The sequence below is a fragment of the Thermobia domestica genome, chromosome 1, assembly GCF_964235325.1.
Source record: "Thermobia domestica chromosome 1, izTheDome1.hap1.1, whole genome shotgun sequence".
NCBI lineage: Eukaryota > Metazoa > Arthropoda > Insecta > Zygentoma > Lepismatidae > Thermobia > Thermobia domestica.
In genome coordinates, this window is record NC_137454.1 from 53,877,119 (window position 1) to 54,021,297 (window position 144,179).

Here is a 144,179-nt window from a genome sequence, read left to right on the forward strand (position 1 = left end):
TAATCAGAACTGCGTATTTAGCTCCTACGACTAGGGTCGAGACTCATTAAAAATATTCCTCTGAACAGTGGTGAATTCCAATTTGTAATTCCAATAATAGCAATAGGACATCTACTACTACTTGGCTTTTAAGACAAACAGCCTGTGGGTTTTGAGAGGAGCTATGTACTGAAAAAAGTACATTTTTGAATCAACGTAATATATAAATTATTACATAACAATCGATGTAACTATGTGTGCCTGATCGTCACGGCAAAATTCCAATGCCAAATGAAATTGCATTTTGAATATAGTTTGGCCTGAATCCAATCTGCGGTGTTATTATATCACTTACATTATAAAAATATCTTAAACTGGTAGTGGGCATCCGAATTGTTCAGAGAAAAGGTTGAGTATTGCACAAGTCCTTAAACTTACGAAGCTGAAATTCAGCATATTAACTCTGTATTGGAAAGGAACCGAACGTATCATAACATTTTTTTAAATTCTTCTTATTGAGGAGCGAAACTGTCGGTATATGAAAAATTGGTAGTGGGTTGGTTTGTAAAAATAATAGAAAACATTCGATATTAGTTGAGAAAATAATTCAGAAACAAATTGTAAAACAAAGATAAATTGTTTCAAATCATATATCCATATATGCATACAATCCGGTTTCTAATATAAATATTACTTAAGCTTATGCTTATTGTATTGAGCCCTTAGCGCACAGGACAATCAATCACATGGCACTTAAAATTTATAATGTACACTTAATGACACGAAAGTTTGGAGTGTACGTCGGTTTATTTACCTTGATTTGGGACTTTTAAATTTCATGCGTTTTTTACTTCAAAAATGTCGATAATTCAACAAGGAAGTAGTTACAATCTGAAAATTTAATTGAAATAAATCGTAATTTGGCCCAGACGAACACTTTACCATATTATGTTGTAAAGATCAGATACACCGTTATAGTAACAGGGAAGAGTTTGAGGGATTCACCGTAGCAATTCATAGTCCGATTAGTTAGAATTTCACCATCTGGTTTTATTACAAGTGTAAATTATTTAGTTTATAGAAAAGAGGCCGTGGATTATGCGTCAGAGTGAATGCGATGTGTTTTAGTGGGTGCTGAGTCGGAGCGAGTCGTTGGGCCTTGGGCCAGAGTGGGTCATGGTGGTGGTGGGTCTTAATGGGTCATGATGGCTGGGGTGTCATGGTGGGTCGCGGGTCGTGGATCACGATGGGTCTTGAGACAAATTTTCATTCACCGATGCATCACTGGGTCAGATAGTTCAATGCTTGCGATCCCGTGTTCGATTTAGAAACGTTTGAAATTGTATGTGCTCGATGGATCTGATTTCGTGTAACTGTCGTTCAAGGTTACTTTAAATATCAGTAAAACGAGTATTACTAAGTATAATAGAGACAACTTTCGGATATAATTTCATTGAATCAGAAAAAAAAGTGGTCTACGGCACCAGATTCTAGTTGAGAGTTCAAATTACTCTAAAACCAGCTTCTCCATTATATCCTTGCATATTTATGTGTCTATTTCTATTTTCTACTTTAAATTTGAAGTCTCTCGAATAGAGTATTTTATCATGATCGATGTCAGTGTTTTTCTTCGTTATCTTAAACGTCTGCTATTTGCACACATCCTTTCTTTTTTTGCACAAATCTTTTTGACATTTTGGCATTTTCCGCAACTGAAGAACATCCATGTGTTACCAATACATCACCTTCATTCTGATCCTCACTAGGATTTAGATCTATAAAAATATCATCCACTTCATCTCTTACCACTAATTCAGTTTTATCTTGAACCTGCTGTGAGACAGTCTGTCAGGATCACAGCAGTCTTCATCACCGGAATTAACATCGGTTTAAATTTTGCATCATTAGACGGAGTTGAAAGACCTGAACTCCTAGTATAAGAAGATTCAAACCAGCATTTTACAAGACATCCACATCCAGGAGGTTTTTGCATGCAATAAGATTTTGAAGTACGATTGATAAATGTCGAGGTTCGAAATTAAGGTTATCCCTTTCAAAACCTGCAAAATGTTTTCTGTTGATCGAAACGGGATGCTTAAATATTTGGTATATCTATTACATGCCTGTAGATTCAACACAATTCTGAATTCTGAACTGTTTGGCTTTTTGATTGCAATGAGAGGCGAAGAGTGATTACTCGTCTGTTTCTCAGTTATGATTTATTCATTTAACAGTTTTTGTATCTGCCTATCAATTAACTTCTAATACCTAATGGAATATGTGGAGAGCGTTGATGGAATGACGCAATTGTATCTATGCGAATTTTATGCTCGTATCACCAAATAACTTATCGTCTGGACTGTGTGAAAAAACATCCCTATATTTGTACAATAAGTTGCTTAAAGCTATTCGCTGCTGTTCCGGTAAATCAGGATTTATATTAAGAAGGTTAATGTTAAAAGTTTTAGCGGTCTGTTTTAATCTTCCCTGTATCTATTTTTGCGTTCTAAATTGATGTCTTTTCTTGTCGTCTTCTTCTATTTTAAATTAGATGCTTCCGCGTCCTCCTCTGTATACGCCACAGGCGCGCCTTTATTTATGGTTATTATTCGTACTGTAGGATTTGAGATTAATAACGTAAGGTCGTTACTTGGTATTTTCATAGTCATTGCCTCCAATCCATATCGTTCTAACAATGATTCCAGTGGAGTAATGATGTAAAAGGCTGCGTCATGCTTTTCCTTCGGAATAGAAACACGGAAGTAGAAATGTGAGTTCGCTGGGGTCGTAATTACATTAGCTGTGATTACGTTTGAATGTCTGTGTAAGTGCAAAGAATGAGTAATTTCTTGTGAAATTCCTTCCGTTTCTTTTTTTTCCTTAGGAAAAGTAGGCTTCCTAGGTTTTTTTTACATAACGATATGGAACTATTTTCCAGGTCTATTTTAGGAAAAAGTCTAGTGAGAATGTCTTTCCCAAAATTCGGACTGAAGTCCACATCTATAATGCGAAAATAAAGTGCAAAATTTGTGGTGCCAATTTTAAATTTAATTATAGTTATTTTAGTCAAACTCAGAACTTTGAAAACGAAAAAAATGTCCTGCGTATCACAAAAAGTTTAAGCTGTTGCCTGCTCAGTTTGAATGTATTGGTTTTTTGATTCTGCTGGTTTATGTGTGGCCTCCGCCGACTTTTCTGAAATGGCACGCGAAGATTGACTTTGGCTTGCGAGCCCATCTATGCGTTTCCCTGGTTGGAATTCTTGGATTATTCCAACACGTAGATGTACCGTGGTTCTCCTCCTTATAACAAAAAGCATACAGATATTTTATCGCCTTTTACAATTTTTCAAATTTTTTCCGCCACCTTTATTGTCATTTTTCGCGTCCGCCTTTCCTTTGCTATTATGTTTGGAATTAGTTTTCATGGCGTTCTGTGTTACCATTAGAGATAGGTCGGCCATATGGTTGGTTCGTTTAGTGAAATCCGCATGAGGAGTTGGTGAGGGCGGATTCTGACTATGGTGGGGGTGCGTATTTGAAATTTTATGTTGAGTGGAAGTTGATTTTGAAGCGCAAATATTCTGCGATGGCGCTGCAGAAGGTAACGATTGTGAATAAGAGGAGCAGGTTTTGTGTGATGCACAGTAGAAGTTGGTTGTTGTACATAGATTGGTAAATATGAATTGTGATTCGTTTGGTTATGATAATTGTACAAAGGGAGTGTTGAGGGGCGGTTAGGTTGGCCGATTAAAGAATGAACTTTCTGCGACAATTCCACATAATTTCTCTTCTGCATGAGGTCCTGAGCCTTTTCCAATTCAAGAAGCCGATCCTGCAGAAGTTGAACTGTTTGAAAGGAATCCAGCGCTATCTAGTAAATTTCTTTGTAACCCCAACGAATGAAAATTGATATTTTGTTCCTCCAAAGCTTCTGACATTAGCTGTTTAATTAATTTCCTTAAGAAATATGAATCAACCGACTAATTTTCGTATTGCTGTATTTGAAAAATTTCTAATTCTGCCTTATATGCTGGTAAATTTGGACGAGACAAAGAGATTAATTTAGTTTTAAGTTGATCGCAATTTAGGGTGTCAAATTGATTATGAATTTGTAATTGTAAAACAAAATCAAGAGCTACATCCTGTAAATACATCGGCATAATTTATTTCTTCTTTTCGGGGATCCATCCAAATGATCAAGTAACATGAAAAATCGTTCCGGGTCGTCTTTACTGTGGCCAGAATATCTAGTTAGATTAGGAATACTAACAGGTATACGGGAGCCTGATTCCCATATGATTATCACCTTCTCTATACGTATTTTTTCCAAAACTAGTTGTTGGCATAAATACCTGCCAGGTTATAACGACTCAATTTACCGCTAAAAGTAATGAGAGTGCATATTATATAATACGGATTTTATTTTTAAATGATCCTGCTTTAGTAACACTAACACTAATAAACTGTACTTTTAAAGGTATCTAAGTCCGTTTTTCGTTAATAAAAGAGCGTCCCGTAGGAAAGTACTTTTAATGTCTGTAAATAGACGCCGAGGCATCTACCATGTAAAATTCTTTCAGTTATAGGGGTAGATCAATCAATGTACTGAGAATTTTGGACTTTCCCTTCACCTTTTATTATAAAAAGCCTTTCTTAAATACAAAAATTTATAATAAGTAGTTCCCCTAATATATTGGGTAAAACTAAGATAGGAACCCGGTGACCAAGCGTCGTGGGAGCATTTGCAGGTGAGGTTTCTCTCGGTAACCAAGCGTCGTGAGAGGCATTAAGATAAGGTCGTGCGATCGCGTGATGGTGCGTGCTGTTCTCTTTTATCGTGGAGCGTCGGCTGCCATTGGTGATCTGCCTCTTGCCGACTGCTGGTGGATGTTGGCGACTCCTCTTCGGGGCCGTCGTCTGCGATGGTTTTGTTTATTATTAGCACGTGTTAGTACATACGGTTATCGCATGCTATGGGGACATGCGAAACCTTACAACTAGGACTAAGATTATAGATCTAGGACTAGAACTACCTTAGGACTAAGATTATTTAAGTCCTCCGTCTGATATTTTCACATCAGTGTCTTTTGTCTCCGTATATTTTTTCTGGTACTCTGCTTTGTACTGTGAGTACAAGTATGGAACGACTTCCTTTTGTCATTTCGTAAATCAGCGTTTTGCCTAACTCCTGCAAAAAAACACTCTTTATGATTTCTTTTTTAACGCTTGGGGCAATTTCAAGCTGCTGTTCTAGCTGCTCTACCTGGTGAAATTAATCTTGGTGCGGACGTTAGTTGGGTTGCCTAACTCAGAAATGTTGTACCTCAAAAATATATGTGTCATGCTGTAGACGTTACCCTCTACTTGTTAGTAAATGTAGGCGCAAAAATGCCTTTCAAAATATCTAAAATTTGAATTGTGTTATTATTATCTTTTGAGTACATGGCTTACAGTAACATTGCCATTACCGCTGCACTAAATGATCCTCCATCTGAATATAGTTTATCTCATCACAGGTAGGTGGGCAAGAGCAGTTGTCGTAGACCTTCATGCGGTTCAAAGTAAATAAATCTGAAATGACATTCAATATTTACTCATCACTATTGCAAATCAATGATTACGGAAATTCCGTGCCTCTTGTCAAAGACAAAATTATAATAACGAAATTGTCAATACACTAAGAAGTTTAATATGTATGATAAATGTTAGAAAACTATTTGATATAAAAACATAAATCATTGTTCTTGTACATGTTTCTAAATCAATTTATGATTGGTTTATGATTATTTTACAATTATGCCTATCAAGAGTTAATTAAAGCATTGCGATTTTCGGGAAAACGCTGTATTCGCTATTTGCTTTATAAGTGATACGTATTCCTAAGTTATAATACAGAGTTTTGTTAATTGTAGGTTTACTATATAATCACAAAGTCACATGCATTCACAACTAATGCGGGCGGAAATGATCGATGACATTTATTCCCGTATAGAACTGAGGAACGACCTAACACAGCTTTGGTTGATGTTCACGAGAGAATGCGAATAATAGCTTAGGTTCGACACTTAATGTTATCTTCTGCTCACCTGTTCCAACTTGCCTCATCCCAATGTCCGTCTGCTTTGACAGTACTCCTCTTATTTTTAAAAACCTCCTCTTACACAGAATTAATCTCTTAAAAAACTGAAAACCCATTTGTATCGTATATCCTTTTAGCTGATGAAAGAAGAGGGAGTAGGCTGGAATCTCTCAGTTCTGTGCTGATGATCAGTGACAAGCGTGCAATGAGGCTCCGAGGCCGGGCCTATCTTGTTTTCCACATTATATTTTCTTTAAGTTTGGTTTCTTCTGAAATAAAGTCAATACTTCAACATTTCGTTTCTTTCGGTAGAAAGTAGTAGGTTGGAAACCCTCGTAGGTCATTCCGTCTGAGCCTTAGCGCTAGATAAACTTATGGGCTATGCTGCTCAGGGAGAGAAGCTATTATCGCTTTTCATTACATTCTTGGGAAGGTGCTAAGGCTCTCCTATGGGAGTTTAATTTCAGCGTTCAAGGTATCTTTCAATACTACTTCTGTAGTATCTTATAAAATGATTTCTTTAGCACAAAGTATGATGTTTCTGTGTAGAGTTATCTATTTCTATTAGTGATAACTTGTTTAATATAGGTATATACTCTCAGGAGTTATTCACAGTATTTTTTAACCCTTCATTTCATAATAGCATGTACAATATAAGTGTGATACATTACACATGCATGTATAAATTTAGCAAACCTTTTCGTACAGGGTAAAATAATATTTGTGTGTAATTTTAGTTGAGTTTTCCATTTTATAAAATCAGTGGAGTATTTACGATTTTGTTTCTGGAGGGGCTTTTCTAACGTTTTTTTTCTGGAAATGTGAAAAATCTACAATATATATAAAACAATAAAAAGTACCGATAAAATTTCGATGAATGCTTAAAACCGCAAACCTACCCCTTAAATATGCGACTGCGTAGAATATAATATTAAATAACTAGTGTTGATTCAAAGAAGTTCCTTCACAGCAATAACATTTCTAGTGAAATTATTATCATGTAATTCATTTATTAAATGCAGTATTGTATTTAACTTTAAAGTGAGAGATGAAGTAACAAACGCTTCTTCAAGAATATTTGTAGTATAATTAAACATATGTAGTGGAACTAAATGGGAATATTCCATCAATACATATTGCGTTTTCCTCATGTAAATATTTGTTTAATAATAATATTTGTTTAATAATAATAATAATAATTAATATTACATTATTATAATTATAATATACTGCTTTCAGTCGTACAACTCTTGCCATTTAAAAAAAAGTATTAACCAAGAGGAAAACGCTACTAGTATACAAAGATGAAATTATTTTAAATGGAAGAACTGAAATTGTAGGGAGGAATCACTGTGGCTCAGTGGTAGATCGTTCATCTGTGGTGCATGGGGTCCTTGGTTCGAAAGAAGCTCGAGCCAAGTAAGCTTTGTTGTGACCAAAAAGCACCGTGTGCGCGGGTTTTCTCGCGGTTTTCCCGTTTCACCTAATTCCTTCACTCCACAATTTCATTCGTTTCTTAGCCTCGTCTTCTCCTTTAAATCAGCAAACATAACTTTGCGACATAAAAATGAAAGATTTAATTTTATTTTCTTTCTTTTTGTAGTTTTAGAAGAGATGTACTTCCACGAATTTGCAATCCTGATTGTAACGCTATGTTTAAGAATTGTGCGGGAAGCAGGTGTGCGTATGGCGTGTGTGTTTGTATTTTCGAAAATAATTCAGGAATATTCGTGCTTGCAATGTCGTCAGAATGGCTGAGTGGAGAGAAAGTTTAGATTTAGAGGATGCACTTTCTGCAAAATCCATTTTCTCAGTGTTCGTTTGACAGTAAGTGAGTTATTAAAGAGCGTAGACAAACATGAAAATTAAACATTGCGGAGAAAGATGGTACACAGGTAATAAAATTTTAGAAAAACACATGTTTGGAGCTGATATATAGGAAGACATAAATTCACCAATATATCCTCGCATGAGAACCAGGGGAACGTAACTCCATTTTGGTAGGTTTCCAGACGAGAGGACAAAAATATTATTTTCTTAGAAAGATATATTTTTGAATAAGATGGTAATCGAGGTACATTACAACAGATAAATGACAAGGAAATTAGATGGCGTTCCGTTTCATTTACCGTACACCAAGTGGGACCTTCCAACTTATGTCCAAAAATGAAGAAAACGAATACAGCATTTTTGAAAATATGTTCGCTGGTTCTGATGCGACGATATAATACGACGCTGTCAAAGACCACCTCAGTGAACTTATAAAGTAAGATTTTGATTATATAAATTTTAATTCTTTCTTATTAAATTAAACAAAAAAGATTACAATTTAATGCACATAAATTTAACTCTAAATAGTATTAGAAATAGAGGTATGAATGTTCTTTAAAATAAATACATTTGGTAGTTTTTTAAACACAATAAGGAATATAAAATTTCGAAATTTAAACATTGTATGATACATTTGTGTTATCTGTGTTAATAGTTTATCGGGCCTACCCTACTTGTGGGATTACACTTCGCCAATGGTGGTGTAGTGAAAGGGGAACTTGCAAAATAAGTAAAACTAAACTGAATTATTTTATTATATTATTAGAGCAGAAATATTAGGAGACTAACTGCATTTACAGCTTTCCTTTATTTTGAAATTTTGGTTCCCAGAGCTTCAAAAATTCATGTTGTACTTTCACACATAAATTTCTCAAGCTCTTAATTGTACACAGTGAAAAGTTGCCGACATATATATTATAAATGTAATGAGTCTCCATGTTATTATCCGGTATGCTACATCTACTCATAGAAATATACGACTTTCTGCACAAAAATAATCTTAATGCATTCTTTAAAAAATCAGACTTCCACTACATCCTTTAAATAGTTTCTACCATTTACTGTATTGATTAGCAATTGTTTACCATACAGCAATGCTATAACTATTCCTAATGTTATAATAATCGTATTGTATAGCATCTTTAATGTTTTGGTATATTTTCACATATGAAATGTTTCCTTTGTCACCGCGGTGGTTTGGAGTTACAAAAGTTATAGAAAATAGAGGCCGAGAGATCATTAGGATGCCGAGAAACATCATGAACAAGAGCAATGCAGATAATTTCTTTCTTCTGACCTGGATGCCAATCCTCAGAATTAGGCATCATAATAATACAAATACACTTTGATACTTGGCCTTTTATATTTTGAATTTATCTAGGCATCGGACTCGTATTTCTAGTCGTCATGGCTACCTGCCGCTAGGGAGTTTTCGAGCCTCAAGAACAGGAATGTTTACAGATTACTCACTACCTATCCCGCGAATTCATAACGTTTTAGATAATCATTACTTTGAAACTTCAACTTTTTTTAATACAACCTCACACGAAATAATATGTTCTGAGCATACGAACAAATTTATAATTTTTCTCTCGTCGTCTTTCTGTGTGAGTAACATTTGGTATATGGTATAACATAATTATGGTTAGATCCCTTACGTCCCAGTTCACTAGGGAGCCATTTTCTTAATAATTCTGGGTTCAATCCTTACTTGTTACTACGAGGAGATGACATTTGGTATTGATAATCCATTTGTTTCCTACGGGAAATTATTTTATAAGAAAACACGATTTTGTCTATTTATTTATTTATTTATTTATTTCGTAAGGGCAACACAACTGGCTTAATGCCCAGTTATAGTGTACTATACAAAATTATTTAACACACACAATTATATGTGTATTATTATACATACACAAATATACGTCGTCTAATTATACATAAATTATTGCCTGACAATTCTTTTGAACTTGATTTCTGACATACTAAACACGTCTACTATAACAAATATAATAATTTCGTTATATGAAGCACACATTCTCCACACAGGAGACTTATGTAATATGTTAGTCTATACTTTCCTACTATAGACTGTCCCAGTGTTTGCTGTTTTAATCTTACCTGTTGTGACACGTAATAACACTTATGAAACTAATTCTGGACAATCCATTTTACCGTTTAATAATTTATGTTAGAACAACCAATAAAAAATATATATCCTTTTTACTAATATTTAAAAGCTAAAATTCATTACTAAGTCTTTCTGCTTTGGGTAGAAACCGGTTTTATTGTATGGAAGCATTTTTAAGAATTTATAGTGATTATTTTCTTCTGCATTAGAGTATTTAATGACATTTTGTGTCCAAACAGTACAGCCGTATTCTAAGTTTGATCTCACATACAGGCACGTAGCCAGGATTTCGTGAAGCAGAGGGGGTTCGTCATATGAAATGCTGTGGTCATCACACTAGGGGCTCGATCATTCTAAACTATTTTACTGGCATGTAGGACTATATTGGTTCGTTTATCCAGGATTTCGTAACAGGTGCGAGGTGCGTGACATGAAATTCTGAAGGCCCAGGAGCTCGATCAATCTAAACTACTTTACTACCAACATCTATTGTTTTGTTATTACAATAAAATGAGGATATGTTGGTAAGTATTTTAATAACAAACTATGAAGAAATCTTGAGTAAAATAAAAATGTATTGAAAAAGATTTTACAATATTTACGTAATTTCTCTGTTCATTCAAATATAACAATTTTCCTTTCATTATGACCTCTACTATTACAAAAAGTACATATTCACTATTATAAAAAGTACATACTAAATAATGTCTTGTAGATTATTTTACAATATCTGTGTTTCTTTCTCTGTTGAATCAGATGCTAACAGAACTTTCTTTCCACATAAATTTTTGTTATTATTCCTTCAACTACTGTCTGTTCAAAATGACAATGACAGGTTAAAGGAATAGTAGAAAATTGTTTTTGAAATAACATGTTTGACACTGCAAGGATGCGATGACGAAAAATTATAATAAAAATGTCCACGCTGATACGAAACAGCACTTTGGTTTCGGAAGCTTGAAATCTCCCTGACTAGTAGCAGAAATTCTGAGAATTCAGTAACTTTTCTAGAAATTTCAAATTCCCTGACTCTTCCAGGATATCTCACTCACCTCACCACTAGGTATTGCAAATAATACAAATCTCCTCATAAGAAAGAGTAACCAAAAGCTTTCTGCAGTTTTTAATTTTTAACGGTGATCCTTCTTTTTCTCATTTCCTTTTGTTTCGTCCTTGATTAATTTTTTTCATTTCTGATCTCGAAGGGCGGAGGGTCCGGACCCACCGGACCCCCCTTGGCTACGTGCCTGTCACATATGAAAAATACAACCTTATAAATTTTGATTCTTTGTAGAAATCCTGCCCTATCCTATAAATTAAACTTGGGTTTCTATATGTACTACTTTTTAACGCGTCAATGTGTTGAGCAAAGATTAATTTGCTATCAAATATAACTCCCATTTCTTTGATTGTATTTCAGGCAGACAAGAAATTGTCACTTATTGATAAATAAAGTTAAGTGCATTTAATTTCCTCGTGAAAGACAATTTTTACTTGGATACATTCAGACCTAACTTATTCTTATCAGACCATATTTGAACTCTCTCTACATCCTGTCTAAGTTTCGCACAGTCATCAATTGAACTTACTTTAGAGCATAATATGAGAACGTCGGAAAAATAAACAACTTGAAAAGTTTTAATACACAGAGGGATATCATTAATAACGAAAAGAAACAACAGGGGATATAGATTAGATCTTTAAGGAGCTCCCGATAGAGTAATTAACTATTCAGTAACAAATAATTTGTATGAAACATATTGTTTTCGGTTATGGGAGTATGATACCAGATACTTCATTGCTTGTTTCTAAAACATTAGAGATACCACTCTTAGTATCAGGACACCATGATCAACGAGGTCAAATGCTTCGCTAAAATTAGTATAAACGACACCTAGTTGGCCGCTAATATCTAATTCTTTTGCTATCAGTTTTGTCAAAATTGATAAGTTTGTCGAAGTAGACGTATTACGTAAGAAACCATGCTAATAAGTTGAGAGAACAGGTTTTACATTATTTAAAATTCGCGCATATAATAAATATACTTTCAATAATTTTAGCAAAGAGCGACAGAATAGCAATTGGCCTGAAATTTTCCATTTTTCTCTCGTTTCCAGATTGTGGTAATGGACAAACTAAACTTCCTTTCCATTTATCTGGGAAAGTGTTCTGACAGAAATATTAAATACGTATAATGCGACGTGAGTATTTAAATAAACCACTTCAACCTCTCACAACATAAGGAGGAATGTTATCAGGACCACAATATGCTTTTGGCTACAACGCTCATATAGCGTTTTATAATTCTTTGAGTTTAATTTCATCTAATTGAAAATTGTCTAATATATTACACTCGATCTGATTAGCAAACAAAGAGTCAACGTTGTATGTGACGGGTACACTGTTGTAAATTGAATGAAAATAATGTGCAAATGCCTCTGATATTTGATACGACCTATACACTGATATGGTATCCAGTGACCGTTGGATACCATGACCGTTGTATGTAAAACAGTTTGATGGCAAATGCTTTGTTTTGCGTGTAATAAAGCTCGAGATCGTGCTTGAGTCGTTTCCGATAGAGTATTCTGAGTTTAAAATAAGAGTTTTGGATGCTAATTTTATGTCAGATTTTATTTGTTTACGCAGTCATTAAAAATTGTTCGTGATGATAAACTATATTTGTTGATCCCTTTTTCCACTTGTTAAGGTGGCAGGTCTTAGGTTTTATTTTGTTTATCATATTAAGAGTAAACCAACATGGATAAATTCGCTGATATGTCGTTTGGACGGAACACATACAGAAAATATGTTAATTATCGTTTGATAGAAGACTGTTAATGCAATTTACATTATCCAACCGCGAAATGAAATTCCAGTTTACTTCAGACAGTTCTACATCTTTTGGAAATCTGCTTTTCTAAATTAAAACCTTATTCCTTAATTTCGTTCTTATGTTTCTAGGGGTGGGAAAGAGATAAATAAGGCTGGGTGATGTCTATCTTCATTAGTAAAAAAGAGCACTCTTTTATTACAGAAATATCATTAAGATTTGAGAGTGCTAGCTCTAAGATTCGACCATTACTATTTTCAATGTCATTATGGGACATAAAGGTATAAAGTGACATGAAGTTATTTAAGTCTTTACATTTGTTTATTGAAAGTAGAAGGTTAAAGTTAGAACATGTTAATTGATTTAATTCCACCATTTCATTACGCAAGATTCGTTACACCAATTAAGTCAATGAAAAATAATATTCTCACTAACCAGAAATTTTGTCTTACAGAATAATTAACACATTACATGAAAGAAAAGGGGGAAACAAAATACTACCGTTAAATGTCGGGTTCAACTCGTTCTCATTTCCAGAAAAGCCTATGAGACAAGAAGAACTATTTAATATTATAATTCTGAACTAAAAGTAAGATGCACTAATGCTGTGCAACAAACAATAATAATTACCGCGTTGCAATTCGATGACTGGAAACGAACATTTATAATTACTGCTTCACGTTCACCAAGATGAAGTACAATTTGAACAGCACTTCATTAGCACTCAATACTATTCACACAGAACAAAACAAGCGTAAAATATTGTAGTATTTAAAAACAATTCTGAATCACATATATATTATTCATTCACTTTTATAGAAAAGAAATACATAACACTACATTTTAACAATTTACAAAATTGGCCTTGAGCTCTTGAAATATGATCCGATCTCGACGGTAGGAGATATTCGAATAACGATACCTGGTACACATGAGAGTGTACATTCAAGATCGTTCGCGAAGAGAATTCATTATATCAATGGAATACAATTGTTCTGGCATTATGAAGAAAAATATAAAATATAAATTCACTGTTTAGAAGATTAATTTTGTAGTTAGCATCAAAGTAAATAACGTTGTTTTCCTTGCCTTAGACAGCATGGTTTTACTTCTTGTTTGTCTGGCTTGCTTTCGGCAAGAGACGCCTTGTTTCTTGCATTATTTCTGGTGACAGCTAGAGAAGATGGAATAATGCAATTAGACGACTGAATGTAGTTCCATTTAAATCGCACTGAAATAACTTGTTAATGGTGTTAAACTTGGCACAAATATATACTGTTTTAAATATGTATTTCGGCACCACAAATTCACTCTTTTAGAAATGCTAAGTTCCCACAAATATTTTCCTTTAGCGATAATATGGAAATTATACACCAACATTTCGCTACATAGCGAGGTGATAATCCACGTAATCACACGATGTATGGCTGACGGGTAATGACCAAACAGGAGGAGAATTTGCTTCCAAACAAGAGTAGACAAAATCCCAGGAAGAAAAAGACTCCATTTTGGTTGGCATTTAGCAAAATAAAATAAAGTTTTTCACAGAATTTAAAAATGATTAATACTTTTTTCATATATAACTCATAATGTTGGTACAATTGCAAATTATTTGATCGTAAAAGTATTGCGTTTTGTAAGTTTTCTGAAGTTCACAAAATAATAATAATAAAATAAAATAAAAATAACTGCAAGCACTTGAACAGTTAAGCCCCTGTTAAGTTACTTTACTGTAGACTGATTTCCCTTATATTCCTTCACTCAGTGGAACGGAATATTATGTTTACTACTCGTCATTACAATCGCAAACATTCGTTATCAGTGGACAAGGTAGATCAGTGATGGAGCCTCAACACGGGTGCGAGGTGATCGCGGTTCATTCCCAGGCCATATGAACTTGAGGTGGACAACATCGTCTCCGTGGATTTTCTCGTGACTGACGTTTTCTTCCTCATGACCATTCCGCCAGTTCTTTTATAAAAAGCCATCTCTTATCCTACAGGGCATATTCAGGAAGTAAAAAATTAAAGTTTTATTATATTCATTCAGTAATCAGATAACTTAACTAGTTCGTTATCATTACTGTGTTATAATGTCTGTTTATTTGTTGATTTAAATGTTAACTGAGGTGATCGAAACACTTCAGCCTATCTGTAAATCTTCACGTGGACTAATATAAATAATTTACGAATATGTCCCATTGGCTAAGGAAAACAACGGTAAACGAGAAGATACTGTTGTGAAATAATATTGTTAATATGTAAAATAGTTTGATAATATCATTGGGCAATTCTCAGAAAAAAATCATAGACACGATTTCCATCTTGCTCAAGCGTTCAACTCAGTAAAGAAGTTAGATTATTTTTATTTGGGAAAATATTTCGTCATTTGTAAATTTTCTTCCCTGAACGCATAAATATCTGAAGAACTTGCATACCAGAAATGAGCACTCTACTATGAAATCATTGTGCTTTCATATCGTTGATATTTTCTTCAGAATAAAAAGAAATCGCTATGTAAGGTCGGGTAGTTACTCAAACATGACGAAATTAAATAGTGTATTAAATCAGGTTGCTAACAGCGTCCATTCTATTTAAACCTACTAAATAAAATTATTATCACCACCGCATTCGTGAATTTATACGAGTAGTATACAGTGGCGCATATCAAGGGAGTATAGGGGCCATGTTCCATCAATCTTTGGACTCTTCTCCCAACAATATGATTTGAAATGTGGTTTTTAGGGGAAAATGTCTGATTTGTGTCCGACTACTTCAAAGGAAAGTGAGATGAAATTGATGTCCCTTGCTGTGTAATATACAACAAATTCAGCTCAGAAATCAGGTTCATTTACCGTAATATGAGCGTCATCTACTTTCCTCAAATCTGTTGTTGTCTCTTATCCCCATCTCCCAATGTTCAAGACAAATCTGCTCTCCTGATCATCCATAGCATTGTTTTTCAACTTCATAAATATTTTAACGTCGCTTAAAACAAGAAAAATGGGAACGGTCGTTCCCTTCCCGCCGAATGTTGAACGCAGACTTGCGCCGCTGGTAGTATACTTTAAAGCTTTTAAAAGAACAGGATACCTTCGATGAGTATCTATGTTCATATACATTGATAGTATTGTATTGCTAAGGAAGATAACACTAGTTACATATAAAATAACTTTATCAATTTAATTCATTGACTTTATTACTGAACAATACTTAAGAAATTCGTTACATGCTTTGTTGTATTACCTTGCAAACTAATACACTAGAACAACCTAATGAACAAACAATCTACTTTTCAAAGAATCTTAAATTTTGTTACTTTCATTTTTTGTTTGGAAATGTTATTTTTTGAAGGTACATTAGACTATTTTTGATTGTCTTGCTGTAATGTGAAAAAATAATTTTCCGTATATTTTTGATGATGCGGGTTGCCTATGTAGGTGGCAAAAAAATTCAACATTTTCAAAATCAGGTTTACAGATACCATCTTGTGTCGTTATGAAAAAGAAAGTAGAACTTTGGGTAATGTTACTGTTGTTAAAACTGTAACTGTAACTGAAGACCTCATTATAAACAATATAAACAAGTTTCGACAGTATCGAAAACTACATATAAACATAAAGATTGAATTTAACAAAAAGTCAGTCCATGTAAGAAATGGTTACAGAATCGAAACTATCTCGTAACACATATATTTGTAAACATAATAGTGGGAGTTGTTCATCCTAGTGAATTGTTGAGTTCGAAAACCGATCATCTCCATCAAAGCTAATTTGAAAGGAGTGGTAAACAAAAATAAATTAGTCAATATGCATCTGAAGTATAGGGCTGTTTTCATTTTCGGACCGTAGCAATGACATTTTTCTACTTTCCAAAATGAAACAAGCCCTATATGTCAGATACGTATTGACTGATTTAGTTCTGTTTCTCACTCATCTTAAATTTGCTTTGATGGATATGACGGATTTTTGAACTCAACGATTCAAATACAATAAAAATAAAAAAAAAAGGTTCGATTGTGAAAAAGTATCTGGTGCCCAAACATGAGGCTGGCGATAATTATTTGAAATTGTAGCATTTCGATCGTTGTATTGTTAACATTTGGTGTATACTGGGTCTGAGCGATGAAATTATCGGGTCAGACGATGGCATAAATGAGTAGCAAGTCTATCTTTGTATCTTTCCAAGTGATTTCCGGCACAATTTCTTGCGATACATGCGGAAGTCTGTTTCGAGACTTCTGAGCTTCCTCACTTAGCGTCTCTATTGGGAGAGGAGCTACGGGTATAGTAAATCCTCCAGCATTTTACCATCTCTGCTTCGATTTTGTCCATTTTGGAACAGGAACATCAAATATATCTCCGTAACAGTGTTTCCACTTCAACCTACTCTTGGACAAGAAAGTTACACTCAACTCGTGGTAGAGAGCGCTACCGGTAGAGAGTGCCACTGTGTGCGGCCAGTAAACCAACGATTGACAGATACGAGGAGCCGACCCGAGGTGTGTGTAACTTTGTTGTGCAAGAATAGGTTGAAGTGGAAACACTCTTTGGGTGATATATTTGGTGTTCCTGTTCGAAAATGAAGACAATCGAAGCAGTCGAAGAACGACAGAAGCGGAAATGACGCAAGAGAAATGAAAGTTATTAACTTTGACAAAGGATTGTTTGACGGTTCCCTTACCTTGAGGGCCCTAAAACTGTGCGTAAGGTGGGAAAACTGTGCGAAAAACGAATTTCATTTCAGTTATATTTCTTTCTGACAACCTGCCATTACTTTCAGGCCCCGAAAAAAATTATATGTTGTACCTAAGGCTATAACAATCTTTCAACGAAAATATCAGTTAGGTAATCTCCTCATATTTTTTTCTATAATTATTTGAAGTTCTTAACACTCAAAAAAAGATAATACACATTGATGGTTTTGAAAAATGCAATCTGCATCTATATAGTATATACAATCTGTGAAACGTTCAAACTTTTTCAACCATCTCTATTAAAATTTTAAAATATTCAATTTTGAACATCTATGATACGATAATTCGGTAAGAGGAGCGGGTAGAGGGTTATTTGTTTAGGTAGTTTTAGATCAACGGTAACCTTTTGGGTCAATAGCGAACCAATTTGAATCAAGGGCCGATTTCACTATCTCACTAGGAAAGACTCTTTGCAACAAAGTGTCGATCTGTCAGTTGTGCGCTTATAACAATGACATTCGTGTTTGTACTTCAGTTATCACCTCAAGTGAAACTGTCACCGCCGCACAGTGGTCAAAATAGCAAAAAACCTGGACAAAACCTAAAAAATGTACTCTATCGCTGGAACGAACGTCTATAGTCTTTTAGTAGGAGCATATCCACTCTATATAGAGCAGATCTGTTCTTCATCCTTACATCACTCCTTCATGATAAAACACTTATCGAAAGTGGATAATTGGTTCTTGTAAAAAAAATGCTTTACGTGTGTGGTAGTATGATATAACTGTTACTCTTAAGTATGTTGATAGTTACGAAATGTTAAATATCGGTATTGCTGATCAGAACATTTGAGGCCAATAGGAGGCCTCTGAGCACTTCGAATGCGCACTGGGGGCATTTTTACAACACTATATTCAAAATCAATGCTTTACCCTATATATGTAGGCTTTTAAAATTCGTAGCAATCGAATATTTGGTTTTCATTTTAATATTTTCTGTGGTTTCCAATTTAGAATTTTTGTTAAAATTGGCTGCACCTATCTGCTACCTGGCAAACGAAGCGAGCTTCAGTGAGTCTGGACGCTCGCTCAATACTCAAAGAGACTGACTGTTAGTCCCATTGTGTCCTGTCGTCTTGCCACTTGCGATAATTCGGTAACGTTTGGGGGTAGGAGGTCAATTTTTGGGAGGTAGTTTTAGGTCAAGCGTAACATTATGGGTCAACATCAAGCCAATTTGGATCAAGGGCCGATTTCACTATCTTACTAGGAAACACACTTTTAAGTAGTTAGAACCAACCATTGAGCGATAGGAAGTGCTTTCAGTAAACAGCTAGTTCCAAAGTACTTTATAAGAAAGTCAGTGGAAATGTCCATTATAATGTATTAAACAGGTCTACATAAAATACACCATACAGGCTGTATAATCTCACCTCTGTTAGCGTAAAGGCATCGTAAACCGTCAAGTTCACAAATGTTGTAAGAGCCTGCAATATAAGCAAGGAGTTATCATCATGTCAATATCAAATGTAAACACAATATATATGTTATAGTGTATAGATACACATGGATATATATAGCTTCCTATTTTGTCGACGACAGAAAACGTCCACGACAGACACAGACTAGAATACATACAGACAAGCAACTTCCTATATGCGCTATTGAAATCAGTTTGAATCGTCTACACAACGACACAAGGAACCAATCAACTCTCTCTGAGGGCGGGATCAGTGTTGTTTTGTGTTGATGGCGCTGCCATGGGTCTTGGAACGTAACATCATGGGTTGTCATACTAAACGGCGGATTGTTTTCGTCTGCTTCACATCTCACTGTCAGATGTGTCGCAAAAAGATAAGCTAATGTTCACTTTTTCTACTGTCTCAGCTATTTTATATTAATAGAATTTTCTTCCTTTTAAAAGAGTTCCCTTTGAAGGCAGTGTTTACAACAGAGAACACCACTGATAGATTTACATGCTAATTGGAGGAAATAACTGATTTCATCTAGCATCATATATATATTTAATGTAGCATACAATGGATTATTCCCTCCAGATATCAGTTATTGCAAAGAAATTAAACCGTTTATCTATAAAATAATCTAAATACTACTATCCAGTATTACGATTGTATAACAAAATGAAAAAAAACATAAGAAGAAGAAACATAATCTACTTAGTGGTTACTTTCGACATTTCTATGTAGGTGACTTCAAATCGACTAGTTAGTTCCGTTGTCGTGTGCTAAAGGCGCTACTGTCACCAATTTTCCACATGTAAGATGTGACCTTTCCAACGATTAAACATGTAGATCCCCACGTACCACTTTACCTACTTCCCTTGTAGTGACCTCAGTGAACAGCACATTTCAAAAGCAATGACTCACATTCTGCTATTAGACAGACAGATACAGTACAAAGAAAGAAAAAGAAAGAGAGAGGGGAGAGCACTATATTGTAAGACCTAACTTTACCAGGTAATTACTTGCATAAGCAAAGTCTTGAAATAAATATTTGCTGATCCATATAGGCTTAGCTCAAAAATAGAAAGTCGGATTTTTATTTTAACACATGCTTGAAGCTGTTGTAAATATTGACTTGAATCCAGTGCAAAATAATTAGACCATACTCACTTGAGAGCACTTGAATACTTTTCCTTAATTATATACAAGCTGTTTTCTAAGTAAATACTCTTTTGAAATAGTAATAAAAACTAAGTATACTTTTGTAACTTCTTTTTCCATGAAAGCAGTACCTTAAACTACTTTTCAACGTAGTTTCCATGAACATTAAGGCACTTATCGTATCATACACCCTTATACAAGTCTGCCGCCTGATTTGATAACCAGTGCAATACGGCTGTTCTGACCTCATCTTTGCCATCGTGACGCTGATCACAAAATTGGTTCTTCAAATGCAGGAACATGTGTTAGTCACTGGACTCTACAGCGGGACGGTATGGAGTATAATCAACTTTCTTTCAGCCAAATGATGCAATGAGATTTTGATTTTGAGTTACCATATGTCGGCTGGCATTGTAATGAAACAAAGTATCCTCTTATTCAGAACGTTACGTCTTTTTTTGATGACTGCACCGCACAGTGATTATGGGGTCTTGCAAATCGTAGAATTTATTGAGCTACCACGAGGCAAAAAATCCATAACCAACACCGCCTTCCTGACACTAAACACAGTACATATGCTTTTTCGAGCTGAAATTGTTTGCTTGAACTTCATATTCTTGGAAGATCTTGAATGCGACCATTCTATGGATTGTTGCTTCGGTTGCGGTGTTAAGTACGGCACCTATATTTCGAAGGCAGGTGACAACTTGGCTTAAAAAAACACAGTTTCCTCACTCTTGCGCACAAGGAAAGTCATCGTGCTAGCCAAACGTTTGATATCGTGCGTGTCAGTCAATATTTTCAGCACACAACTTTTGGTAATTTAAGTGTTGAGTCACAATTTCTTAGAAAACACTTCTGGAAACTTGTGGACACTTATCAGATAATGACGAAGTCAAAACGTATCTGTTCTCTTTCACTTTACTGTCAGCTTTCTGGACCAAGTCTTCAGCGATGACAAAAGGTCGCCAACCTCGTTACTTAATAGGAACATTCGTGCGGCTTTTTAAAAGCTCCACCCCATTTTCGTTTTCCATACACTTCGCTAACTTCCAGTTCGTTTCTCGATACACTCCGATAGCTTGGCAATGAATTTCTGCCGCTTTCACGCCTTTATCACTAAGGAGAGGAAGCACATCACGTGTTTTACATTCGGCAGGATTCTCAATCAAGGGATGCATTATAACTACTAATACACAAACACCGTAAACACATTGTAATGCCGTTTCCGGCTTATCAACAGATGTAGACATATAGCATTTATGAGTTGATGCAAACGACAGCGGTGCAGCAGCTGATTTTCAAAACGTACTTACTTTATACCTGAACCACTAAGTTTGAGCATCTCAAAAAAAAACAACAATATCGGCGTAGTTCTATTTATGATTGTGATAACATTGCAAACAGCACTGACTCATAGCCCTTCTTTCTGGCACTGACTGGTTTTCCTGTGTTTCCATCATTGTTGGATTTCCATCGAAAGCCATGGCTGGTTTGACTTGTACAGTTGGGAATGGTTAGTGTGTTGTTCACGAGCCATCATGCATAAGGCGCATAATGTCACAAGTAATGATTGCATTTAGATGTTACTTCGGCAAAGATTCACCTCGTAACACAAGACACCTTGATTCGAAGAAACATGGTTTCCTTCAGTATGTATCAAAGACATACCAAGACGAGAACGTGCAAAAACTCGAAGGGGACATTACATGATGAATTGCGGTGTAGGCAACTAAATTGGTTCGCAAACAGGAGATGAATTTGATATACAATAATCAACAATCCATATTATTATTGAAGAATGTCCACAGGCTTAACAAACTCTAAATTTTCAAGATAGTAACAGAAACCCTGTTGGAATTGATGTCATATTTCAGTACCAAACTTTCCTTCTAGACACACTCTCCTTCCATACTTATGACCTGAGGTACTCTAGTCATCCACGAACAAGACGGATGGGAAATACATGTCGCAAAGTTACTTTGGTATAACTTTACTGAGGTTTCATTCTCTACATATTTTCTAAATGTAAGATCAGCAAGATGGTTTTTCTAAGGTTTGAATTTTTAAACCTTTAATACTGAACTTGAAATTAATATAGATGTAAAGATATTATTGACTATGATTACCTGAATTTGGATAAACGTGCGGAGTGCAATTGCATATCCTTTGAGCTGTCCGCATTCTACATTCCATCACGCACAAGTTAAAAGTATAAATGCGAAACATATCTAGTGTTATTTCATTAGAAAACATACACCTTCTTTGCCAATTAAATAAGCTTTTTATTGCACTTGTGCTGAGTATAGAGAATACCTCAAATCGCATGTTAACCGCGGAGAGCACATCGAAACTATAGTATCTTCCTGGAATATCAAATGGTGAGTAAACTGTTACCTAGAATAAAATCAAAACTTATAATTACTTTCGCAATATTAAAAAAAAACTTACAAGCAAGGCAATATGAATAACATCTACCAAACATTGCATTAATTTCTGATGGATTCTTCCCATTTACAATCCAACAGGTTATTAATGTTGTTACTCCATCATCGCCAAATGAGAAATACGTAATAGCCTGCGTTTTGCATTTCTTATTTATGAACTTGTGAATGCTTGTGTTATATATCTGGTAACAACTAAACTTTAGGACGTTTGAAACTTACAACGTGCAATCGGTCGTGTATTCAGCTATAAGCCGTCCTTTTTGGGGTTGTAAAAGATGTCAGGCTGCTTGAATTCTAGTGACATAGAAAAGTGCGCTAACATCAGTGATGGTAGCATATATTTTAATCACGATCGACCCTAGACATAGGAGCTAAATACACGCTTCTGATTAGTTGGAGTATCAGTTTCTCCAACATATATAGCACAAATCAAACGCTACTTGCGGTCGGTCCTCGTAGACAAGCTTGCTAGCTAGCACAATATAATGAAAATCGCTTTTGGGATGGGTTCAAAACCGGCCGAAGGAAGTTTGTATTTATTTTTGAAATTTTCATAACACTTCTATCATTAAAATAAGATTAAAAAGTATCATTTGCTCTTGTACGTAGTATATAATGCATAAATTGTGATTTTCCACCGTTTAACTAGCGATTTCTGATAGCCCTCATAAACAATGACGTTATAAACCAACAGGAGAGTAACAAGTGGGGCCCTCAAGAAGCAACAGGTTGTAGGTGGTAGTGGGGAGTTAGAGAAAAGATTCATTCGTGACGTGATGTTACGTGGTAATTAGTCCACTGCACACACATCTTTACTGACAAAAGGGTGATTTCTTTACATTACGAAACATAGCTGAGCGAACGAATGGGGTTAGACGCCCCGAAGGGCTCGTTTTATTCCGCTTTTACCCCCTAGATAATACCACGTGACATTACGTCAAACTAGGGGGGTGCAACGTCGATGTAACTCTAACCTCACCCGCTTCCGTCTCACCAACTTGAAAACAGTTGTCTGGGGTAGCACTTAATATATATATATATATATATATATATATATATATATATATATATATATATATATATATATATATATATATATATATAAGGAGCGACAATCACGTGCGTTAATGAATGACTCAAAAATATGATGGACATTTAAGTAGTGAACTATTGAACACTCTTGATGTTGATCATGGTAGTAAGTGTGAAGTAGATAAGGACAGTACAGGTGATGGATTAATTGAAAACAATACGGATGTACATGATGGTGTCAGTGAAACTAGTAAAGATTACAAAGACACAAAATAAAATGGAGAAAATTTGAAGTTGAGAAAACAGAAAAGACAAGATGTAGAACAATTGCTAAAAAGATGACATTGTCAAGATGACAAAGGTGTAACTAAAATCACTGTTGACGAAAAATATATACATGTCAACCCAAAAGAAGTAGTGAGATCAAATTATATTTAAAGAAACCTAACGTAAAGTGTTCACGGTTGTCTTCGTCGCGAATGATCTGAAACGAAGAAATACTTTATTGTGCGACTATCATGCAATTTGTTCTTACAATACACAATAAGGAAACTAAAGATAACAATTAGGGCGTGCAGTTGACATTCACTCAGCAGGTTATGGCGTGAGCTGATGATGTGAACTTGATAGAATATTGATAAGGACGATATAAAGATATGCAGTTACTTTATTAAACTCCTATATGAATATGATTATTTTATATGAATATTTTAGAAGTAAATGATGAGGAAACGAAACATGTTGCTGACACGTTAGAATATTTTCTTCAAACTGGCTATTTTCAAATACCTCGGATCAGGATTAACAGACGATAATCATATTCAGGCATAAATTAAATGTCAACTAAAAACAAGGAATTCGTGTTGTTATTAAATTCAAACTTTTTGTCTTTACAACTTCTGACGAGCAATTTGGAGCTTAAAATATGGCCAAAAGTTTTCCTTTGATCTGTACGGTTGTGCAACATGGACGCTTCAGGGAATAACATATACATAGAAAATATGTGAAAATAATATCATGAAGAAGCAAATTGGCAGAAACGTAACAACAGAGTACTGAATATTACATACCGTTCGCCAAATAATCTTGAATGGGCGGGTCATAAACACAGAACAGAAGAAAACAGGAATGCTTTCATATTTTTAAAGTTAACAAAATGCTGTTCTGAAAGCAGCTTCGAACTTCAGAGTTTTATATGCCATAAAGTTAGATAAATGTCAACTGATTACATAACAATGCAAACTCAAAGAACAAATGCTTGGGCATATTTCGGACAAGCTTCAGTATGAAACGAGAAAGTAAAGGAACATTAAAATCATAAATTATGATTTGTTTCGACACGTTGATTATATTAAAGGAAACAGCAGAAAATGTTGATGTAATATATTCTTTTTCTATAATATAAAAAAATACATTTTAGAGTATATGGTATATTGTCTCGAAATATCTATTTGGAAATGCAAATATGCAATTGCTCATGTTTCAAAAGAAAGGAAAGAGTGATTAAAGTTTAAATTCTCTCGTTTTATGAACTGAGCATACTTTCTATACAGATATACATTAAAGTAAACCAATGAAACGAAAAATAAAGGAAATTAATGATCTTAATAGTTAATATTTGCAGATTTTCAGAGCTACAAAATAATTTGTTTCATTATTCACGGAGCTAATCTTCTAATCAGTGTTTCTTCTAGTCATACTTTCGGGAGGTAGCAAAAATCTTCCTCTCTCTCGGAGCTAAAAAAAATTAAATGTTACCAAAATACTTTCTAAGTGTACCAATTCACATTCTAACTTTCTCCCTGGTCGAAATTTTCAGAATGTAAACCTGCTTATAAAATTTGAGTTTACATTTAGTAACGTCTAATCTGCCATTTATTTTTGTAGAATAAGCTGTTTAATTCAATAGGTGTATATTTTCAAGTAGTGTTTTTATTAAATTTTTAAACACAGTATTTGGTCATATGCAAAAGCGTAGCCCGTATTGTATTTTTTATGGAGAATATTGCCATTGTTGTTATTTAAGTGCTAAACGTCCATAGAAGTGTATATCAAATGTAAAATTCAGGGATGAAATGAAAACAAAAATACTTTTAGAAAAATAATCTAGAGCTTTAGTAAAGATAATAAATGAAATACAAACAAATGGAACAAAGAAAGTTATTACAGTAAAATCACATTATAAACAATAAAACCATGGAAAGGGAAACTAAATAAAACTGTTTCAACGAACAGAACTGTTTTCAAACGCCAGAATAAAAACAAAAGATAGGTGATCCATGGTTATTCAGAATAATCTAAAATTTTAGTCCTTTAGATTCACTGAAGCCTGAGAACACTGTTTATTCTACACAACTACTGTATGTTGAAACTCAGTGATATATAATATTCATACTAAATGTGTGAAATCAGAGTGTGTAATACGCAAGCTCGTCAGTGGCGCCCATCCCGACTACTAGTATAAGATTATAGTTCCATATACAATTAACAGAACGTATCATACTCTAGTTATTATGGTTTCAATATTCCTACCAATGAGAGCGGATAAACAAAATAACATCGAGCGCAAATTTTGCAAAATTTCTGAGTCGCATGAGTGAGAAACATACCATTTTATATCTCATTAGAATTATTTTGATTTATTTTAGTTGAATAACTGTTTTCAGAACGTAAATATATGAGAAAAATTTATTCAGACCGTGGTATGGAGCGTGCCACTTTACGGATCAGAGACGTGGACATCGAAAAAAGATGAATTTAAAAAAGAAATTGAAGCATTTGAAACGTAGTGTTGGAGCAGAATACTGCTCATATTATAGTCCGAAAGGAAAATACTTGAATACATAATAAATTAAGATAATGAAGGACGATATATCATGAAGATAATAGAAAAAAGAAAAAAGGGCAAGCTTGCCCATCTTATTCCGTCCTCCGATTGGATCGCCGTTCTGATAGAGAGAAAGCTAGAAGGAAAACCAGGAAAAGGAAGACCATGGATAGAATATTTAGATGCAGTTGCGAAAAAGAGACCTTATCAATGTATAAGGAAGCTCTCCCAAGAGAGAGAAACGTTTTCAAATTTCGATATTATCCACCAACCTATGATTGAGACGAACAAGAAGGTGCATGAGACGGAGCTTTAGTTAGAATATCTTCGTTAAAAGACATTACTTTGAAAATAGGCAGCGAGTAACGTAGTACTTACTCACATTACTTATATTCATTTCAGTTTTACTTTTCTTCTTTCCTTTTTGCTTACTCTCTCTTAACCTCTTTTTCTATTATCAAAAATTGGATTTTAAAAATATTTGTTTCTTTGGTGACGATTCCTCAAGATCCCTAAGCGGCAAAGATGCAAGTTCAAACAAGAAACGCAAAAAGAAAATGAAATAAATGCTACGAAATAAATAATTACATAATAATATGTATGCTGATGTTATTCCACTATCATGTTGTTCGAAATCAAGTCTCAACGTTCAGTACTCAGTAGAAATACCTAAGAATTAACATTCTCTTTAAAATGTATTATTATTTCAATACGTGAACAGATGAGTGCATATTAAATTTATGTCAATCTTTTCGACCATAATCCAGCAAAACATATTGAAAGTATATTTGGCTTTATATTTTTCTTACGTATAAACTTAGAATGTATAAAATATTTCAATGTAATAATTGCATGCATTTACTATTTATCAAAACACACTTACTTTACACTCATCTTTAGTTTTTACTTGCTTGCTAGAGATTTTCAACTAGTCTTTCACCAGTCATGGATATATGTTTTGCACCCAATCTATATCTGGGATGAATCATTTAGCTTAGATAATTCACCATTGTATATGACGCCCGGGAGTTACTGTTCTTACCAAACTTGTTAGATAGCAAGTTTGTACCTGAACTGAATTATAAAAGTAACCAACAAAGTTCTGTTTCTTTTTCATCACTTTCGAACATTGATATGTCACCAAGACGTAAATGGAAGATCAAAGATAGTCTCCATCAGCATCGGAGATCGTCTGGAAATGTTCAGGAAGGCCAAAAATTCCATCGCGGTGGTGGAACTAGATGGGCCGTGCAGTGAAATCTACTAGAGATTTGAAATTGCGTCCTCTAAGGTGATTGTCCAAAGAATGGGCAGGTGATAATTGGACGGTGCAGTGTCCTGGAAGCATGGCGGTTGTAATAATGTTTCCCATTCAAGGCGTAGAATAGTGTCCTGGGTTATTCTAGCCACGTAGGGCTTAGCTTTATCCTGTAAGAGGAGGACCCTTTTGCGATTCAGAAGTGTTGGTTCCAGAGTTTTGAGTTTTTCCTGAAGTCGTCTAAACCGCTGGCAGTACACAGTGGCAATGATGCTCTGACAAACTGGTAGCGGTTCCTGATGCACGATGCCGCAAGCAGTCACCAAATCACACAGGAGGACTTTCTCCTGGGGCAGTGCCGGTTTCGGCTGCTTGGAAACCGGTTCATTGTATGTTAACCAATGATGACTGCACAATGGAGCTTTGAACATGACCCTCCTCTCAACACATACAATACACTGTCCAGAAATTGTTCCTTCCTCAGACAAGTCAGAAAAAAAACACGTGTTTTCTCCCGTTGCCTGCTGGCCCGGAGTCAAATCATGTGTGACCCATCGACCAAACTTATAGTGCTTCCTAAGTTGATTTAGATACTGCCGAATGGTTTCTCCACTCACACTGAATTCTAGTAACAGTTCCTCACATGTCTGGCCACTTTTCGCCTCAATTGCTGCCTGATTTTTTTTTCTACATGTATTCCGGCACGTGGTGCGTCTTCGAGTGTGTCGTCACAATTTTTAAACTTGTTAAACCACCTTTGCACTCCCCACGTAGTCAAAACACCCTCACCAAAGACCTATCATATATTCCGCCCCATTTCAGCGCCGTTTGACCCCTGCTTGAACTTGTACAGCATACATAGTCCTATGACGTTTTGTGTATTTTCCATTTTTACTCTGTCCTTATGCAAGTTCATGGTGTACTCAACTGCCACAAACAGGTGGAATGTTGGATACTCCAACGGCAACAACTGGCCTTCTGTTTATCTTCATTCACATTGGACTGATGGTGTGAGGGCCAATTGAACACATACCTCTACAAAAAACAGACAGGACTTTCATGGTTACCTTTATAGAACAGTTGTTAAATGTATATAGCGTTATGAGCTAATTGGGGAAGTAATTAGAAAGAAATAGCAACTTCCGGCCTAAAAAGAAGTTAGACTTAGCATATAAGTCTTCATTAAGGCAGTGAAATAAAATAACTTAAACCTTGATATGTTGGCGTCTGACTGTGGTGTCGCACATTTGAATTAATTTTAATTAAAAAATAGTAAACACTTTGAAAATTACTAACAATTGTACTGTAATATTATAACTTATGTATATTAATTCTCTCCATTTACTATACTTGTATCTGAAACCGTTCCATTAGTTACGCCATCTTATATGTTTGTATTACTATTCAGTAAGATGTTTTGTTTATTTATGTTCAATTGTGATACAATAACAGGAACGGGAGTTACCTTTTTGGGCACATTCAACATACGTCGTTCGTACGTGACATCATCCATTATACTTCCAGATGCCAATATATGATTTTCCGTGTAAGACCTTAAGTCGAGCTTCGCATAATTAGAGAGGAAGTTATTTCTTGAATTAATACTGTAATAATATTATATCAATATTATATTATTTCAATAAATTTATATTATTGCATAAAATTTACAAGTTTTAATTTAGGTACATCAAGAAAATAACTTAATATGTACTCAAATGCTTCTATGTAAACACAGCTCAAAATACTTTAGAAATGACTGAAATTAGAGTAGTATTTTTGCAATTTACTCATATTTCAGTTTCGATACTTCAGTTTGAATAGTAGCTCAGGTGTATGAGTTGTTCACCAATAGAAATAGATAATTTTATACTTCAAACCTCAGCTTTCACACTACAATAACTAGGATGTGACTAATTTTGTTTATATATAATTTCACGTTCTTTAGTGGTGGTACTGTACGCAGCAAAAAAAAAAAAAACTGCAACATGAGAATACAAGTTTATTATGAAACGACGAAACTTTTTGCTCCAAAATCAGTGTGTAGTTGACGACGCCGAAGTTTTTCTTGGTATGATTCGTGCCAATTAGACGTTATGTTGATTCCCAACGCTGTTTGGCGTAGTTTCACAATAAACTTACATGCTCATATTGCAGGTTTTTCCTTGTGGACTGTATACACAACTACCAAAGTCAATTCCCATCTGGTTAATACATTTCCCTCATTAGTAGGCAACCCAAAACCAGGTCTGTTGGAGTAGTTGGGGATTAGAAAGGCGTTAAATCAAAGAAGAAACCTCAATTTTGTTACAAAAATCTCAGTGTTGCAAATTGCAAATAAAGAATAAAGTACATTATTGAGACTTAAGATTGTGAGGGCAGTGGATGACTAAAAAAGTTACAGAATTATTTTAATTAACCACATCATAAAAGATAAAGGGTAAGAAATAGATATCAAAAGGGCAGCAATTTCCCTCCTTCTTCAAAAACAATCTCGCTAAAAAAAGAGAAAAGTTTAAGAAGTAAAGGTTTAATGTAAAAGCCTAACATCACAAAAACAAACATCCACAAGAAACGGACACAAACACAGACAAAGGGAAACTATTGGCGTAACAAACTTCTGGGCCTCCCATACAAGATAAAGAGAGGTACTCTGGCTGTATCTCAATTCTTATACTACTACTTCAATTACTACTACTACTACTACTACTACTACTACTACTACTACTAATAATAATAATAATAATAATAATAATAATAATAATAATTAATATTATTATTATTATTATTATTATTATTATTATTATTATTATTATTATTATTATTATTATTATTATTATTATTATTATTATTATTATTATTTTATTAAAAACTCGTTTCCCTTTCTAATCACTAACTGCGCCTAAGAGCATGACTGAATATAGCGTTCATGTGTGCAGTTTTTGCCAATTATGGTCCCAAAGGCCAAAAGGATGGATATTTACGAGAGGGAGAAACAAATAATATTATTATTATTAATAATAATAATAATAATAATAATAATAATAATAATAATAATAATAATAATAATAATAATAATAATAATAATTTCTTATGACAAATTCTAGGTCAAAGTTCGAACCACTTGCTTTTGACAGGTGATTTTTGTTTCTTTTTTTTTCGGAAACAAAAGTTTTGGCGGCTAAGAAATTACAGTATATATTATTGCAAATTTGAAAGTGGACTTATTGACATAACCATTTCTGGTAATAACGAAAGTGTCATTCAAAGACATTGTAAACATTAAGTTTTATTTCTTCATTCGTCGTAAGTCTTACAGGCAAACTATACTTCGCCCCAACCCCCGAAGATTAATATCGAAAATTTAGAATATGAATATATCAATATTGATATACTTGCAATATCTAATGTTGATATGTGTTAATATCGATATATATATCGATATATTACTCAGACATAGATCCGAGAAATGATCCTTGAAATATACAGGAATCAAGAACCAAAATCTAAATATATTCTTCCATTTCCTTACACAAAGTTGAGGCTAAAGGGGGTGAACACGTACAAAAATGTTAAGCAAAAAAATAAATAAATAAATAAATAAATAAAATAAAATAATAGTAGTTATACTTCCACCATAAGAGAAAAGTATTACTGTAATTTATATTTAACCTCGGTTTCTGATTGTCATCAGAAATCAGCGACAATACACATACTTTACATAGTTTAACAATATACTCCATAACTTTTGACATTTAAGAAAATCAGAAGATTAAATGTTTGTGATATTAACGTGGAATTTTCTACAAAATAATTATAATTCGTTTTCCTTATTTCTGTCAGTAACTTTCACACAGACTTAGAACTACAAGACTAATAGAACTAGTAATGAGAGTTTTCATTCATTTTTCTCTCAAACTAAAGGACTTATGCGTATTCTGAGATTGTTTTTTTTTTTTTTTTAATATAAGTCCCCTATCGCTGGCTAATTCTGGCTACCAGCGTTTCGAGGTAATCGATAGCGGAAACAGTAAAGTTTGTCGAATCTCACAAACTTGACAGTTTGTTAAAAGATATTTCACATTTCATATTTGGCAATATTCATGATGAATTACTCAACATATAAATTACACTTCACATAAAAAATGTGACAGCTAACATTTTGCAGCTGGGTCCTCCATTATACACCTTCTTATCATGTAATCGTGTTTGGTAATGGGACCCCTCTCTCCCATATTAAACTCAGCAAAAAATTAGAACAATTTTAATTTCAAAATATACGTGTATTAGTGTCAATAAAGTGAACGAATGAAAATGAGACGAAACAAGTTTCATAAGTTGATGTAGGGAGAATCTTAAACATATTTCAATTAGAAATGGATACCTGTTAGAGGTAGAGACGTGAGGCAAAGAGAAAAAAGGAGACAGAGGAAGAAAAATAAACCTGAGAAAAGAAAAAAATATTGGATTTATCTTAGTAAGAAAATAACCTAACATTATGAAGTTCCATTTGCAGACATCCAACAGTAAAATAGAAGTAACGCTTATTTCTTTTATATTTCTTCCCAAACTATTCAAGTATATAGAGCATGCTTGAAGAATTAATTAGGATGCTTAGAAATTTGTACACCAAATCCTAGTCAAATTAAATACTCACTGAATCAAATGAAACTGTAGAGTTCCGAGACACATCTATGTTCATGGCACAAGTTAAACACACACCCTGTCTTTCCGCGTGGTTCAGTTGCAAATTCGGTAGGGTTCATTAAACATACTGATCCGAAATATATTCTAATAAACCTTGTAGGTAGGATAGACCATACTTTCCATTACAGAGTACTAATGCAAACTGAACAAAAAGAAACAAGAAAATTAAAGATAGAAAAAATGATAGAATGCTATTCTACTGCTAAATTTCCATCAGAGATAGCCTATATTTAAAGTTTAAACTATATCATAATTAAAAGTTACAACTCTTTAAAATGAAAACTGGATGTTTGCTTCTTATTGACGTAGCATTTCACATTTCATACGGGTAAAAAAAAATGGAATATAGGATGGAAACGAATTTTGTGCAAAATTATTTAAACAAAATTTCTCTTGAAATAACCAAAAAGGGGCTAACTTCTAGTCTTTTCTGAACATTTGTCTCTTCCGAACATTCACTATCGATTTCACCTATTGGTTTTATAACGTTGTAATTCGCAATGATAGAATGAACGCGTTGGAGCTGAAACGGGTCATCGCAGTAAGGTGATTGATTGACACGCTGTAACCCATAGGAAGAAAACAGAATTTACTTATTTCCTTGACATAAAATGTGTGTGTTTGTGTGTGTGTGTGTGTGTATGTGTGTGTAAGAGTAAGACAGGGGGAGTGAAGAGAAAGATGTAAGACATAATAAGGTCAAGAAAGATGGAGTGAGAGAGAGAGGGAAAGGTATGAATATGAATATGAATATAAAAACTACTCTGTATGTTGAAGAACTCACACAGTATTTGCTCGGCTTCTCGCCAATGGTGCCTTGTAACTTTTACAACCAACATTCATAAAGTACGTTTTATGGAAAAAGGTACTACCTAATTGAGATTCGAACAGAGATATTCCGTTTGGAAGTCTAGGACGACATCAATACTCCACAGATCACTCTACCCGAAACATGTTTAACAAATGGTATAGTGCTTCTTTCTAAGAACAACAACATGAAAAGTGGATACTATAGACCAATTAAGTGTTTTAAATTGTCCTAGTAGTCCCCATACTTATTATTTACGCTTTCTCAAAAAAGTCGTCTCCATCACGATACAGGTGTTTTTGGTTACTCATTCTTACGAATTGGTCGTTTACATCAAAGTGAAAGCCATTATTTATTTATTCGACGGCCTGTAGACAAATTAGTTTCTACTAATAAATAAAATAACATGAAATCCAGGAACAGTTGCAGAAATAATAACTTACTAGCAGTAAGTTGGCCGTATAAGTTCAGAATTCCACTTATAATAATAATAATAATAATAATAATAATAATAATAATAATAATAATAATAATAATAATAATAAATATTCATCTTCACAGTATAGTTGTCGTTTCAACGAATAATAATATCAATATGCGGAGTTAATCTAACCAGCATTCTTTGAAGATTAAGCAGTTGTCCCATTTAATCTTCCGTTTCCACAAAATCCACGCAGGTGGTGCTTATTCACCATAAAATCCATATGACATGAGATGGGATCGATCTTTTGTGTACATGAAAGTTGGACCAGTACTACACATGTAATTGTCGAATAACTCAAGCTTGTGTGCAGCGTTACAAAAATATTTTTTTACGTCTTGTGCGCGTGGACATAGGTTCAAGTCTTTTTGTAAACTATAGAACGCAGTAGTTCTTGACAAACTTTAGCCAAAATTGTAAGTCCCATCGTTAGTAGGTAAGCTGTTCGTTTTAGACTTTCGTAGTAATTATTATTGATAATGTTTAGTACCGGTAAGAGTTTTTGTCTTTAAGTATTATTTTTATTATATTCTTTATTTTAAAGATATATCCAAATAAAGGCCACCATAATTACTCTTATTATGATTGGAAACGACATTTCCAATTGATAAAGAACAAAACTTATACCTTCCAACGTATCTGCAAAAAGGTGAAAAAACGAAAGTTGAAATATGGTGTTCGAACACATATTCATGGACACGAATAGTATTACAACCACCTAGCTAAGATCGCTTGGCTATGATGATTACTCTTAGTAGTACTCAATGATATTCAAAGTCCGTACTTCCCCTATGAAAGCAAATTTATGTGAATATTTTTCTTACCTTATTTCAGAGAAGTTGAACATTTAGGCCGGACCTTCGGGTTATATTTTATCAATAAGTTTGGATAAGTGGCCCGTTTTCACCTCTTGAACATGCACAGGTTCAAAAAGAGAGACTGTGTGAGTAAGGGCCAGAGAAGTAATAGTAAGGATGAATAGAGAGAGAGAGAGAGATGAATAACAAAAACAAACACATGAAACGTTATCAAAGAAACGTTATCAAAGACAGAAAGAGATAAAGACGAATGAAAATATGCACACTATATTTTCTTACGAGAAAGAATGTACACAGTGTTTACTCAGATTCTTCACAGTAATTGCATGGCCTGAAAACAATCTCCACATTTTTCAAGTTTTCCGACATAAGGAAAGAAAAAATCCTTATAAATTTGCTGTAAGCAGTACAGAACTAGAATAAATTGAACCCTACTAAGCGTAATCATCAAAGCTGACGAACTTCCCGATGAGAGGGTCTTTGAAATTTTAGCTGTCCTCGATGTTTGTATATTCGTGCCCTGTCCTTATAGCTTACTGGAAAAACGAGTAACACTGAAGTAAAACATAATGATAACTAGTTAATCAATTTACTTATAAAAGTTCGGTAGAAAAAAGGGCTCCGGGTATGTGGTTACAACACTTTTCTTGTCCATAACTATGCGGTCGAACCATAAAACTTCCTTTTTTTTTACTTTTTGCAGCTACGCCGGAACGTTAAATTTCTGTTCTATATCAGTTGTAAATTTCTTTTCCATTAAAAATAGAATTAATTATCGTGAAAATTATTTGGATATATTTTCAAAATAAAGAATAGAAGATAAACAACACCCAAGGGCAAAATTACCGATATTATACAGTATCAATAATAATTACTACGAAAGACCATAACAAACACCTGAACTTCTAACAATGGAACTTGGAATTTTGGTTAAAGTGTGTTAAGGTCCAATGTGTTTTGTAGTTCCTAACGGACGTGAACACATGTCTACGGGCACAAGACGTAAGTAAATATTTTTGTAACCCTAAACTCAAACTTGAGTTATGCGACAATAACGTGAGTAGAACTGGATCCGACATAAAATGTATACATAAAATCGATTAATCTTATGTCATACTGACTTTATGATGAATAAATACCACGTGTGTGGATTTTATGGGAACGGAAGAGTAAATGGGACAACTGCCTAATCTTCAAAGAATGTTTGTTAGATTTGCTCCGCATATTGATATTATTATTCTTTGAAATGACAACTATACTGTGAAGATGAACATGCATTATTATTATTATTATTATTATTATTATTATTATTATTATTATTATAAGCATACGCTTGAACTTACTGCATAGTATGTTATTATTTCTGTATTTTTTTCTGAATTGTATGTTATTTCATTTATTATTGAGTATTAATTTGACTCAAGGTCGTCGAATAAATTATTTTCAGCGTGTACTTTGGTGTAATTAGACTTACAGTAATAAGCCGGTTCATTACAAAGAGCAGAACTGAACTTACATGTAACACTTACCAAGTAGAACACCCCGATTTTTATAAAAGTTTTGTACGTAGATAGCACTCACGGAACAACCGAATACGCCTATCATTATTTTCTGCGGATGTTCTTTTTTAGTGAGCAAAAGCCCCCACCCAAAATTTTGAAATTTGAGATTCCAAAGGCAAGAAGAAGTAGATCGAAGTGGATGAAATAGTGCATCGACGTTGTAGGCGTAAAATGACGGAATACACGTTTCGTATTTTTCTGAAAAAAAAAATGGTTTTGTTTGGCACGGACCCCTCCAAACCTTTGACCACGAAATATCAAAAGCGATAGTAACAGTATGTCAGAATTACCTAAAGGACATGAACAATTGCAAAGAAACTTTGTGTAGAGACAGTACGCAAAAAATAAACGAGTTTTTATTTTTCACAGAATAACAACGTTAGGACCAAAGCTCCCTCGGAAAACAGCGAGTGGCACCGTAGAAGCGCAAGGAAGGATTGGAAGCAAACGAAATAGTGCGTAGACAATGTACATATAAAATAAGGCAATTCGTGTTTTCCAAGTGTCATCATATGATTTGCTTCAAATTTCGCCTATCAGCAGTAAACATAAAATAAATCGACATGTTTCTGTTTTTGCATAAACATTGTAAGGGAGTAACCCTCCTTGAAATATTATTATAAAATACGCTATAGGTAGGAAACGGCTAGTGCTAAGATAGTAAAAATATGCCAATGCATAGTTCGTTGAAAATAGAAAATACGTGTTGGTTCATATTCCCTGCTGTTTGTAGACGTTAATAATACTTCATTTTATGTCTACAATTTCTGTGCACAATTTCATTCAGTTCGGTCCACTTCTTGCCTTTCGGTCGTCAACCTTTAATTCTTGGGTGGGTTTTTGACCCCCTAAAAGCATAAAATAAAAACACATATTCGTTATTTTTTCGAATTGTCCCTACACAAAGTTTCGTTGCAAAGCTCCTCCGTGGCTAAGCGGTTAGCGTACGCGCCTTTGGCGTGGGAGACCCGGGTTTGATTCCCGGTGGTTTGGATTTCACGTTAATCAGTAGGTCCACGTCTCATATAGCCTTGCTGCTGAACGGGACGTAAACCTCAAAATCAAGCAAAGTTTAGTTGCAATTCTTCATGTATCTTAGGCATTTGTGACGTATAATTATTCGCTCATTTGATGTTTCGTAATCAAAAGTTTGAAAGGGTCTGTGCCTATAGCACTATTTTTCAGGAAAATACGAAAGACGTATTCATTTATTAGTCTACAATATCTGCTTAAAATTTCTTTTACTTCGCTCCACTTCTTCTTGCTTTTCGGGGTTCAACTTTCAAAATTTTGGGTCCGGCCTTTCCCCAAAAGAACAGTTTATCTGCAGAAAAATAAAATACATGTGTTTGCTTATTTCTAGAGTGTTGTTCCTACACAATGTTTCTTTATAATTTTTCATGTCGTTTAGGCACTTCTGACATATACTTATTCGCATTTTTCATATATCGAAATCAAAGGTTTGAAAATGCCGTGCCCCACCCAACTGTTTTTTTATCAAGGAAAATATGAAACACTTATTCCTACATTTACGTCTACAAGGCTGACGAACAATTTCATTCACTTCGGTCGAATTCTTGTTGCCTATTAGGCATCGACTTTCAAATGTTTTGGTAGGACCATTTGGCTCCTAAAACCGTTTTTCTACGGAAAATAGAAACTACGTAATCGTTTATTTCATGTGTAGTATATACCTTCCAATTTTATAAAAATCGGAGTATTACACTTGGGAAGTGTTACATGTTAGTAAGATTTGGGTTATAGGTTTAGGTGGCAGGATAGAATACAGATAATATTATGGACTTACGAATAGTATTGGTCCAAAAACAAATCCTGGTCAAGCTAAAGGTTATTTTTCATAAGATGATCGTGAAGAAATGAAGAGTGACTTTTCATACTAAACGGGTAATCTGTAAAAATGATGAAGTAAACACCTGTATCACGATAGAGGTGATTTAAAATGTTTGTAGGGGAAGTTCAAACAATAACTATCGGGGCTACTAGGACAATTCGAAACACTTATCTGGCCTGTAGTATCCACTTTTCATGTTATTGTTCTTAGAAAGAACCACTATATAGTTTGTTAAACATGTTTTGGATAGAGTGATCGGTGGAGTATTGGTATCAGCCTAGTCTTCCAAACGGAAAATCTCTGTTCGAATCCTAATCAGGCAATATCTTTTTTCCATCAAACATTCGCTACCAGCATTTTTTGGAGAAGTTAATGGGCAGCATTGGCGATAACCCGAGTAAATAGTGTATGCATCCTTCAACATACAGAGTAATAGTAAGTAGTTTTCATATTCATCCCTTTCTCTCTCTCTATGCACTTTTCTTGGCCTTTGCTTATTATGTCTCGCATCTTTCCCTTCTTTGCATCTCTCTCTCTCTCTCTCTCTCTTTCACACACACACACAAATACTTCATGTCAAAGAAATAAGTAAATTCTTTTTTCTTCATATGGGGTACCTTCTTTCAATCAATCACCTTATTACTGCGATGACCCGTTCCAGATCCAGCGTGTTCATTCTATCATTGGAAATTACAAAGTTATGAAATTGAGTTGGATGTTCGGAAGAGACAAATGTTCAAAAAAGACTAGACAAATGTTCAAAAAAGACTAGACAAATGTTCAAAAACGGCCAGCTTCTGGTCTTTCAAGAGATATTTTATTTAGATTAATGTGACACAAAGTTTGTTTCTATCCTATAATTCAATTTGTTTTACCCAAGTATGAAATTCGTAATGCGAAATGCGTAAAGATCCAACATCCAAATTTAGTTTTAAACATTTGTAACTTTTTATTATGATGCACTTTGGACTTTTAATATAGGCTTTTTCTGATAGAAATTTATCAGTAGAATAGCACCCATTCAATTTTTCCTTTCTGTCGTTTTTCTATCTTTTCTTTTTCCTTTATTTGTTCAGTTTGTATTAGTAGCCTGGAATGGGAGGTATGGCCTACCCAATATACTCTATTTTTAAATGCATTTCGGATCAGTACGTTTAATGAACACTACCGAATTTGCAACCGAACCACGCAGAAAAACAGTGTATGTGCTAAACTTTTGTTATGATACCTCGAAGTGCCTTTGAACTCAACAGTTTCACTGGAGAATGAGTATTTAATTGACCACCATTTTTTATTCATTTTGAAGAACCCTAATGATTTTTTCAAGCATGCTCTATATATTTGAATAGTTCTGAAAAATATAGAAAAATAACGTTATTACAGTTGGAGTTCTGGAAACGGAACTTTATAATGTTAGGTTCTTTTCTTACTACGATTAAATCCAAAATTTTTATATGTGCTCCAATTTATTTTTCTTCATCTACTTCCTTTTCTCTCTCTGTCTCAGTTCTGTACTTCTGACAGGTATCAATTACTTTCATTTTTCCTTGAGATATGTTTACGATTCTCAATACAAAAACTTATGAATCTTCTTTCGTCTTATTTTTATTCTTTCACTTCATTGATACTAATACACGTATAAATTAAAATTGTGCTTGTTTTTGCTGATTTTAATTGGGAGATATGAATGGAGAGAGAGGGGTCCCTTTACCAGACACGCTTGTGAAGTAAGAAGGTGTATATTGGATAGCCTAGTAGCAAAGTGTTATCTGTCGGATTTTTTATGCGGAGCTAAAAGTTTAGTCATTCACCATGAATAGAGTCAATCAGAAGTGTTTCTGTAGCGAAGCAATAACAACATGAAATGTATAATATCTTTTAACCAGCTGTCAAGATGAGAGTCGAGAACTTTACTCTTTCCGACATCGATTACCTCGAAACTGTGGTTGCCAGGATTAGCCCGGAATACGACGGGACTGAAATCTAAAAAAAAAAAAAAAAAAATACAATGTCAACAATATATTGAAGTATTTCAGTCTGAGAGCAAAAAAAAGCAATGAAATCCTTCATTTCTAGATCTATTAGTCTTGTAGTTTTGAGTCTGTGTCAAAGTTACAGGTAGAAAAAGGACAATGAATTATTATTCTTATGTAGAACATTCCAGTTTAATATCACAGAAAGTTCATATTTCGGTTGGCTTGGTTGTTAATATTACATAGTATATTGCTATACTTTGTAAAGTATGTGTACTGTTGCTGATTTTTGACATAATCAGAAACGGAGGTAAAACATTTAATTGAACCGCTGATTGGAAAAATTGGAATAAGTACATTTTTTTACGATTTTAATCTGCGATAGCAGATGTGTTCCTTTAAGATAGTTACATAACTGAGTAGGAAACATGAATATTTGGGCAACTCTATATGACCAATAGAATGCAAAATTTCTTGCTGATTAGAAAAAGTGAATAATTACGTTTCTTATTTCCTTCTTCCAGTCACTACAAGACACAACCACAACTATAAAACTGTGTATAAGTAGACAGCAGCTAGAGCTCTGTGCTGTTATTACGATACTTTCCTTTTTCTTCGCGCTGCACAATATACAGAGAACTTTTTGCCCAAATAAGTGACAGATTTACATGTTTTCAGTGATACAAGTGATGGTTAAAACTACAATCATATAATGACAAGAATGCTTTTCAGCCTGACCGTGAAAAACGTTTCACTGCTATACAGCAATATTTGTATGTGAGATGTCACAATTTTTACCATGTTACTTAAATTTCGGTGTAATCAAACGTAACTCAAACGAGAACGCATTTATTCACCAGCACAATACAACCACATGATTGCGAATGCAAGAAAAATTGGTACTCCAATTCAGGTTTACGAGATTCTCAATGAAGAAATCTTAGATTTTAGACATTGTTGGCATCCGTTTTACAAGAAAACTCCTGGTTGCATCGTGGAGAAAACAGTGGGCTTCTAAATAAGTAAATGTTTATAAAGCAGAATCTCCAGGTTATGAGAAAGCTAATGAGTTTATCAATGGACTAAGAACTGATATTTTTCGGTTACTGAAAAGTTATGTCACAAACGTTCCACTGTCATCATCAAAGGCATTCGATATGCAAATCCCGATAAATCACAAAGAGATCAACGATGTTTCACAAATCACCAAATACGTACCTGACTCACACAAATAGTTTTATAGGATAATTTGTTCATGAAAGACCACTGACCAAGAAACTATAGAAGACAAAGATGTAGACGTCTAGGACCGTATGTGAATCCATTCTACTGTGACAACGTATTTTACTACGTATTTTGTTCAGCTGTCTAGTGCATTACTTTTCTTGCTATACGAACAACATGTGCTGTACAGAAAAACGAGCGGTTACAATAAAAGTGTTCGAAGCCTAACACGTTAGACAGTGGATACATATATACAAGATTAACATACAAAGTTGCATTCAACATGAACATTTGCACAGCTTTCTATCATAAAATGAACATTACATACCCTACACGCAATTACAATTACGTCCGTGATTGGAAAAATGGATTTTTATATTTTTAAGCTTTTCTAACCAATTTCAGTGCTGCAATACAAGGTCGTTATTCTTGTCTTAGTGTTTGTTAGTTGTTTTGGTACAAGTTATGAATTATACACTTTTTCACACAATTACAAACAGCGCCCCGGTATCTTTCTTTTTTGTGTTTTTGAAAACTTATGTCTGATGCACTTATTAACTTGTTTTCCAATCAGTGATTCAATTACAGTAACATTTTTCTTTTAAGGTAGAAGCAGAACTAATTTTATTTTAACATTTTTTGTTCGGGAATATCCCCTTCCTCCTACACATTGTGTACGGAATAGGAAGAACAAATTTAGATTTTGATTTTTTATTCAAGTATATTCCATATATTAAATATTCGATATCCGATATTCCTAGACAGCCTTGTTAGTTAAAAATCACAAAACGGATTAATTCGGAAAAAACTTAAATGAATTCTTTGTTGTGAAATTCAAACATGGTTTTCTGTCGTCGCAAGTTCCCTAAAAAGTCTTCCAAAACTGATGCCTTATTCTATAACAATCTACAATACGTAAAAGTATAAGAACGTAATATAATATATCCTTATATATTGCTGCCAATTGTTGGTATGTATTCGTCTGACATGTAACTACAATATATTACGACAGAGCAAGCCAAGCTACTGCTCTCTATTTCCAATGATGAAAAAATATCCATTCTCGGTGAACTTAGTAACAAGATGACTATTTTCCTTCTATCAAGTTAAAACTCCCTTCTGTTACTTGCAGCTTCCTGAAATTCTTTTCTACTTTAAGTTGCTTAAATTTTTGCACCTATCTTCTGACCGATGGTTACTTACTGCTACGATTTTATAACCATTCAAAACAAATGCACTTATTTTATACAGAATTAATGGGACTCTGTGTGAAGAAAAATTCTGTCTGAAGAACTAGTTATCGAGATGCCGAGATAGTTACCGAAAGGTGTGTATAATGAAAGCACTGCCGTAATACGTTATTTAAAAAAAATATTTTATTCACTCCTTTTAATTTATAAATATACACCAATGATTTTAAGGTAACTAAATTATATTTAAAAGGCGCGGAAAATGCGAGCTTAATTATTGGCAAGAGTTATGCTGTAGATACACCAGGTTAAGCATTAAGTCCATATTTCATATAGCTTCGCTGCTGAAAGAACGCTTAACTCAATCCAATCCAATTATTTAGACATGAAAGCCTAACACTAAGAACCTGTAAAATCTAAATTTGATATTATTACAACCATATTTCGATCTATAAGACATTTTTGCTATAATACCACGTCGGGTAATGAGGCTATAGCCCTTTTGCTATACAAACCTAATAGAAAGGTATTAAAGGAAAGATGAAAATGGGGAAAATAAATTGAAATACAGAAAAAATAGTTTACTGCACAGTTAAAGGTAATGATGAATGAAAATATGTCATCTATAAAGATAACCAATAAAGTTCTGTCGCTTTCTGTGGAGCTATTTGTTCCATTGGCCAGTTGAATGTGAATGGAGATAAGGTGAAAGTCATCTCTTGGTGTGAGTATATCCAACATACTAACTGGTTGTGCTAGTTCTTTCACCATGAAATTGCGGAAGAAAAGAGTGAACGTGGGACCTCCACAGCGTCACAACGACTTTTTTGATGTATAAGTTCAAACCAGGGTCAACCACCGCTGCATTGGGGCTGAAGATGTGTCAGGCCTTTGTTGAGGATGTCGTGACAACGTGGATAATGCAGCGGTGGTTTAATAACATTAAGAACGATGACAAAAAGCTCGAAGATATCTTTTGCAGGAAGACCAACACCTGCAAAAAACGAAGATCTTCAGGCAGCAATTCAGGCGAACAGTGGCAAGACATGTGAAGAACAGGGCTACAATTCAGTTTGAGTGGAGAAACAACTCGGCAGCACTTCCATCAATTTAGGAAGCATTTCGATTTGGGTCGATGATTCCTACAGGATTTCCTCCGGGCCAGAAGGCGACGCGCGCAGACACCTCATTTTTTGTTGTCTTGTCTGAAGAAGGAGCCATTTCTGGAGAGGGCGTTGACATGCGATGAGAATTGGGTCCTTTACGAAGCTATATGGTGCCGTCATCGTTGGTTAGCATCTTATGAACCGATTCTAAAACAGCAGGAAACAGCACTGCACAAGAAGGAGGTGCTCCTGTGTTTTTAGTGGATTGTTCGCGGCATCGTCCATGGGGAACTGCTACCAGCTGCTCACAGCATCAATGCAACCGTATACTGTCAAAAGGTGTACTGTTTTCAAGAAAAACTCAAAACTCTAGAGCCAGCATTTCTGAATCGTAAAGTGGTTGGAGGGCAATGCTAAGCCCACTTGGCTAGGATGACTCGGGACACCATTCTCCGAAACACTACTGCATCCACCATACCTAGATTGCACCGTACGATTATCATCTGTTCTCACCTGTTATTCCTTGAATAATCACCGTAGAGGACGCCTTTTCAAATACCAATTAGAGGTGGAAAATTCTCTTGATAACTTCTTCGCTTCACGGCCCACCAAGTTCTACAGCGATCGAATCCATGGTCTTAAAGAACGTTGGAAGAGTTCGTCGATGCTGATGGAGACTATTTTTGATCTTCTAGGTAAGTTGTAGGTGCCATATCGATGGTAGAAAGTAGTGGATAAAAACGCGACAGAACTTCTTGGTTACCTTTATAGTTATGACGTAAATTCGCAAGAAACAGTGTATGTTAACAGTAGATGAAAGTAAAAATTTTAGCCCACAACTATACCTGGTATTTCTAAGAATATGTTCTGAGTTATATGCGTAACATGAAGCTTCATCAGAAGGAATGAGGGCAAGACGTTCCACAGATTCAATCTTAAAAGTCTCAATATATGCAGAATAATTAATTTTTGATTCATCTACCTAGAAAAGTAGAATAGTATGTTCGTATAATAAATAAGAATTTGATCACGATAATGAATATTTTCTTAATTCCTAGGTATATATAATAATAAGTTAACGTAAGGATATTTATTGTAGGAGATCTCAAATTGATTTAGGTAGAGTTCTTATGTGGTTTGGATCTCACAGTAAATTTGGATCGAATTCACATACGGCCATGGTGCTGGAGACCTATGTTAACCACAAACCAATCAGCTAACAAGTTACGTAACAAATAATAAGGTGTGTGTATATATGTACAAGGTAGACAAATAATAAGACATATGGGGCCCCCGTGGTTCTATGCAAGAACGCTCAGGTCTGGTACAAAATTTCTCAAAAGTAAATCCCCACGTTGAGCGGGTTTGCATATCCAGACTCTTAACTATGAAAACATTTACGATCACTCCAACCCCAATCATTTCACAGATTCAACCTGTTGTACATAAGTTACTAGGACGTAAAATTGAATATAATTTATACGAAAAAGACTTTTATGCATTGCAAGACCTGTAACTTCCAAATATTCACCACAAACGTATAGTCGTATCAACATAAACAAAAAGAAATGTGCAGCAGGAAACTACTTTACCCAAAAGTCAAAAGAGACTCACTGAAGACATACGAACTGGTCGAGCGGTTTTGGTCACTAGTCTCTCAATTAGAAGTTTATGTGTTCAAACCCCGAAGACAGTATTCGTTGTTTTTTTAAAGTGTGTTCCTATTTTCATCAGAAGACTGAGAACATTTCTTTAAATAAATCTTTGGCAACTACTTTTCTCTCAAATTCCATTAGAAGGGAACATTATATGAATTGCAAATCTAAACTCCACAGCTAAGAACAAAATATTATCTTTAATATTTCATTATTATATCCTTTGTTTTGTAATGAAAAACTAATTATAAGCATTGACGATTTCAGAAGATTCTCCCCCGGTAATGGTCAATATATGAATGAGAGAAAACTGATAAAACATTATTAGTCCACTTTGAGCATGTTCGAAGATAACTTATGGCCACGAAGGGGGAAATTTATGTCGACAGAGTCTCAAATTCTCCCACAGGTCATGCTCTGAAATCATCAATTTGAAAGGTTTCCTTAACAAATAGAATATTACATTTATTTCTCGTTCTACGTTTTGAAATGGAAAAATCATAATTTTAAAGTGAATTATAATACGATAAGCATAAAGATTTATAGAACTAATGAAGTGAATATTATTTTATAAGTTATCGATTTCTAATCGGATTAAAACTCGAATATTCGTTTGCATCGCACTTTAAAGTAAATCCTCTCTATATATAATTCTTACTGGAAAGTATGTTTAACTCCAATTACTTAATCAATAATATTAATAATATATTTTTATTGTAATACTTTTACTATTCAGTGTTGTGTACACTACATTTCCCAAAGCAAATCCTCACAAATGTATAGTGAACTAGTGAATATTATCAAATAAATTATCATTTTGTTTACGTAAATACTGCATTGCCTCATTTGAAACTTCGTACTTTATATAATAATAATAATAATAATAATAATAATAATAATAATAATAATAATAATACAATCAGTCATACCTTTATCAGAATTTCAGGCTTAGTCAATAAAGGAATTGAACGTGGTCTCTATTCGAAGTTCTATTTAATCGAATCCGATAGAAATACAAAGAGAAACTTCGAGAACAGATAAAAGAAAAATGTTACCTTGGTGGGACTGGAACTAACCTTTAAGAGTTCCTTTCACTTTACAGACAAATGCTTTATTAGCACTTTGTTTCTTTTCTTTAAGTTAACTTATTCACCGAACCTATCTGAGTAACTTGTCTCCATTTTCTGCTCGGTTGTATACGTTTTACAATCATTTCCGTTAATCTTCAACGACAGGAACACGAATACAAAAACATGTAAGAGAATTAAAATTCCAAACTCCCCCACCGGGAATCGAACCCATTACCCCACACAACTTAGGCACACGTGTTAGGCACTAGACCAGCGGTGAAAGCAAGTGAAATGCTTTTTGTAGTATCTGAAGTTTACACCTATTTCATCCTGCTGTAATAATGTTTACTGTATTCGTTGCTTTGAGGAATGATATATGTTATTCATATAGGTTCTATTACGTATTCGTCCGTAAATATTATATAAATTATCAGAATTATTCATGATCTTCCATGGACATTCACTGGCGCAGGCGAGGATACTGGAAGTTAAATACATCCTTACTTCACCACGACGGTTATCGGGAGGAACTGGCACAACAATATTCCTATTGGGAAAGGATGCAACAATATTTTCCAGATCTCGCCTCTTGGTGGACGACATTTCTTAAACCTAAGATCGCTCGGTTCTTCCAAGGCAAAGGACACGAAACACGAGACGATCGGCAGTTGATGTTTGAATTCCTCTATGAGGCATTGCGTCAGGCATGGTGTGCGGCCCCCTCAATACAGAATAAACGCACAGTGCAACAGCTCAAACTACGACTCCAAAATCTCCAGGCTCCCACACTCATGCCTTCTTTTATTAATGAGACCACATATTATAGGCTTGCCCAAAAAACTGTCACTATTTACGACGTTGCACGTCCATTGCACCGGCGGAAACAGGCTACAATAGTAGCTTTCCGTCTCCCGAATGGTAATATGACTAGTGATTCGATTCAGATCCTAAATGTTTTCCGTGAGCATTACTATAAATTAGTACAACCCCGACCTTCTGACACCAATGTTACAACTCAGTTTTTGTCGATTATTCCCAAACTGATTACGGAAAAGAGGGTCGTGACCTCATGCGCCCCATAATTTCTCAGGAAATATGGATGGCCCTTCAGGCAACAAAAGGAAAGGGCGCGCCAGGATATGAAGGTCTGGCGTACACGTTCTATAAACAATACTGGACCTTTCTTTCCGATACCGTACTCAAGTTATTTAATACATATTTAAAGGGAGGCCCCATCCGCGGGAACGTCGGAATCACAATATTTATCCCGAAATCCGCCACTTCCCAGACTGTACAGGAGTACAGACCCATCACTTTACTCCCTACCGATTTGAAACTGTTCACAAAAATTCTGACGGCACGTTTAAAACCCATATTGCAAAAGTATATTAGTCCATATCAGGCAGCCACCCACCCCAAATATAACATCTATTATGTGTTACGTTCGTTACGGGATTTTATAGCGTACGTGCAAAACTCGGCGCATTAAAGCGGGGGTCCTTGGCATAGATTTTTCTTCCGCATATGACTGCGTTGATCACGGGTTTCTTCTTCAAACTTTAGACACTTGAGGATTTCCTCCTGCATTTCAACAAGTCATAAGACAACTATACCAATCGGCCCAATGTCGAGTACAGATCAATGGTCATCTTTCTGACACATTTGCTCTGCAGCGCGGATTACGGCAAGGTGATAGCATCTCGACGAGCCTCTTTGTGATAGTTCTAGAAACCTATCTCCGGGCTCTGGCTCAGATTACCTCTACCGGTATACCGGAATACCATCAATTACACGTCTTCAGATTTGCGGATGACGTAACATTAATAGGAAGTACGCCCGAAGATATGCTCAACGCCATCCGCATAACTAACGAGTTCACCCAGTGCTCCGGCTTGGCATACAATAAACACAACACCAAACTCCTGTCATTTCACGGATTCTCCTTACCCTCCTTACCTGATTCACGCTCTCACATTCCCACGGTTGATGCTTTAACAGTACTCGGCATAACTTTTCATAGAGATGCACGGAAACAAATGGATGCTGTCTGGCGTCCTATCGTTAATCAGATTAAGCAGATGCTATACTTAGAACGGTTCGGCGGTCTGCATATAATACATAAGATTCAATATCTCAACCAATATGTTGCTGCTAAACTTTGGCACTACGCGCGCACCTTTCCCCTCCCTTCTGTTTACGTTCGCCAAATTGAATCTGTATTTATGTGGTTTCTTTGGCGGGGCTACTTCTTCCGCCTCCGCCACAACACTATTTATCTTCCTCGCAGCGAAGGGGGCCTTGGACTCGTAAACATTCGTCTTAAAAGTCAAGTTTTATACATGCTAGATGCGTATCAAGACGTTGAGCCCCACATGGACTATACACGGGTGTGGATCGAATGTTTCTGGCCCGAATACTCCCAACCAAGGAATCCGCCTTTCTGCAGATTTGGCAACTTATGTCCTACCTATGTCACCAATCTTGTTCAAGCATGGACATATTCTGGTGAGCTTGCTTCCCCTACTACATATACTAACCTAACCTTATACCAGCAATTGTGGAGAGCGTCACTTGTAGATGTGAGCGTCCGGGTACAGGATATGTTCCCCAATAAACAATGGCGACATATTTGGCAAAATCTAAGAGCCAATGTCCTCCCTTTGCACACACAAGCAGTATGGACGACCATAGTTCATCAACTGCCTGCCACCCAAGAAAGACTTCTGCGCATTGGACGTACCACAACTCTCACCTGCAAATATTGTGGCCACTCCGACACATTACCCCATCGCTACATATCATGTTCAGGTGCCGATATTATTTGGAACCTCCTCCTTCGTATGTTGAGCTTGATCTGCTGTACGCCTGTTCCTTTATTTACCGTAGATCTCCTATTCTTTCCTGCATTTCAGTATTACCCAAAAACCAAACATAATACGGTCCTCTGGTTAATTGGTACCACATTGTTATATGTTCATCATTCCATGCCGTGGAATGATTAATGCTTATTTTTCGACTTTTTACAACGGGAACGCCGCAAATATTTTTCAGTCGATCTAGAAAGACAGTCTTTCAGTGGCTTTATGCAAGCAGCCCTGTCCCACCTGTCGGGAAAGACCGGGAGGCCATGAATTGTGCTTGTGGACTTTTTCCTTGTGATGCATAACCATTATCATCGCCCAGCGGAGTAGGTTCGCTCAGAACCACATCTTGGACTCTTTTCCCAGTGGTCGGTCCTAGATTACACCTATATTGTCTACATGTAATTTTGCTATGTAATATTAGTGACAGAGTACAATAAATATTAAGTGGTTAGCACGTGTGCCTAAGTTGTATGGGGTCCCGGGTTCGATTCCCGGTGGGGGAGTTTGGAATTTCAATTCTCTGAGATGTTTTTGTATTCGTGTTCCTGTCGTTCAAGATTAACGAGAATGATTGTAAAACGTATATAACCGAGTAGAAAATAGAGACAAGTTACTCAGATACGTTCCGTGAATAAGTTAACTTAAAAAAAAGGAAAAACTGTCTAAGGCATTTGTTTGTAAAATGTAAAGAACGCCTAAAAGTTACTTCCAGTCCCACCAAAGTAACATTTTTACTTTTACTTGTTCTCGAAGTTTCTCTCTGTATTTCTATCGGATTCGATTAAATAGAACTTCGAATAGAGACCACGTTCAATTCATTTATTGACTAAGCCTGAAATTCTGATAAAGGTATGACTATGATTTTATTATTATTATTATTATTATTATTATTATTATTATTATTATTATTATTATTATTATTATTATTATTATTATGATGATGTAAAGTACGAAGTTTCAATTAAGGCAATGCAGTATTTACGTAAACAAAATGATAATTTATTTGATAATATTCACTAGTCCACTATACATTTGCGAGCTTTTGCTTTGGGAAATGAAGTGTTTACAACATTGAATAGTAAAAGTATTAGAATAAAAATATATTATTAAAAATATTGATTAAGTAATTGGAGTTAAACATACTTTCCAGTAAGAATTATATAGAGAGAGGATTTACTTTAAAGTGCGATGCAGGCGAATATTCGAGTTTTAATCCGATTAGAAATCGATAACTTACAAAAGAATATTTACTTCATTAGTTCTATAAATCTTTATGCTTATCGTATTATAATTCACTTTAAAATTATGATTTTTCCATTTCAAAACGTAGAACGAGAAATAAATGTAATATTCTATTTGTTAAGGAAACCTTTCAAATTGATGATTTCAGAGCATGACCTGTGGGAGAATTTGAGACTATGTCGACATAAATTTCCCCCTTCGTGGCCATAAGTTATCTTCGATCATGCTCAAAGTTGACTAATAATGTTTTATCAGTTTTCCCTCATTCATATATTGACCATTACCGGGGGAGAATCTTCTGAATTCGTCAATTCTTATAATTAGTTTTTCATTACAAATCAAAGGATAATAATGAAATATTGAACATAATATTTTGTTCTCAACTGTGGAGTTTAGATTTGCAATTCATATAATGTTCCCTTCTAATGGAATTTGAGAGAAAAGTAGTTGCCAAAGATTTATTTAAAGAAATGTTCTGAGTCCTCTGATGAAAATAGGAACACACTTAAAAAAAACAACGAATACTCCCTTCAGTGTTTGAACACATAAACTTCTGATTGATAGACTAGTGACCAAAACCGCTCGACCAGTTCGTATGTCTTCAGTGAGTCTCTTTTGACTTTTGGGTAAAGTAGTTTCCTGCTCTACACTTCTTTTTGTTTATGTCGATACGACTATAAGTTTGTGGTGAATATTTGGAAGTTACAGGTCTTGCAATGCATAAAAGTCTTTTTCGTATAAATTATATTCAATTTTACGTCCTAGTAACTTATGTACAACAGGTTGAATCTGTGAAATGATTGGGGTTGGAGTGATCGTAAATGTTTTCATAGTTAGGAGCCTGGATATGCAAACCCGCTCAAAGTGGGGTAATTTACTTTTGAGAAATTTGGTACATGGTGTCCCTGGTTCAATACCAGCTCGCGCCAAGTGAGCTTTTTGGTGGACAAACACCATGTTGATTTATTTCCGTGAGGTCTCCCATTTCTCTCACTTTCATCATTCCACCAATTTCATCATTTCTCATCATCACTGTCTTCTTTAGCACGCCGGCATAAGTGTGGGACGTAAAACATGATGATTTCATTTCATTTCATTACAAACACTATGCATGGCCAATTAAACCTAAAACCAAACCCGAAAGCAAAATAAGGGGGAAAACTCATAGAAAGCTAATTTCTTTTTAACAAGAATTCATTTAATCCTATGGTGCAGATGATGAACAACAGTGGGAAAAAAACGGCTCGTGATGACCATTACGATGAATCGACAAACTGTTTCAAATTTCGTTTGAGAAAATTTAGGAAAGAATGAATTACAGCAATTTACATGGAGAACTTTATATTCTTTTATTAACTTCTTTCTCTGCTTTAAGGGGGAGGGCAATGTTTCATCCGCCAGAGATAGGCAACAAACAAGTCATTAGTCGCAGTTTTTGCCATTTTTCGTGTATGTATATAAATACCTACAAAACTGTTTTTGAGGTAGCGCTTCTAAGCTTTATTGACTTTAATGCGAAATGGTATCTTTTTACTCATTTACCATCGCTGTGTAGCATCGTAGACTCTAAGATCATGTATAATAAAGTGTGGTTAGTTGTAAGTTTTTCTTGATTTGTCCTATATCGTTAATACATATAATTTCTTCACACTTTATTTTAATATTAAGAATAAAAAAAAGTTTAATGACTTGTATTCAGATCATTCTTAGAGCTCTTCGCTGATTTCTGAATCACTTCTTAATAGGTCTGAAATCACTCAAAACTCACCACAAGAATGTGGCTGCAACTCCAGTTCCCCTCAACCACTCCTCTCTCATTCTTTCTAATTGTTCTGTTCAATTTTATTTGTTCCTTTTCACATGGCATTGTCACGCTTCGTTTCAAATAATGACATATGCTGACAAAAGGCCTGTTTTACCCCAATGTGGCTGTTTCTTCTTGACTAAAATTGTTGAAATTTGTTCTTGTTCCGGCCCATTGGATTTCATTTGATCAGAAAGAAACCACAGGTAATTTTTTACAGACAACGAACAGTTTCGAATAGGATATTTGGCTGGTAGATGCCCCCACCGAGTTGTTTAACTAAATGGTGGAAAAGAAGTTGTTCATATGAAGTATACACTCAGTTTCAGACCTTTGTGTTAACATATCATTATTTGATTCAACTTACTAGTATTCACATTAGTTTTATTGCATCCCAGTGAAACTTGCTGCTAAGTATCTGTTCCACGCTGTTCAGGAAAAAGGGAGAATCGCGTCTGCTGTTTTGTCTCCAGATTCTCATTTGTTGTTTTGTATTCAGATTCTCAAAGCGAAACACGCCCGCTATACTTTGAACCAAGTTCTTTCATGACGTACAATGCTCCTCATATAAGGCTGTCTCTCTTCTTTATAATTTGTTTTCAAATTTCTCCGAGTTATCATTCGAGAGTTATCTTTCGGAAAAAAGCCACAAAGTCCATATTGTAGAACGTAGGGTAAACCACACCATAATGTTTTCTGCTATTTGTACAGATGCTAAACTCATACTGACACTTGCACTTCTACATTTAACTTTCCTGTCAGCTAGCTTTCTAGCCCCCAGTCAGTCATGCAGCCAGACTACTTTTCCTCCTCTTTGATTTTTATCATTCGCATTGTTAACAATGGCATGTCTGCCGCGTACAGTGTTACGTTTGCTGTTCGATTTGCATTTATGGAAATTATCAAAGGGAGTGAAATTTAACAAATGGTCTGTCACTTACATGGCTTTCAAAAATATTCAACAAACATAAATCGATTCCTGCTAGTGCATATGTCTTTCATTAGGATACTTACCCGCTAACAGCAATAATATTATAAAGAAAACCACACAAACAATTTTTATTCCAAATACTCGATTAATAACGTGTTTCATCTTAGAATTATTTTTTCCGGCGCATAAAAAGGCAAAGAAATCATTCCGTGACGTGCATGTTCTTCCTACCTTCGGCTTCTGAAAACTTTGATCTTCTTAGACAGAGTAAGAAGTGGACCAAACATCCTGTAATTTTGCATGTGAACTACTCTAACCGAGTGCCAACTTTTCAGCAACTTGTTTAAATAAAATTTAAAAAATAAAATCATCTAACCCTAATAATCATTCACCAAATTTAAACCCGGGTTCTCTTGATTGTGACGCAATATAGTACACTGAATTATAAATGTTTATAATTAAGTGTATACAATTGAAAATGTGTCACATTCTCGGTTAGAAGAAAGGTGGAAAAATTTGGTAAACATTCTTAGTTATTGAATGAATTTTCAAATTTTTGAAATGAGTAAAAGGCATATCCAATATTTTTGAGAATTATTTGCATTCAAACGCGATTTTATTTCATTTAAACCCTGAAAATATTCAGGAGCGCTAAGATCATGATATTAAGACTTCGTTTCTGAAGCAAATTATTTAATTAGTCACTTGTAAACGTCTGATAATATTACCTCATATACCGTGATTTAACTTCTATCTTTTGTGAAAAAGAAATGAAAGTTAAACATTTTAAAGAACTAAATTGAAGTTCTCCTATGTTTGATGCATAATCCATATTGTAATGCCTATCTTAACACTGATGTATATAAGTGGTATTAATTCAGAACACTTAAGTTTATTTTCTGCTAGCACATAACTCTCCCCTTACCTGTCGGATTAATGCTGTAAAATTTTTATCCACATCTGTCAGAGATTCATAAATATGCAGATCGTGGTAAGAAAACAGAAAGTATGTTTCCCATTCGACAACATTTTTGATGGTAGTATTACGCCCCATTTTCACCATACTTCGAAAGAAAGATAAATAATGTCTTACACTTTCTATTAAGAATAATTCAAAATATAAAATTTCTTTTCTAATAATATTTCAAAGATACCAAGTTATCTAGAGTTCAATTTTAGCACCAAAATGAGAATGAAACTAAAACATCCAAATAAAAAGGAAAAGAAAACATTAAAAAAACTTCTAGAACAAGTAACAATATTGAAGTATGCACACGACTCGCAGTTAATGCAAGGCATCTTTTTAACATGGTACTAATTCACATAAAATAAGAATAAAAGCTATTGGAATGTTATATTTAGTGCATATAGTACAACGCTCTAACATCTAGGTCATGTATTTTATGAAAGAAAAATTCTTGGTCATATTTCATTTACTTTCTAGTTCATTTTTCCCTCCAAAGTTCAAAATCTTACTTATTGATGTTTCAGAAATTCTCCAACGTTAATTAATTTCCAATGTCATATTAGTAATATATAATAATAACCATTAGAAACAAACCATTTACTTTTCATATATTAACATAAAAAAGTGCACTTTTTAACTTGAGGGATTTATTTTCTATGGCCCTACTTGAAAAATAATATTTCCATTTACATTGTTAGATACGTTAGTTGAAAGAGAGAAAAGGTCAAATTTCTGTATTTTTAATATATGTTTCCTAGCAAGAACTACAGATATTGCAAATATTGTCTCAAGTTAAGATTAATCTATGACAAAGGATTGAGTCTCGCAAAGTAATACGCATACAACCTATTTTCTTAACTTGTATCTATAAGTGGGCTGTAGAAAGTCACATCCATAAAAGAGCTAATACTTCTTGTAACAAAATGGGCAACTGTTGGAAACTGTAAAAATGCAAATTTCATCTAATTATATATTTTCTTATAAGAGAAAATGACATAGAAATGAAATACATTGACAAGTCAGAACTTAAACAATATGGGACATGAGATCAATATGTAATTACAATTTCCCAATAGAACCAATTGCAATTATTTTCCAAGGTGTAACCCATTTTTAAGTTTTAGGGCTAATTTGAAAATGTCTTCTTAAGCGAAAAGTTAAGAATCAGTTTTAAAAAAACCTCTTATAGGTAATAATTGTAAATTAAGAAAGTAATAATTGTTTTAAGAAAACAATACATATATATCATAAAACTAAGTTTGAATATACGATTTATATTTAGTTAGCGGTGCCCCAAACGAATGTTCTCTCTCTCTCCTCCTGTCTTTCTAGTTTTGGGTTGAAATCGTCATTTCTCGTAAATGATTTCAACCCAAAATTAGGTGTAATTCCTAAACTAAAAAGGAAATGTCTTGGTAGTAAAAGAAAACTGAATTTTCTTTTTCGAAAGTTATGTATGCCATATTCTTAAAATGAGTATAATCTTCTCACTAACTAACGCCAATAACACTCAACATATATCTTGTTGGTAACATTGAAAGAGAAGAAAATATAAGCCGTACTTGTAGTGAAACTCCATTAATTTAAATACTAAATATAAACTATTTCATACATTAACATTGTGTGTTTTCCTTTTAAGAGAGGAAAATTGTTTTGGTTGTTTGTTTGATTTGGAGTATGTGTCTCCATATGATACATGGAGTTACAGGTTAAAGTGGGATTTGAACCACATGAGCTCTGCCCTAGAATCGAAAAGGCCATATAGAAATGAAATAGTTATGAGAAAATTCTGAAAAAAAGTTTTGTTTGTATATTATGTAAATACGGAAATTTTATTCTTGTGACCGATTTCACAATCAAATCAACTCTTAATATAGACGAATAAATTTTACAAAAAATATCTTGAAAGATAAGTAAATAACTCTCACAGAAAAATGTAAAAATTTTCGTCGTGAATGTCATCCATTACACCTTATCATTAGGAGTGTGTGTAAAATTTGGTGGAGTGAGCCGGTGGAAAGATTTTACTTCAATATTATTTCAAAGACGGACAGATGCAGACAATCGGATTTCAGAAGTGCACATACTTCAGCAATTTTCTCCTCAATCCAAGTTATGGTGGGTGATTTTCAAGGAGATCATCCGACATCCATCATCACACGTTCTTCCAGCTTAGAAACATTCAAAGCATTCTGTGACAAGCTAATACAACGCAAAATGCTACTTCTACTGCTTCGTATTTCGCCGAGGGTGTTTCTCCAAGTTTAAAATAAAAAATTAACACATATATGCTGTTTCTTTCTATCATCACTTTCACAATCCGACACGAATTTTAGAGGACATCGGATGAAAATCTAGTTTTCTTAAAAGTCCCTCAACTCGAAAGAGTGATAACACTGTGACGTTATCGTCACGAGTAAAAAGTTAGCGTATATATCCTCGCTGGAGGTGATCCAGATAACCTGAGTTCATTAGTCCGCATCCCATCTTAACCTGTAGGATCATGCCTCTTATAGTCTCGGTGCTGAAAGGAACACTAAACTCCAAGTGTTGCTGAAAAACCTGGGTCATAAGTAAAACCTCTCATATACGAACACTAAAGGCAAATATATAAATACACACATTTTCTCGGTCTCCTTTTTTTGATCGTGATTTATAACATGACACACTGCAAATGCTGGAAAAGGCACCCTTTCATCTCCGTATGTTCTCTTGACAGAAACGTAAGTTGGGTCATTCAGAAATGCCTTCAAAGATGACAAAATAAGGCTGAGACTTGTTAGTAAAGATAGTACAAACGATAGTCCCCAGAATATTCTGAAAAGTAAAGTTATTATTAGCTTGATAGCATTACAACCTTTGTCATATGAAAAACCAAATTAATTAATTAATTAATTAATTTAGTTAGTTCTTGAACAAATTCCGAGATACAGCATAATTGTGCCGTTTTACACAGGGAAATGTCAACAAGCGGGAAGAAAAAGAAAAAAAGAAAAAGAATTAAAAAATAAACAGCAACCGTAACATCAATAGTATTAACAAAGAGTGTACAAGTAATATTATTTAGCCAGCACGCGTTTTATTGCTCTTTCAAACACCCGGTAGCTCGAAAGAATGTCCACCTCACTTGTTATACTTGTTTGCAATACGAATATAATTATTCTACGAAATAAGCTTCATACCATTTTATAATTCTTTATTTATTTATTTATTTATTTATTTACAAATTGAAAAATCAAATTATTAATACTAATGTTACTTTAAATACAAATTCCTGCTTTTTCTCATCTAATCAATTCAAAATCTCCTTTTCATCGAATTACTTCAGATTGCATTAACATGAACTAACTAAAGATGAATACAATTTGCTAATATTTTAAAAACAAGAAAAGTATTATTATAGTGCAGATAACTAAATTTAAATTATGTACATTACAGAACTATCATCTTCTTTAAAACATTTTTTCATACCCTTGACGTCATTTTATATCAATACCAAATATATATCTACCATATATATATATATATATATATATATATATATATATATATATATATATATATATATATATTTAGTAACATTGCTCTATTACTAATGACTACATGGTTTGCTCTGGCAATATCGAAATGTTAAACTGACACAACAGCAAAAAAAAAGACCAGTAGTTAAAACTAAAAGTACATACCTCTCTATTAGAGTATTTCGAAATTCATAGTTTTTGCTTAATATGACAGAAATACGATACCCATCTAATTTTGTGCATCAAAATAAGATACAAAATTTAAAATGTTAAACTTCAATCGACATAAAATTTACCTGAATGTAAATTATAATCTATGTGCGGTTGTAGAACTACTGCATTTGCGTAAATATAAATTTCGGGGAAAACCTAAAACTATTTCATCATCATTATTCAAAGACAGTAGTTCTATATCTGTGCGTAGTCGCTAGCAAAGAATGTGTGAACAAAACGTTTCACAAACGCAGTTACATTTGTTTTTTCGAAAGGAACCAATAATTGGATATTCGAACAAAAAATTAAATAGTGTTAGAAAGTTATGAATAGAAGAGACATACATTTGTTGAAAAAAAAGATTTAATACTACCGTGGATAATCAACGGGCATTATCATCAATAGATAGTACTCTATATAGATTGTTAAGGGAAAACGTTATCTGCTAACGTAGCAGAAATAATGGGTATAATTCTAAATGCTGAAGATTTCATAGGCAAAGTGATACGTGAAGACTATAAGCATATGCTGTGTCAATGAGAATATAAGTAATATAAAAAATAGAAAGGCGTTATCTACTTGTTCGTTGTTTTGCTCTAAAGGTAAAATTGAGACCATGTTATAGTGATCAGATACATATAGAGTAGTGTTTATATATTCTTGAGAAGTACTTGGGCACATACAGATGGGAACGGATTCATGGAAAATAACTTACATTCGAGTAGAAATTATATTACAGGTCTGACGTCTTAGATGTAAGTTATATAACAAGCTTTAAAATTCAGGAAATCATTTCCTATCAATAAAACCTTACACAACACCCATGTTAATATTATCAGCCAGTGCAAAGGAGAATGAGCTACACAATGTATCCATTTGAAAACATCTTCTAAATTGTCGCGATAATGAACCTAAGTAAAAGAGGATAAATATATATTTTGGTTTTCGTGTATTTCAACAGACTAACAAGCATGCCAAGGGCACAAACTTAACACTGGATTAATTTTTGAGACTTTTTCTTAGCACTTCAATTTTCTACTGTCTAGTGTATTCTAGTGTTGTCTCTTCGCCCCTGCACATATTCCATCCCTACTTTGATAATACTTTAATAATACTTGCCGTTTTTTTGTTGAAAATGGTTGCACATTGGCTCAGTGGTAGAGCGCTTACCTGTGGTTCGTGGGGTCCCTGGTTCGACCCTCGGACAAGTATGTTTGTTGACAACAACATCGTATGCGCGAATTTTCTCGTGATATTCCCGACTCCTCCCTCCTTCTCACTCCATCATGATAATCTTGCTTTAATCACCATCTTTCTTAGCCTAAAAGAACATAACATTCGAGACATTCATCGCGAGACATTCATTTATTTGTCCAAAAAGTCCGTATGTGCACCTCCATATCCCTGCACAACTTAATAAAAGCGTCATGTCCTACTCATCCGCTTTATCAGCTGCGGGGTCACAGAAATAACTGAAAAGTTGAAATTATGTAGTAAGTGCAATCTCAGAAGAAAAGATTCTGAGACCGTTAACTATCTCAATTGAATGAGCAAATACGAGAGTAGTCACTAAAGTACTCTAAGAAGTGATTGCTATTATTAATAATTCCTAAACCTTCCCTGAACTTTAAATATGCTGAACATTCTATAAGAATGTTCCGAAAACTTTTTGACACAATACAGTCTTCACAATGAGAATGATTAACAAAACGCACTAACCAGCAATATCTAAGATGAGAGTGCCTGTTAAGCAAACGAATCAAGATCACTTTTTTATTGTGGGCTTCTATCCGCTAAAGTCAGTCTGTTACCTAAAATAAGCTTTAAAGAGTGGGGCTTATTTTGTTAGCCTAGTTCCCAGTGAGAGGGCATGGTTTGACAGAAATAGTTATAGAGATGCGAGCACTGCAGACATTGCTTCAGTGTAACATTTACCAATGCATAGTTATGCTTCTTCCCCAAATGACAGTACATCCCATAAGGCCCCATTAGTCTACAAACTGCCACTTTACCGCTTGTCAGCAACAGAGTAGGCAAAAAAAGGAAAATGTTGTATCTGGTTTCAAGGATTTAAATTAAAGTTCTGGATGGAGACAGCTTCTGATATATGTAGAGGTAAGGAAGTTCGATAAGGCTAAAGTGTAATCGAACTCCGGTTTTGAAAATTTATTATCCGGTACTTGAAACCCTTTGAGTATTTGAGATTGTCAAAATTTCGCGTAATATCTGGACTTTGAGTATCATTGAGACAAATTTTGGAAATTTTCGGTGCAAAGTTTACTCTAGATCGCCCTGTCTATTTGTATGTGATGGGCAACGATTATTTTCGAACATACTATACGAATTTGATGAAACTTACTTTAAAATGTTCATCCTTGCTTTGATCATGCTCCTGTTGTTTTTTGCTGCCTTAAGACAAGGGGAACTCCCTTGAATTCGAGTAGTTGTTCTTACTTTAAGCGTATTCGTGATGCTATGACTATTATTAATATTACGGTTTTTTCAATATTATTACTACTACTTTTATTACTATTACGACTATAATCTTTTACTATCATTTTTGGATCTGACGTTTAATACGTTTCCGTAGTCTATTTCACCTTTTTCCTTTCTTCATAGTAGACTCATGGTATTATGAAGGTTATGTGAAGTAGATAGATTTTACACCAAATTATTAACATGATTTAGAATAATTTAAAGTTATACAACCCAATTGAATTTTAACTACAATAAAAAATGGCGAATACTGTGATGGTAATAGAAAAAACGATTTCATTACATTACTAAAGATCTTTTACCATCAAATACTTGCTGCATGAAAAACAAACTAAACCTGCTCTTCCGCCAGTGACTTTTCTCAAAAGCAAGCACCTTAATTGGGATCGAAACCGGAACCATACGAATATTAACCACTTCACTTAGTAGCGCTAAGTCAAACTAAAAGTTTGTTTCATTACGAATAAAAGAATGTATCGCTTACAGCATGATGTGTCCGTGAATAATACAGACATGAGAGAGTCCTATCCCATATATTCCTACAAAGATGGGATAATGAATAAACTGAGACCGGAGGAAAATGGGATAGAAGAGAGCGAAAATACTTCAACATTAGGTGAAACACCCACACACACTACGTCCCTGGGATGTCCCATTTTGATCCCAATCATCCCGTTTGGATCCCGGTATTATTGGGACAATGAGAAGACATCCCATGGACGTCCTGCATGGGATGTCGTAAAGAATTGCCATGTAGGATGTCGACGGGACGTCCCGGATGGGACAAGAGGTCCGAGGGAAATCTCACGCCGGATATTCCTAGGACCACACATACGACTCTTACAGCAACAAAATTTTCACAGCATTATGTGGCAATAGCGTTACAAAACTGGTCCCACATACATGCAACATTAAGAATTATGATATTATCACTAAGAATTGCGATTTGCGAAGCTCATTTTATTATTTTCGTATCGGTAGCATTAGTTTGTAGCAGGCAACGTACTCAGCAAATCAGCGATAACAATTCAAAAGCGAGCCCTTACAACACTTTACAAGTATTATGCATAAATATTAAGTAGATAGTTCTAATTTATAGATATGAAGAATTATTACAAATAATATCTATATATATATTTTAAAACGATGTTAGCCCTCTCTACGAGTTGTAAATATCATATACGGATATTATATGTAGCAAATATAAGTTCATTCACTAGGTGGAGCGCATGGCAACTAGTTTGTGCATACGTCTCCGTTCAGGTGCCAATTGCCTTAGGATAGAACATGATGTATTGTGGTTATTAGTTTGTGTGTGTCCGTAAGATAATATGATTTGATAGGAAAGATATTTGCATATCTTCGTTTGATTAGATGGGTGTGTTAATGCCGCCTCCCCAAATTTGGTGAAACAAAATTTATACCGTGTGAGCTGAGTGTTCTTAAGGTTAACGAACTATGAAGAACTGCTTGGATAAAGATAAGAATTTACCTCACAATTATTATCAAACTATGCCCTTTATGTGGCAGATGTGAAAATTTTTGAAGGAAGCACTGGAGTATGTTGAAAATAACACCGTGTATCATGTTTGCAGCAGTGTTGGGTAAGTTACTTGTAAAAATGTAACGCGTTACAAGTTACTTTACTTTCTCTTAAAATGTAACGCGCTAGTAACGCCTTACTTGCCCCCAAAAAGTAACTGTTACTTTTAGGTCCGAAACTTTAAAAATGTGAAAAAAATTGACTTCAATTTTCCGTACTACTATTACTACCGCTGTTATTATTATTATTATTATTATTACATGTTCTGAATCGCTTTATGTAAATGCAAGGACAAATTTTTACTTGATATATGAACATTTTCATATAATGTAACATTGATAAAATGCCATACTGCGTTACTCGTAGGGATGGACACAAGCGAGTTCGAGCGAGTTTTCTCGGACACTCGATTCGACTAGAAACAGACATCTTTGAGCTCGACCCGGGAACTCGACTCGAAAAATTTCCTCCAACTCGACTCGAATTGTTCATTTCCTAAAACTCGAGTACATTCTTCAACTATATTACACAGACAGTATAATTATTATCAATTGCACTACTACTAATACAACTTATATTATTATTATTATTATTATTATTATTATTATTATTATTATTATTATTATTATTATTATTATTATTAATTATAACAACACTGTATATAAAAAGAAATATATGCGGTTTGTATTTTAATACTAAAAAAATAGTTGATTGGCAACCTCGGTAGTCGTGAAATCTAGGAGTCAAGAACATTGTTCACGAGCTTCTGAATTTGGGTTGAGGGTCTAGGTTGAGTATTCGGGCTCGTGCCAAACACTGTTAAAAGTTATAGGGCACTGGCCAAATATCTTCAAAACTGCTCGGCTCTGGATTAGAATTGTCAACGACTCGAGCTGCTCGGCTCACAGCTCATTCACTATCGACCCGAACCGAGAAATGAGCCGAGCCAACAGCTCACCCAACCGACTCGGCTAGAGCCATCGGCTCAGTTGAGCTGAACCTAGCAAATGGCTCATCCCTACCAAGCCAGCTCGAGCCGATGGTTCACCCGAAGTGAGCCGGCTCGAGCCATCTTCTCAGTTAAGCTGAGCCAAGCTGAGCTTGTTATAAAAAATTTCTCGTGGTCTCGTTATCGAGACGAGACGAGATGCGAGCAGTGTCCTCTCTCGTGAGCAGCATTAAAAATATTCCATGGCTTCCGTTTTCCAGTGTAATCAGGCCATGATTTCAAGACGACTTAGAACGAACGAGTCATTTATCAAACTCGAATGGACTCGAAACTCGACGCGAAAAACTGAATCGGCTCGGAACTCGACTCAAGGATATTACCCTTGACTTGACTCGAAACTCGACTTGAATTCGAGTCGAGTCGAGTTTTAGCTTCACTCGTGTTCATCCCTATGCGTTAGGAAAAATGGTTGCTTATTATTATTCTGCTAAACTAATTATATAATAATACCAATGTTGTTATGTAAAATGAAAAAAAGAATATAGAGAAACATTACACTACTCTATAATCAACGGGACTCTAGGATAAGCAAACTGATCTGAAAGAACTCAAATATTACATACATCAGCAAACTAGTTTCTAGTAATAAAGTAGACCTGCTCATCAAAACACAGTTTATTCATATTAACCCCTTACTGTAAATCGTTAATTATGACACCCTAGTTGTTGATAAATATTTTCCGCCTGGGCACTTCAAACACTTTACTTTTAAATTCTGTCCACCATCATTCTCAGCTCTTAAGAAAAAAGTATTCTTTCAAATGTTTGAAGGGTAAACTATTTTCGTTCTCCATCTTTATAAAAACAACACCAATCAAAGTAAAATAGACTACCGGTATCATTGCACTCTAGTTCACTCACTGAATGTACTGATTTGAAGCTGTCAAAATCTACGACAAAATCTTCCAGGTGCTTGCAATCAATACACGTGATTTCCCTAAGACTGTCCTCATCTTCAAAAAACAGCAAGTGGCACTACGAACTTATCTGTTTCTCTGTGTGTCTGTGAGTGTCGGTCACTGACATACATAGTTCATGCTCGATTGTTTCATTCTGAGAAATTCACCTATAGGAAAGAAACATTTGTTTCCGAAAAAAATATATACATATATTGTAGTTACTCATCCGAAATGTAACGCAAAAAAAGTAACGCAAACTAGGTAGGGCTACGTTACTTAAAAATTTGTAACGTGTTACCGTTACAGTTCCTTTGGAAAAAATGTAACGCGTTACTAGGAAACGTTATTTAAAAACTAACGCGTTACTTGCGTTATGTTACTTCCCAACCTTGGTTTGCAGTAAGCGAATATATTCTTTGTGTTGTTTTTTGTACTAGACCTGAATAAGTTTTTTTTTCTTTTAAATAGGCATTACTCGAGTAGACAGTTCTACCCAATTTTGATATTCTTACATATTCAGGTCAGGTTAGAGCGTTGTATTTGTTTTAGCAGAGTATGCTAAATGAAGATCTGCATTGCTACTTGCAGATTGATTTCAAGAGGGCTAAGTGTAAATATAGTGTAGGCGTATGGCATAAAATATAGTTTATAAAACACGAACTAACTTGTACCAGATAGGTACTGAAAAGCACGACTCAGGGCAGGAGCTCTGTAGGGAGGTCCGAGGGGTCAGTGAGGTAGTCATCTGTCCGGAGCAAGCGCGTTAAGACGCGGGATACACACGTAAACGTACAAAGTGGAAGAGCACACTTTCACATATTTATACTTTCACTATAACTCAAAAGTCATTCCAATATGCTCGGCGCTGACAGTGATTATTGTTATTTACACTCTAATTTCTTCACGAAAATGTTTCACATCATTTGCTACCTGGGTTAATTGCTGCAGATGGCGGTAGCAAATTACAAAATGCTCAAAGAAATGAACAGAGTCGGACTAAATGTGATAACGAGAATAACAAACATTAGAAAGTTCATCACTGTAGGGAGATTAATACGAAAGAAAACGTAAGTTAAATTATGGACTGTATATGTTCAAGGGTTGATGCGCTATGACGTGAGGTGGTAGTCGAGCATAATCTGACAGTGTTTGAAACCCACTGTGTTAACTAACTTAGGATATATATAGGCTGCTGTATTATCATACGGGGGTCAAGGTGGAAAAAAAAACAGTCATCTTTGGGGTATCTAACTCCTTTTGCTCGGTTAGCTGTTACGTGACTTAAGTAAATAACTTTTTTTATCAATAAAGTCGCGTGTGAAAAGTGCACTAAATACCACGTGACCTTATGTCACGCTCGGGTTGTGCAGCTTCAATGTAAATTTAACCTCATCCTTTTGGAAGACATGATATTTAATTAGCCGCATTGTTTTAGTCATTGCCAAGAGTTTACTTAGGCCATTTCATTCAATTGTTTCGTTCAAGAAAGTTGTTCCTTAGGAATCGAATCGATTAAAAATTATCGTGGTTCCTACTCTTGCCGTAGAATCATTATAGTCGGAACCACCATAATTTCTAATCGATTCGATTCGTAAGAAACTGGTTCTTGAACGATTGAATTGAATGAAATGGTCTAAGTAAACTCTTGCCTAGTCATTAATGAGTAGTGTGTAGTTTGCAACATTTAACAGTTTCACGGTATTAATTTTGCACAGTAATACTGCAGGCATACGGATGTAGGAAAGAACAAAAGAAGCATGAAAACAAGAAATATTTGTGATTAATATTTAATAGTGAAGGCTGGAAATGGAATGGATAATTGTAGTTAAGGTATATGAAAGTAAGAACAGGTAAGTTGTAATACAACGTTCAAAACAGATTCATATGGGTTATATCCGGGGCTGTCATCAGCGGCAATTTAGCCTTACCTATAAATGTTCTATTTGGTATAACCTTCTGCTCAAGTGATCATTTAAAATATTCATAAGCCGTGGAAGGGTGTCATAATTATAAAACTTATTCACCAGTGATGATTTGTACATCACATACTTGAAGGTGAATATATTAGATTTAAGAACTTCGTAGTTTACAACAGTCTTCCTGAGGTAGTTTTTTTCACCGTGAGGAAGACTACTATATAGTCGAATGTAATTGGGTCTACTTCACATGCAGTACCGCTATTGCCATTAACCGCGATCACTGATTAATAAACTTCTTTCGTGTTTAACTATATGATAGTGCAACTTTCATTTTCACTTGTTTTCGTAAGGTAAAATAAAGGTTGGGTATTATTTAGTTTCTTCCCCAAATCTCTTCGCTGTATCTCTGGCTCAGTTTGTAGTGAGTATAGTTCGTTATTTGTAACTGTAATATAGTCATTGACTTTTTTATAGTATTTGGTAACGTGTGTAATGTGGGTAGTTAACGCCCTCTGGTGTTTGAGTCTTGAAGTCGTTTGATATATGTTTCAGGTATTGTAGTTTGAACAGTGTAGACGTATGCATAAAACAGGAATCAATATGTGCTAGGTGTCCTCCAAAGAGCACGAATGTTTTCTAATCGAGTTAGGGCAGGAGTGCAGAAGAGGAAACTGCAGCGAGGAGTGCTCCCGTAGCAGGCGCATTAGCGTTGATGGGCATATACTTAAATTACCAGATGGTGCTAGTTTAGTTTTGGCGCAGCACATTTTGAGAGATTTACACATAAAAATCAGTACTCCGCGTGAAAATAGATGTTTGAACCACCCGACCGATCTAGATTAAATTTTCAACACGGATGAGGTTTGAACCTGGGATGGCTTTTATCTATTCATTATGATCGTAGAACGTAGTGGTTGGGGAAGCAGGAGGAGATATAAAAATCAATCTATATAAGAATGAAAGCGAGTATGTGATTTCATCACTCTTGAATCACTCGACCGATCTCGATCAAATTTGGACATACATGAGGTTCGGACGTGGGATGGTTTTTGTCATATTACTTTGACGGTGCAACTTAGAGGGAGGGGAGACATTTAAAAATCATCGAAAATGTCCGATATTAGTGTCGAATCCTTAGTTTTTGAGAAAGTATATTTCACGGGTACCAAATACGTGATGAGCTGTGCATTGTAATCGCTGCCAGTTTTCAATAAAGATGAATCGGTGTTAGCCTTAGTTCTTTTGAGTCTCGATCAGTGATACTTGTTCACTTTCATAGAGCTCCTTCGTGGCTAAGCGGTTTGCTTACGCGACTTTAGCGTGGGAGATCAGGGTTCGTTTCTCGGCGGGATTTCATGTGGTTCGGATTACATGTTATTTCGTCCAGTCTCATATAGCCTCGCTGCTGAAAGGGACGTTAAACTCAAACTCAACTCAATTCGTTCACTTTCGTTTCTCACTCTTTACTCACTCAACGCACGTTACAAATTGTTCTGTTTGTGCTTTATGGAAGCATCAGTGTTGTAAATATGAATGGTTAACATTTTGTAACAGAAGAAGAAAACGAAAAAATGGAATGGAAAAAATAATTGAAGGGCTTCGTGTAAAACAGCCCTTGTCAACACGTAAGGAAATCGTGTAATTTGTATTTTGTGACCGAAATGTAACAGTTTGTACAGATAAATATGATTACGATATGTTCTAGAACACAAAGTGACAGCTTCCCAGAAAGTATCATAGTGTGTACTGAGGAACGTTTTCTTTATTGTCTCGACAAACGTTTGTCTTTAACAAGGTCTGTTTCCTTTCTTAAAAAAAGAAAAAACCTTGAGTAATTTAAATGCCTGCTTATGGTTTTACCGTTTCCCCTTTGTTTCCGTGATGGAAATATATTTATATAGCTCTTATAAGTCCTACAAATAATATCACATTATAATTGTACTTAGTAACGTATTCTATATTGTCGAAAAGGATGTGTATGCCCTAAAAGTTGTTTTACGCCCAGCACTAGCCTTACAACGTTGCTAGACTTAAGAAAAGTAAAATCGGTAATCAAAGTAAGAATGGATTGTTTTAGTGTCCAGAGAACCGAAAATAAAATTTCATCCTTAAGTTATCTATTTTTTATACATACATAATAATTTATTGCTTGTATCCAGACATCTCTAGTGTGTGGAGTCTATGGTTCGTTTCAGATCACGTCAAGTAAACTTCTTGGTGCATATACACCATGTACGTAGTTTTTTTCTCGAGGTTCTCCTATTTCTCCCCGCTTTCTTCATTCCAACATTTCTTACATTACCATCTTCACCATTTTCCTTAGCCTCGGAGCATAAATGTGGGAAGTTAAACTAAAAACATAAACTGAATCCTGACATGTCTGTTCTGCTTTAAAATTGTATACAAGAAAATAAAAGTAAAAGAGGATTATTACGATAATTAGTTTTAAGACCTTAAATCGAACCTTTGGCGTACACAAGAAGTTTGAGGTTTAAACTCTCTTGAGCAAGATTTTATGGAATAATAAACTTTTACTATGTTAACTTTTATTTATACAAAAATCACGTTTGTCATAAAAGAATAAAATTGACTGGATAAGTACCACTTGCTGAAATTCTGCATACGCCACTGGCTCGAACTATACAGGAGACAACTTATAGAGTTTAACTTACTTTGGTATGAAACTATCGCATGTGGATACACTGACGCATCTACGGGGAGGACTGGGGTCCCAGCCGGCCTCGACCCTCCTTTTAATAGCTCTACATAAAATAATGCACCAAGTTATACTGAATTGATGTAAAACTGTTACGTATTTTAGGCCTACATTATTCGTCCAGGAAGCAATCTGCCCCCACCAAAGGACGCTTCTGGATCCGGTAGTGTGTGAATTCATCATAATGTACAAACCGACTGTTTACAAGTTATTGTATATATTCACTGTCGTGGTAATGGATTTATTTCCGTTTCTCATCTTCATTAAACTCAGTGATAATTTCAAATTTTCCTCTCAATAACTTACTCAGAAAAATATTTTGCAAAATAATTAAGACAATAATATAAAAATATTTTTTAAGTAAAGAAAATGAACATAAGGATTTTTGGAACTTAAGGTTATACTTTTCTATTAATTTCTCAATAAAAACACACAAGCCATTCATAAATAAAAGAATATTCGGGATTGCTGTCCAGAAATTATGGTAATCCTACACCGGGCAGATTTTGAATACACGGAGGGTGAAAGTAGCAAAAATACTGGTGAACACGATCAGAGATATGTTTGAGAGGTAATATCCCTCCTGAGCAACCCCTTGAAGTATCCACTGATTTCATTAACATTTATTTTACTGAAAGGCAAAAGGTGGGAGTTTGCGACCAAAGCATCACTATATTTGATTGCGGCAATGTGTAAACTGGAGCCCATTGAGAGAGAGAAACACGACAGCAGATATCACATTTGGCTTAAAAAATAAAATTTTGCTTCACAATTTTAGCAACACCGCACATGATCAATATGGTTGAGCTGTTAGACCGTATACTATATTGTAAGAAGAGCACATTACCGTATTTGTACATTTAATACCGTATGTCTGGCAACATTGATACAACAGGTGGTCAGCGAATAAGAAACAAGAGTTGGAATTCGGGATGAAATTGAACTTCCTGTGCATGTGTATGTATGTTTCTGTCGAATCGGAAAAGCAGTCCCTTTCTGGACGCTATCCTTTCTCCTCACAAATAAACTTTGGAATAACTTATCGGGTAAGTTTGCGGCAAGAAGGAATCACTGACTTCAAGAAACTTTCATAATATTCGTACTTTCGAGAATAGCTGTAACTTCGATAATACTCGAACTTTTGATAATACCTGGAACTTCGAAAATACTCGAACTTTCGATAATATCCGAAACTTCGATAATACTCGAATTATCGATAATACAAGAAACTACGATAATACTCGAATTTTCGATAATGCTCGAAACTTCGATAATACACGAAGTTTTGATAATAGCCGAAACTGCGATAATACTCGAAATTTCGATAATTCCCGAAACTTCGATAATTTCAAATACTCAAACAGTTTTGAGTAACTGATGACAACTCGATAAATTTTCATTCACGAAGTTCGATAGGTCCTCAGCCTTATCAAACACCCCTACTTGACGTTGTGTGGTTAGCCACTAGCGCCAACGGCATTTTATGGAATTAGTCATGGTTTTAAAGCACGAAGTTGGATGGGCATAATATCACCTAAATTTGAAGTCTAAGAATAAGTGGAAGGAGATTTGTGGTTGTAAAGTCTAATATATTGATGGCAGTATGCAAAAGTTCAAGTTTATTAGGTGTTATGTTTTACATAAATCCTACTTCGTCTAATTCATTGTGAGTAAGTTATTGTCATATTTTGGATATGAGTCTAGGCGTTAGCCCATGTCACGTGTGCATTATATGTGGCCTCATTTTAACTGCTGGGTTTTATTACCCACTTGAAATAGAGTTAATTTCTTTTGGACATGTGATCTGGTTCATAGTCGTTTAGTCTGCCATTGGATTCAAAATGGCAGATCATGACCTTCTTTAAACGTTTATAACTCGGCTATTTATAGATCGATTTTGATTATCTTGTTTTTCCTTGGAAAGAGAAAGTTATACTCTACAATTTTGTATTCGTGCACGTTTCGTGAAATATACTTTGCTTTCCCGAAAAATTGGGAAAAAATAATTGAAGATCAAATTTTATTATATTTTTGTAATTGTCTCGAAAATGGCGAAATTCAACATTTTAATAAGACACACGAAAGAAGCAGAATTTAATGACCTTTAAAACAGTATACAGCATGCTGGATTTAGTTTATTACTATGTTATACTCGTATATTAAAGGAAAACTAATAGTAAGTATGATTTTAATTGTTACAAAAATATCTTCTCCGCTGCTTTCACCTTTTAGTAAAATATCTGTACTCCAGGTGCTAGCTCATCTCACGTGTTTACTTTTATGTCAACTAAGTCTTGTTGTGGGGTTTGTTAAATACGTATAAGCCTACGAGTATACGAACAGTCACATGATCCAGTGATCCAGATCATAGTTGTTTGGTTGTCATATTTAAAAATGGACGCCATATTACGTGATATTTTGTCGAAGTATATCTCCGTACCCAATGGTTCGAATTTACAGCTTAGCTGCTCATGTTACTCCTTTGCAAGGTAAATCTCCTACTTCTAAATTATAGTGATTTTGAAAGAATGGAACAATAACGTACTTTCAGATACGTTTAAATATGTTGATTCAAAGAGCAAAAAATATTTTTACAAATAGAAGAAATATGTACTTCTAAACAAATACGTCGTAGTGGATAATGCTTATACAAATTAATAACATAGTGCTAAAAATTAAAATGAATATTGCGGATCTTACAGAGTCGAGACAAAGATTTAAACAACATTGTTTATAAGGGTTTCTGTATTGGTCAAAACTAGTATTTTTAAATTTACAAAAGTCACAGCACAATATTTCCAGTTTTCTATAGGAACATACAGTTCCCCTGAATCACATGTGGCAATTGCATTGCTTGGCAAAAATCTTCAGGCTCCGATAGGTCATCTGTCACTTGCGGAATTAAAATACGACCTTCCTTTATGTAACCATAGTCCAACTGATTGAATTACTCAGAAGGTTGTGAAGCACGAATCTCTTTATAGCATTGTAAGTAGCTTCTTTTTATGTGAAGACTGATAGATCTTGAAGTATGGGCCAAATCATGAAAGTTTCGATTTTTTTATGGAACTGATGGAAACTTAATTTATCCATTGTAATTAAGATTGATCCAAGTGCACGGAATACCTAAAACTTCTTACGCTTTTTTCATGTTCTCATTTAGTGGTCCTTTGCCAAAATCTAACAAGAGGTCTGCACATGATTTTGCTGTTTTCAAAGTTGCTGTTTCTAGTATCGCAGCCGGCTAAAGAACGAATAGCTGGAACAGCTGTAAAACAGAAAGCGTTACTCTGCTTTCAAAATGAGTAAAGCAGGAAGTACTGCTATGATTTTCCTACTCCAAAGGAAATCTAAAGTTCTTGTAGTTATAAACATTTCCACCTCTGTAGGTAATCATAGAGGGCATTAAAATTGCAAACAATAGAAAAAATAACTACGTTGCTTAGTTTTAAAGTCAGTATCATGTGAGAAATATGGGCAAGATCCTCTCATCTGCTTCTTCATGATGAGATTCCAAAGCAAGTTTATTCTTATCCATCCGATTCTTTATAGAAACGCATCTTGGCTGACAATATGTTATTACATCAGGAAGAAATATAGGAACATATTAAGTAACACAATCTTCTTATCCCGGGATATCCAATCAAGAAAGTATGACTGCAACAATTCTTTGTTTCTAGATGAGGCCCAGTAAATCTCAGTATCTACAGGAAGCGGTGTGCTGTCATTTGGGGTCCATATTCTACAGGTTGTTTCCGTGATAGCTTCGATCTTTCAAGCGCTTTTACAATTGTCATCTTAGAAACGTCGAAAACAATGTTGATATACTCACTTGTGTGGAAATCTTGGCAGATACCTTTCCAAATGCGTTTTACAAAAACTTCATATCTCTCCAAGTTTAAAGATTTTTTTTTTGGAACTTTGCTTGCATCCGTAATAAGATCTATAACTGTTGCTGATTGAGAGATTTCGGAATTTGGAGGTGTTTGTAGCTTTTTTCTAGTTCATGAACCGATATAATATTTCTGGTTTTGTCTGAAATCCTTTTCTCGTCGGAAATAAAGATGTAGAAATTACTTTTAAAATTAAAAAAAAACTTTCAAAATTTGCCCCATACTTCAAGATCTGTCAGTCTTGATATAAAAAGAAGCTTGCTGCAATGTTATAAGTGGATTCGTGCTTTGGAACCTCTAAGAAACTAAATCCGTTAGACTGTCGTTACATAAGGAAAGACGGTATTTTAAATCCGCAGGTGACAGGTGACCCATCAGAGCCTGAAGATTTTCCTAGTCAATGCCACTGCCACATGTGCTTCAGAAAAACTTTAAGTCCCAGTAGAAAACTGGAGATATTGTGCTGTGACTTTCGTAGATGTAAAAGTACTATTTTAGACCAATGCACGAAACCCCATAAATAGTATGCCTTAAGTCTTTATCTCGACTGTGAAAGATTTACAGTATTCATTTTAATTTTTGGCACTATGTCATTACTTTGTATCAGTATTAACCACCACGACATATTTGTTTAGAAGTACATACTTCTATTTGTAAAAAATATTTTTAGATCTTTGAATCAACTTTATTAAAAACTTGTATCTGAAAACACGTTATTATTTCATTTTTCAAATTACACAATAATTTAGAACTATGAGATTTACTTTAAAAAGGAATAAAATGAACAACCAAGTTGTAAATTCGGACCACTGGGTACGGAGATATGCTTAGACAAAAGCGCCTACTAATTTGGAGTTCATTTTTAAATTTGGCAACCAAACAACTATAATCTGGAACACGTGACTGTTCCTATACTCGTATAGGTATTTATCAAACCTCACAACAACACTTAGTTGACATAAAACTTCACACGTGAGATAGACTAGCGCCTGCAGTACAGATATATTGCTAGAAGGTAAAAGCGGCTTACAAGATATTTTTTTAACAGCAATTAAAATCATACATATCATTAGTTTTCGTTTACTGTATAGCCTAGTTTTAAACTAAATCAAGCACGTCGTATACCGTTTTAAAGCTTATTAAATTCTGCATTTTTGTATCTGATTAAAATGAACTATTAGCCTTTTACGAGAAATTTACGAAAATAGAATAAAATATTATCTTCAATTCTACTCTTTCCAATTTTTCGGGAAACCAAAGTTAACGCTCTGCAACCAATAATCGAGGAAGGGCAATGTGCAACATACAATATAACCGGCAATATAACCACACATAATGTACATTTCACAAATAGAAACACTGTAAAATAAATTTAAATGTTCTTTTTCTGTACAATTTTAATTGCCAATGCCTCAGAAACAGCTGAAGAGTAAATTCTTGGCGTAATTATTTATTCAAAACCCTTTTACGAAGGTAACCAAGAAAGTTATGTTGCTATTTTGAAGGTCTGTATTCATTTGGTCCTCGTATAGTGAGTTGAATGCGAATGGAGATGAGACGAAGGTCCTTTGTTGTTGTGAGTATATCCAACATATTACCTGGTCGTGACAGTTCAGTTCTACAGTGAACTTGCGTAAGTACAGGGTGAACATGGGACCTCCACAGAGCGTCATAAGGGCTGTACGAGTTCAAACTGGTGTAGCACTTTTCATGACTTGGGTCTTTGGGTATTTTTGTAGACTTTCAGTCAAGTAGCTACTGCGTCACTATTTATCCTCACATTATGGATCTTACCCCATTTTCTTCAGAACGGAGCAGAATTTCAAATGGTACCACTTACATGCCCATACCATATTACAGGAGGGGATCTAATTGATGGGAAAGGGGAAATTTCGGGAAAATGTTTTGTCACACTTTGGGCCCCTCTGGAACGGCCCTGTTTCAACGCAGAGACCTGAAAAATCTGGAAAATAATATTTGATAGGCTAAATGTGTATACCAAATTTCAAGTTTCTATTGTGAACAGTAAGGAATAATTATCAATAATCACCACAATGCCCCAGATTATCGCAAAAGACCCTAATCTCAGATAAAAATTCCCTGAGACGTCCATATTCAACCTAGAATCATGGTTCACCGAATATTTTCTTCAGAATAGAACTGGCTTTCAAACAGTACCATTTAAGTGTCACCATCTTGTATATGAGTCAGGAAAATCGCAAACAAGTTATTTTTTGGTTACAATATCCTTTTTTTAACTTGTTGCCCCTCTGCCCCCCCCCCTGGTTCAGTGCAGAGATCTGATAAATACTACTCGGTGCACTGAATGTTTGTGCAAAATTTCAATCTTCTAGGTGTGAACGCCCACCAAAGAATATACCCAGAATACGCCATATTCCCGAACAAAAAAGGATCTTGCACAAAGATGCACTGAGACATCCCTAAATAGCCTAAGATCACGGTTCCCACGTCATTCTCTTCAGGATAGAACTGCCTTTCAGACGGAACCATACACGTGTCTCCATCATGTATCTCAGGCTTACAAATAGTGGAAATGATTTTTTGTTTTAAAAATATCCGCTTTTTTTTTTTTTTTTTTTTTTTTTTACATTTTTGCTCCTCTGTACCACTTGTGCTAAGACAAAGATTTGGGAAAAACTCTGATATACTATTCGGTAGACTAAATGATTGTGCAAAATTTCAATCTTCTGTGTGCAAAAGTAAGCCTGCCAAAATAATGAAAATAGGCCTTAAAAAAGAAATTATAGTTTTGAAAATTATGACGTCTTAATCTGCTATGTCTCCTCGCAGGAAGGCATGAAACCATACGTAACGTGTACTACAATGCATCTAGATTGAAAAACAAAACAAAAAAACGGACGATAAAGCTCAAATAGAAAAGTCACAACCCAAAGTAGCATAAAATAGCAAACCGTATGTTCCAAATTGTACCAAAAGATTTTAAAAGAGGTAAAAGTCCGCTGCAGCGGGACGGAAGATATACCAGGCCTTTGGTGGTGGGGTCGTGACTATGCGGATAGTGAAGCGATGGCTTAAAATGTTTAAGTACGGTACAAAGCTCCACCTGCCGTCATCATTTTTTAGTATCCCATAAACCGGTTCAAGACAGCTAAAACCAGCAGTGCACCAGGAGGCCCTCGTGTGTGTTTGGTGGACTGCTCGCGGCATCGTGCATCGGGAGCTGCTACCAGGTGGTCAAAGCGTCAGTGCAACTGTGTGCTGTCAGTACTTCAGGCGTGTTCAATAAAAAAACTCAGAACTCAGGAGCCAGCATTTCTGGATCCCAAAAGGATCTTCCTGTTACAAAAGAACCCTAAGCCCCATGTGGCTAGGATTACTCTGGACACCATTCTTAGCCTTGAATGGGAAACACTATTACATCTGCGATACTTACCTGTACCGTTCGATTATCCCCTATTCAATTCCTTGGAGAATCATCTTAGACGACGACAATTTAAATCCCTAGTAGAAGTGCAAAATGCACTTGATACCTTCTTCATTTCACTGCCCATGCAGTTCTATCACGATGGAATCAATGGCCTTCCAGATTGTTGAAGGAAGATCTTCGTTGCTGATGGGGACTATTTTCGATCATTCAGGTACGTCTTAGGTGACGTATCGATGTTCGAATTTTCTGGGTATAAAAGTGACAACTTTCTTCGTTACCTTTATAAAACACAACTTTTGAGACGTACTTTATAAATTAAAATGTTTCGTATTTTAAATTGGAACACATTATTTAAAAGCTTAAATAAATCCATATTGAAAAAGTTTGTAAACTTTCCACTTACTTGTCTATTCTGCTGGAACTTCTGTTAATAATATAATTAACACCATGAAAGGAGGTTATATACATGTAATCCTTCAACAAATCCATATCTGAAATTCATATGAGTATATTTAACATAGTGAAATGACAATTGCTTAGTTTCAGAAAGGTGAAGTTTTGGTCTTAAGTCGATATGAGATCAATCACAAGGTTACTTTTATAAATTACTGATGATTGAATATCTATGACAACTTAAACCAAGGATAATTGTCTTCTATTTTGAAAATTTATGAAATTTATTTAGGTAAGTAGCTCAGCCTGCTGTATTATATGGTTATAAAGCAAGTGTCATTTTATATCAAGGCTGTTTCAAAAAGAATGACGTCATTTTAGAAGTGCAAAACAGAGTCAAAATCTTCAAATTTTAGCTATACTCTACGTGTTCACCCCCAACAGTACGAAACACATCTAGACAATAGCTAAATTCGTCATAAACTTTAGGCAATGCAGCCTATCTGTTTTCAAAGCAGTTACGGCGGCGGCTTATATTTTGTTCTGTTCAAATTGGCGATACCAACGACGAATGTTTCTGGGTGCAGGCGTATCAAGGCCAAAAAGCTCACGAAAGGCACGCTGGACCGAAATCACTGACTCAGCGTTTGCAAACTACGGCACACAAATCTCCATCTGTTGAGCAGACATCATCTTATTTATAACAGACTGCAAACTAAGAAGACATATTGACTGTCATCTAACGGTGATTTTCTGAAACTGTAGGACACGCCCATTCAAACACTCATTTAATTGCGGACACATCCCATGTTCAGTAATTCCGTGTTACCGTCCAAAATCAGGTTATTCTTTTCGAAACACGGTGTATATTTGTGTTTAATTAATCATTTTTCTTCCTTTTTTTCATTCTCCATTTTTCTTCTATAGCATTCTTTCTTTAGTGTGTCTATTATTTTCTTGCATTCCCATTAAAGAAGCATTTCCCATTATATTTAACTAAGACATGTATTACCTCGATACTCTTAGGTCCACATCACTTCTATCTAAAATCGTACTACTGTATAGTTACACAGACATTACTAAATTAAATTCTTACTTCTTATATTACAGTGGTGGATACTGCTTTTATACTGTCAACGAAAATGCATAATACTTTTACGATCTTGGCTTTTTGAGGTAAACTTAAGACTTTCAGTCAAGCAGGTTCTGCTTCATTTCTATACATAGTAGGATCATGGTTAATATCGTGGTGTTTTCTTTTCAATAGAGCAACGGTTCGAACGGTACCATTCGCTTTTTCGTATCATATACCTAAAATGGGAAAATCAATCAACACCAGCAGTTTTTTTCTCGATAATAAGGTAAGGGTAGGAAATATTTGTGAAAATTACTTCAAAACAAATGTGATTCTTTGTGCTTTGAGTAAGAAAGCAATTTGATAATGACTAACCATTTACGATATTTTAGAAAAAATAAAGCAAAATTGTGAAATTATCAGCAAAAATCTTTATTATTATCAAACCTTAGCAAATTATTAGCCGAAGGATATTCAAGCGGAAATTGGAGAAATAGCTCCACACAGGGCAGAGGTATTACGAATTGTCACAAAGATATATCTCAATTTTACAGAAGAGAGAGCTACGTATGTCTGCGACGAGCATGCACTTCACACTTCATGCACAATTCCAATATGCAAAATCAATATCCTCAGTAGAAATTACTGAAAAAGACAGAAAAAGGCTGTTTAAAATTCCAGATGTGAGCCTGCGTTTGGGGCAATTCTAATAGCAATATTAGACCGCATTATGTCATACGTTGCCTCCGTTCTCTAGCGGGTTTCGTGGTGGTGTTAAAATTCTAGAACCTAAGAGTAGCAATCGAGCGTTACTGTAGAAGGATCCTTCTTTTTCAATATAGGAATTTTAAGATATAAAATTCTATTTTGAAGTGCTTGAAAATAGAAAGCTGTTACATTTCTAAGTTTATTCACATTTCTTCGCAATGTGCTTCATTTTTAAACGAAGACACTAAACTGAGGAACGTTCACACTGCTATATTGAGAACTGATGCATGTGTTCCAAATAATAACTGCATCTAGCTTAAGATATGGAGGTATGAAAACCTTGTTCGAACTGCCAGCGGATTTCCAGTTTGGTTTTCATACCTGCATACCTTAAGCTAGATACACTTTTCTTTAATCCCCGCTTACATGTGTTATTATTTGAAACACAATACTTCAGTCTTCTGCTGAGTATTTACCATTTTGTCAGTTCTTCTAGAAACAATAATATGATTTGGGACATCGGGTTCGATTACCAGTGGAAACTCATGTGGTTCCGACAATGTGTTCAACTGTAGGTCCACTGCTCATACCAATGTGCTCATCATAATCGCTGCTAAAGGGACACGAAACGAAATCTAACCAATAGCAATAGTGTAATTCATCCTGCCTTATATTCCATTACGAAAACATTCTGCTCCGGAGAGTAAAATAGCAATACTAGCAAGAAATATAAGGCGGTCAGTAGTGCAATTTGGATTTCAAATAAGCAGAAACTCTAGGATGTTAGTTGTTTACCACGAGTAACTGATATCATGTTCTTGAGGAGTTTTTGTGTTAATGTTCTGCCAGAAATTTATGAAGAGGCTAAAAGGGAAATTTTAGGGATATATTAAGTAGAGTGAGATGATATAGGAAAATTGAAACCTAACAAATTACCTGCATGCGAAATACGAAATAAAATTTTAAATGTAGTTACATACTGCTATTTGAAACGGAGTTGTTATTTAAAGTCAGTGGGACTTAAAATGTTTGAGAACATTGTATAAATAGAATTAGAGTGTAACTGTAATGTGCAATAGTTTTATTGTTTTATTATAGGTGTGGTATTGAGTTGACATTTATACAACTTGTTATATTAAATTAGAGGCATGCCTCGATAGTAAAAGCATTACTTAGATGCGGGTTAAATAATTGATTTTACCTTAAAATTCCATGTTCCGCTTCTGTTATAAAATATTTGTGACTCTCATTGACCTGAGGCTGATATTGTATACTTCTTATCTCACAGGTATGTTAGCTTTACGTAACCTATATAGCTTCTGTGGTTAAGAAAATATTGCTAAATGTAATCTAGTTACGTAAACAGATTTGTTTTCTATGTTAAAGTGCACATCCTTTAATTAAGAAAAGTCATCGAGTTAATGGTAGCAAAACAAAACACTTGACACTCATTATAAATTCGACTGCAGTGAGACATTTCCCATGCAATGCCAAGTTCATAACTATGTCTAACATTGTCGCATGAACTCAGATTATAAGATAAAGTTCCTTGTATTGATATGTTAAAATATTTATAATAGGTGGAAGTAAATAATGTCCATGTAATTATTAGGATTGTTTGTAACCTTATCATACCAAGTGATTATAAAAATGTGTGTAGAAATCTCAGAGCCCATTTTTGTAAATATTTATTGATAGCTATGTGTACATTTATAACCACAAATAATTTCCACGGTACAGTTTTATAAAACGAAAGCGACCTCATGTATTATTGTTAATGTCAATGTACTTGCCTCTTGTGTTTTGTAACATAACACAATATCAGTACTCGGAAATTTTGTTCTGCTTAATCATTTTTCTGTGGTGTTGTATGACACTTTCATATTCGTAAAATTACAAAAGCTGCTGATATAACGTAAACAATTTTTCAACTTGAATTCACTCAAGATAGTTATGGTCTTAAAAGATTCTATACAGAGTATTAATACTAATTAAGTCAATTTATTTTTCTATTCGTAATTCGACAGGTTCTCAAAAACATTAGACATTATATATTACTATGCGAATATAAGTAATTTACTTTCTTAATGTCCCCACAATTGGAAATATGATGGTGTTAAATAAAGACATATATTATGTATATGTGCTTTAGGAACTATTATATATATATATACCAACCGCCCTACCTTTTATTAGTTAATATTAACGAATTAAAGAGCTCAATTCCAACAGAGCATAAGATAAAAATGTAAGGTTTTCAGAAGACGAATATTTTGTGTGTGTTTCTATCATTCTATTTCTGTAAAAGTAAAGTAATCTAGATAAAACAAACTTGTAATTACATACTTTTCGTAAAATAACTGTGAAATAGTTATCTATACCAAGAGTTTTATATGTGTTTTTGGGCATGAGTCTGAAACTAACTTCAGAGAATACCGCTAACTAAGGACATTTTGGAAAAGAACGTTGCTTTCTTTTGCCTACAATTAATTTGATTTATGGAGTTTTGGCATGAAATCCTGTTCAATATACGGAGATCCTGAAATATAACTTAATAGAATCAATATTTCAAAATTGACAAAAATTGACTTAGACCCTTTTGGAATCAACCCCTTCAATCATTTTCTGCTTTTAGAATCATTATTACCATCATCATCTGGTTTTTAGCGCTTTTGTTAACATTTTGAGTGCTGGGTTCTGACGTGCAGCATTTCCTAAGAATGCTGAGCTTTTTTGCAACCTTTTAAAAAAAAGTCACATCTGAAAATCTAGAAAAGTTAAAATAATACAACATGCACCGTTTGAAAGTTGAGAGTTCGCTCTTTATTCTTGTGTATAATATTCTGTATTCCAACCACAAAGACATTAGGAATCACAAACTAACATTTGCACAGAGTGCAAGGAAAATAAATGCAAATATGAGAATTATCCCATGGTTAATTACTTGAAATATCTGATATTTCAATTGCTACATAGTCCAGACCATTCTCTCAGTCGTCCAATAACTCTCCTTCAAACATATCACCAGTTTGAAACATATTGATCCATACGACAGACTGATTCATATCATTTTACGGCCGAACAAAAAGCACTGGTTTTTGAACCCTTGCGGTAACAAGGTATTAAATAGGACCTTCACTCCTTATAATGACTAAATTCCGAACTACGGAGTTCAAGGAATAAGAGATGAGTTAAAGAATTTGGACCAGCTCCGGAATCTGACCGTTTTACATTTTGATTTTGCTTTAGAAAATCAATATTAACTGACTTTAACACTTTGAGTGCTAATTCCGTATTATAAAGGAGCAAAGCCATTAAAACACCTTTTGATTCACACCACGTATAAATAAATAATCTGAAGTCTACAAAACATCAGCCACTCCGTAAAAATACGGAGTTAGCACTCAGAGTGTTAAAGTCAATTAATAATGATTTTCTAAACCAAAATCAAAATATAAAACGGTCAGATTCAGGAACTGGTCCAAATTCTTTAACTCTCTCTTATTATTGGCATTTGTAATGTAAAATTTATTGATGGCAGCACCCTGCTACCTTACTCTACTTATCTAGGTTTCGACGCTTGCCTTTCATGCCAATTACAAATGTAGAACAGCATGTTGATGATGATTACCGGGAACTTGTTTCTTAGAAAAGAAGCATATACAAATAACTATACAGGGTGGACAATTTTTTTTGATTATCCGCTATAACGGAGAAACCAAGAGAGGGAGAAAATCAAAATTTGCACGAAGCCACTATAAGGAAGTCACTATCACCCAAACAGGTGTTCCAATTAACTCTTACTTAAAAAACTCGCATTCAAAAAACAATACTAATCTTCGACGTAAAGCATAGTATAACAAGATCGGTGCTTATCGTTTCTCCGTTCAATTTTAGGTAAAATTCGTCGCAACAACTCTTCGAGATCCCTTACAATAACCTTAATTACAGCTTGCCTGTCACGCGCAACCAAACACGTTCTAGGTCACCAACTTGGAAATGATTCTTACAAACAGTTCTTCTTTTTAACTTTTTTCTTTCTTCTAATAAGAAGGAAAATTTGAACGAATTATCAGAAAAAAATACTCAAGTTATTCAATGAGAACTTTTACCAAACTATATTAGTAATTATTGATTTTGTCCATAACTACATGTAGTATATTATTTTCATTCTTCAAATCGATTTCATAACAAGGTATTATTAATTAGTAATGCTGTACTATGTCCTCAAAATCGTAGAACCAATATTTTTTATTCTAGCTGGGAACACGTGAATACATATCATCATTTTTCCCTGCTATGATTATCGAGAAAGCAATGTTTCACCTGGTAAATTGAAGAATTTAGCATATACTGATATATAAGAGTTTTCATTTTTAGAACAGTTTAAGGTGGAAACCTTAGGCACCATTAATTTACCGATTGTCATCAAGAGCTGCCAATGCTGTAGTCTGAGTTTCTTCCTTATAATTAATCCATAAATAGTCCAGGCATCGGGGCTTAGAAATTAAGTTCTAAGGGCAAAATCATGTAACAATTTCGCACATTTTTTGAATATATAACCATCAGTGATCACAAAAGTGCAGGATGCCAGAAAGAACACCTCAATGGAGGGGAGGGGGAGAACCGAAATTTTAGCCGTTTCTATTATTGACTATATCTCCATAACCATTGGAGATGGAGCATCCAAATTTTTTTATTGCAAGTGAAAGTGGGGTTCTCATTTGAGATTTCACCATTCATTTGCGCTTACGGAGGGAGATCGGAAAGATAATTTTCTAAGAATAAGATTTCCTCTTTAGCATTGCATCACTTATACTTGAATAATATTTTTCTCCGTTGGATTAATCTCGAGGCGTAGAATGATAAATACTCTATGTGATTTTCTATACGAGTATTATCCTGTTCCTTTATCTCTAACCGTTCTCCTATTAGTGGTACTGAACGTTTTATCTGATACAAGCACCATGTCTTGGCGGCCATTTTGAATACGGTGATCGTTATGAAAAATTCTTTGCCACAAAACTTTTTAGTTTTTAAAAATCTATCGAACGAGATAGCACTCACCTACCTTTTTCTTTCATTAACAATTTTTAAGTTGAGCCCTGGGCCCCATGAAAGGGTTCTCCGCACCATAACCATTCAATTTGCCCTATGGTGCTTTCTATATGAGTTTATGTTCAGTTAATTTATGTTTAACGGTTTTCGAGATATTTCCGTGCAAAGATTAAAATGGGCCACCCCGTATATATATATATAGGTATGCTTGTAATAATTAAATGTTAATAATAACAATCACTAAGACAAAGAAACATAAGACATTGTAAAATACGACAAGAGGGAAGATCAACTATGTCGTCCTAACTTCTGATTTAATCAAAAGGTACAGTATAATATATACGCATATCATTTGTGATATTGCGTAGAAAAATTGCTGGTAATTATTGCAGTGACAAGTAAGAAAAATTAATAGGAAACATCTCTGAATTATGAAGGACACACCCCTCTTTAACTTACGTCGCAAGATATAACGGTCAAATTAACGCTGAAATATTGCAATGAGTTTTATTAATAAAATACTATGAATACAATCAAACAAATTGAGAAGCATTATGAAATTCGATAAGAACTCAATTCAATAACAAGTGGAATAAAATTAGAAGACATAACAAAATTTTTAATAAGTATACATCGAATAGTGTCTAGGAAGTCTTTAGAAAATAATGTATAATAAATGATACATGAATACAATTCAAAGCGATTTCTGGAAGTAAATATTAGCATGTACATACAATGAGAAAAGTAAAGAATGCAGCATACTGCAAGAAGAAATGCATAATATATCTCGTTCAAAATACAGTGTACAATAGTTATAAGTGCATCTTTTAACTACATTTTTAATTATGCCAAAAATGCTTAACTAACACGAACTGTTTAAACACTAATGACAGCGAAGAAAACCGATAATTCATGCAAAAAAATCATTGGATGATGATAGACAAAGAAGTTTAATATAACTTGAAACACTAATTATTTACTAATAAACGTAGCATTGTTCCAACATTTGAGAAGATTAATTAGTACTAGTCTTACTACGAGGCATAATGGGCATTCAGAACACGTTTCAACAAGTCTAGTTACCACAATTACGGGAAAACGAAACATAAAGATGTGTTCGGTTTGCTTTATTACTATTATTACTATTTCATTGCATTATGTGAATCATTTATATCTGGTAATGAATGTTCTAACAGGAGATTACAATGAGGTCTCAAAGGTCGAGTGTGTCCAAAATGAATTTGAACGAAACGAACAAGAATGAATTTGATTCCTGAACGCATCATATACCATTGTTTTACACAAGAAGACTTTACGATGAAGAATATAACTTGTTACCACTCAGTCTCTAAAACAACAACTGTACTACTTAAGAGAGCATTGTTCGCCATATTCCAAAATCAAGAAACCAAAAAGCACTTTATGACTTGTAACACCTTTTACTCATCATTCAGTATTTTCCGTATGGTTCATATCCAACGTGAACTGAACGTAATAGGCCTTGCAGTACAATATATTAAGACAGTCAACTTATTTTCCTCTGAGTAAGATACCGATTGCACTTTAGCCTAATATCAGAAAGGAACAAGAGTAATATTAAAAACAGTGTGGATAAAAGGATCGCATGAAATAACTGTGACGACTGAAGGAATGGAGTTTACGAAAAAAAATACGTCTAGTTATATTTTGCACACAATCACTATTGTTTGGTATGAAGAAAAATGCTATTTGAATAAACTAAACTGAAATTAAAGAAAGAACTAAACATATTTTGTTGTTTTCAAACCTCCACAGGAGTCACTCTAATCGTTTTCTGATTTACCTTAAGAAGGGTTGTACTGAATACATTCATCCTTGTGTCGATCACTGATTGCATCTAAGGAGTAGCAATTACAAGTTCTTTCGATGAATCAATAGGTTGGTATGCAGTCTTAGTAAGGATTTATTCACTCCTCTCAGGTACGTAGAGATGCACTGGATCCATATTCATCTAATTTCTCCACATATGAGTAACGTCAATACAATCTAGATCTTTTTGTTCCAAAACCGATCAACAGGAACGATATAATCGTTTATATTTGTTTCTAGGTGCATACATACGGAACGAAATTTTTCAGTTGTGCTTAGGTAACAATACCATATTTCTTTTGTATATACATTCTACATTTGCATTTCTGCGAAGTGTTATTGATTTCATCAGAAATTGTTTTAGAATTACCTAAACATACAAATGATCTTGAACGTTAGTGTCATTTACTATGGATCCAAAGGGTCGAATTTTCCCTTAGTGTAAAGGATACTATGTAATCAGTAACCAGTTCTAGTAAAAGGGTGGAATCCAGGTAAGAATTACAAAATCCAGTAAAGAATTACAAAATAAAAGAAACAACCAGTGGAAGTATTAGAAGAAAAAATTATAACGTGCCTATTAGCCTGAATTCCAACATCCATCCTCACTTTTGCTTTATTGGTAAAGAACCAATAAAGATAACCTAAATATCAATTTCCGATGGACGCACAAATACGTTTTCAGTAGACTATTAACAGAAACTATACAAGCGAAGAAACAACAGAGTAGCTGCCATATCCATGCGAGACAATGAATATCTACTGTAAACATTGCATGTTTCGTATACTCAAACATAAAGAGTTCTGTCTTCCAATGTTCCAGTAGTGTTAATTTCTCTAGCGTTCAATTTAAATTAAGTAAGATATCGCCGTTAAAATTATCGTTCTTTCTTACTTAAAAATTGACTTCTCTTCACTTCCTCATATTGCATTATAGTCTATCGGAACATTTTTAGTTTAGTCATTTTGATAAGCACTTTTATAGCCTTTTTTTGATGGGTATTGACACGTGTCAAAACAATAATGATTTATTCATTAGCAGATCTATTTTTATAGCTATTAAATGCTTACAAAATAGGAGCGTGTACTGTGTGTGGTCCCGGGTCGATTCTCATCTGGAGAAAATAAAAATTGAATTTCTAAATCAGTCACTTTCATTAGTCATCAGTCCTACCAAATTTAAGAGCCATAAACGTGGGATGTTGAACTAGAAAAAAATACTTCATATTGAAACTATTTAGCAAAAAATTCCTTTCGGATCTACGTTACGACATCGGATCATTTCGTCAGAATGAAGGATTTTAGATCTACATTCAGTCGGATATCTACTAAACCAGAAGGACACAAAGTGTTATTTAAGAACTCCGTACACATCACCCTCAACCAGACTAACCAGTAATGTGCGTTTGAAATACGATTCATTGTGATACTCTTAAAATAAATCTAAGCAAGAGGAGTCGTCCTTAAAAATGCCAATCGCACAATCTACGAATAAAGAACGCAGCAAAACGTGCCATTCACGATCTCAATGAGAAAGACCTCATACTGAGTTGGATGTGACTCGTTAACCACGTATCCTACAAGCGACATCAAACGTAGAGAATATGAATGAGTATGCAGATTTGACTTACCGACAAGAACGAAAACAATAGTATGCCAGAGTCTTTTATTACAATGGTTTGAATAGGATACGAATTCATAAAACTTCATTATTTTTTCTATGTTATTTTATAATTTTATCCATGCAGGTTACAGTAAGACGAAAAATCACATTTTCGAGTATCGAATTCTAATAGGGTTCAAACGTTGCGTATTTACATGCTAATCAATGTAAAAATACCGAAAATATCACACATTGGGTCTTCAGTTCGCGCAGGCCTAAAGTTTGAAAACGAATTATAATAAACACAAAAATCTTCCTTTTCGCAAGAAATATACAGATTGCATTTTATCACTTCTATATGCGTCTAACTATTTTATTTTACTTGTGTAAGGCTGTGGTTGTTAATAATTCGTTAATGTGATTCATTTTATACATTTTATTTTCATGACTTTGCAGCTCCTCGTCCATTTCTCAACGCTTTCTTCTTCATGAAATTACCCACAATTCACCACGAGGAGGTGGTTGTAATTCGAGTTCGACCAACACCCTACGCAACCATTCTACCAATTAAGGTGTGCTAAATTATGTTGATCTAGTCAAGGATTTAGCCTTACATTCAGACTGTTTAAAAATCAAATATTGGCATTGTGAGTCTTGAGAGCAAAGTTGCTCTATTGCAGCCATCTCTATTTTCCTGTCCGCACACTTTTCCTGCACACTCTGTGAAATGTTTGACACATCTTTCAACTTCATGAGTATGGCATGAAGAATTTAAAAACTGAAACTCATGATCAGATTTTTGAGTTTCTGATGTCAAGATTTTGAGCACTGCGTGGGGAGACAGCTTACATTTTCTACAATCTATCACTTCACAAAAGTCCGTGGCATCCAAATTTATTGAAGGTGCCATAAAAGGTCTAACAGATTTACCCTTCGGATCTTGATTTCTTGCCTCTAGCATTCTCTTGTAACCCAACTCTCGTAGTGTTCTCTCTCGTCCACTGTCATAGCCACCAATATATTCTCTCGATGACAGAAGAACGCGTTTCTCTTAATCACAGGATCTATGAATTTTTAAGGTTGTTTTCAAATGTCTTGTTGTTTGAACTACCTCAAAATATGTTCATGTCTATACTTCACTGACTTTTATCTCTTTTAGACGAACCAGATAGGGGAATATGTCTTTATCATGTACTGTACGAGCATTTTGGGTACGTTAGTAGAATTTGTTTGAGAAACATACAACCGTAAGACTAGGATTGCACATGTCAGCCATCGGGAATGACTACACTGTAAGGGGTTCTGGATCTCTTATAGCCACATCTGGAGCACACTGTCCTGTCTGAAATGCTCTGTTAGAACATTTATGTCATCTTCAATAAATTGTGATGTCACGGATTACAGCGAGCTGATAGATTAGAGAAAATATAAGCCGTTTCACCCTCTAGTGTTCGAAAGCTTGACAACAGAAACAAATGTATGACATCTGTTTCTTATGTATGAGAAATCTGGCCATGAGTTACTTCTTAGTTTCCATGCCATACTCAGGACATTCAAAGATGTGCTGAACTTATCACAGAGTCTGCAGGAAAAGTGTGTGAACAAGAAACAAGAAATGACTACATTAGAGCAACTTTGTTCTCAAGATTCCCAATGCCAATATTTGTACTTAAAACATCTGTATTTAAGGCTGAATCCTTGGCTAAATGAACATAATTTAGCACACTATTATTGGTAGGATGTTTGGGTTGGGCGTGGATGGAAAATGAATTGCAGCCATCTCCTCGTAGTGAGTTCTGGGCCATTTCATGAAAAAACAACGTTGAGAAATGGGTGAAATGTTGCAAAGTCATTATGGAAATGAACTGTTTAAAATTACTCACATTAACGAATTATTAACGAACACCATCTCAGACAACTAAAATAAAGTACGTAGATGCTATAGAAATAAAAGAAAGCAATCTGTATATTTGTTGCGTAAAGGTATTTTCTTCGTTGTTTATAATTTTTCCAAAACTACCCTTTCGGGATTTTGGGTTTTTGGGGTATTTTTTACACTTTCAGTCAAGCAGCTATTGCATCATCACTATTTATCCTAGGATCACGGATCATACCTCATTCTCTTCATACTGGAGCAGGCTTTCAAATGTTGCCACTTGCCTGCTCATACCGTATACCTGAAGAGGGAAAAGTGATGTCAAAGGAAAAATTTCGGGGGAATTTTTTCACACTTTGGGCCCCTCTGGAACGGCCCTGTGTAAACGTAGAGATCTCCAAAAATCTGATAAATAGTCTGAATGTGTGTGCCAAATTTCAAGTTTCTATCTTGAATAGTAAAGGCGGGAAAAATTATCAAGAATCCCAACAATGTCCCAAATTACCGCAAAAGACCATAATATCAGTTAAAAAATTTCCTGAGATATATCTATTTACCCTAGGACTATAATCCACCAATCATTCTCTTCAGAATAGAACTGCCTTTCAAGCGGTAATATTCACATGTCTCTGTCATGTATTTAACGCGGGAAAATCCTGAAGAAAAAAGGATTTTTTGGTCAAATCCCTTTTTTCAAATTTTTGCCCCTCTGGACCACTTCTTTCAACGCAGAAATCTGAAAGAAAAATCTGTTAAATTCTACTCAGTAGACTGAATGTTTGTGCACAATTTAATTTTATAGATGCAAAAATAAGACCGCAGAAAAATATATCGAAAAATGTCCCATATTTTCCTATACAGAAGTATATTTTTATAAAAATTCCCTGAGACATCCCTAATTACCCTAGAGTCATTTACTCGCCCATCATTCTCGTCAGGATATAACTGCCTTTCAAGCGGTAACATTCACGTGTCTCCATCATGTATCTAAGGCGGGAAAATTCCGAGCCTATAACTACTCTATCGGACCACGATTCCAAATTATCAAACAGTTATTGTGTTGAAACTGTTAACTTATTGTGCATTATATATATATTCTTACATAACCTTCTCTCTGTGTTGCTGTGTTTATTTTCAGAGAAAGAGTGGAACGCTGATGAAGACAGTTATTGTGTTGAAATTTTTACGTAATTGTGTGATTTACATATACTGTCGCATATCCTTACTCGGTTTGTTGTCGTGTTTATCATTAAGATTTGTACGTAATATTATTTCAAACATACATAACGTAATATCTCAATTTCTGTTCAATGTCAGTTACTATTGTGCTCCCCCATATACTTCAGTTACTTTACTTCATCACTGCATAAGGATGCAATATGTCAGCATTAATTTGGTTTATATATCTTCAGATGTAATTTTTGTCAAAATTTCGGAGAAAGAGGCATGCACTAATACGATATAGTTAAAATGTCTTTCTAGTAAACAGTAACATTTTCTACATCCAATATCTGAAATGATAGTCAAATATACATCTGTAATTTAAATTTTGATCTAACCAGGAGCCAAGCTCACTTATGTAAATGTGGCCCTTGTCTTATTTCAGAATGATTTTTTTGTAGTATCGATGAAATTTTCTCACAGACCTAGCATAACATTCCAGCTTTGATTTGGTTCATATATCTTCTTCTGTAAATTATGGACAAATTTGGGACGACAGGGAGGAATGTTGTTCACAGACGCTTCTAGTTACTTTGTCTTACTCATGCAACAGTTTCCGTATCTAATGTTACAATCCTAGTCATAAAAGTTATCTTATGCTGTATTTTTTGCGCTATTGGGAACCAAGTGTCACTTCATGGTTCGTTAAAGATTATTGTCTAATCAATAGAATAAAGTATTTTTTTTTTCTTATTTCCGTTTCTTTCCTTCCCCTGAGAGAGGTGATTTTGTTGTTGTTCTTTCGACATGAGAAGTTTCGTGCTAGCTTCATGTCTACGTAAACATAAATTTCTTGTTTTTTGCTGTTGACAACAATACTTAACCTAATTTACGGATTTTGCACATACCTTTCTCTAACTTAATGGTCTGGAAGTTAGAAATATTTGCCAAAATGTGAATGTGGTAGTGTACATCCTTCTAGCACATCTGATAAATACAATCAGACATTGCCGAACTTCATCATTCTGATTACAGATATGTTAATGCTATCATCAATTAATTAACAGGAAACATATATGTGGGGATTAGATTATATATACCGGGTGTTCTAAAACACACGCATCAGCTATACATCACCAGGTAAGGGACATCAGGAAAGCAAAACGTTATCTGCGACTTTGGTCAGAGGCCACTAGTTTCGAAGATATTTGTTGTCGAAACCGCAGGAAAATGAACTTGAGAGCTCCATATCGCCACAACCCAGAATGATAGAGCGAATGCGGCATGGTCACGTCAAAGACTTCAAACCAACTCTATTCAGAAATGTGTATGTCGCAATTCCGAAATGCATTCGCAAGGGATTCCCTAAAGGAAGTGGGGATTCCCCGGAAATTGTCTGAGAAAAACTGGACCGAAATTAGCATGTATAAACAGACATGTTGCTAGGAAACAAGTATTGGGTTGCTGAACAACGATATCTCAAAACGTAGCACGGGAATTTAAATGCGTATGATGTTATGCAATGTTGCCTAACGAGCAGGAACTGACAGAGCATAAAGAGAAATAAATTCCATTTCACTGGCGCTCAATTGTGAAGGCGTAATGGTTCGCTCAGGCGGTGATGAATTGTATGTAATTTGGAACAATTACAAAAAGAAAAACACATTTGAGAAGTTAGATGGAAAAAGGGACCGAGTTTTATAAGAACTTCATTGTACTCGGGCCCATTTTACATCCAAATCCTCATGTACTGATCACAAGAAATTAGAAATACCCACATGAAAGGCTTATAGCAAAGAGGCGATCTAATGTAGTTGAGGATGACGTGTGGATTTATGCTGTGTAGGTATTTACAATTCGTTCGTGCGAGCATAAGAATTATGATATTATCTAGCGCGTTAATTCTATTGGTAGAACGTTTGCTTCGCGTTTGGAGATTCTGCGTCGATTCCTACTGCTGACCATTCTGACTATGGTGTTTGAAGGGTTTCCCTCAGTCGTAATTTTAAATGTTTTGGACAATAGTTTCCCAAATCTCCTTTGGTATTATTGTTGATAAAGTTGGCCTATATGCAATTTAAAATGGCCTCTATTTATGGGTTATCTGTTGTGGGATAATAAGTAAACAACCATCGTCGCACAGTTTCGGTATGAGGTGATGCATGGGCAGTACACTATCCAAGCAGAATTTAAATTTCCATTGCTGATTACTGACTGTTTGCACTGTAATTCGTTGGTAGGTAATGGCCACTCTGTCTAGAATTATGGCGGCTGTGTGGACGGTTGAAATATACAGAGTTTTAGGGATACTATACAACGCAGATACAAGACAATCATTGAATTACTATATTCAGATTTCCGTTTGAATATCATTGCCGTTCAGGTTCATTTTATGCCCTTTGTGTGCAAGAGCAAACAAGTAATGAGTTTACGGCAAGTAGTGTTACCACGAGACGAGACGAGGCAAAAAATTGCACGGTCTCGTTTCGTCTCGTGCGAGCGCCGTTTCGTCCCGTGTTTCGCCTCGAAAATAAAATATCGTCCTCAACTTGGTCTCTTGCCTCTAAAACGAGGTACGGCACGAGACACCAAAACGTCTAGTTTTAAAAATGAAATGTGGTGGTTGGTTTCGAGAAAGACGTGAAATACATCTCGTCTCGTGGGAACACTTGTGGCAAGGAGATATCTGAATGTATTATAGTTTGTGACCCCTCAACTAGATTGTAGCACAGTCACAAATTTTGTAGACATTTTAGGCATGGCACAAAAACCCAAAAGGTTCAGGACACCCGGATGGTTCTCCATACTGTTCTATATCATTAACTAATTCTTGATTTATTTCAGCAGGTATTGTCTGCAAATTTTATTTTACTTTTCGTTGCAATTTCGTTGTGATCAAACTGATCAATCATGTGACCATCAAGAATGTTTCATGACGTGTACATCTCCGTGCTGATCTCATCTTTAACTTGCCAACCCTTTGCTGACACTCTAGTTTGAGGCTTGATCGTGTGTGTTCTACTCTGTGAGTTATGCTTGCTGTGTGGTGAAATCTATTAATCTGGAGTAAAGTACGGGTGGTGTTTTCATTAGTGAAGCCAATACTACTGCCAGCGAAAGTAAATACTGTAAAGTAATACTGAGGCATAATTCAACGTCGCTACATAGCGTTTGAACACACGTAAATAAAGCGTGTGTGTTATGCTTGTGCGTGAAAGTGTTGTAAATAGTGTCAAATGGGGTACCAGGTCCATGAATATTGTGATATATACATAATTTTTGAAGAATGCCACTGAAATGCTAAGCAGATTTTCGTATGTATGCAGAGAGGAATCCAAATCGTCAGCACCCAGATAAGAACGTCTTTCAACATTTGGACCAAAGATTACGAGAACGTGGCAGTGTAACGCCTTGGCTAGCACTTAACACAGGTCGTCCCCGTACTCGACGTACAGCAAGCGTCGAGGACCGTGTTGGTGATATAGTGCGACAAACTGCAACTGCCAGTACGCGTGACATAGGCCATGCATTAGGTATGGCGTGTTCACTAGTCTGGGATACTCTGCGGGATAATGATTGGTGTGCGTTTCATTACACTGCAGTGCAAGCTTTGTCGGAAGATGATTATGGTATTTTGGCAATGGATCAGAGCACAAAGCCGTCGCAATAATAGCTTTGTCCAACGAGTATTGTGGATAAATGAGGGAACTTTTACACTCGATGGTTTCTTTAACACATATAACAACCAAATTTGAGCACAACAAAATCCACACGTCGCCCGAAGCTGTAGATATCAGGTTCAATGGAATTTCAATGTGTGGGCTGGTATGCTTGGGAACCATGTAATTTTACTCTACCTTCTTCCTGCACGGCTCACAGCAGAGGGATATTTAATATTTCCTCAAGACGTTCTGCCAGGCCTCCTGGAAGATATTCCCCTCTTTCGTCGCCAAGGCATATGGTTCCAACACGATGGCGCGCCTAACCATTCACTACTGCCGTTCAAGCTTGGTTGAATGGTCAATTCCATGATAGTTGATGATAGTTGAATTGGTTGCGGTGTTTCCGTGGCATGGCCACCACAATCTCCTGAGTTGACCCTTAGATTTTTTCTGTGGCTCCCTATTTAATCCGTATTATACCGTGACCCACCACATAATGCAAAAGACCTAGTTGCCAGATTAATTTTGCTATTGTCACAATTGATAATCACAAGTTATCTAATGCACAAAGTGGCATTCTTCGGCGCCCTGCGTCGTGTATAAGAATTCAGGGTGGACATTGTGAAAATTGGTGCTAGCTTAACATCACATGATTCACTTTGATCTTTTTTCTACACACATAACATTGTTTGTAGCCGTCAAAGGTAATGATGTACGTATCATGCAATTATCTTTACATTTTTTGTTGATGATATCAGTTATTTCGTTTCCTGATTGTCAGGTGTGCTGAACACATTGCTTATATTATATAATGACCTGACATTTTAGTACATGCAGTATTGTACGTATACTTTCCGAAAATACAGTGTGTATAAGAAGCACGTCCGTCAGTGGGAAACATATGGCTTTGTATTTCCATAGCATAGAAGGCGGAAGAAAAGTTTCATAGTATCAATCATATTATTAATAACCTTTTTCTATTTTGTAACATCTCCATTCTGTCGCACATATCCGGACCGTCACACATTGGAGGGTGTATAGAACAGACAAATTCACTCTCATAATCGAATCGCTCATTGCAGAAAGTGCTTAAGTCCATTCTCATTAAAGCGGATTACAGTTCAACAAATTCAACAATTCCTATATTTAAACCCCTCAAACAGACATCACAAATTTGTGATTACAGCTTTTAAGGCTATAATGCTGAAGTCACAAGTATGGGATGTCTGTTCGAAGGATTTGAATAAAAAATGGTTGAATTTGTCGCACTCCAATCCTCCTTAATAATTCTGGACTTAAACCCTTTCTGTAATGACCGATTGAATAGAATGGCTCCGTCGAACAACGTTGCAAAGGCCAGTTTCTGTCAGATTAAGATTTGAACATAATAACGTAGCAAACCACATACCCCACCGCTTTCATCAGTTCGTTTCTCATGCTGTTGTGGTTGGTATCCCTGAACAGCTAGTGGCATGAGCTTGAAAGCCTAAGGCTATACGGCATCACCATATAGTTTATTGTTTTGCTTTCTTCAAACTTGGTGTGTTTTTACTTCAACGTCATCCGGGGAGGCATTACATTGTGATAAGTATTCTCCGGTTTATGACATGTATGACGTGAACTTTGGGTTCATATTACACAAGGACATGGGATCGAGTCCAGACGTCAAATACCCCTCTCTAGAGGAATGTACTCAATGAGGTTGTAGACAGCAATGTAACTCTTCCTTCGTTCTGAACAAGTGCTTCACAGAAGTGTTCGGCGATCATTATTTGTTTCATTTAACAAACAGCAGATACAGCTTAGAGGTGATTGTACGTTGTACACATAACAACTATCCCTGTTATGATCACAAGAACGAATTGTCGATACATACACAGCATCCACACGTGCAACTTCTTTCACATAAGACCGCCTCGTTACTATCACATCTTCATGGAGCTTTTCTTGTTTATTTCCGATCAGTGTAGTGTTTTTTCTTGTAATTGTTCCAATTTACATGTAACTCATCACCGCTTGAGCGAACCATTGCGCCTTCACAATTGAGCAACACTGAGATGGAATTTATTTCTCTTTACGGTCTGTCAGTTACTGCTTGTTATGCAACCACGCATAACATCACACAAATTTATATTTTCGTGCAACTTTTTGAGATATCCTTCTTCACCAACCAAATACTTGTTTCCTATCAACATGTGTCTTTATAATGCCAATTTCGACCCAGTTTTCCTCAGATAATTTCTGAGGAATCCCCACTTCTTTGGGGAATGTCTTGCGCACACATTTCAGAATTGCGACATACACATTTCTGAATAGATTAGGTTTGAAGTCTTTGACGTGAGCATGCTGTATTCGCTCCAACATTCAGCGTTTTGGTGATATAGAGCTCTCAAGGTCACTTTCCCACTTAATATCTCCAAAACTAGTGGCCTCTGACCAAAATTACGGGGACTTCTCTTTTCTTGATGTCCCCTATATGGCGGTGAATAGTTGGTGCGTGAGTTTTCGAAAAACTGGTATATATATATAATCCAATCCAAAACGTACACATAAACTATTATCTATTATGAATTCACAATTTTACTATGTGCTTGGTCAAACGCAAATATTTTATCAGTGATAAACTCGCAGAAGTAATGCATGTTGGATATTTGATCAAGAAATATTCACCTTTAGAATATCTTTCTGTATATATAGACCCCTTGGCTTCCACTTTGTGTAACTGGAAATATTTCAGGAAAGAACTTTGAATTTCAATAGGTTATTAAAATTCATAATTCTGTTTTGGGTGTAATAAAAACATAACTATAAAGTTTATTTTATTCTGCTCAATGTTGTAGTATTCTCTTCATGCAGTTCATATTGTCTACAAATCTGCATTTTTAATTATTGTTGCGCTGACACTTTTCGTTCAAAGAATATTTCATCATATAAAGAATTTAAAAGAAAACTCTAACTCAGTTGAAAAAGTTTGAGAAATATATATATAAAAGACGACAAAAACTAGTTTAGTTCTAAAGTTTGAAAAGGAAAAGAAAAACTGGAAATCAAATACTTTATGTAAAGAACCTTATTGTCGGTTATTATCAGCGCACGTTGGAAATCATAAACAAAATAATTCCCTAAATGTAATAACGGTGTGTTTGAGGCTACTTTATTCAGAAAAACAACATTTGTAGTAAGTCAACACTTTTACAAAATATGTCTCCAATAGATATGTAATCTTGGTCATCAGCACGTTAACTATTCCGTCATTACAGGAGGAAGGTGTCGATTTGCAGGATGTACGCAAAATAAGAGTTAGTTAACAGGAATGCTCAAATTGTTTTCCAGTATGTGATCTAAAAATATAGAAACATGTCAAGTAGTATTATTTTGTCTAGTTCTAGATTACAAAACCAATAAACAGTAAACCTCAGAACCAACCAGTGTCTCCATAGTTTAAGCCTCAAGTTTCTAAGATAATGTTTCCGTTAAAGAATGTCAATTGCACCAAAATCAAGAATACATTGTACATGCTTTTAGTATATACTCAATTTATTCAGTATATTATAAATACAATAAATGAAATGCCCGATTGTCTATTTTCAAGCAGAAACAATTGGCATTTAATTTTTAAACTGAAAACTCTCTCACACGTATATACATTACATGAAGAAATGAATGGGTAACATTGATAGTAAGATACACACATCTTTGTTAAAAGTTTTAATGTTATTTTGCAATACACAAACTTTACGTACACAATGTATGTGTACACAGACACATGTACACAACCTTTTTTACAAGTGTATGCACAACAACTATATGTTTTTTTAACATTCTTGGCATATTGAATTTGGAAATGTATACAAAATAATAATAGACCAGTATGGTAGTGATTATTTTCGTCCACGTTAGTGCACTATATCCAGGTTTGGAGCCATTTTATATTTAGATGTATTTCAAAACAGACAAAGCAATTGCGTACTGTGCCTGCAGTTCTTTTTTTTTTACCAGCAAAGAGTAAAACTAAATATTTCTTTGTGAAACAATCACGTTTTGATTAGTTTAATCCAAACTGTTACGACTAGTTAACATTTTGCAAGCAATTCTGAAGAAAGTGAAGTAAAACAATTCAGCGATAAACATAACACTCACACCAAAGAATAATCCATTTAAGCCAGCCAAGGCAACTGGGAAAAGAACAAATATTAATTTGTCAATAATATTGGGAACGTTTACTAAAACATTTATTATTAATTCTATTCATTCAATGTAATAGATTAACATTATTTTTCATAAGTAATTTAATCATGTTCTTCATTCTCCAGGAAGTTGCGTATTTAAATAAATAGTTATTGGTTACATAGGGTCATTCAACAAATGCAACATAAAAAAAGCATACGTACCGTTAAATATATATATATATATATATGTGTGTGTGTGTGTGTGTTGCACTTTTTAGAATAAAAAAAACATCACTACCTTTTATGAATAGAAGAACAGTATTCAAGTATTTCAACTGAATATGATTATATTATTTGTTTCTTTATGCAGACTGAGTCCAGAGTGTCACATATTCCCTCATGAATTGCACTTACGTATGTTGCCTGAAACTTACGAAAGAAAATTTCTGTAAACGTAGCACCCTGGCTGCACGTGTACGTTTCGTAGAGGGTAGTCATAACTATGACGTCATATAGGTGACATGAAATAGAAATCCTTTTGTGTTCCATTTATTGTTAAAGTAAAGAATTCTAAATGTGTATTACACCCGGGTTCGAACTCCGGCGGGAGCTCATGTAGTTCGGATTCCACGTTAATCAGTAGGTCCACGTCTCATATAGCCTCCCTGCTGAACGGGACGCTAAACTAAAATCACCTCACCTCACCTCTAAATGTGTATTGTACGGGTATAGTAATGATTACTTGAAAAAAGAAACTAAAGTATCTAATGTAAAATACTTTAGATTTCTTCAAGAAGAATAAGAATATATTCCTAATTGTTTCAGCTTGCAAGCAATATAGTAAACTAAATCCAAGACGTCATAAGTTTTATATAAACACCAATAAATAAAAATAATATTAAATGCAATTTTTGTAAACTAAATTTCATGATGTAGCTTCTATTTAGTAGTGGTGTTAGTGACCACATTCCTTCTGTTGAAGAGGCATATGAATTAAAAAAAAAAAAACATCACCCATACTACAATTTAGAAAAACTCTAACAGTAATGTAGGATCAGGGCTTAAAATCGTAAGGTTACTTCTCTGACAGTTTCATTTTACATAACATGTTAATTATATCCATGTTTTCAATGAAGTTAGGAGTTTAATGTCTGACGCCTTTTAAAATTTTCAGCTAAATTTAATATTAATATTCACGATTCGTCACTCTCAAAGAGAAAAGCGGATGAAGAAAAACGCCTTTTACGATCAGAGTGTTGGATTGGGTTCCCTGTAAAAGAGTACATTGGTGAAACTTATGTATTTGCTTGGATAAAAAGCGTGTCTGTTTCTTTTTAAAAATACTAATTGTCTTTCAGAAAGGTCCATTATAATTATTACTCCCAAAATTTACCGGGTATGATATTCTAAGAGATATTACCATATGAGATAATGGAATGTCTACATTAAGTGAAATACAACTTTCTTCTAGTAGTTCGACCTTTATTCTATGTATTTAAACGGGACGTTAGACTTTAAATTAACCAGAAAATGGTTAATACATAATATAAGGGTTACCAATTAATATATTAATGCACCAGGAGAATATAGCATCCCTCTCACAAGCAATTGTCAACGCTCTCAGTTTATCGGGACACCATACTTTTACAATGCTTGTTCAATTTAAACAGAACTTGATAACTATATATACACATTTGAGAGGAGAATTATAAACAACCCACCAGAATTACAAATTAACGATTGAGTATAGGAAAAATATACATATAGTAGATTTTTGCACAATAAAGAAAACAAGGTCAGTTACTGAGAGAGTTGTCACGTCTGTTGCAAGTGGGCTCTGGCTCATTATCCGGTCAAGTGAGGTTGTGGTGAACAATATTGTTTCCGTGAATTTTCTCGGTGTATTTCGTTTTCCTTCTAGATTCTTATTCCATTAACTTACACACTATCATTCAGTTTCATTTCTCGTTCGATTCCTTTTGTCCATTGAAATAGTAATAATGCCAAGACAGCGTGAAAAATAAGTAAAAATTGGGAAACACCATGCTCTGGGCTAATATGGCGCCACTCCAATAAACTTTCGGGAAGTGCATTAAGGTTTGGCAGTTTTGCAGATCAAAAAATCAACACTCTGGGCCAGGTTCCATTGTCCATAGATACCTATGATCGACCCCTTTAAATTGTGTTAATTGTTACGTTAATTTGTAATTTAAATTACTGGTGTTCAAGGTTGGACACCTTGAAATTTTCGAAATCATGAAAATAAAAATGATCATCACTGCAACATATAACTTTTCAAAGAGTTTCTGATTCATCTATTGCTTTCCTTTGGGCAATATATTATCACAATTTAATTTGGAAGAATGCTAACCTAGTTTTATTATCTCAGGTCAAAATTCGCAAGGTTGTACCTAATTTACGAAATGCTGAGATTTAAGAGATCAAGATTTTGCAGACGGTTCTTAGCCCAGGAGTGGATTGAACATAGACCAGTGGTGCGTAATTACCAAAAAAATGGAAGAGTGCATTGCTTAACCCAGATAAGATACATTGCCACTCTGTCAAAGAATAAATTCAGTATCTAGATAGGGGCTTTAAATATTTACATTATCGTTTATGGTTTTCTTTCATACATTAAAAATGATAAAAATATTTTAAAAGGTTCTTTCAATGGTGATTTGTAATCATGTGTTTGTAAAACGAAAGCCAGCATTTAATTCTCAAATCAATCAACTGTTAGTATTTTCTACTTCGTAACAAGTATGGCTATCATTATACATAAGTGCGTATCGTTCGCCGGCAATCTCGTATATTTCGCGGTCGCAGCGCCTACGAAGAGCGGAGACGAGTTTCTAAATCTGAGTGTGGTAGTTATGGAGAGAAGGTGCGTTTTGACTTTGTATTGAAGGGAGGTAATGCGAGCGGTTGTCCGCTTTTAATGAGTACGTGGCGCATTGGGACCAAACATTCACAACCTCCTCGTGGAAGTCTATGGGTCTGACGTGATGAAAAAATGGTGCGGAGTTGGTATGAGCACCTCTTGGGACGAGCACCTTGCCCGTCCGCCCTTACAGTCCTGATGAGGCACCAGGTGACTTATATCTGTTTTGGCTTTCAAAAAGACTCTCGACGGCAGGCGCTTCGTAAACAGTGCCAGTCACAGAAGCTGTTAGACGCTTCTTCCGTATGAAGAACCCAGAATTTTTCCTGGAAGGGTTTTTGAAGCTTATAGGCCGGTATGTCTCAATGTACTTATATGGAAAAATAAAGGCACGTCTGATCGTTAATAACACGTCTAAAGTTTTGGTATAGCATCCTCACCTTTGTCCACAGTCACCTGGGGAATCTTATGTGTGAGTCCCACTTTCTACATGCATTTGGTCATATTTTGCATTCGTTTTCTTACTCCACTTCGTTCATTAAAGAAACGTAGTGAGCTTAATTTCGAAAAAAAAAAAAACGTTGAAATTGTTACCTCACTCTTAATTTAGACGTGTTTGTTTAAAATTCAAATTCATTGAAATCCGACGTTTTGTCTATTGTGATATTCTTTCAAAAGAATTAGCGATTTAATAGAAAAAACTTACTTTATTAATGTTGGCGTCTCAATAAACAATTCGTTATTTATTGCTTACCAAAATGAAATTTCTAAACGTACACATTTCTATTGATGCATCATGAAAAATCAATCTACTTACTACACACTAGCTGGGAATAATTTGTAATTTCACTGTATATGTGAACATTAATTTTTATCATCTTCCCCTCTGACACCCACATATACTAAATTAATGAAATGTTTTTCCTCTATTTGCTACAAAATAAGGCTTTAAGAAATTGAACAAGATAACTTCATGATCCTATTTTTACACCTACGATTAGAAATATGAGCCAAACAAAAACGATTGAATATTATGATGTCAAGGATAACTGAGCAAGAATGTATCAGATTATATTAATACAACTATAAAAAACAGTATATTAATTGTAGAAGTTTTAATGTTATGAAAACACTTGACAGTACAAAATTCTGTCTGAAATTTTTGCAATAAGTTTTTAATTCTAAACAGTGCGTGTTGAGTACTGTTTGTGCATGTATGGTTCGAGAGCCGAGTTCAACTTCTAGGTGCTAAACAATATTTCAGTAATGCTTTGTCTTTGTTATTTTTCTGTCAGTTTAAAAAAGATGAACTTTTTAAAGGCGATTTAATCATATCTTGGAAATTCTAAACCTATTTCGTTAATGATATAACTTTAATAATGAAAATATCATTTTCTGTATATTAGAAAAGCGCATTATTGGGAATGGGGAATAAATAACAATTTCAGATTTTATGCTTTTATAATAAAAATATGTTTAAATTACAGTTTATAGCTTCATTATATATTCAGTATAACTCCGATTTATTAAAGTTATATTCCGTATTCGTCTAGACTATAGTCGACATTTGAGAGGGATACGTAATTAAATTCACCAGGTTTGCTCTTAAACTAAAATATAGCTGTCAAGAAGTGAAATGTTCTTTACTGACATTTTAAATTGTTGAATGTTGTTTCCGACGCAAATACATATCTGTGTAATTTTAATTGTTTCATCTCGTGTCTTTCTATGACAAAAAAGCCAAAATATTCGTAAGCATTACTTAATATTCTGGCTGGATATCACATTAGCACGAGGCTGAATTTCGAATGTACTCTAGCCATGTCGACTAGGATGAACTTTTGTTGTCCTTGTTGTTGAATTGAGTTTAACGTCCCCCTCAGCAGTGAGGCCATATGACACATGGACCTACTGATTAACGTGCAATCCGAACACCATGAGCTCCCTCCGGGAATACAACGCTGGTCTCCCACCACAAAGATTTTTATGATACTTTCATTTTTTATTATTATATTTGATTTCATTATACATTTATATTATTCAAACGTACGAGGCAGAGAAAATGTAATTAGGTATTTCAGGGATCATATGTTTCAGACTATGTATTAGGGAGGGCGGAAAACGGCCGAATTTTTTTGTTTTAGAAAATTAAGGTTCAGTACCGTGCAAAAGTTGTATAATGTTATATTATGTTTCCTCACCAAAACAGAGCCGGATTAAAAGATATTTAACCGGGCCCCGGGGGCCCCAATGAACATTAATTTAAAAAAAAATAGTTGTGAATAGTGAAAATATTATTGAAATATATTTTTTTAGAAAGTTAAGTTTGAGTACCGTGCAAAATTTATAATGTCATGTTTCCTCACCAAAACAGAGCCGGATACAAAGATATTTAACTGCGCCCTGGGAGCCCAAACGAACGTCAATGCTGAAAAAATATGGTTGTGAGTAGTGAAAATATTATTGAAATATTCGTTTTCAGAAAATTAAGTTTGAGTACCGTGCAAAAGTTGTATAATGCTATGTTTCTTCCCCAAAACAGAGGCAGATAAAAATATTTCAACAGGCTCTGCGGTCCGAAAATTATTATTATTATTTTTTTTAAATATATGTACCATTATTTTAAGTATGTATAGAAAATTGGTTAAGATTCCTAATACTTAACTTGATCCCTGGATTTTAAATTTTCTGATCTGATGTGCAGCTCTTCGCCTGATTGATGATTAGTAGATATAATAGTACGGACACAAATAAGGTAAGGTTGAAAAATTGATCAACAAACACCAAACCAGCGCAGAACTCACCACGTGGAGATGGCTACAGAGCGAGTTCCTCCCACCCACCCTCCTCTTAGTTAAAGCTCCTTAGCACAATCTTGGAACAAAATATTGAGATTTATGTCCGAAGCTTGGTAGATACTTTCGTGCTTCCAGTTTTGCGAACCGTCTCGTGCAACACTACCGCATACTTCTGAAGAAGATTTTGTTACTATCTTTAGACACCTTTCCCAAGCCTGCGTGTGGAAGGGGAACGTGTCAAACTGAAACCTCCTCTTTTCCACAATCATTTCGGTTGGTTCTTCTATTGATACATTACCCGAAATTGGATGTTTCGTTACTATTACTTCTGACCAATAGGTCAAATCGATATAATGCGCATATTCTTCAGTGCTTTGCCTATTGCAATTGTCGATTAGAATTATAGTTTGGTGTTTTCGGTCATCAAAATATAGACTTTTAAAATTAGTAGCTTTACACTGTAGACGGTTTCTTTTTTTTTTCTTTTTTGCTAGTTTTGTACGGATTTTGTTTTTATCTAATACATTGTCTTAGTTAGTTTTGTTCAGTAAATTCATATCTTCTAAAACAGAGAATACAATTTTAGCTGCCGACCTATTCGATATACCTGTTAAATCTTTTGCGGTATTCATTTGTTTAGGAATCACTATTGTTTATTTAGGTTTAGTTTAGATTTTATTCTCTAAACAATAGCTCCATGCGAACTCTTCATCATCTGAATTCGGGGTGGAAGCGCTTAATGTATGTTACAAGTACGGTATTGAGGCTAACGATTGTAACCCTCTTGTAATTGGTACCGCAGCATCATATTCGATCTGTGTGTCATGCTTTCTTTTGAGCCTATGGGTTTCTGCTTCATCTACATCGCAACTTGTCATTTGTCTGATTTCTCTGATCTAATATGAGCTCCCACTCCAAAAGCGGTACATAATTTGATTTACCACACTTACAGGTTAATCAATCACAGCATTTGCAAGAGAAAACATCACATAACTTCTGAGCACCGTTCTTAAATTTATTTAATTTGGCTCTTAATGGTGTATATCTCATTTCTTAATGGGGTTAATAATCGTTTTGCATTTTGAGGTGTAAATCAAATTTATATGCTAAATTCGAAGGCAAGACAATACAGGAAGAGAGGCTCGCAGCCATATTGTTTCTAGTTTATTTGAATTCAGCAATGTAAGCGCCGCCTTCGGAAAGCCAGTGTTATGTATTTTGCATCCAGATGCGAAAACGTGATATTCTCTTAAAGTTTGAGAGTTCTGAGGTGGGCTCAACACAAAGGTTTTTCGTGTGTTAATATGGTAGTTATGAAAGTTAGTTAAGCTCTTAATAGTTATTTGCGTATATTGAAACCATGTATTTCATGTTTTATGTATTAAGAGTATTGTCTGGTAAATTATTATCTAAAACCATTTTATTTGAACAAAAAATTAGGAACTTTAGGGCCACGGAGCCCCGGTTAAATACTGTTTTAAAATCAACATATTTGACATGGCTTCATTTCGTACCAATGCACAACTTTTGATAACTACTCAATCCTGAATATCTGAAAAAAAAATTCAGCCCACCCTACTATGTATACCTATGTAGTTTTATGTTGTAATCAAGCTTCAACATTATTAAACAACGGGGATTTTTATAAAATTTTAAATTAAAAGATTTTATAATTTACTTTAATTATTACAATTAAGTAAATATTAACTCATGGCTAATTTTTAGTAGGTTACAGCATTAAATTGAGGAGTTCTATGTAATAGGAAATCATAACGGGAAACCGTGTTTTGAGAAAATTGCGTGTAAATGTTTCAAACATAGATCTATTATTTATTTTACGTTTGTACATGTGAATTCTTCAAGAGAAATATGGATTTATTCTATTTTTTTTACAAAATACAAAGAAACTAACAGTTTGTTTCACCAAAACGTAAATAGGAATGTTTTTTTTTTAAAAAAAGAAAAGCTTGCATAAGTCGTTTTTAGAGAGAACGAGTTAGCACGATTCTCCCGTTTATGTATCGCTGCAGTCGTGTAATACACTTCGTGAAAATGAATTAAGGAACATAATTGCAAAATACGGAAAACACTCTAAAGTAAATAGAACAATATATAAGTAACAATAATACATTAAAGTAGTCTATTCATTATGTAGAAACTGCTCACGTAACAGGCCTGGGCACTGGAAACAGTCTATGCATTATGTAGGGCTGGTAAACCTAACTCGTGAACTTCTGCATCCAAGTTCTCTGGTTCTTAGTTTACGGTTTTGGGTTGACGAAACCCTTCCTCCTACCAAGCAACAGCATCTGGGTCCAGAAAACGGAATAAACTCCGGACGTCTCGTTATTTTGCTGAGTTCCTCTTTTCTGGAATACGCAACACAGAGTGAATCTTGTTATTCCTTTGAACCACTTCCGTAAAATTGAGCAACCAACACTTCTTGTTCCTTGGCATTTAAGTTCTTTTACAGCACTTGTTCACAAACGCAAATTGCTTTTCGGAAATATCTTACCCACAAGTTGTTATATAGCTCTAACCTGCGTTTCCTGCGATAGCTTTTTGTCTCTCTCTTCTCTTTCATTCTGTTTCACTAAATTCGAACTCCTCTTAGCACACTGCGACGTGTTCAACGGTGTTCAGAGAAGGACCCCACCAAGGTAACTGCAGCAGATACTCCCTTTCGTTAAACAACGACCTCTATTCCTTCGCTATACCAAGGATATCGAAAAGAAATTTTACAGGTTTATAGAATGAATACCAAAGAATTCACAAATGCAATCTCCCAAAAGGGGCCTACGCCGCAATGGGCCTCTATTACATAGAACTCCTAAATTATATTGTGGTATTGGATTATAACTTTATTTGTATTTCTTTGGGATGTAAAAGTAAACTGAAAACTAGCTGGTTATGTTTGCGAATGTGATTGTTTTCGCTCTAAATTAGGTAATAACATTTTGTGTAGAACTGTAATAAAAACTTATGATTCATAATTTAAATATATTTGTAGGTACTTATTTAGGAGCAAACGAATACAGTAACTATATAATGTACTTAAAAAACAGATTTGTGATGTAACATATTTTCACTAATTAATATTACGTGTCGGTTTTAAATTAAAACACATGAAATTTGAATTTTATTTTATACAAAAAGGGGAATTCTCATAACATGAGGCTGGAAATATATAAATAAAAAAACGGAAATAATCAATCAAGGAGATTAGTTTCAATCCCATCTGAAAGATCACAGAAACTAAAGAGAGAAATAACTAAACAATTTGAATACATGCCAATAAGGTCAGCATAATTAACTCAGAACGTAACACAAACATTATGACAGGGTCTTCTCATTTTTTCTTTTTTGTTTTGCATTTTTCAGACGTGAATGCCAAGGACCACTGAAGAAAATATCCTAGTTACGTCACTGTCTCTGTAGTCTTTATCCACGTACTCAGTTTCATTTCTTGCAACTCTAACCGTCTGGACATCCATTTAGTTTCGGTTGTAATGTCTCTGCATGTGTTCTTTCTCCAAGAGCACATACATCCTTCTTTTTCTTTCGAGTTTCTTCCTTGTTCTTTCGTATTTAGTTTGCTTCAAATTGTATTGTTTTTGTTTCTTCTCGCTTTCTGACTTCTTTCATTAGTACATCTTCCCTTTATTGCCTTATATCAAACGTTTCATTAGAGTTCACTTTCGTCTTCTGGAATATTAATTTTTCTTTCCTCTTTACAATTTGAAAGAAATATTTTACTTTCTTGTGGTTGTCTCTTGGTTAACCAGAGCTTAGTCTCATATATGTATTTTCCACTTGGCCCTCCTATTCTATCACCAGTACCTCGACTATTTTTATATTAATGTTTGTAGATTTTCGTCCCCGCTTGCTGCTTTCTCCTTAATACGCATACAATTCCAATATTTGGCATCTTGCTGAATCCTGTCTTACGAAACCTTTCTCGTTCTTCCTCTATATGCCATATATATTCTGTTTTCTCTGAAACATCACGATTTTACTGTAACGAAATAAGGTTAATCCTTATTTCATTTAGCTGTTTCTTGACAAACAAGGGACATTTGACAATTTTCTTAGAAATGGTATTATCAAAACAAGTACAAAGTAATTTTAAGCAAAGAGAGAAAAATAGTAAATATACTAAATATTTTCAAGAAAAACTCCCATTCGTCCAACAGACATATAATATGCACTTTCCTTTCATTCTAGCTTTTTATTCGTTTTGTCGTCTATTATTAGAGTCATTAAGAATTTATGTTCAGAATGATATTGGTTGAATTCATAAAATTACATAATCCTAATTTCTTGTTTGACTGTGGCAAAGAAATCAATTATTTCTATTTGTTTTAAAATATACTACTACGTTGTCTAAAATTTCAAGTACTTACCGAAAATATCTAACGATCCATGCAAAACTTTCAAACGAGTTATTTCATATGATGGAATTATCCGAATATAAATGTCTGTTCTAGGTTTCATCGAATCTCTGGAATGACCACTTTAAACATAGAATATTAGTAAAATTCGCATAAAGGTGTATCTTGTCACAAAATGAACAGATTTTCTTTTAAATGAAAATATACTTATACAGAAATAACTAAACAATTGATTATAATTCGTTACAATAATAGGAAGACGCATGCCTTTGGCATGCACTATTATATGGATTTGTCAAATGCTTTTGAATAACTATTGATATTGAATCTAATTTCAGACAATGGAGATCCAACATAGATGATTCGTAAAATTCGTATTTATTACTCTTTATTCTACATCCTCAATAAATGTGAAAACAACATATATACGTCTTTTGAGGACTAAGCTTGTGCGTCAGAAATGACAGAACCTCAAGTTTCAAAAAACGAAATTGAAAGGGCACCTTCTATTTGTTGCAATATACAGTTAACACAAAAACTATAAGATGATTACTTAAATTCGCGGAGTCATTTGAGCACAAATTTGGAATGACTTGGACATTTCAGAAGTAAATGTGTCACATACAGCCAATCAAGAAAAACATGGACAGAATTATGGCACCACAAGAGAGATGAGCATTTTTGCTAACTCTCACTCATCCTCACCATCAGTTGACACCCTGATCCTCACCCTCAACCAACCTCACCCACAATAAACCCCCTTACCCTCACCATCAGCCACCATCAACCGACTCCCTCACCCTCAGTTAACTCTCTCACCCTCAATCAACTCCGTCACACACACTCCCTCAGCCTCCTCAGTCGATTCCTATACTCTTAGACACCCTCCATCACCATCAATCGATTGTCTCGCATTGACAGTTACTTTCATGTACTAAATAGACAATAACGAAGGGCAAGTATGATTCTCATTCAAGTGTTTGCAATTTGTATATTATAATATAAACAGGTATACATTACATCTACGGTATATAATTACAGGTGGCTTTCTCCAATGGAATCTCTCTCATTAATCACACTTGGGCTCGCTCTCGGGTTCAGTTCCCTCAATTAGGATCGCGCTCGGGCTCATTTCCCTCAGTTGAGCTCGCACTCATTTCGGCTCGCTCTGAATTATTTTATAAGTACTCGGTCTTGCTCTCAATTGTTGAGCCGGAGCTTAGTTCAGTGTGAATGACGATATCGAGAACGTAGCGCTCGAGAGTTTGGACACATATGCGGTAAGCCTAGAATTGTAAAAGAAGATCAGATTTTAGTATTTTTAGGATTCTTGTGCATCTTATGACTCGTTGGTGTTGACAAGCTTGCAGAAATGGAGAGTAGGTGCCAATAAATATCACAAGTGCTGTTCTCACCTTCATTAATTGTTATGGTAGTGCTCTGGCAAATTTCGCTTTCTTTCTGGGAAAATATGTGGCTTGGCATTATATTGGAGCAAGCCTTTCATATCTATCTATCTATCAATCTATATATATATATATATATATATGCAAGTTTTTTTTGAAACCTGGGACTCCGCAATAGTATTGCAAATCATGCCCCTCACATTCTAACTCGATCAGATTACCTTTACTCCTTACTATGAAGCATGAGAACAAACTTTTTAACATTGTGACTTCCCTCACGACCAGCCTCCATTTCTAATTATGTGCTTGAGAACATATTGTCCTGCTACAGTACATTAAATACGATCATTTCTTAATTTAATTTGAATTTACAAATAAAAAATTTGAAATCGTGTTTTAATTATAGCCTGTATTTTGATAAAACAACACCAATTAAAGTGAATAAAAGCTCAGGTAAGATGTTTGTGAATGTGAAATTTACGACCTAACACGACTTTGCCTCTAAAAGTTATAGGTAATATTTTTGAATATCATAATCATAGTTTGGTTGTATTTTCGATTTATCTATACATTTTTAAGTATATTAAAGCCGGTTGTTAATTTGCATAATATAGCCGAAAAATAGTACATTATATAAAATGAGTTAATATAAAGGACTCCGTTAAAAGAGAAATGCAGGTGTCAATTTACAAGCTATCGTGAAATTTGGGATGTATCGTGTTCATCTGAAGCTAAATATTTTTTCAGCAGCGAAATTATATGAAACTTCTCTCGTCCAGAAGGCGAGAACACTCACCACTTATTAGCAAGGAATCAATACGAATATAACTGCCCTACAACATTTAGTTGTTTCGTCAGGTATGTACTAATCTAAACTGGAATAGTAACTGATATATCTTCAATTAAAATATTGCGACAAACAACACCAATATCGGCTTCTGGTAAACAGCACGCCATTGTTTCAGAGTAGCTTAAAAAAAGGAGTAATGAAAGGAAGGCTGGGTGTGTTTTCTTGGATGTTGATTTGTGACATTTCTTCCTAGCTTATTCATTTATATGAGCTAGCTTTTTTAATGCATTGGATATGGATAGTTTTATTTCCGTAATTTCGTCTTCTGGTCTATTTAAGTGTTCCTTGCTTTAAGAATATTCTTATATTCAATGTAATATTGATTTAGTTTTTATTTATAAATATTAAAATTACATAATACAGTAGTTAAATTTCGCATAGTTACCTATACGTTTGAAGACCTGAAGAAGAAATCAGGAAATTAATTTGCTAAAATTCTCGTTTATTTCAAAGAATAAATAGAATAGTTTCCTCATATAAATGAATGGTCTGGAAAACCACGGTTGTGTCGATATTCAAGGGAGCTATGGAATTTCTTACTAAAACAACAAATACAAATGCCAGCCTTAAACACCACTCATAAAAAAAACTATGAAATATTTACATTTCCCAAAACAGCCTCAAATTTCACACACTCTTCAAGTGGATAAATATAACACATTACAATTAGTACATCGACTTCCGCGCCTGATTCAATCGATTCCTTCCCCCTCAGCCTCACTCACCCTAAATCCACTCCTTCAGCCACCCTCATCCGCAATCGACTCCCTCACACTGACAGTTACTTTCGTATACGAAGTAAAAAATAAGTAAGGGTAAATATGAATCTCATTCAGGTAATTGATATATATATATATATATATATATATATATATATATATATATATATATATATATATATATATATTGCCATTTTGCACTGGAATCGCTCGGATCCATGCTCACTGATCTCAGTTTTGCTTGCGTCAAGCTCAGTCCCCTCAATTAGGCTCGCGTTCGAATTCACTTCTGACAGTTGCGTTACCGATAAATCAGGCTCGTACTCATTTATTCCATTACAGGTCGCACTCGCAAGCCCTCAGGGCTTGCCCTTGGGCCCAATTGGGTTCGCTCTTACGCTCAGAAATCACAGATGGGCTAGCACTCACTTGCAATTGCCCTAAATAACTGTTTGTAGTTGCGATCGCTCTCAATTATTGAGCCCGAGTCCAGTTGAGAGTTTGGTCATTTATGCGGTAAGCCAGATCTGTAAAAAAAGAATACTATTTTTAAGATTGTTGTATACCTTATGACCACTTGCTGTTGACAAGTTTGAATCAAATGGACAACAGGTGCAAGTAAATATCACAAGTGCCTTCATTAATTGGTATGGTATTTCAGCTGGCCAATTCCGCTTCTTTTCTGGGAAAAATATTTGGCTTAGCACTATATTGCACCATTATCCTGGTGCATTATATATATCCTGGAACACCGCACCTTCTAACTCGATTAAGTTACTCTTTTCCCCTTACATTTCTTACATTGAAGCAAGAAAACTATTTTTAACGGTTTAACTTCGCTCAATAGCATCCTCTACTTTTAATTATTTGCTTAAACGGGATTTAGATACTTTGATGTTGCTAATTTCGTCTTCGAGTCTATTTAAGTGTCCCTTGCTTTAAAAATACATAAATTTCATAAGGCATTAGTTATATTTCGCATTGTAGACCTATAAATTTAACGGTTTCAAGAAGAAATCGGTAAAACTAACTTGCTAAAATTATAGTTTATTTCAAAGAATAAGTAGAATGTTTCGTTATATAAATTAATGGCCTGATAAACTATAATAATGTCGATATTCAACACTCTTAAGTGTTACTCTTGTTTGTTGGAACTTATAAAACCTACAATTAAAATAATACGCATTTCGCTCGACATTTCTATGAACGAATGGTTTAATTAGTTGTTAGTATATACATTTCCTTCCTCGGAAGTTCAGGTGGTTTATTTAGTCTATGATCTCAGTTGCAAAAAAGGGGAAATGATGTTTGTAACTAAACCAACTAACACAAATGCCAGTTTGAAACACCAGTCATATAAAACTGTGAAACAAATATTTCCATTTCCAAAAATAGCTTCAAATGTCAAACACTCTTCAATTTGATAAATATAACATATTACAAATAGTACATCGACTCCCTAGCCTGACTCAATCGATTTCCTCACCCTCAGGCACCCTTACCCTCAAATGACGCCCTTATATTCGCAGTTGTCTTCATGTACAACATAAACAATGAGTAAGGGTAAATATGATTCTCATTCAAGTGATTCAAATTAATATATTGGAATATGCGTAGATATGCATTATATATACGGATATTTTTTATTTATAGTCCGCACTTATATATATATAGATCGTACTAGATAAAGTAGATCGATTTTGCACTGGGATCGCTCTGGCTCACGTCTACTAATCTCACTAACCTCGCGCTCGGGTTCACCAAGACAAGAAGGAGAGAAGGCTCACATCTCTCACTGAGTACATCAAAGGGTCACGGACATAAGCTCACCGGACATAAACTTACCTGTGTTAATGCAAAAGTTGGCAAAAGCTCTACGGACACAAGCTCACCGCTAATAATATAATTGTATTATGAGATAATTAATACGATAAAGGATAGAATAAGAATAATTAAATACATTTGTAGGTTAACTAATTTAATTGCAAAGGAAAATAAACCTGAATAAAATGAAAAAAGCAGCCGTAAAGTGGCAAACGAAATATATAACAATAATGAAAACCAGGCTTTGAATATTAATATGAAGTAGATTTTTAATATTTAAATATAAATTGAAGACAGATTTGGACAAACAAAAAATACTACCTTTGCTTACTGAAGAAAGCAATCCAACCCCCTCCTTTGTGCTGAATCGTTCGGTACAGGAAATTCTGCAGTATAGAAATACCGGTAAATGAAATTTTGGTGAAAGGGTATATTGTTATGTTTCTTCTTTTTTTTCATTATGGCTGAACGTAACTCAGATATCTTTGACTTTTCCTTTAGAAGAACTTATGATGGGTATGAAGAGATATTAAAATCTAGACTTTGACTAGTAGTAGCTTAATTCCGTAGAAATTATAGCTTCTAATTCTTTATGTCCGTTGTCAGATAAAATAAAATAAAAAGGATGTTGCAGGGTTTAATGTGTTGAACGTGGTTTGGCTGAGAGGAACTTGTAAAAAAATGTTCTAAATATTTAAATCTGGGCTTTGACTACTAGTATGCCTACTTCCTCAATAGAAAGTACGGTATATGACTAACGACATATAGGAGTTATCAGACATGAGAATAAAATATTAAGAATGTTGCAGAGTTCAAGTCTTAAGGCTGTCATTATACTTACAGACCAATATTCATCAAAAGAATCTCTTTCTTGTGTCATTTATTAAGAACAAAACAACAACTTATGAACGAAAAAAAAGTTGTGTTCTCATGTTAGGTAAATTTTCTATGTCGGTAGATGATGGAATGGGTTTCTTGTTGCAAAATAAATTAAGAACGATGGCAGATCCAGAAGAAATAGTTTCTCACTCAGAGATGGGCTTCACTCAGAATTTTACTGAGAATTATTACTTTTGAAGTAGTAATTGCCTCAGTATCACAACTGATAAATGATTGGCCTATACTATAACCAACACTCTCATTGCATACCAGGACATACTCCTTGCCAGGCCGTTCCTCTCGCACGTCATCAAATTGAGCCAATATTTTATCCCTCATTCGAGTCGAGTGTGGTTCGCTGACGTATTCTTGGGCTTCGTGCAAAGTAGTTAGTTCATGCAGGCGTGCGGTATACCTACGTACAAGTTCTGGCATCTAGAATACGGGATAAGTGTGATTTATAGCAGCATTCTGGCGCACATCCTCAATATAGTTAACTAGATCTGAAAATGCTATTCCTTGAAGGATATCACAAAGTTCTTTTTCAGGGTTAATAGTATTAGGACGACAAGAATTGTATAATTTGTTGAGACATTTAAGATGGTACATACATTCCGGGCCACCATATCACCTTCTGCTAGTTTTGCAGAAACAATGTGATTAGCGGTTTCTGTCACACATTGACGAATATTTTGCTCGATACCTTTTGTTTGTATGCGACACAAAGGATCATTAGTAGTTGAAGGTTGATCACAAAAGAAGCATATTTTTGGAAATTGGGACAATAGGTTTCTGACGCTTTGGGTGTTCTCGTGTGTTAACTATGTCATCAGTTGTCTCTTCTTCGAAGCATATGGTACCTGACTTACGTTTCTGCTTCAAAAGTCTGTCGATTTTTGTGTTATTGAATTTCAGTTGGCAGGATTTATGACATTTAGCAGAGTTTTTAGATAAAGTTTCAACTATACTTAATTGCCATTCTTTCCACAGACCCAAATGAATATCCCTCGGAAGGGCATTTTCCTCCTGAAAGTTTGTAAGGTTTCCCACAAGTGAACCATTTCCTGCATTCAGATCCGTGGATCTCTGTTTCCAGCTGTATACACTCAAGATTCACTTTTGCGGTCTCTTTGACATATGCAGAGAGACCACTTCATTGCCTTTAAGCATAGAACATCGGCTGTCAAACTGAATTTCTTCTCGGTCGCCATTTAATCAGTATAAAATGAAGATGCAGCTACAATTAATAAAAATAATGGTTTGTTCTGTCGCGTAACAGGGAACAAAATATTTATAGTATAATAAACGTCGATTATCAGTCTAGTTTAATCTCTAGCTGTCATTATGGTAGTTTCAAGGATCTGTTCTTACGGTCCATTCTAGATACATGCTCCCGAATGTGTCGTGCCTATCTGAGTCTGCACTCGGCTGTCGATATTTGTAATTACCTTCTTTACACACTATTTCTTTCTTTATCAATAACAGAATATTTTGTGTCTTTCTTCACATTAGAATGAGTTGAAACGTGTGTCAACTAAAATACCATGTAATGCTACTTATAATTGTAAAAAACTTTTGTTTTGTACCAAATAATTCTAAAAAAGGTTGCAAAAAGGGCAAGAAGAAAACATTGCTGACGAAAGTATTTATTTTTAAAGATAATACATCGCGCGTACCATGCAAAAAAAACTTAAGATGCCACCTCTTGACACATTCTAAAAGCACCTTTTAAAGAGAGAAAAATAACCACAGTAGCGCACCTGAACAACGAAATTGAAAATTTACATCTGTTTGGTTAACAGAATATACATATATTTGTAATCGTTGGAAAGCTTATTTAATGTACTATCGACGCCAAAAGGAAAAGAAACTGCAAAACGTTTATGAATATTAAGTTATTAGAGAAAGTCCGCAAAGGGGATATGTAAGGGTCCGCCATATTGGAAAGTAACGGCCATATTTGTGAAGCAAACATACATTTGTTTGTAATCGTTTGAAAGCTTATTACATCGTCTACCAATAACAAAATAAAAAAGGGTCAGAATTGTTATATATCTGCAGTTATTTACACAAAATCTGAGCAGAAGATCTGGAAAAGTGGCCATTTTCAAAATGTCGGCCATCTTGGATATCTGGAGAGAAATTAGAGTGACTCCATATCAATTTTTGACCTACATATTGATATGAACTTACATGCAAAAGGATTCGTTTGTTTCATTAAATGCAGTATGTTGTCAGCTTGCCGTGGTACTAAGAGGTTCGCCTTTCATAAACCTCGTTAATGTTAGCCAATCAACTAAACCTTATTAAGGTGAGCGAACGTAACTTGTTCATCCACTGCAAACGCTTATTTACAGATAATTCTCTAGAAAATGGTTTGAGTTATGTTGATCAAATTTAGTGCGATTATTATAATCGTGCATGTAGTTTCAAAATTAAATGGATACAAGTCCTATTTCATTGGTGTGTGTAATTTGACACCGAACAATTTGAACAAAATTTGCTTAAACCAGAAAATATGCCACGTCCATTCAGGGCAATTTGCCCAATTTATGTTATTTTGCTACCAAATATTTGCATGTAGGTAATTTTGTCCCCGAAAATTTTTGCACAGTAATTTCGTCATCGGTAAATTTACTACCATGGCATTATCATATAGGAAACTTTGTCATAGTTATTTTTTCCACACTTGAACTAAGTACAGACAAAGTAAACGACCAAAATAGATTCCTTTATCTTAATCAAACTTTGAAAACAATTCAGTTGGTGTTATATTATTTCATTTTTTCCTACATCCATATTAACCTATGTATCTCTATAAAAATGACGTGTCCGTTAGGAATGGTATACAAAAGAGACGGAACTCAATACACTATAGGTCTCGTCTTGAGTCAGAAAACCGTTTATCAGTCTCGGTGTCGTTTCGATCAATATATGAAGTTCCTTCGTTACTAAACGTTTAGCGTACGTCCGTATGGCGTGGTAGACGCAGATTCAATTCACGGCAGGTCATGTGATTAGGATCCCACGTTAAGCTGTAGTTCACATCTGATGCATCCTCGCTGATATAGTAGAAAGTGACGGAGAAACAGACATTTTGCTTGAGATATCGTCGGTTCGAAAATCAACATTGAACCCTAATCAATTAATTCCAACACTTTGAATTACATTATTCTTGACTAGCAAACAGACATACACTACTACTAGCCAGAGAGCGTGCCTTGGAGCATGGGGTTCCGGCTTCAAATCTTCATGGAAGGTCATTGAAAAGTTTCAACGCATAACGGTAGCTTAGATTACACCTCAATCTTAAGTCGACATCTCGAATAGCTTCGGCGCTCAAACGGACGCTAAATTCCAAGTCAACCAAATATGCAATTCACATCTATATATTTTAATTCTCTGGTTTAATATGATAGTTTTCCTCTTCCCATGATATTGCCTATTCTGAAAGACCAACTTTCTACCAATCTTAGCATTTTGTTCTCAGTTTCGGAACAATGTTGATACAAGACAAGAAGTTGCAGTAAGAATAAAATAAAATAAACTTATGTTTAAGGAAAATTTCTAACCTGCGTAAAAACTCAAATTATGTGTTTGTTTTACAAAGCTTTGTTTCCGAATATTTTGGCAACGTAGTTTTTCGGTCACTTCAGAGATTGGAAAAAGAATATCATATAAATTGAATCCTAATTCATATTTTGTGTTGTTTAACACATTTTTGTTATACCTAAATACCAAGTTATTATAGGACACATTTTCTCCCTCTCTCCCGTGCACACGCCTGTAACCTAGACCATTTAAGGGCAATGGTTTCACTTACTAACATATGAAGTTATAGTAACAAATTTTGGGCAAGGCATGTAATTTCAGTAATTTCTGTTAATAATGAACACGAGACAGATTTTCGAGATTGAGCTTGGCATTTTATTGGCTTGTCTCGAAACACAACTGTCTGTCTCGTACACGGTTTTGTTTCGGACTCTCGAGTAAGTCTCGATATATTGAATCTCGGTCTCGTTTCGATTTCTGTCTCGAACTCGGTGTAGTCTCCAGATTTCAAGATTTAAAACAATATACTTGGAGTAGTGTCGGTCTCGGTATAATCCCTAGAGTATGCTGTGTATGTTCAAGCATAATTCTGGAACGCTAATAGCAATTTTGAACGATTTTGATACGCATATGACATGCGATCAAAAATAATATTGTAGGGATAAGACATCTCCAGTCCCCCTAGCGGTGGATAGAAGGAGCGACATGTGAAAATAATCGAGAACGACCTATATTCATGCCGAATCCACATTTTTAAGTGTTCCTAAACTGATTGGTTTGAATCCAGATGGCATTCAAGCTCAAGTTTAGTCTAATAGATAAATAAATCTCCGTATAACCTTATGATAACTTTTAGAGATGAATAGAAGTATTGAACTTACTAGAAAACAAATAAACTTCTCTTAAAGTATACATTTCGAATATTTTGAACAAACTTCTTATTGTTCCGTGTATAGAGTTCGAAGACTAAACCATATTCTATTGCTCATTAAATGAAAAAAAAATCTTAATCTAACGTCCCCATCATTATGGTCTTTCGGTTGAAGGAAATAAATGTTTGACGAAAGTGAATGAGGATGAAAAATTAAACTGTGTTCTCCTACCGGGAATCAAACCTAGAAACACGTAAAATAAAGTAAATACGCGCTAGCCACTACATTAGCAGATAGGATTGCTTATTGCAATCGTTCCCCTTGAGTACTCCTTGAGTATCCCTTTTAGTACAAAGGTTATATGACACAATGACCTTCAATTTAAGGCAGAATCGTAAGCAACTTAATACGATCAAATTTCAAGGTTCTTCTCATAAGGACTTGAACCCTGGTCACGGTGTAAGGAAGACGCATTTTGATGATTGTAAATATTTTGTCGTAATTTAAAAGTAAATTATGGAGTTTTCATCTAGTTTCTGTCGAAGAAGAAGAAAAAAAGTTTGTATGCTCTTGCAGTTTTATTCATTGCTTATAGCAGTTTTAAATTCTAAACAAAATTCTTCTACTGAAACCCAGCTAAATACATTAATTCATACTATCCTTCAATATAGACACCATAACCATGTGAAAAAAGTACTGCTCCTTTGTGACAATATATAGCAATTTCCAACAATTGTCTCACTCAACTGTATGCAATCTGCCTTCAACCATAAAATACAAGCATCATATGATCTCTTCATCTTTACGGATGTTGGGAGAATTTTGAAATATTACGTCTCATTCAGAGTTTAGGAAGTGGAAGCTCGTTTGAACCCGCGAAAGTCAAGTGAGATCGTGCCACGAAATACATATAATGATCACTAGATCTCAATTTAACGTTTGTCTATTTTGAATGTAAAAACTACCAACTTTCGAGGAAATAAATTCAACTTAATTTACAGTAGAGCCACTATATTGTGGAACAGTAACCTAGGGAAAAGCTATGACAGAGAAAAAGACACTAAGATGACTGGTCGCTTAACAAGTTTAGAAGTTTTCATTATCATCTTTAAAATAACCCATTTATAGAATCTTCTGTCTGAATCCCTATGTTATATCGCGTACGTCGGAATACCAATCACTTTCTAAATAACCAATTAATTAATGACTTTTCGTCCATCTTATAATTTTCTGCAATATGAAAGATGAGCCTACACGTTAAAATAGAATATGAAGCACATGAGCTCCCAACGTCAAAATTATCCTGGGTGTCCTCTGCCAAAGACACGTACGGATACTCTTTTCTGGATTTTCCGTTTCAACCCTCCAACCACGAAATTAAAACCAAACTTTGCCACACTATGTTCTGACAAAATTTGGTGGTAATTCCTCAAACAGTTCTTGAATTGTTTATGAATAGACAAACACACAGAGTAAATATTTCAAGAAGTTTTGGTAAGCCAAGCTCCGTAAATACAAAATGAAACTTTTTAGTTTAACGTTAAACGACTATGCCCTTTAGGCTAAAGGAGACGGTCTATAAGATAAATGAATAATTGTAAAATTAAGCCCTTCTCTTCGCTCACCGAAAGTTTAACCTGAGACTCTGTGCACTACTAGTGCACACGCTAACCACTACAATAGCGATGAGAAGTGTTAGAAAATAATTAACAGTAGTTTAAATTGGTATTAGTTAAATTTGAACTAAGCATTAATTTTATTTTTACGGGAGTGACAGAACACGATGTATACTGTACATTTAAACAGGCAAACAAATTTCAAACTTATGAATTAAATTCAAAATACTTTAAGTTCAGTGGTGAAAATTATATATATATATATATATATATATATATATATATATATATGGGTAAAAGTGCGGCGGACCGCGGGCGGACGCCACCTCCAAAAATATATCAGGCGTTCCCCAGTTTCTAAAAAATTACAATTTGTAGATATAGGCAGAGGGACAGCGTGACGCCATGCCCCTACCTACAGTCCCCTGCCTTTTCAGATCCAATTTTACCCCTGTATATATATATATATATATATATATATATATATATATATATATATATATGTTTTACGCCAGAGTATATATATACTAAATAGGCATGTTCAAGCCAATACGTCAAACTATTAAATAATAGATAATCTATTACAACGAATGTGTGAGGACTTGTTTGACATTGACACGTCCTACAAGGAATACATTTCCAAGAATTAAATAATTTTCGTGGCCTTGAACTCCTCTCGAGTCTCTATAGTTAACTTCTGACAATAAGAATGTCTTTTCCGCTTGAGTAAGTAACTATTAAAAGAAACAAATTTCAACGACTGCAAGAATGTTTATAACATGATTTAAATCAGATATAATGCCATCTTTTGCTTTGTTATATAAAATACGTCGGTATCTTTTCTATATATGTGAGCACTCGAAAAGAAATCCTAGATAACGGGAAAAATGAAAATGTTCTTCAAAGAAGGAACTAAATTTTTGTCGTAGCTGACATTTTATGACCCAATTATATCATTGTACCAAACATGTTTCTACTCTATTGGAAGTTCCCAGGAAAGTGCTATTTCAACCATTTTTCAAACAAATAATTTTCAATCAAACATTCTTCACGAATTCATTCTGGGATGGACATTTTTTGCTAACTGTTACTCACCCTCACTCTCAATCAAATCCCTCGTCCTCACCCTCGGCCACCCTCACCTTCAATCGACTCTCTCATCCTGAGCCAACCTCCCCCTCAGTTGAATCCTTCGCCCTCACCCTCAGCTACTGTCACTCTTAATCGACTCCCTTACCCTCACTCTCAGCCAGCCTCACCTTCAATCGACTCTCTCATCCTCAGCCAACCTCCCCCTCAGTTGACTCCTTCACCCGCACCATCAGCACTCTCCCCTTACTCTCAATGTCCCTTACTCTCAATCGACTCCCTTACTCTCACTATCAGCCAGCCTCACCCTCAGTTGACTACCTCCCCTTCACCTACTCTCACTCTCAATCGATTGCCTCACACTGACCCTCAGACAACCTCACCTTCATCTACCAAAATAAGGGTGAGTGCCGGTGAGGGTGGCCCTTTTGAGGGCAACAATAAGTAAGGATACCCATATCTGCAGTACAAATCATAAAAGAGGTACAGAATTTTCATAATTCCCCAGGTGATTCGTGCTGGAGTTGAAACTTTCGATATTCATGTTCTACTTGCAGCCTAGCAAGAAAAGTATACACAAAATGATTTGGATAAAGCAGTTCGTCAACCTGGAGCACAACATTACCTAGGTATTGATGTCAAACTTGGAACTACGTATGGACATTTGCCACACCTGCCAAGGTGTTCGATATTTGTGGTTTCAAGATAAATCTTATTTCAAACTTGCGATATTATGACATAACTATGGAACAGATTTCATCCTAACTATAAATTTACTGAAAAAGACATTAGATGAAAACATTGAAAAAGGTTAATTTCAATTGTAAATTTGGCCCAACCTATTATCATCAAATTTAAATAAATGGAAATTACAACATCTGTGTATTATTTTGAGCATACTGAATAGACAGCGTAATGGAAAAAAATATATTGTCAAGAAAATATTGTTGTTGTAATAGAGGATTACATGATTATCAATCTAAGTAAGTGTAAATCCATCTGAGATGTGCAAGTCATGAATGTTGAAAGGAATATACTGAAATGGATTTCAATGTCGTAAATTTATTATATCATATCATTCATAATCAGAGGTGTTATTCTATGAACGATTGGAACAAGTTTCTCTCCTAAGCATCGAATTGATCTATACAATAGTCTTGGCTCTCAATCTATAATTATTCTCTATAATCTATAAACTATAATTTAAAAAAATATCCATATTTGTAATACTTCTTAAATTAGGAGTGCCCAAATTAATAACTCTGTTTATAAGTGTTAATTAATACGTACACTTCATAAAAGCGATGTATATTTGTGATTTTGGAATTGATGCAATTAGGCAGACAATTGCATTCAGTTTTGACGTAAAATGTGTCCATAATAATATCTGCAAGAAATGGACGAATGTCATACAACATATAGTAGGTACGTAATATATATGAGATATATGGATTTAAAAATAATACCAATGCCTAAAAGATATTGTGTTATCTTTTGCTAAAAATGATAAAATGTTATAATGTATTCTCTACAGGAAATAGTGCAAATCATAATTGATAACTTTCAAATAAACAATCTTCATCACACCAAAAACTAATTCATAAACAAACAAAAAGATAACCTAAAAGTGAATAACGTTTCCCAAGTATCTCATAAAAGAATAATAGTCTGAGATCCTTAAATTTAATACTGCTATTCGTTCAATAAAATTATCAATGAAATAATTCTTCGTGGAAAATCATATTTCTGATATTTGAAATTGGACATAGGAAGATTACTTACTATATTTTATGTTAAAGACGTCTATCATTGCAGAGTTGTACAACTGAATACCGTTTGACGTTAGTTGCTTTAAAAGATTGATATGATGCACCAAATTAAACGGAATGTGATTTTTTCCAAAAGTGAAAATACAGTAATATAACTTTTTCCTATCTTACTTTATCTTGATGGGAAATCCGTACTAATAATCTATTACGGTACTACATATGGAGTTTTGAGACAACAAATGTTACATTTCCATTTTTCTAAATTTTTCAGGACACTGTTCGGAAGTTTCAAAATATTGGTAAAAATCACGATTGTGACTGAAATAATAGACCATTCGGAATTAAGTTACACATGCCATTGGCTTTTTGATGCATGCTACTGTAATTGAATATGTTTTGTGTAACTTGAGTTACAGCTAATGTTTGGAAATAGGATATATGTGTTTGTTAGCATCGTAGTAGTAGTAACTTAGGACAATGAGCAATCCATATGGGTTTAGCAATAATAAAACGCATTATGTTTAAAGAAACATTGCATGTTATTGTGACAAAAAGAACTGTGTTGTGCAGATAACTCCTTTATGAAACATTAGCACAAGATGTAGTAGGAAATTCACTCATCTCCTCTTCGCTGTCATCAACACCTAGCAAAGACACTTTAGTAGGCACTCTGGAACTTGAGGGCAGTGATTCTTAACCACATGTTAGTCCTTTGGAATAAGTATTTTTTAACCAAAAGAGACATCAAATCTCTGCTCATTAGCTGCAGTGGTTATACGTTCCTTATAGAGCTGCAACGTACTGAGTGTTTTGATGTTCTTTGGTGTTCCCCGCACAGAGTGCCGAGTAGTTTGAAATTCGCATCTGACCTGATGCGATAACTTTACTGAATAGTATATGGCTTGCTCTTCTCAAATCTCATCAACTTAAATACTAGCCAATTTATAGTTTCCTCATCTGTATTTTTCAAACGATTCTTCATTACTTCTGTAGCAAGACCTTTGTAGTCGTTGATTACTGTGTATTCGATCTTCTGAACAACATACTTATGTGAATAGGTCAAGTCAAAACTTCCGATACTCATGGAGTGTAGATTTCTTTCATGCTTACGAGCTTTCTCAATTATAGTACAGATAGAATCCGCCTCTAAATAACTGGGGCCACATTCCATGAATTTCAGATCTACTGCTTCCAATGTAGGATCAGACTATACGATGTAAAGAAAGGCTGCTGCTACAGACTTCTTTCTGTTTTGGCTCTCACATGTATCAGCATAACATACAACGTATTTAACATATACTGGCAATTGCTGTTGGCACAACTTATCTAATAAAGGTTGGCCGGACTTTGTGTTTTTCTTCTTTGAAATATAATAAGACATGTTACCAAATGCACAAAAATGCAACATTGAATGAAATACTTAATGATACAATATTTCGAAACCTTATATTAACGTTAGTACATCCTTGTTTGCCATTTAGCTCTAAATACGTAAACAAAACATTTAGATACATAAAGGGATCTCTCAATATTAAAAGAATGCTCAAAAGTAAAACAGAATATAATTCGCGCCTGGGTACTAAAATATAAGTCAAAATGAATGTCATTGTCTTGAGAACGCGTTATACATGGCTAGAAGCATATATGAAGAGTGCTTGAATTAGCTCAGTGGTAAGCCGTATGATTTCAGATCATAAGGCTGTGAGTTCTATTTCCATCTGGAATTTTCTCTCTCTCTCTCTCTCTCGCTTTGTGTATGTGTGTGTGCGTGTGTGTACGTTGGTGAACCCGACCATCTTTGTAGTTCGATAGGTTTACGGAGCCGCATTTTGAGCAATTTTGGCAAAGCGAGCTATTTTTTGTGGTTGCTCGAATTGATTTCTTTTCAATTTTGACGAGTTTGGGACGCTTATAGGGTCCCCGCGAGTTCTTTTGACTTCGCTCGTTTATACGGATACAGCAGGTTGTGTGTGTTAAGTGCGTTAAGTGTTTGTAGTGCACTTCAAGAATGTAAAGAAAAAATAGTCATACTTCTATGTCCAGTATCGTAGCTGCAATAAACCCACGGGGTCAACTGCAAAATTTTAAATGCAAACTCATATTAATTTCGACTTCTTTGGAAGTATTACTGAAAAAGAAACAACTTTTACGGGAAACGCTTTTCGTCATATTCGACGGTTTGGGTCAATTTATGTTATTTGTTGTTGAATTGCCAGTATCAGACCACCCATCTCAAGCATATTTTTATATTCTTAGTGCACGCAGACACTTCAAACACACACACACAGAGAGACAGACAGAGAATAACTAATTATATGTAAAGAATCAAATGCTGATGATTCTATATCAATTGGCGTAGCGGGGATACATCCACTGGAGTCAACTCCAAAATTTTAAATGGACATTGATATCAATTTTGATTTCTTTGGAAGTATTATTGAAATAGAAACAACTTCAATGGGAAACTCTTTTTTTTTTTAAATTCTGCGGTTTAGGATTTACGTCTGTTTGTTCTTGAATTCCTACTATCAGTCCACCCGACACAGTCATTTTATCTATTCGTAGTCCACCTAGACACTTCAGAAAAACAGGAATGTGAAGAATCGAATGGTGTTGCTTCTATATTCAATGGCGTAGGGGGAATGCTTCTACGGGGATCAACTAGAAAATTTCAAATGTAAAGTTGTATCAATTTCGATTTCTCTGGAAATACTTTTGAAAACGAAACAACTTTGCCAGAAAACGCTTTTTGCTAAATTTTACAGTTTGGCATAATCTGTTATTTTTGTGGAATTGTTACTATCTGACCATATGTCCGAGGTATTTTCTTCGGCATTGGTGCACGTAGACACTTTAAACAAGAAATTGAATGAATAATTCGTACGTGAAGAATTAAATGGTGATGCTTTCATATTCAGTGGCGTAGCGGAATATCTCTACTGTCTGTCATCTCATAAATTTCAAATGCAAAGTTGTGTCTTTGTAGATTTTTTTGGAAGTATTATTGGAAAAGAAATCTGTCTTATTTCTGTTGGCATCTGTCTTATTTGTTGTTGAGTTGAAACTACAGAACAAGAGTTTAACTTGGCAATGACTCCAAAAGAACGCCAAATAATACATGTTCTATCAAATAGTCTGCTGGTGAAAACTCTTTACAGCATTCCGTATCAAATGTTGCGACATATCTCGTGCACGTATCAACGAAAACAATATTACAGGACAGTACGTTGTTTAAATTCCGGGATCAAAATCAACCTAAAACAAGGGAACAGAGAAAACAGTCTTTGAGTTTAAGACAACTACTTATGAAACAAATTTGGATGTAAAATCAGAACAATAAAAGATCCAAAAAATCTAAAGTTTCAGACTTATGAAATTCCTGCCACTCTGCCGAGCTTCTTAAAGTTCTAATTAACTTATGTACAGACAACATTTTAATTCTCTCCTATCCGTTTTAAAACATGTGTTTTTGTTCCTCTCTCTATCCATTTTATCTTCTCCATCTTCCTCCAACACCACATATCGAAGCTCTCCAAATATCTCAACTCTAACTTCCGCAATGTCCAAGCCTCTGAACCATACAGTCCAATGTCTCATATATAGCACTTAACAAACTTCTTAAGTTCAATATTGAGCCTGCTAGTTAAAGGTGGCCTTTTCTTGTTGAATGCTTCTTTAGCTATGGCAATTCTTGACCTGATCTCTTTCGTACATTAAGCGTCTCTTGTCAAGATTCTACCCAGATACCTGAAATTATCGACCTCCTCTAGTTCTCCTTGTTCTACTCTGATCCGTAAGGGCGTGTTTCCACGGGATATTCTCAGAATTTTCGACTTTTCGATGTTAATTTCCACTCAATACAGTTTTCCAGTGTAAACTCTTTTGTCAATCATCTCCTGTAGTCCTCCTTCGGTCTTAGCTATTATAAAATTATCATGTGCCTACCTGATTTTGTTAATGATCTGTCCTCCGCCCTTGAAATCTCCAATTCCCACTAATGCTTCCTTCATTAAACATTGACTCTAATATTGAATAATTGGGGCGGCAAACTACATTCTTGTCTGACTCCTCTTCCAATTTCCACACTATTGGTTTCTCTTTCATTCAAGCGCAGCTTCACTCGTTGCCCTGTGTACACGTTTTGAATGAGTTGTAGATTTCTCCAGTTTACTCCGGTTTCTTTAAGTATTTTCAAAAGTTTCGTTCAATTGACTCGGTCGAAAACTTTTCGCCAGTCGATGAAGCACAAACACAACTCTTCCTTTACGTGAAGAATTATTTCTGATATAATTCTGATGAATCCAATAGCATCTGTGGTGCATTTTCCTTTCGGGAATAAAACTTGATCTCCTTCTAACCTCTCATCTATATTACTTTCCAGCCGCCTATTCAGTATGCGTGCAATGATCTTTTTAGTGTGAGAAATCAGGCTAATGATTCTGTGATCGCTGCACTTTTTGCTTGCTTTTTCTTGGGCAACGCAATCATTGTAACATCAAGAAAATCCTTTGGCCTTTCTCCACTCAGGTATACCTTGTTAATAAGTGAAGTAGTACTTTCATTTGCTTCGTCTCATAATCGCTTTAGCAAATCAGCTGGTATGTCGTCTTCTCCAGTGGCCTTTCTCCTTTGCATGTCCTTGATTGCTTGTACAGAAGGGGACACTTCTAGATGGTACAGTCATAAGGAGATTTAGGGCTAAACTGCTCCACTAGTTGAGTCCGAACCATTTGCCGGGAGTATGCAACCAAATAGGCTGTAAAGGAAGGCGGGTGGCATTATCGCCAGGCACGGAAAATTCCCGTACACTTGGGCAAAATTCCCACTGCCGTCTATAGCATCATTTATGGAAAATGAAATTAATCTTAGACGTGTAGTTCTTATGGCAAACATATTACTTGATATTTGTACTATTTGTGAAGATAAATTGAAACAAAAAAAAATAAAGTCCAATAATTTTGCTGTTGGAATGAACACTCGTTCAGTCGTTTGATCTGAAATTAGTTTGCAGAATCTGAATAAATATCCTGTCACTTCAGGAGGATACGAAGAGCGAATCCCCCACCTTCAGTATGAAAAAACATAGATTTAGCCAAAAGCTTAGTGAGAGTGAGCCCATTGGTATACCGCTTTTATGATTCAAAGTTTTGCTCCCAAGTCATCTTATGTCATAGCTGATGACAATGGAGAACGAGAGATGCAAATATGATGAAAGAGAGGTACAGTGACATGTGCAAATTTAGATTTAGAGAAAATGATTGGATACCATCCATCCGTTTTTGTCGCAAATTTTTATTTTGTAAGTAGACATGTTAAAGCCGACCCGAACCTGAGAGCATCCCACTATCAATTGTTGAATCCAAGTGAAGAACTCAGTTGAGAGCATCAGATGATTATGGAGGGGGAGAAACATGTTCAGATATGGGAAACAACAATAAAAGAAATTGAACAGCCCTGAACAGGACTCGATTCATCCAACTGACGATCACCAAGCAACGACTCTACTCACTCATCCAAGGAGCCAGAGAAAACGATAAGCAGTTATAAGTCAGACAAAGAACGTTTGTTACTTACAAAACGTTTATTTGTAAGGGAGAAAGCGAAGGAAATTCCGCGTGTAGTTTTTCTTTCCCTGGCACTAACTTAATTACTGTTGTCCCAGTCGGGAAAGAATATTTTTCCCCCTCCATAAACTATGTTAACAATTTTCATTCATTTATATAAAGCAGAAAAAAACATTTATCCATGGCTCTTCTGTACAATTATGCTTACACAAAACAATTACTTCCAATTCTATTAATGCCAGTAACAAGTACTGGATATGAAATTCCATATGTCGCCAATAGTCTTGCAGAAAATATCCAAATTGAATTTTTCTATTTGGAAAAGGGGAGCATACACGCAAGTTGCGTCCATGAGATTTGTTTTGCGGAGGAGGGGACAGAAATTAAAATTCAAAATGGTAAAATCGCACGTTTCATTATACCATATCTTTTCTTTTAAGAAAGCCAAATGCGAAGGAGAACGAATGTATTCTCTTTGACTTGAAAGAATAAAATTATGGCTGAAGGTGTAAGTGAAGAGAGACTGATGATGCTTGGGAAGAATGCATGCTACCAAAGAGTGGCCTAGCCAGGAGGTCTGGAACCTACGACATTTGCATAAATTGTTAAAATAAGGCCTAAAGGTAGAAACAAAAATTCCGACCGAGGTCGAGGATCAAGTCGCGGTAGCTTCCTCGATACTGGAACAAACACATGGATTCAAATAGGTATGCTCATACCGAAGATGTACGAAGAGGTCGACCGCCAGACGGAATTAGTGGTCACGTTGATAAACAACCGAGTATGTTTTTACATCGATGTTCAGTGGAAGCATCGCTGTGCGTCATGTTCTCTTTGGTTCTCCGTGAAGCGCTGCACGGAGTTAAGTCTGTATTTGCATTTGTAAAAATTTCGTCTGCAGAGGATACTGTATGTCTATACTCGAGAGGTCTTGCTGCTCTGTTAAATATGATTATGAAAGTCATATTAATAGAACTAGTGAGGAACGTTACAGCAATATTGGATAAGAAACAGAAACAACATCATAATAGACACGTTTTAAATTGAAATTGAAAGAAAATAGCAACCGAAATATGAGTGTGAGGTAAGTTATTCATATTTATTTGAGAATTATACTACAGCTTATTATTATACAGTGCAGTGACGTATAAGGCAGTGACGGTTACAGGAAGGGGGCTTTGGGTTGAAATCCGTAAATTGTGGATTTTTTAAAGAGAAAAGCTACTGTTAATTATATCTGAGTTTTAAAACTACAATTCCGAGATTATTAAAAAAGGGTTTCTTCTATATTCGTTACTGATGCAAGATAAAGAAATACCCGTAAAGACAGGCACATATCCATAGCGAGGAAATGCCGGAGAATGGAATTGCAGTAACGACATGTCATTTGCTGCTGTAAGTACCGCCTCCAAATTGAAACCTGAAGACATAACTGTTTTTTTAATTTTATTTAATTGGGAAATGATTTCCAGTCTGAGTGCTGAATGCATTTCTTCACAGAAAATTGAAGCAATGAAAAAGTCTTTGTTTTATTAATAAAGATGGACAAGAGATGAGACTCACAAATTTTTGCGAAACAACAGAGGAGACTTTAGCATTTCACATTCTCGTCTCGCATCCGTTCCTATCTATAAACGGCTTCGTCCTTTCAATTTCAAAATGTTGTTTTGAAGTGATTTTTTAACAATAATTTCAGAAGTGTTACAGTAATGTTTCTCCTCAAACTGAGGACTTACAGTGGGGATGTGACCTCCTCGTTAAGTGCACCCTACATCCAACTACACCTAGACAACGAGGTACTACTTATACCTCGGCTTTGGTCGCGAGGTTTGTTAGTTAGGTCTTTACCCTAAGATTACGGTGTTATTTAAAATTTATCCGCGAGTGAACAGCGGACTTCCCCCAAATGAACGTTTAGCCCTGTCCCGAAATCAATCCGTGTATGAGACATGCAAATCAGTGTGAAATTCATTAGAGGAGGGGAAATCTTGCTAACAATTTAGGTACTTTTTTCTAGTGAGGAAAGGAGAATGATAAATGTGGGAGAAATTTCGCCCAAGCACTTGTAACCCCTGGCCCAGGAGGGGAGCTGCAATTTTTAAGTTGCCTAGAGCTAGCCATGAGTCCTAGTTCTTTCCCCTCCAGGAAATTACTAAACAAAAGAGTGGTTACTACTGTGTTAGTTAAGTTTTATTTGCAAGAACCGTGTCCTAAAAACTACAACCAAATAATCAGACATAAAGCATAGCTAATATTCAAAAATGTCCGAAACATGTGATATAAGAGAGAGAGAGAGAAAGAGAGAGAATTATTCCTGCACATGATAGTGCCTTTCTGTTATAATTTTAAACAAAGGAACACTTTCCGTTAGGTATCTTAGATCAGTGGTTAGCGTACTGGACTTCTACATAAAGGGTCACGGATTTGTGTCCACGCAAAGGACATTGTTTTTTAGCAACATTTATTCAGAGCATTTCACAAGTTCTGTTAAGATGCATATGTAGTCTCAGGCAGTTTAGCAGAATTTATTTTCAAATATGAAATTTACAACGTTAATTCCAATCATTGTTCTACGTCAAATTATGATGATATTTTGCACAGTGACACCAATCGGATGGTACTATAATATTTGATTCTTACTGTGACACATTTAAATATAGTACGTTTAAATATAAATATAACTAAGAAGAAGACGTTTTTTTAGGTCGTAAGATACACTACAGACCTCTGGAGAATTTCATACAAATTTATCATAAGTATATTTTACCAAGGAAATATTTACTGAAGTGGTAGGACACTAAAAGCATCTCTGGGAGCAGCGGATAACCAGGGGAAGTGTTCGGGTGTACGAACCTCAAACTTTTTAAACATATTTATAACAATTGAGGTAAGGTTTTGTTGCACTTTCTGTCTTGAGAATAGTTCCGAGACGAATGGATTAAAAATAAAAAAAATCCGAGGGAGCACGTTTATAGCAAATACCTCAAGGAGGCAAAATGGTATTGAATCAATAATATAATGAATAGTAAGAATCTCTGAAGCAACAACACACTAACAGCTTAGGCCTGCCTACGGAATTAGCATAAATAAAAGGGAAAATGGGACCATGGCTTCCCACAGCGGGGGTCAAAGTTGAACCCAATCTGGATTTTCAAAACAATTTCGGTTTTTTCTAGATGTGTGTCAAAACACATTAGATAGATAAAACATACTATAGTATTGAACGTATTCACTGTAGTTATGCAATGTGTTTAAATAATAGCTTTTTCACCTTAAGTATTACGGGCCGCTATGGCACAATGATAGAGCGATTACCTTTTCTAAGTGGGGTTTTTAGTTCGATCCCATCTTGCGCCAAGTGGTCTCTATAGTAGACAAACACGGTGTGGTGGGTCTTCTTGGGGTTTTCCAGTTTTCTCTTACTCCTTTGATTCCATCATTTCATTATTTTATCAACACTGTCTCCCTTAGCCTACTCGAAATAATCGTGGGACGTAAACCTCCAAGATATCATTTTACATTAAGTATTTTCTGATTCAAGGTCTGTGTATTCGCTACTTAGGTTACGTCACGTTTCTCAAACAAGCATTTTCAGTGACCATACTTCCGAATTCATGTCTTCATTGAATTTCATGAGGGAGAAATGTGCACCACAGTTAAACCAAGTGAAATATCACCACTCAATTGCAAAAAGGATAAAATAATAGAAACCCAAACGTGGGACTGATGCGTGGAAAGCAAGGAGTTTCTCAATACGATATTAAGACACACTGCCACACATTTAATTCATATTCCTTATTATTTGAAAAAATAACGTACTACTTTCCCACAAACATAATCACACGACTTGTTGCCTCCAAAGTGCAATTCAGGTGGAGACGTTTAATTTTTTTCCTCACGAACATGAACAATGTCAAAAAGGATTAGAGAAAAACGGAAAGACCCACAAGCAGTATCGAACCTAGCACCCTCGGAACTTAAGACAGTCACTCTACCCACACGACTGCGAATCAGCTACTGCTTAACGTTCTTATACAATTATTTCTAGCAACTTTTTCCAAACACAAAATTATCTATTACAAGTAACAAACAGCGAGATATCATTTTACAATCTCCTTGTTAGCTATTTTATCATACTATACACGCGTTCTGTCAGAAAACCCTGAATAATGCTGCGAGAGAAAAAATACGAAACAGTAGTAAAGAAACAGAATTATCATCAATCACAATACACAAATCACGATGAAAAAGCTTCCTAAGTCCATAATATAGCAACGATGCTTCTCGCCACATATCACAACATGTATGTAGAGCAGTAGTTAAACCACGTGACTCCTGCTCGGCGCACTCGCCTTCGAATCCATTATAGTGCAGCTTGGAGTTTGTTCCTCAACAAAAACACGACATTTTTGAAAATACCTGCAACGTAATGTAGAAATCCGTCAGTTCCGTTCATAAAAATAACAATGCTAGATACAGAAGTGTTCTATTCAACAACGATGGTCAAAATGACATAAAATGAGCAGAGGTAAATAGTACTTCCACGTCATTTATTTGCCCATGTTTTCTTTGAAGAAAAGTTATTGGACAGTTGGTTGTAAACAATATTCCCCATATAGTTTGAAAAAAATGATCAGTCCGTCATTTTAGTAAATGAAATAGCGGAATAAGCGTGCGAAAACTGTCCCCAAGTATATCTGCACAAAATTTACAGTATCGATTAATATTTATAAAAAACTCAGTTCCCAAAATGTTCACCCCCCAACGCTTTTGGAGGGGTGGTAGAAGGGGGGGACAATTGAAATTATTTTTTCTTCCTGAGCGGCTCAACCGATTTTCATTTTTAAAAAAAAACATGTTAGGTGTTCTCAACAAGAGAAAAGTCAGAAAATATCCTTTTGAAATTTTGGGGGGTTGAAAATTTAAGTCAATTTTTTTTTTGAAATTTCAAAAAAAAATTGTATGACTAAGTGGGACACCCGCAATTTTTTTTTTGCCAGTTTTGTCTTGAGAGTGTCCCTAACAGCAATATTGTTTTCATGTTTGCAAGGGTATCTCGTAGTGATAAAAGGCAAATGTATCCTGGGGGACATAAGTCTTTGACAGGTAATGGCGACTGGTTTGAAACAAATGCAGAGTATCAGAATTAAATCTGTTATATCTGTAATTTCGTGTGGAGAAGAAACAAACTTGTGAACCAGAGGTTTAAGAACAACTCATGTTATTAATATAAACTTAGCCGAAGGTTATTAACTTATATCATTATAAAAGAAACGCGAGAAACTTTTTTCAAAGGAAGAAACATAACATATAACTTTGCAAGCGGGGGCAAAGAAACCTAACGTAGCCTGATGGTTTAGTTTTAGGTTATGGTATTCTGAGTACGTTGTTTCACTTTTGAATGGAATTACGTTTCCCCATGTTTTTTCTCTATATATATTTATGTAAACATATTATTGAGCAATAGAAAATACAACTCTTTTTCGATTCGTATTGGTTTGGGTTAACAGCTTGAAAAGGAAATCTTTACGTGTAATGATCTTTACGTGTTAACGGTCCACCTCAAAACTTGCCTATGGAACCGAGGCTCAAGTAGTATTGTATGAAACAAATTGTTAAATAAAAGACCAGAGAACAAATCTCAACTCTCTATGAAAACCCTGTGCAAACGGCAACTGATAAAAATGTCAATACAATCTACATAAGAAATTCTATGGCCTCGCTTCTAAATCCGTTAAGTTGCGACAACAACAAAACAGAAAAACACGTTTAAAAATGCAAGGTATTCAAGTAAAGAAAATTGCTGCATAGTCTCTCACAGAGTCGCAGAATGGACCTTTTCAAGTATAAGTGTGATTTCGAATGCCCAATGGACCATAGAATGGCCATAGTAATGGGATTTTGTGTCCTAGAAGAGAAAGGATACATTGTCAATCGAAATCGTAGAGGGTGAGAAGTTCTAATGGCACCGTGAAATTTCTATCCGAGATTTGCTGAACGAGAAACATGATGGTAAAGACGAAAAGGGGTAACCTTGAAACTGTGAGGCAACTAGGAGGGGAGTGGGGTTGGAGAAAACTTGAAATATTGGTACGGAAATAAAATATATCGGAGGGTGCTTTTCTAGGGCTATAGGCAATTGTCAAGAATCATGTTTCGGCAAAATATAAAGTTAGAAACCAGTTTGATAATTGCAAACTCGGGAAAGGAAACAATAACCAAGTGGGGTGGGAGACGATCCAAAACATAGTGAACGTACCAGAAGGTAGTGTTTCATAGAATATTGGCACACAAAATACCCTGTGACAATACAATATTGGTTTGCAGCAATATGCCATTTATTGGAAGAATATGTGGATGAAATATATGTAAACAAAACTATGTCCAAAGAAAATAGATATACAACTTGGCATATACGTGTTGGTACATTTACAGAATGTTACTTTTACAGAAGTAATTAGGATTGCCATGTTTGTTTTGGTTTGTTGATTGTATGTTTTCTGGAGACAATTAAATATCGAGGTTTCTAGAATCGATTATCGTTTTATTAAGAGGCGATCAAAGGATTTTTCCTTTAAAGTCAGATGGTATTTTATTCTTTATCGTAACTGATTTTTCACAGATCACACCGATATACTATGCCTACATTGTTGATATTCATTTGATGCGACACATTATTAAGTTATAAACTTTTATATAAAAAACTTTGATTTTTTGCTTAGGTTGGGTTATATTAAGTGCATTGACTATGCATATATAATTATGAAGTTGTTATTTTAGAGGCCTGTTGAGACTAGCTTTCAGCTATTCCTAAGCTACGCTGATGCATTCGTAATTTGGTTCGTTTCCCAGAGATTTCCAATTCTCATTATCACATAATTCCAGTCTTCTCAAAGACTGTTCTCTTGAACCTAATCTATTTTATCCTGTGGTAACATTTCGTGGGAACCAAACATTTCGTGTCTGTTATGGGCAATATCGGTAATTGAGATTTGTTCAGGCAAACTTTCTCATATAATTAATAGGTGGCACAAACTTCTAAGAAAGTAGGATAGTCCATAAAGTATAAAGCGCTATTTTCAACAATTTTGACCCAATTTGTTTCACAACTACCTGCAGTGGCGGATTTACGAAGGCGGGGAAGGGTCTGAGCTCCTCCAAAATTTTAGGATTTCTACAGTAAACGAATCAAATGTTACTCATAACCTTCAAGCCCTTCCCCCTAAATGCTCGCGCCGTGTGGACTTTGTTGTGGACAAACGCCGTGCTTGTGGGTTTTCTCGGGTTCTCGCGGTTCCTCCCATTTACTTCATTCCACCATTTTATTCATCTCTCATTATCTGTCTCTTTTAGTTTCACCGGCATAATCGTAGGACGTTAAACTTAAAGATGTCATTTCGTTTCCCTTACCCTTAAAATTTTCAGATTTCTAAACACGAAGTATTCCTAACAGAAGACCCTACTAAAATATTTTTCTATTTTGACGCTGGTTACCTTTGTGACCCTCCTCTTTTTGCTCTTACTCCCAGATATTAGAACCTCTAATACTCAGATTATAATAATCACTGTGTATTTTTCTGCTTTTGCTTCAGCGCTAGTTTTCTGAAATATTACCAGAAAATTTTCTTTTTCTTTGTAATTTTACGATCAGTAACATACTACAAAATAGCGACAGTTAAATTAACAAGAATCCCCTATGTTACAAAGAGTAGCAAATTGTAAACCTTTCTCATGCTCTGTAGCTTTACGTAATTAAAGAACTGTCCTAATAAAATCTAATGCCGAAATGTCTAATACACCGCATGCATTGTATTTTACACAAAACAATTACTTCCAATTCTATTAATTCCAGTAAGAGGTACACAGAAATACTGGATATGAAATTCTATATCTCGCCAATAGTCTTGTCGCCGAAATGTCTAATACACCGCATGCATTGTATTTTCATAGAAAAAGTAGGGCTACATGTATGCTCTTGTATTGATAGCGATGTGTTGAATCTTAAATGAAACGGTTAGCCCAGAAGTCTGACAAATACGTCATTTTAAATGCCATTGTTTCAAAAGTGTACTTTATACAAAAATGCACATTAAAAACTCTGTTTCAATTTTGCTGTGTGTTAAGGGCCTTTTGTGCCTGGATACCCAGTACCCATTTCTTAAAAAATGCACTGCTATTTCAAGAATCGAGAAGAGACGAGAAATATATACGATACTTTTCGCCTCGTCTCGATTCTCATCTCGGAAGCGAGATAATAATTTGAGTTAGTCTTGTCCCGTCTCGGATGTAAAATGTTAAGTCTCATCACGATTTTGTTCGGTTTGTGTTAGAATCGAGATGAGAAATTCCTCTTCTCATTGGCAACATTAAACTAAACCAAAATATTTTTTGCCTAATGTCACGTTTCTGCTTGTAATGGTATGAATAAGTTTCTAATTTTTAATTTTCTACGAGATAATAATTATTATTATTACTATTATTATTCCTGAACATTTTATGGTTCAAGTACTGAAACGTCCGAGCATTCAAATATCTAAATATAATAAAACGTATATCATCGCTGATCAATCACCACCAAAATTCCTTAAGTAAATAAAAATGCCCGACGTGGATTTGTAACGATCCCGTTACTATGAGTTGGAGGCGAAGAAATAATGAAAAACTATGTAAAAAAAGAAGAAAGAAAATGTTTATAATTATGTAATATCGATGATTAACTTTTCTCTGATTTGTAAAAACTAACAAGAATTAGTAACCTTTCCTCGTTTGCTTCTTTTTTTTAAAAAAAAAAAATAATGTGAATCTACGATTGTGGTGAGTGAGAGAGAGAGAAATACATTCCTTTTCTGTTTGGTCAATTCAAGGTCGCTTGCGCGGTAGGTGACGTGCCTTATCGCGATCGTAGCGCCGCTGTCCTTCGTGGGAGCTCGCAGCCTTTCCGGCTGCGAACTGACGTATTAATTTGGAAGGAAGGAGGACGTTTTCCTGCAGTCTCCGAGCAGGCGGATAATTTATCGTCGATGTTAGAATATGGGACGCGTGTCTTGTTCGTTTGACTTAGTTTGTAGTGTCTGCTATTTTTTGCATTAGTTATATCTGGAAGGAGTTGATTCAATATACAAGAATAAAAGTGCAAGTTGTGTTGTTTTCGTGATTTTCTTTCTTCTTGAAAAGAAAGGAAGAAAAATAGTGATACGAAAAGTTGCAAACGGAAGGTTGGTGTTTGACCATGTGCATTGGTGCTGTCTGAGTAAAATTGAAAAGGTTAGATTATGCTCTGTGATTATCCAGTGTCTAAATGGTGCTCGAAGTATTGAGTGAAATTTGTATTTGTTCATATTTCCATACTTTTAAGTCAGACAAGTTTGTTTCGTGTTCAGGTGTGCAGGGGCATTTGATGAATTCAATTAGTAACGTAGAAATCTGTATAGTTGACCTAAGTCTTGGTCAATAAGTCGCTATTTCTTTCCTCGCCAAAATCTATCGTATTTTATCGAGAGTGTTAAATGGTGTATTTCTATGTGGGTTCCTTTCGGCAGGAAGATTAGATGTGCTAGTGAGTAAAATAAATCTGTTCTTGGCTGTTGCCTTAAAAATAGCATGTTATGCATGCATTAATACTCGTAATATCCAGAATCTGAGGTGGTTTTTCTTTTGTTGGTGGAATGATAAAGTGGGATATTTCGAGTGAGAACAGAGGTTTGCTCCCCATTGCACGTTGGAACGCATAGTCTTGCAATATAATAATATTCCCTGCAATCGTAGCAACGACCACTCTCTGGGTTCAATTGTCTGACGGATTGGTGGAATGATAATGTGGAAAACGAGGGAGAGCATTTCAATTTGTTGAAACCAGACCTAGGTTTGGTCATAGTGGTTTTAGCGAATCTGGAAACAGAGCGTGACTTTCGATCTTTGAATGGAAATTAGTTTGGCTGAATGGGGGAATGAGAATGTTGAAGATTGAGGTGAGAGTAGTGGTGAATGTCGTTTGGTAAGAGACACTATACCTTATCCTGGGTTTGTCTCGTAGTATCACTGATTTCTTTAGTGACTCTCGATGTTTTGTGGTCCGAGAGAGAGCCGACTGAATCAGTGATAGAACTAGTTACATTCGGACGTTTTCGGTTTTCAGACCTAAGCATTGGTCTTTGAGTTACTTTTTCGATCACTGCCTAAGCACGTTTATTCTTGTAATTTGATGAAGAACAGACGACAAGCAGACTGAGAGCGAGGTAGTAAATACCAAAGAAAGGTAAAAAAAAAAGAAGAATATAAGAGGTGAGTGTTCATTAATATATATATTATAGTTGATTGTCCTTTGTTTGTGTTCTATGTTTGTGGGTCGTCATTTTTGATTCCAAAATAGTCGATTAATAGATTATTTCTTTGGACCGCGTTAATAATTACGTGAATTTCGATTGATAATTCAGCATTGTATTTTTGGTAAGCGGGCTAAAACCCGATGCATATAGTAATTGTTTATAATCTGCTTTATTTTCAGCATATATTAATGCGATTAGATTGAAATTGAGCCAAATAGTTTTTGAACAATTTTTGAGATTTATCCTGTTGCTTGCTATTGTAGGCGAATGGTGCGGTGAGGCACGGCACTTCAAATTTGCTGAAAGATTTTGACATACTTGTTAATTTAATTATTATTGTTGTTTTCAACATAAACCTAACGGATCTCTCGATATTGGAGATTTCCCCCCCCCCCAAAAGGATTTTTCTTGATCGTTTTTCTAGATTGTTTTTTTTTCTCCTGAGAACTTTGATTTAAGATTCTGAAATTCGATTTAAGGAATTTATTCTCTCTACTCTGGTCAAGTAAATTGAAATTGATAAAAAGAAAAAGGAATTATAAATATTATTTACGAAATTCATATTGAGATTAAATTGTTATTGTTCCTGGATAGGCTTATTATTCCGATAAGAGTTGAACTATATATGATCAATGACTGAATATTATCGTTGAATCTATATTACGAACAGACGTCGAAGGAATAAAGAATTGTTTGTTGCTCAACATATTTTTACCCGAAATAATATTGTATATTATTATAATAAATTATATACACTTGAATTGTTGTTGTTGTTATTATTTATTTATATATATATTTACATATATTTATGACTGGTAATTGGTATTTACATTTACTTATTGTTGATTATGCTGAATTATCCATCTGTACCTGCCGTATGACTCGGAATTGCGTTCTTCTTCGTAGATCCCTCTGAGGTCGGACTTGGGTAGTGTTGATTGGTCAACATTGCATGAGCTTTGGTATCCATGAATGTTGTCCTTTTAACATCGGCTCTTGTCCTGATAGCGGATGGGAACGCTACAAAATGGTTAATACGTCAGTTCCATTTTTTTTAGTTTCATTTTTTTTTCTCGAACCTTTTTTGCTTCTAGTCGTAAATGAATTTACATTCGAAGTTTATTGTAAGTAAAAACTATAATCTTGAGACAGTTTAATCATAACAGAGGGTAATATATTTTGGATTAAATTGAATAAATTTGAGAATATTGAATATTAAGCGAAAATTAAGATTGTAATCAAGTCGATTGAATATAACAAACAAATATTTTTCAAGACTAGGTTTTGGTAAATAGGGTTGTTCCATGCTGGTTCTCCTTGGTTGTTGTAGTATCCGTAGTTAGTTTAGTTATTAATTTGTTTATGCTAACCTGTTATATATATTTTCTTGTGTATTATTTCTCTTGTTACCTGAAAAAAAAAACGTGTTTAAGGAATTTTTGTGAATTTGCCGCTTATGATGGCTACTCGATCTGAGTTTGTGAGTATTAATATACCCGACGGGTATTCAGAACTAGTAACACGAGATAGAACTGGTTGTTGTGATGCTGATTCACGTTCTGATTTTGGGCAATTCAATATGTCATTAACTCCTCCCACTCAGGGAAGTCTTTACGCCAGACGGGTTTCAAATGAAGTCAATCGGAGTACTATTGGAAATAATGATAGTATGCATTCTGTTAGTTATGGGTTTAGTAGGCAAGTTAATGCAACTAGTTTAGGAGAGTCTCAGCGAGATGTAAGGCAAGTTGCCTTTGAAGCTCCATTAAGGCAATCTGAACAGACAGGGTTTGTAAATCGGGATTCTTTAAACGATAACGTTGCTGGAAATATTCCAAGTCAGAATACTAACAGATACCTTAATCTTCGTGACTATTATCGAAGAGTTTCTCAGATAAGGAATTCTACTCCGAAAGCTCCTTTGAGTTCTCCTTTTCTGCAACCTATAAATAGATATGAAGCTAGAAATAGTGCGGAATCTGGTGTACATGCTGGAGTTAATAGATTAGATTCTGGTGGGATCGAACATAACTTAATGGTAAAATATGCATTCAAAAGAAACAGTGAATCTCTTGAGTTGAGATTTAAGGATGTAAAATTAACAGATGGGAGTATTAGTCATCAAGTTTTCAATTTATTGTTGAAAATTGAAGAAACATTATTAGAAACTAGTTATTCACTCGGGATGGTATTAACCGTTCTTGTAGCTAAATGTACTGGTGCTTTATTAAGAGAAATCTTATTTGCCTTGAACAACAATGTAAGTTGGTATAATCTACGAGGGAATTTACTAAGTAATTTCGTTACTCCAGTGAGTAGGCATTCTTTTGTATCAGAGTATGTTTATAGAAGACAGAAGTTGTCTGAACAAGTTAATGATTATGTAAGGTCTGTTATTGTAGCTATGAATGTATTAGGATTTGATGGTCCGGAATCGGAATTAGTGAGTATAATTATGAGTGGTTTAAATCCTAATCAAAAGTATAGGATGTTGAATAACTATTTGCCTGCATCACGTTTGGAATTATTGGAAATAGCTGAAAAACACGTGTTGAGTTTTAGAAACCAGTTAGATTATAATAGAGAAATGAGTGATAATAGAAAAAAGTCTAGTGTTCTAGTATCGAGCTATCATAATAATAAATTGGGTCCGAATGAAACCTCGGTGAATAATACTTTGTTAGAAAATAAATGTAGATCAACCCTTTACGAAAATAAATTGAGTCGATCGATAGGTGGCTCTCGGGATTTTCGGAATTCTAGGGGTCCAAGTAATTTATCTGAGCCTGGAGGGAATCCTAGAACAACTTCATCGTTTATTCCTTCAGAGATGGACAATACTGTGGCGTCTTTCGTTGTCGGAAAAATTAATAGTCAGTTGACGGACATTTGCGTCGACGGTGGTTCCAGCTTCAACATTGTTCGTGCAGATTTGGTTCGTGCTTGTGGTTTCGAGAAATATATTACTACAACACAAGAGAAATTAGTAAATGCTCCTTCAGGATTGAATTTTTCCACGAACAAGGAAATTGTGTTGACCGTCAATTTTTCAGGACACTTTGAAAGAGTTAGTTTCAAGGTGGTAGATGAGTTACCTTGTAAGTGTTTGCTGGGAACTCCGTTTTTACGTTCCACCAATTCGGTTGTTGATTATTCTAATAATACCTTAGTTCTCCGTGGTGGCAAGAAAAGAATTGCATTGAACTTTAAGAAAACAGTTCGGCATTTTGGTTTTCAATCTAAAGGGTTTAAGTCTGGTCCTCATGCCGGCCAGTTGAAGGGGAAGAATGGAAATCAACAGAGAATACAGACTCGGGATTCTCTGGATCAAGATAAAATGGCTTCGATCTTTATATACGAAGATTTCTTTGATTATGGTTTGCGAGATGAAGGAATTCAGTGCGATTTGGATCTAGTTGATGCCGAATCTAGAATTTTGGAGATTCGTGCTCCGAATAACTTACAGCTTGGTCAACTTAGAGCGATGATTGATTCAGAAATCGATTCGGGTCATCATATAGAAAATACTTTATCTTCCATGGTTGATAGTTATGCGAGGGTTCAACCAGTTAGTAGTGTGCATGGTGCTATAGAAAGGTCCAACCGTCATTTGTCTCCGAACCGAAACTTAGTTTCTGGGACTTCGAAGCAGAATAACGATTCATCGCAGTTTAATTCGTGCAAGACTGGTGGTGTGATTGGAAACTCTTGTGACCAGCATCCATCTTACGTGAACTTGGTGACTTCGTCATCGAGATTTGGTTGTTCGTCTGGAACAGCTGCTTGTGCAAGTGGTTCAGATGGTGAAAGGGGGAATTCCATTCCTCGTTTGCCTTTTGATCAGAACTTGGGAGAGATGACATCGTTAATGAACAATGATACTATCAATTGTCGATCTGTTGAGACTTTAGGTGGTGCGAATGCAATGTCCGATTTTGTGAATCCGTCTATCGGAACTTTGGTGACATCTACATGGGAAGATGGTTCTTTTCCGACTCGAACGTGTTGTAATAGAAGATCTGATGGTGCGAGTGACATGCCCTTTGGGAATAATTCGTCCATGGGACAAATAGTGAATTCTGAGTTCGACGTGAGATGTCGTGATTCGGGAGAATCTTTTCAGGATTATGATAATGGTGCGAATGAAATGTGCTTTGGTCACCGGATTGTCGCTGATGGAGACACTTCGAAATTAGTTTTAAATAATGAAAGACCTAGTAATATGAATGTTTCGGAACTTAAGGATGGTGTTAGTCAGTCATCTAGCAAAACTGATACTACAAAAGACAATTTAGATCTTGTTCAGAATGAGGATCCATCGGCAATTGAGATTCCAGAATCTGAGAGTGTTAAGAAGAACAGTACTCGCAAAAGAAATAGGAATCGTAGAAGAAAGGAGAAAAGGGTGGATAATGTGACGGAATCCTCAAAAAATGTTAGTGTCTTGGAAAAACTAGATGATGTTAGTCCTTCGGGAGTGAATTGTTCGTCGAACGACAATGAACGTAAGGATGCGGTGTTAAACCATAGTAGTGGTTCCGAAGCGTCTGACGTTGACCTAGAACAGTCTGAAAATTTCCATAAATTAATTCAGCGGAATCGGAAGTTTCAGCCTCCTGACCTTTCATCTAATCAACGGGTAATGGCTCAGAATAACACACGGGTGAAGAATCAACCTAACATACAGGTGAAAAATCAGAATTTAGGGCAAGACTCGTGGAAGTTCGATAACCCTGAGATTGTTGCTTTCATCGACTCAATGAAAACTAAATATTCTGATGTAATTTCCGATAGGGTTGGATGTGTAAAAGGGTTCGTTGGTCGACTCCATTTAAAGGAGAATAAACCTTTCAAGGATACCCCCTTTCCAGTTCCTAAAAATAAGGAGAAAATTTTTTATGATCAAATTGAAGAACTTGTTAAGGAGGGGATTTTAGAAGAGGTTGACCATGCTAACTATGGCAGTAGTTGTTTTCTAGTGAAAAATAAGAACAATACATATCGAATAGTAGGAAATTACATTAAGGCTAATAGCTTAATTGTGAATGACGTATATCCATCCCCGAATTTAGAAGCGTGTCTGACAGGCCTTGCGGATAAGAAACTGTACTCTAAATTTGATTTAAAGCGGGCCTACAACCAAATCTACCTTGATAAATCATCACGTGAGATTACTACCTTGGTTACTCCCAAGGGATGTTATCAGTACACCCGAGTTCCGGTCGGAATAAAAACTGGGAGCAACATTTTGTCAAGGGCGATGGAAAAGGTATTAGGAGATCTAACAGATAAGGGTGTCAAAATTTATTTTGACGACGTCCTGGTAGCTAGCGATACAATTGAAGAACACATGTTAATGGTTGAAAAGGTGTTACAGAGGTTCAAAGATTATAACATAACTGTATCTCCTGACAAATGCTTTATGTTTTATAAAAAGATCAATTATCTGGGGTATATTATTCAAGGAGACCAGATGGAAATTGACCCAGGCAGAGTATCTGCTATACGAAATATTCCTCCACCTCGTAATAGGCGTGGATTGTTGAAAATACTAGGAGTATTTAGTTATTATTCTAAGTTTGCGTCGGAGCTCCAACAGCTAATGGCTCCGCTTAGTGCCTTGAAATCTCCTAAGATTAAATTTGTTTGGACTCAAGAACATCAACAAATTCTAGATAAATTAAAAAATATTTTGATAGATAACATAGTTTTAAAGACTCCAGACCTTAATAAACGTTTTGTAGTCCACGTCGACGGCAGTGGGAAAAGTATTGCCGGATGTATTTCCCAAAGGAATGCGAATGGGGACCTTCAACCTGTGTGCTTCTATAGCAAGAAACTCTCAGAGGCGGATAAACACCGCAGTATTTATGAGATAGAATTTATAAGTCTTGTAAAAACAATATCTCGTTATAGACACTACTTGGTTAATGAGTTTGACGTGTTAACAGACAATAAAGCCTTGTCCTGGATACTTAACAACAGTAAAAGGCTCTTAAAGTACGGTCCTTTCGTCGAAACGCTTTGTCAGTTTAATTTTAAGATACGCCATATAAAGTCAGCGGAGAATATAGTAGCGGATTTCTTGACACGAATCTACGATCCGTTTGAATTCAGTATATTGGATGGACCGGTAGGATTAGCTGCATTTAGAAGAAATATGAATATAATGCATCTTTGGAATTTGCCATTAATTAAGGATCCTATCGATAAATTACAACGAGAAGATCCAGAATTAGATAATATTATCAGAAGAATTGAGAACGGTGACGATGTTCAAGGGTATCACCTTAATAAGAATATCCTGCTAAAAAGAACTAATTCGGCGATTAACCCATATAAGATAGTAATCCCGAAAGATTTAAGGAAGGTGCTTATTGAATATCATCATGAAGATGCGTTGATTGGTGGTCATGCTGGTGTGTCAAGAACATTAGCTAAACTGATGAAGAAATTTACCTGGGAAGGATTGAAAGAAGACGTCAA